Below are 109876 nucleotides of genomic sequence, written 5' to 3'. Positions count from 1 at the left end.
TTTCAATTCCAAAAAGTTTTTATTCCTTTTTTATAACTCCTTACTTCTTCTTTAATATTTGCTATCTTCAACTATTCTTTTCGACAGGTTTGTTCCAAATGATCGTGGTTCATGATTCCCAAGTAATCAATCTCTCTCTCTCTCTGTCTATCTATCTTCCAACTTCTTCGACTTTCCCATAACCAGCTTTTTCCGCGAGTTTCCTGTTTCCGCTGACTTCGAGTATATTGTGTAATTTGTGTATTTTGTGTGTTTATTGCGACATTTTGTATAAATGTTAATTACAGACCGTACTACTAGAATTTAAGTGCTTAATTTTACTCACTTTACCCTATTTATGTAACACAATTATCAATAAACGGAACATTTATTATATACAACAAATTAGACGGGATTTTAGACAATTTGTACCTATGACTTTTTTTTGCTATAATTTTAAGCTTACTGTGGTGAAAAATCTTTTATACCATCTCTCTTGCCATTCTTGCTTGCTTACAACTGGTATATAGGGGACAGCACCCAAACGGTAACATACTAGCCCTAGCCATGCAATGATTCTGTACGCTGTGAATCGACTGCGAAGTCTGTTGAAGCAGAGGTTTCGCGTTATGCAAGCTACTTATTAATAAATAACAATAATCTAAAGCTAAACTTATACGTTCTGAATTTATCTCAAAATTTGCTTTGTTTGCCACCAGAGGAAAAGTTTATACGGAAAATTATCACTATCACAGCGCCTGAGAAGTTTCATTTTCATTTGTACTTGGCATTGTACATACCGGGAACTGAGTGATGTTTAATTTTATGGAAGTGTTGAAAAATTTCCAACCACCACTGCACAAACAGGAGATTACAATGTATGCATATAAATGTTTCTATATTCATTAAATTCTTCTTCCTGCTGCATGAAAACTATACTTAAAACAAGCGTTCTGCATTATGCACTCATTCTAATGAGTGCCTTACCTTCAAATGCAAATTTCTCGTTTGTTCCGAGGCGCGATATAGCCTTGGTACTACATTTTGTCCCGAAACTTGACCTTTTTTCCGACAGAGCACAGTTTCTTTGAAACCCAGGATTCTAGTGACAGTTTGAATATTTTTTAGGTGTGAGACTGTGTGCTAGACCAGTGCAAACCAACCTGAACAATCGTAGGCTTGTACTTGTATAGTTTTCATTTTAATTAGGACATTTCTTTCATGAATAACAAAATATGTTAATGTTATGTTAATACACTGTTCGCATGGGTGTATTATGTTTATGTTTAATTCTTAAGCTATAATGAAACAATTCTGTTTGTTTTGTGTGTATGTAGTAGGTAAAATATTCACATTCTGCGTCAGTACTAAAAATGCTAAAATCAGTATGCAAACAACACTCGGAGCTAACATCCTATGACTATCCAGCATCACTGGGTGCTGCTCATATTCTGGGTTCTTACGGGGGGACTATCGCGCAGCGTTTGCATTGTAATCTGTTGCTTAGTCAACTTGAAGGTGCGTCCCCCGCCGAGGTCCTGCAGCTGCGACCGCCGAAGCTGCTTCCTTTCATTCGGACTAGTGGAAGCGAGTAATTTGAGATTAAAAGATGATGAAGTTGCACCCACCGCCACTGCCGGTGGGCGACTTTCGGCGGGAACGTGAGTGATGCGGGACGAAGAAACGGTGTTGACAGTTAGTAACGGTACCGGTGCAGGACGCTTGGGGGGAGGACGCGATGGCAACGCATTCGGTATCCACTTGTATGGCGATTTGTGCGGGAATGTCGCATCAGCGCGACCCCAAACCCTTCGGTATCAGTGATTCTCACTGCTGGGCATCTCGTCGATGTTGCTGTCCCAGTTAAACTCGGTGACACCATTCTTAACACCTAGGTTTCCCAAATGTGCGAATCTTACGTTAAAATCGTTATCTTTGGCTTTTAGTCTTTCAAATCTGAAAACAAAAAGAAATGAGCGTTAGCATGGAAGGCTACAAGTCTGAATTCATCAGTTTTTTATTGGATGATAAATGTCATTGTGCTGCAACTATCCTACTGGCAAACCGCTTGTCTATACTTGTCTAGTTGTTTGATCGTGAAATTGAAAATTAACTGTGGAATGCATGACCTCGAACAAGAAAAAATTCCACCAGCATTTAACGAATATTTCACTCGCTAAGTTCCACTGTTTTTTTTAATGTTCTAATTTATATAGCTTTCAATTCCACGTCAACACAGCTGTGCACGGTCGGTTGTGTAACATATAGAGGTACAAATCGGTTGCGTGTCTGGTCAACATTACAACGCTTTTGTTCTCCCGTATTGGTGCTCCTCCTTACAATTTCAATTAATAGCCGTTTTCCCCATCAGATAACGCGACAGAGCACAGCGAGCGGTTGGTAGTATGGTGGGGAATTTTCGGCACCTCGTACGGTCTCACTCGGTTATATTGGAGCTCACCTCGTACGGTGAGTTAGAATGAAATCCTCCTAACCTGACCTAACCACAGAACGAATCGACAGGAACAGGAAAAAAAAGTCGAAGGATGGATAAATGGGCCTTACCTTTGGAACATTAATTTCTTCGCAAATGCATACAACTCGATGTCGAGTGCATTTAGCTTATCTATTTTGGCCCGCTGGTCGGGTGCTAAGCCGTTCATGGTGCTAGTCGACACGGTGTTGTTGTGCTGCTCGAACGGTATGGCGAAGCGCAAATTGAACGTTTCCTCAAAGATGTACTGCGAGATTTTTTGATACTCGGTCAGTCCGAAGTAGGACATGGCGGCGAGATTGCGCTTGGCACTGGCCAACATGATGCGGTCGCGCTCGGTCGATGGCATGTAAGTTTTGTTGTAGCAGCCAACCAGCGCCAGATCGGCTAGCATACGGGTCTGGCGGTTGGCCGCAAGATTACTCTCGCAGCCGGCGAATTTGTCCAGCGGTACACCGTTCCAGTTTTCACCTGTTCGGGAAGAAGATGGAAAAGGGTTGAGTAAGCGAGGCCATGAAGCTTGTGGTTATAATTAGTCATTGTGGTAAATATGGTCATGTAACAGAGGGATCTAGTTGTGCTAAGGCCTACCCATTGCAGGCAATTTTTGGAACTTTGTGCTTTGATTTCATGTCTGCGGAAATTAATGACCCTACCAAATGTATCTTGATAGGAAGGCACATTTTACGAAACTTTTAATGGATGTATCGGTTTCAACTAGAACAGAAAGAAATATAATTTTTTACCTACTGACTCAACACTAAATTAGCTACAGCAAGTTATAATGGAAAATTTGACTATGCTTGAATGAAATAAAACGTGCTACCAGAAGCACCACTCGTAGCTAATCGCTCGTGAACGGCGAAGTTTCAATGAATTCCTTTCATCAAAGGAGCTCCCAATGGATATCAGGACCTTTTTTTTATTGACTTTCAATTCGCTACATTTTTCGTATCAGATGTTAAGACAATTACAGACTGTACTCGAAAAAATGCAACACTTTTGCTAATATCTTATTTTTTCTTAAATAAAAATTGATGAAATTTCGGTTAAACTAGTTTAGAGTGTAATGTTTACATGTTTACAAACTTCGCTCCAAATCGTGTCCGGAATTGGCAGTACTCTCTCAAATTTGAATAAAACTATCTGAACATGTAGATTTTGTCTCAAAATGTCACTTTGTGCGCCACAAAAACTAGAAAGTTTACCTTTCAGTTTTTAAACAATTATGTCAAATTAAGAAGAAGGTCGTCAAATGGTGAGATAACTAAGTCCTCACAAGTCCCTATCTCATGCCTCCCCGAGCGTCTATGATGACATTTGGTCAATAGAACGGCGTCGACTGGGTGCTATCGCCTTCTGCGTTAGTAGCAGAATGAGAGGGTGCGAAATGGCTTGTAGGTTGAAGCCCATCCTAAAATGCAGTGTTTATCATAGTATATTACAACATATAATTCTGTTGTTTATTACATCATGTATTATTATTATTATTTTAATTATTATTATTATTATTATTATTATTATTATTATTATTATTATTATTATTATTATTATTATTATTATTATTATTATTATTATTATTATTATTATTATTATTATTATTAGAAGAGCGTAACTTACACTGCGACATTACCTGTTATATTGTATCATAGCATATTATTTCATATATTATCGTCTCACACTATTTTATGTTATTATATCCTATGTTGTATGGTATTATACTGCATTGCATTATATCACATTATATTGTATTATATTAAAATATATTTTATTATATTATATTATATTATATTGTATTCTATTATATTATGTTATATTGTATTGCATTATGTTGTATTATATTATATTATATTATAGGGTTTATTATGAGTAGTATTACGTACCTCTGCGCAAAATATAAATTTGTTTTCCTTATAAGTTATCATTTTTAAAGTAACTTTTAACTAAATATCAAGGTCGTCACAAGGTGAGTTTGGTTCTCACTGGTTCCTGTTTCATGCCTACACGTGTGTCTGTGGTGACAAATGGTCTACGGAATGCGTTGATGGCAGAATGAGAGGATGAGAAATGACATATAAATTCAAGTAATATAATATCATAGCATATTGCAACATATCATTTTGTTTTTTATTGTTATTTTCATAATTATATTTATTGTTATTATTATTAATTTGTCATCAATAATAATAACATATATTATTTTTATAGATGTAGATATTATTATTGTTATTAGAAGAGAAATATTCTACTTCCTGCAGTATTGCGAAGATAGCATAACTGACACTCTACATTAACTGTTATTTTATACCATGTTTTGTAATATATTATATTATATTGTATGACATTGTATTATATTATATTAAATTAAAATATATTATATTATATTATGTTATATTATATTATATTATTTTGTAATCTATTATATCATTTTATGTTATATTAATTTCATTACACTATGTTTCATTGTATTTATCAATATAAAATATTTTGCACGGGGAGGGAGGGAGCATCAGGGCATCGGACGAATTGATGACTGGACGAGGGATTGTGGATAGCCAGCCCAAGTCACTTGAAGGAAACTTGTTTCCTTCTGAAGGTTTGACATGAGTCTGACGCGCCCTTCTCAAACAAACCATCAGGCGGGTTCAAGCATGTATAGCGATATGCTTCATCCATGCACTGGATATTATGGTTGGAAGAGCATCTTTTATTCCCGCGGAATACGAGTAAGTGACTCTACTTACGTATCCGCCCAACCCTTTTTGTTCGCTTTTCGGTAACAGCTATAGTAAGAAGGTGAATGGATGAGTCATATCGGGGCTACTGTAAGTCTACCCGCATCCACTGGCAAGTCCTTGAACTGATGGTGGCTTCATTTCACATCACATCACATCACATCACAATTATGTCAAATTAAGAAGAATTTTCTCGTTTTTTGCAGCTTCGCTCTAGGTGGCGGGATTTCAGCACACTTTACTCTCTAGTTTCGGAATCGCAAGTCGTGTACGGATGAAATTAGGTAGTAGTTTAAGGGACCATAAACCTTAATTTGAGCTCAAGTTTAAGTAAATCAGATTAGCCATCCACAACCAAACAACCAAATGAGTTCGGTTTTGAAATTTTTGTTCACTATTTTCGGTACTTGCGAAACGGTGAACTGAAAACCGGTATAACCGAAGTCAAGAAACTATTTTAATCTAGAAATTGAAAGTTTTGAGCCGATTTTAGATGATTTATTTAGATCCCTATTTTGCGTCGTCACTCTAAATAACGGATTGCAATTTTTAACACACACCGAAAGGTGACTCTGGATAAAATTAAATAGCGTCCAACGAGACGAAAATCCTTTTCATTTGAGCCCAAGTTTGTGTAAATCGGTTCAGCCATAGTTGAGACAACCGAGTACATAGTTTTGTCACAAGCATCCAGATATTTTGAGATCTCGTCGAACTAATTCGAATGGTATAGGACAGTAGGATTACTGGACCTCGGTTCAAAAGTCATACAGTTTGGGTTTTTGAATGATTAAAGATTTCAACTCAGTTGAGGTTTCAATAAAGAGCTTGCTATTGAATTTCATTTGGATTCGACTTTCGGTTCCCGAGTTACAGGGTAATATGTGAAAATTAGAGAAAAAGTGTGCACTCAGTTTTCTCGGAAACGGCTTAACCGATTTTCACAAAATAAGATTCAAATGAAAGGTCTTATAGTTTCCTAAACTTTCTAGAGCGTTTTATCTGGATTCGACTTCCGGTTCCGGAACTAATTCGTGATAAGAGGTAAATTACCAATTTTACAGTATTTTCACAAGAACGATTGTCAAAAACAGGTGCGAATCCCAGAAAACTGACTGATAAATTCTTCTTGTTTGCAGAACTAGTTAGTTTGTGGACATATAAACTTAATACGGCACTACTCATCCCCCGTTTTTCTGTTCCGAAAGTACCGAAAATAGTGAAGAAAAACTTCAAAACTAGAACTGACTTATATTTCTCAGCGATTACTTTACTGTGAAATTTCATCCGGATCCGACTTACGGTTCCGCAGTTATAGGGCAATGAAAGTCATGATTCATACTGTTTAGCTTGACTTACATACGCAAAAGTAACAGAAACGCAGGTTTAGTTGGTTTAATCGAAATAGAGCATGAGATAATAAGTCTAGGCTATTCCGGCCATCTGAATCTGGTTTCGGAAGTATTGAAAATAGTGATCAAAAACTGCAAAAAAAATCCCACTCACTTTTCTTCAAGATGTCCAAATCGATTAATTTTTGTGAAATAGACATTTTTATACTAATCAGCATATATCCCCTAAACCGGAAGTTGGATCTGACTCAAAAGCAAGACTTTTCATTATAATCTTAGATAGTTCTTAGATTTCATTTGAATCTTATATCGATTTAGTCATCTACAAGAAAAATGAGTTACACAATTTTAACTTCGTTTCATATATCATCCTGTAGTTCCGGAACCAGAAGTCAGATCCAAATGTATTTCAGGAACCTTGTTTGGTAGCATACGACTTTTCATATGAATCTGAGTTTGTAGAAAACGGTTGAGTCATCTCCAAGAAAATTGAGTGAAATTATTTGTCACACACGCATTTGCTGATCTCGACAAACTGATTCGAATGGTATATGAGTGTTATGTTCTTGCAGCATTTATTGCTGTAAGTAGTTTAAATCAATATAATTATGGAATTGGTTTCAACTCGAAAATGCTGCCATCATCTGGTTTACATATGTCATATTCTAACGATTATGTTCCCAAAAACAAACCGTGCTAAAATCGGTCCGTGACAAAATGCCATGAAAAAGGATGCTGTATACAGAGTAACAATTGTATGTAACAGCATAAAAATCGTTTTTCACGTTGCTCCCAAGCACTGCTTTGTCACAATCGATATCTCCGTTAAAATTGGACGGATTTTAACAGTCTATGGCTAGTTGAATAGCTATTTTAGTCCGAAATCTAAGTTTAAAAAGATATTTCGTTTTCAAGATCGATTGTGACAGATATTGTTGAAAAAATATGACATAACATTTCGTATAACTCGAAAATTAAACATCCGATCTCAAAACCATTCAATACTACAAACAAACAAAACCCCTAAATGTTCACATTCTGCGATAAGCCGTCATTCTTTTACGCCTGAGACGTCAGAAATAATATAACACCTGTGTTATATTATTTAAGGGTTGCATAAATAGTGCAAACTTTGCGTCTGCTTAGCGGTTCAAGTTGAACTGCTAGGCACGAGATGGCAGTTCAATTTGCACTGATTTAAGCACTGATGAGCCGAAGACGAAAGTGAAGAAATAAAAACAAAATATGTGCTTTTTGCGGACATTTACTCAGTTCGTCGAGCTGAATATATATATGAATATATATTGAATTGGTATATGACATTCGGCCGGGCCTCGGAAAATGTTTCTAAAGTTTGAGCAAATTCTATACCAATTTTTAATATATATAAAAAAGGTAGAAACAAAGTCTACAAAGTAGCATTTTGTGACAAAGTCTACATGTCCAGAAAGTTGGAAAGGTGTTTCCAATCCAGCAAGTAATATATTATCATCAACGACCAAATATACGAAGGAAAATGCTTCTATGCTGCTGCCCTACTTTCGGTCTCACGAAGGTTACACTCTATTTTGGTTGAATGCCATTAAGCGTAATTTGACACAAAATTAATTTTCAATGAATAGGGAGTAAATCGGAAACGTTTTAGTTTAAAGACTATTTTTACATTTTAGATGAAATATTTATTGTGTAAAGGGTGATTTTTAAAAGGTACAGGGTTTGAGAAAATTGATGAAATCTTCATTGAAATCGATAATATAATATATCAATATAATTTAATGTTTGAAGATGATTTCATACACATGTTGGCCACGGCTTCGCTTTAGATGGCCCGTGCGCAAGGTCCAGTTTTGGTACAATCTTTCCAACATATCGGCCGGTATTTCACGAATGCCACCGTCTCATAGCTGTGTAGTAAAACTGCCTATGAATAATATACCTGTCTCGAAATCCCGAATAACCCACCAAACAGGTAAGCTAAGTGACAACCGGCAGAATCATTTCAACCCAGAACTGTATCACTGGTATCTTTGTTTTTTATTTAAAAGATATTTTATTCAGGCCTATTTGCGTACAAGCTTTACGTGGTCGATTGTGCTGAGTTTTTAGAAAAATTTTTTTGTATTGGATCTCGTTGTCACCCTTTTTCTAGGGGGAGAGGAGCTTCTATTTCCCTCCTGCGAGGATTGAGGGGCAGTTTGTTCGCGGTTCGTCTCGTCATCCATTGCCGCATCGGTGGTATTGTTGTTGATTTTGTTGCTAGTTACTGTAGATGCGTCTTGTTGTACATTGTTTGCAGTTGCTGGTTAGTTGGATGGTAAGTTGTTAACTGCAGCTGGTGTACTTTGTTCTATAAGGGATACGTTGGATGGTTTCGTTGAAAAGGATGCTTCACTGTTGTTGGTGACTGTCACAGGTGTACTGGGGTTGCTTGGGGTTGGTGTGAAGGAAGCACCGTTGTCCTTTGGTGTGGTTGTCTCCTTGTCCAGTTTATCACATGGCTTACCGTAGTGAACAGCTTTTTGGCAATATTGACATGTGGCCATCTGATTGTCATAGGTAACAAGTGATTTGCATGGGATTCTTGTATCCTGACCGAATGTCACATAAGAAGGTATAGGCCTCCACAAAGGCATGTGTAACAAACGTACGCTATTTAGCATACCGCGGAAAAAAATCTTCCGCTTTTCTTTTTCGATAGAAAGAATCTCTCTGTATTGGGACATAGTTGCGCGAATATAAGAATCGTTGACGCTTGAGGGAAGATCATGCACACACACTTCTATAGCACTATCTTCCATATATACTGGAATGTTGTGAATTGCATCCAACTCTTTATAGAACTGGATATAAACAACATTATTGGTCTTATTGCATTGAAGTACATGCACACGTTTAATATCAAGATGCATTTGCTCCTTAAGCAAACCTTCAAGTTCTCGTATCGAAGGTCGAATTTTGCACTGCTTGAAGTCAACAATAATTGTATTCTTTCGTGCCGGCGGTAGCTTTTGTTCGTTTAGTTCACTCGTTTTCGAGGTCGTTCTATTGTTCATTACACAATACTGTACTTGGTTTCTTCTGTCCCCAACGTAAGCGGTTTTTTTTATCGACTTGGATGAGATGTGAAAGCGAACTGACACTGGTATCTTGTTCCGTGTCGTAGAAGACCACAAACACTGAACCCTCCAAGACATCGGTTAAAGCATCAGTTAATAAGCCCTCGGTCTGATGGCGTCACTAATTTAAAATCCCTATAGCGTTCAGTAGAGGTATTTTCCAGAAGTTGAAGCATTCACCTTCAACTACACCATCGGAAATCATGTATTAGATAGAGTTGAATGTGTGAAAGATCTCGGTATATTACTTGACTCAAAACTCTCTTTTCGAAAACATCAGTCTATGATAGTAGAAAAATCCAACAGACAACTAGGTTTTATGTTTAAAATTGCCAGAGGATTTGATGATCCACTCTGTCTTCGATCATTATACTGTGCACTTGTTCGCTCGCATTTGGAATCTTCAGTTGTGATTTGGGCACCATATCATCAGAACTGGATTAACAGGATCGAAATTGTGCAACGCAAATTTGTTTGGTATGCCCTAAGAAGCCTACGTTGGACGAACCCATTGAACTTGCCTCCATATGAATCACGCTGCCGATTATTAGGTCTAAATACGCTCGAGAAAAGAAGGAAAATTGCAAAGGCAGTATTTGCAGCGAAAATATTAACATCTGAGATTGACCGTCCAAATCGTTTGGCGCAGTTGAATGCTAATGTTCAAGCTCGTTCTCTTCGTACTAGACCGGGTTTCTTTCATCGGCCTATAGAAAGATCGGAGTTTCAAAGGAATTCCCCGTTTCGGTCAATGTGTTCCTCTTTCAACGAGTTCTTTCATTTACTTGAGTTTAACGAACCTGCCAGACTTTTCCACAATAGGCTTATACAGGAAATGCGATGAAATCTATGCGATCTAACTCTTTATATACACACCTGTACTGTAGATAAATTATTAGGCTAATTATTTGATCATTTGTTTAAGTTGTTTAATGTAATTTGTATCTGACTGTTTTAGAATTGTCTTGAATGTGAGTTTTTGAAAAAAGACAGGTTTTGTGCCTATTTGAGAATGGTACATTGTACACCAACTTAAACGGGTTTTTCCCTGTCAATAGTTTCTAGAAAATCATTAAGACATAAGTCGGATGATAAAACACAAATAAATAAATTATTCATTTGTCTGAATTTAATGTCCACTAGTTCATTAGTGTGTTAGCAATTGTGCTTTTAGTAATATTACTTTTGGAAAGCTAGAAATAATGAAGCAAAAAGAATTTCATGCGTTTAAATAATACTGTTTTTAACGAAAAACCTGTTTTAATCCACCTAGTGGTGTAATGCTGCCTTTCACATATTATTCATTTTCTCCTATATATTACAGCAGAAATTCCCCGAAATGTTTAGGAAATAGTTTTGAAAAGTTGAATTCAATTTAATGAAAATTGTTTGATTACTATTGTCGGTACTTCCGGAACCGGTAGTCGGACTTCGATGAAATTCAGCAAATCATGTATGGGACTATCGATAGTTTATTTGGTTACATACTCTCATGGTCGGCAAACTAGAGAAATTCACTAGCCAATAAAAAAAGGTAACTTATGAAAAAAATATTCTTGAAATTGACATTTTTACGATAATCACAGTACCTCCGAAAGCAAGGGTTTGATTCGAATAAAAATTGGAATTTTCTTATGGCATCTCAAAACCTTTAATATGAATCTAAGATGGTGAAAATCGGTAAAAACCATCTCCGAGAAATTTGAGTCACATTTTTGGTGCATATCACCCTGTAATTCCGGAACACACACACACAACGTGGTCGAGCAAACAACAATGAAACACCACCGATCGTTGAAATGTAGATGTCATTCCTGGAAATCGTTTCAAAAGTTCATTCCATCGTTATATAAAATCGAGAAGTTCAATTGCCGGAGATAGCTGAAGATGGAAAATGGAATATAGTATTCACAATTTTACATGAGAAAATCACTTGAATATGATAAAGTTGTGGATGCTGCCTAGTCCCATTGCTTATCGAAAACAGCTCATCGTTGCGATGGGAAAAATTCTACGAATTGAAATTTGAGTTGCAATCAGAATCACAATATTTGCTAGATTCAGCCCCCAGTGACTATTTTCTGTTATAAGATATAACTAATAGGTTTACTGGAAAGAGATTTGCATCAAATGATGATCGCTGAGAACGACGTGTTTTGTTTAGGCTAAGGAGAAATCCTGGTATAAAAGTGGTGTGAAACCATCGTTCCGTCTCTGATGACGAATAATGAATGATATAGATGAGGTCTACATATGTAGAGTTCAGAAGGGTATTTTATATCGCGAACTTCTTGTAACCTTACCAAAAGACCATTGTACCGAACCCAATTACTTCCTTTCGAAGAAAAACCTTTCAGAACATGGGAAGTGATTTTACATCACGACTACACACTTGGTTTGTTATATAAATACATTCCAATTTCCAACACGTACTGTTTTCAGAAGCGATGCAAAATAATTCGTGTTGTTTCGGAATTATTCAACAAAATATACATATTTTTTTCAAAAATCACTGCTTCTAAAAAATCGACTTCCAACACTGCAGTTAAGTATACCATTCAAAGTTTAAATTATTAGAACTTTTGTGAAGTACTCCATTATTTTCATTATTTATTCATTAGAAGCCAAAATGTAAGTAACACGTACATATTAACGGATACATAAAAAATGGTTATTTTGAAAATGAATCGCAATATCTGAATGTTATAAGCAGGACCCAAAATGGATCGCAATGAACCAAATATCGATCCAAAATAATTGTATGACATTTCGCATGGAATCGTGCCATTAATAATACACTATTATCATTATTATTATTCACTCTATGAATAATTAGGCAGCATTCGATTCCGCGAAACTCAACAAGTTCCCAACTCTGCTTGGAAGCAATTTTCACCGCTAGGCCAGAAAGTAATTAAACTACAGATTAATGGCCTGGCTACAGAACAGAGCGGGAGACGACAACGAATTCGCGTCTCAGGAGTCGACGTACTTGTTGCTATCTATCAACCGGTTCATGAACGATTCGCCTAATTAATGCACATATTCATCAGGCTTACAATGCAACTCAAGCAAATTGACGAACCACATTGGGATGGAAATTGATAATGCAATGCATTTGCTGCTGCGCTATAGAATATTTTATTGCTGTTGGTTTGCCATTAAATTATGCGGTAGGAGATAGTAGATGGGAATCCAACAGGAAGATGCTCCAAAATACTAGCATGAATGATTGTCCAACAAGAAACTCAGATGTATTCATTTGAGACAGCACTGTGCAATGAAATTCCTATTTCGAAATGGAGCTTTTTCGTCAAGTTCTTATTATTTCACTTGTGAATGAGGTTCAGCGTTTTTTATTGATTTGCTTGCTTAAAGGAGCCAAAAGCGATTCTTATGCCAACTTAGAAACGAAACTAACTGTCAATATGTTGAGAGTCTGAGATTCGGTGCCAAATCTGCTGAAAGAAACTAACGATTTAAAAATTCTGATACATAAACCCTTCCCGCAATAACCACACAGTTCATAACACTTTATTCGGTATGAAAATTCTTAGTTGGAGTTCCTTTCCCCTACTTTGAATTCCGTGTCTAACTTTTAATCGGAGCTTTTCTTGTGTTAACTACCATTCGACTCATCTGGACGATTTTGAAGATTTTTTCTCTCTGCACAATTTTCTTGAAGATCGCCCCACCAATTCTAACTAACTTAGGTTTATTTGAATGAATTTGAATGATTGATGGTTAAACAAATGGACTATTTCAGTTCCAAGTTTTCGGTTCCAGAAGCACCAGAACTTGTAACCTTACTTCGATTTCTCACAGATTGTTGTACAAATTTTCATAAATTAATATTCAACTAAACATAAAGCGCAACTTAGATAAAAAACGACTTATAGTCTCACATGTGACTGTTAATTTGTAACTGAAAACGGCTTTCGATTCTAGTATTGTTTGATGTTGAGCGCTTAAAATTTCAAACTTTTATTTGTTTGATGCAAAAAAAGAAAATTCTTTAAAAGCTTAAAACCAATACATGGATTTTGTTAGTTGATGTCAAAAAAAACTTCTTTTGGCTATACCCGTCCGGGATCCAGTTCCGAAAATAGCGGAAGCAGTGGTAGAATTTTAAGAATAGAATTTGAATCAATTTCTCATATCAACAATTATGCGAAAGACCACTAGATGTAATAGAATAAGTTTTTTCTATTACATTACCCAATATGTTCCGTTGTTCTGGAACTGGGAGTCGGTTCCAAAATCACAGGGTGGTATGTGTAGGAAAATGAAAATGACCTTACTCACTTCTCTAGACAATGGCCAAAGCGATTTTCACTATCTTAGATTCAAATAAAAGGCCGGTTCAATAATTACAAGGTAAAGAGTGAAGGTGTGGGTGAAATTTAATATCGTTACTTTAACCGACGGAGCAAAAAAAAATCTACTATGGGCTCAAAACTATTCTATCACAAAGATTCCGAAAGTACCAGAAACAGTAGCGGAATTTACTGTAAAATGAATCTGAGTTATTTTTTTCAAAGATAGCTGATTTTCACAAATTTAAGTTCAAATTAAAGTTCTATTTTCTTATACTACCAAATTCCAGAATTTTACTCACATCTGATTTCCGGTTCCGGAGTTACAAGGTAAAGAGTGTTAAAAACTTTATACTGCCTCTTAAAGAGACATACCTCCATTTTTTTTAATCCACCTTTAATGATTTGAAGCTGGTCGATTTACCTGTCATGCACTATTCCGATAGAGCCAAATGAACGAAAACCTGTTCTCCAGTTGTTGCTGTTTATGAAATTCAAGTAAAAGTATTATTTTTCAAACAGCAATATCAATATTATATACTGTTTTTATGGTCACCAAACCAAACACCTTTGAGACATTCGGCCCTGCATCGCCGTTCTGGTAATTAAAAAAAGGTTTTGAAAACGTACTTAGGTACCAATGGACTCAATTTTTAGAAAGTGTCTAGGTTTTCGTTCTCTTTATAGAGTGTACGGAAACGGTTAAAGCACGATGTGTGTATCGTTCGCAAAGGTGGTGGTGTTTTCTTTTTCCGTATTAATACGTACCGGTGAGTACCGGTTTTGCGCCGTCATTTTGTATGACGGTCTGAAAGTTTTAACATTCATTGCCATATAGTTCTGAAACCGTGAATTGCACAGTAGCTTTTGAGACAATGAAAGCTTAAAGTCAAATCAAGATTTGTGAAAAACGGTTATACCACCACAGAGAAAGCGAAGTAAGTTCCGTTTTTGGAGTTTATCTTCACTACTATTAGTGCTTTCGGAACCGAAAACCGGAGACTAAAAGTGGCAGAATAGGTTTATTTATCCATCAGCTAACAATATCTGCAAACTAGGTAAATTTAACAGTAATTTTTATGAAAGTACAGCTCTTTCCGTAATTACTACTGGGAAACAGAAAATTTTTCCCTTATCGCGCTGTAATACCGGAACCAGAAGTCGGATCGGGAACTGTTTAAATAATTTTATGACCTTTTATTTGCATTTTAGTTTGTGAAAATCGGTTGAGAAATTTCCGAGAAAATTGAGAGCGCATTTAGTGCTAAATTTGCACATATTATCCTGTAATTCCGAAACCGGAAGTCCGACCATAATATTATGAGATCTTTCGTTTGAGTTCAAGTTTTCGAAAATCTTACAGCGATTGCATAGCCTTTCTATATGAGAAAGACAAAAATGTAACAAAATTTCAAAACATTGCCCGAAACATTTTCAATTGACAGTAATATTCAGAAGATGACCAAACAAACCGATTCCGGCTATATTGGTTATAGGTTTGCGATTCTGGAAGCACCGGATGTGGTGGTCTGTACTCCAGAATAGAACTCATAGATGGCTTTGGCAGTTTTCACAAATTTAAATTCAAATGAAAGGTCTTGCGGTCTCATCCGCAATCTGATCTGACTTTCGATTCCGGAAGTACAGAGGAACGGATGCTAAAAATTTCAAGCTGTTATCAGGAGCGACGTTGCAAAAACGAGAAAAATTGTTCAAAAACAGCAAAATAATCTCACTCACTCTTCTCTGAAAAAGGTAAACCTATTTTAACAAACTCAAATTCAAATAAAAAGTCTTACGGTTTCATATGGAATTCCAGAATTTGTAACGGATTCTACTCCCTGATTCGTAACTACAGGGTGTTTTGATTTGAACAATTTTTTAGAATTCTACAGTAATATTTACGATACTATGAATAATATGAGAAAGGTGTCGTAACACTACTAGGGGTATTAGAACAATTTTTTTTACATTTACCCCGTTACTCCGGATCCGATATTAGTTTGCAGGAAAATATGAAATAACTGAAAATATCATTAGGAAGCTTTTCGATTTACGGTTTTGCTTCGACTAAACAAGCATTTAAACTGTGTAAAACGTCTAATGGTCGGTTGCTACTCAGTAACAAGGATGGCTTTTATCGTATCAAAGAATGCTCACTCGCAACTCTTCCACGATTCAATCAGTGTCATCAAAGAGAATCGGAAATCATCGCAACAACAAAAAAACCGGCATGGTACATTTAACATAGAATACACACTAGTGCGAGAGCGAATTTCTCTCGGTGAACCGTCTGAGAATCAACGGCTAGCACGCTGCTGTGGGGATTCTCTCTGAAGCAACAAACGGTCGCTTATTCTCGTTTCGCGATCCGATTCTGTATGGGCAGTGGATAATTGCGATAGAATCATTTTACTATTGCCGCTTATTCTAACTATGTGCGTATAACCTTTGTATAATTTGTGTCTATTTGTGTCTATGTGAATGCTCCACACAAGGGTTTTTAAATATTGCAACCTAGTATGAGAATCATCAAGTCGAATCATCGATTCGATTTTCTGCGATAATTGTCAACTTGCGATTCTCTCTTGGTAAATTCCACACAGCGGCGATCATTATCAGACTGAATTTTTTTTTAAGGGCCATGAAATACTCAGAGTATGAAGTGGAGCGAAGAAATGTAGAAAAATTCTCTCGAGGTTCATGCATTGAGAGACTCGAATTCTTGTAGCATCTTCTACCGGATTGAAAATGTTGTATACAATATAGATAAAAATCGAGCAGCTTCTGTCAAATTTTCAGCAATCACCAACACTGCTCAGTAATTAACTTTCAGCAGTGCTAATGTCTCTATTTACAGTATAAAAATATAGAGAAACAAAGCCATTCTACGGACATTATGCCCCACCTTTGATTCAACCGTATGCTTGAAATATTGTTTTAAAGATTTATAACGGTTATTAAAACAAAAAGTAGCGTTGGGAGGATAAAAGATGATGGTTTCCAATTGTTATTAATTGATTATGCAACTGATTTCTGATGCAAAGAATATCTTCTTTATCTGCTTTTCTTCTATACCGACATTTCAAGGCGCATATTGCAACATTGTGGGGGCATAACACTGATTTGTTGTGAGGCATACTATACGGTTGCTGGGACATTATGTCAACGGCAAGCGAAAAAACTGAGAATGTGGTCGTTTTGAAAAATGTATCAATCAATTCTCATAACTTCTACCGAAATCATTTAAAATTATATTCCTCAGACGTGTATTGCAAAGAAATACATACATTCTCGAAGAAAATGTATCAGTACATTTAGAAATATCTCAATGGGGGGGCATATTATAACACTTTACCCTACAAAGTTTTCCAGGTTACAATATTTTTCATTTAATTCGAAGTTCTAAGCAAATTGGATCATCCATTTCTGAGAAACTCGCACAGACATATGCCGATTTCAACGAACTGCATTGCAGGGATTATTACATTCGGCACTCCAGGCATTGGTTGCAAATTCCATTTTCTCATTCAATGCACATACTTTCTAGTTGAGAAAGGCAGAAACGATTTAATTATTACTAATTATTTAATTATTATCTGATTATGTTTTGCATAGTAAATTCTCTTTGAAGTAAAGTATAATGCCTTATTGGAAACAACGAGGAGCCACATATCAAAAGCACATTCATTTCCAATTAGGTCACGTTCCACCTTCTCTATTGTTAAAAAACCATCACAACAAAAATGTTCTCGTCGTTGAACTAACATGTTATTCCAACATATCGAGCTCTTTCACGTTTGAACTGTAGCACAAACCGTTCTTCAAAAAAAAAATAAAAACACGAAGCTTTTAATGGTCTGGCAGGATAGCAAAACAGGTACTTGTAACACGTTTTCGTGCTAGAACTGGAGAAATTGTTACAGGACAAACATTCCATCCCGAAATTTCATTTCAAGGTACTGCTAAGTTCCCACCTAGCTCTGCTATAACGATCGTTCAGAAACGTTGGGCTGAGTGTTAAGTTCCACTCGAAGTAAACTACATTTCCCCAGTAAATAAGGAGAAAACTTTTTGCTACCGGCAAAAGAAAAGTGCCCGGAAATCATGATGTGCAAAAATTTTACCACAGCAGCCGGGAAAAATCAACCGAACATTGTTCTAACAGTTTATTCCCCGGCAAGCAACCCCGGACTAGGCACACATGACACGGTACGGTGCTTTCACTCACCGAATCAGCATTTTTGCGGGATTGTTTTAAATTGCGTACTTAGTGAGTGAGTGCAGCATTATATGTCTGCAAGTAAAAAAAATGAAATGCAATCTCATAATTTTCTATTTGGCTGCAGCAGATTTATTTTTTCTTTCAAAATTTCAACGGAAATTATGATGAAAAATCCACTTCCCTCGAAATGCTGCCAAGGTGTAGTATCACCAATATTCCTGGGATGAATATTAATGATGAATGAATAAAATCATCATACGGTCTAATTAGAACAGAAGCTCAATGGGGCACTTCGGATCCATAGATTGTGCACGGGAAAACCTCAGCCAAGCGATAAATTAAATTATATTCGTTCATACGATTCCTTTGATTTTAGGTGCTTGAAAGGATAACGATGCTGGCGATGGTTATCGGTTATGCTGGTGAGCTCTGTCGACGGATAGGCACCCGCTCGGGCAAATGGAGCTGAATATAAAAATACTTCATTCGAGTTTAATACCAGGAAAAAAACCGGGCCGGACGACTTGTGCCGTATTCAAAGCGAATAAATACGGTATGATTTATTCTGGGAAAGCTTTCAAACACGTAAGATTTTAATTCAATCTATACCGAACATATTAATTAGTCTAGCACATCAATAGTGTTAGAGATAGACGGAAACGTCAAAATATTCCGGATCTGAGTAATAACGAAATTTACGCGATACACAGAATTTCCGGCCGAAGCGAGATAATTACAAAACTAATACTTCCGTTCAAACGGACGAAACAACTTTCAATTTGTTTCAATTCTAACAGAGCACTAGAAAATGGTTTCATTGTGAAATTTTCATTTAATTTTTATTGTCATCTCCTTTCAACAAAATCCTTTTCCGTGGCTTTGTCTGTTCGGTTACGGTTACGGTTGTCTACCATCTGCCGGAGAGAGAGAGAGACTCGGGCCAAATTTCACTTTAATTATATTTACTTTTGTGACTGCTTCAGGAATAAAGTAAAACTCTCGAGTGGATTGGAATTCCACAGAATAGAGGCAAACTATGATTACAACAGTAGAATGTTGCCCTAGGATTGTTATAATGCTAGCTTGGAAACTGTAATTTGTTTGTGAATAATTTAGATAAGTACACGGAACGACCGAAATCAGCATTTTCGCGAAAAATTTAGTTGATTTGCTGATTTTAGTTAGTTATTTTTTGAGACAACTAAAAAAATCTTACTTTTGCTGATTTAGATTTTTTATTCTCATTCCCTTAATAATAATAAAATATTTGTTGAAATGACTATTTTTTTTAGTTGAATTCACAAATTAAACGTACTGTCATTTCTTAGCTAAGGCACACTTCATATCCAGTCAACTAATTTTTTAGTTGAATTAAAGAAATATAATGTTGTTTTCAACCAATATGAATGGTTGAATTGGCTTCTGCAATCTGCAGCTATATGGCGCCCTGTCACCGAAACGGTAACACCTTAATGACTACTAGCCACTAGATGGCACACTACTGCCGAAAAAAATTCAGACGCGGTTGTCTTTTCTATATTGGCAGGTATAAATACGATGTTGTGTTGGAGAAAAAGACATAAACGAAACGTAAACATCTTTTTGAATTTTTTTTCTTCTAAATCACTGTTTCTTCATTCTCACTGAAAACTTTGAGCACTCGGAAAACAAAAACCGAATACAAATAGTACACCGGACGGCGCAGCTCGGAAGGTTTGAAGATACAAAAAAACTTCATCACAATTAGAGTGAAACATTCGAAATTCACTTCACTGTTCCGCGTAAAAACATTATTACGCACAATCGCTTCAAGTGCGCACAAATTTTGAATAAATACGATTTCCACTAACAGTTTACGACATTTTTACATATCGGTTTAGAAATTTAAATAAAGATATATCGAACACATGCGAAAAACATCAAAACAATGTTCAAGCAGTTTCAATAAGACTGTCCTTTTTAGCTTTTCAATGGATTGTTTTGCTTTGACACTTCTCATGAGTTTTTGGCTAATAAACTTGTTAATAATACCCATTTCAGTTTTGTTTTTTTTTGTGCTGTCCTTCAGTAATGATGGTGATAGATAAATAGAAACAAATTTTCTGATTTTAATTACAAAATTAGTTGTCAAGGAGAATTTCGTGTTGGATTGAAATATTGCTGGTTTGAGTCCAGGATATTCACCAACTAAACACATTCTCTAAAACTAAGAGTTTTTTCAGCAAAGTAAATTCTCAATTTTAACTAATTTTATAGTTATTTTGGAAATTTTGTTGTTAAAATCAACTAATTCAAAAACAGTAATACGAATTAGGCGTGGAGCTAATTTCGGTCGTTCCGTGTACTATTCCAATCCACCATTACCGGTAGTCCCATCTCCATCGAGAGAAAATGTTAATATTCCACCTTCTTTACAGAAGGACGACGACTCATCACTCTTGTCCATTCTTTTCCGCGGAGTTGGTAATTTAGATGGGTACAAGGTCTGGGAATTCAACTTAAACGACCATAAAATATTATTTTTTATCAAAAATTTGTTTCACGTTCGAATTTTTTGAACCAAAGTAATTATTATTTAATGGCTTACATATTAGTAATCACTTTCATCAGCTACCGACATCGTAGAAAAAGGGGTTCAGTAATTAGTAGTACTTAAAAAGTTTATTGGTGTCGAAGCAACTTTAAAAAGTCTATAAGTGTCAAATTAGGTAGATTTAAATCCTACAGACATGAGCTTATTTTGAAGGATGCGAACGACTGTTCAATACCGAGTAATTCTTTCAAATCTATGTTTACAGAATCCTCAACGTTACTACGATGGATTTTACATTGAATTTTGCTTACACCAAATAACTATGGCTCACTAAATGTATCCTATCACTCATCATTCATCCATTCGAATGCTATCGCCCACTTATGATGAAGTAGCGCCCATTAGTGTGTGGTGCGGACCGTTCTGGGAATCACTGTGCAAGATTAATAGTAAATTATAATGACAGCGATGAATAGCAATGTAATTAGCAGTTGAGAAATTAACATGTTTTTGGAATCGTGATCGCGACCGAGTTAATTTATTTATAAGATCAAATAAGTGGTCTTGGAGGCGTGAGGATAAAAATGTGTATTGATCATTTCAATACTGATGTACAATTAGTTCGGTAAATCGTGCAGAACTTTAAATTTTAGAGTCAATGTAATCCCACTGAAATCGAGCCCAAACTTTTCTGTAACAAACGGACGACTCTCGTTCTGAGCTGGAACTTTGCTTCAAGACTGCTCTTCTTTTTTAAAGAAATATTATAAGCACCTTGTTCCTTCGTGGAGCTGTATTAGAATTCTGAATTTATGAAAATTTGTACAGGTTCTTGAATTGAAGAATTTAAAAAGACGGGTGGGTAATGTCAGAGACATAACTGGATGACGTGAACACGAATAAAACTGACATGCTTTTCCACACTCTTGAAGTTTTTTCTCCAGTTTGTGCGAATTCTATACCTGTTTATTATAAAAAGCTTTTCTTAATCTACCTAGTGGTGTAATGATGCCTTTCTCATATTACTTATATTTTTAAAAACATCACTAGGAGATTCGGTCAAGCTTTTTTTTCAAATTTGAATAAAATCAAAAACTTTTTTTGGGTATAAACTACCATAACCTTTTCAATTTGTTAACAGTTATGTCAAGTAATAATAGAATTAAATGTGGCAACTCTGCACGCTATACAAAATTGAACAAAGCACACTGGCGGTAGTGTTTTCTTTTTCCGTACCCGCATGTATCGACATTGCATCATTTTGTATGACGGTTTGGAAGTTTTGACAATCATCGCCCTATAATTTCGGAACTGGAAGTCGGAGCTGGATGAAATTGCACAGTATCTTTGAAGACACTGGGAGCATTACTTTGAATCATGATTTGTGACAATTAGTTGAACCGTGCTGAGAAATCGAAGTGAGTTCCGTTTTTTGAGCTTTTCTTCACTATTACCGGTGCGTTCGGAAGCGGAGACCGGGGACTAGTAGTCTCAAAGTAGATTTATATATCCACTAACTAACAAGGTATGCCAACTAGATGAATTTACAAGTGAGTTTTATAAAAAGTTTGCGCCTCGTTTCGTCATCACTTTTGAAAAAATACTCATGAATTTGAAAATTTTATACTTGCCGCGCTGTAATACCGGAACCGAAAGTCGAATCTGGAACAACTTTTCGGGAATATTTTAAAGAATTTTTGAGATCTTTCAGTTGCATCTTATTTTGTTAAAATCGGTTGAGAAGTTTCCGAGCAAATTGGGTGTGCATTTTCTCATAGATTTGCACATGTTGCCTTGTAATTCCGGAACTAGAAGTCGGATAAAGTTAACATTCAACAGCGAGCTATGGGACCCTAAGACCTTGCGTTTGAATCTAATCTTGTGAAAATCGGTCACGCAATCTCTGAGAAAAGTGGGTGACAATTATTTTCATTTTCTTGGTGCATATCATCCTGTAATTCCGGAAGTCGGTATAAAATTCAATAGGGATCTATAGGACTACAATACCTTTCATTTGAATCTGAGTTTGTGTAAATCGATTCAGAGAATATATATTAGGCATTAATGAATAATTGCATTTCTCACGATACTGTAAGTAAAATCATGGCGACGAGCAATGTATAACATGTAAAAAATCAAATATTTTCAATTCGAAACGAAAAATTTTCGTATTTTTGTATTTTCATTGGAACCTTTTGGCAAGTGTCGAAACATATTTGGTAAATTATTGTATTTGAAACATATAGCAATGTGTTATAAATAATAAATAATAAAATAAAATTTCTTAGAATCTGCTCGGTTTTGTCTGTTTGTATTTGGAAACTCGAAATTCATAAGAACTGATCAGATTATTAATAATAGCTTAATTCTTACTAATTGTATTGTCTATTGAAACTATCATGCATCTAAGTATTAAGAAATTTTTAAGGGATTACACCTAAATCAGTCGACCACAACAAATATCACACTCAGCATTCAAATCTCACGCTTATGAATCGAATAAGCAGTACACAGCTTATGCCAAAGATTTTGATATGCAACAAAGAATGAACAATTTCGCTATAGACGAGAAAATCATTTATAAAAGCATTTTTGGTTATAAATTGAATGATTGGATTTACCGTTTTAAACAACATGCACAAATATATTTTCCTCATATTAGTCAATGCAAAAAATGGTTTTAAATCATCCATAGTAGTCCACAGCACTCAATTACTGAAAACATTCCGTATTTCTATGTGTCGGTTTGGCACGATACACTTTGTGTGATGATTCGTTCAATTTGTGTGGTTGGAATTCTGCGCGTCCTATTTTGGTATTGAATTTCACCTTAATGCTTGTTCATACCAAACATTTTAGAAAATTTCAATTTTGATTTTCCAACATATTTCCGAATATATGGAGAAGAAATTTGGTTACTTCTTTAAATACAACAAGAAATATTCACGAATAAGTTCTACCCATTCTTGTACAGGGTAAATTTTGAAAAGGTGTCCCATAGTAATGTAAGTCGTATTCACGACAAAATAAAAACTTGAAGGATACCATCATGACTAAAAATTAATATATATAAAATGTAACATTCCTACACGGAACGACCGAAATTAGCTCTGCGCCTAATTCGTATTACTGTTTTTGAATTAGTTGATTTTAACAACAAAATTTCCAAAATAACTATAAAATTAGTTAAAATTGAGAATTTACTTTGCTGAAAAAACTCTTATTTTTAGAGAATGTGTTTAGTTGGTGAATATCCTGGACTCAAACCAGCAATATTTCAATCCAACACGAAATTCTCCTTGACAACTAATTTTGTTATTAAAATCAGAAAATTTGTTTCTATTTATCTATCACCATCATTACTGAAGGACAGCACAAAAAAAAACAAAACTGAAATGGGTATTATTAACAAGTTTATTAGCCAAAAACTCATGAGAAGTGTCAAAGCAAAACAATCCATTGAAAAGCTAAAAAGGACAGTCTTATTGAAACTGCTTGAACATTGTTTTGATGTTTTTCGCATGTGTTCGATATATCTTTATTTAAATTTCTAAACCGATATGTAAAAATGTCGTAAACTGTTAGTGGAAATCGTATTTATTCAAAATTTGTGCGCACTTGAAGCGATTGTGCGTAATAATGTTTTTACGCGGAACAGTGAAGTGAATTTCGAATGTTTCACTCTAATTGTGATGAAGTTTTTTTGTATCTTCAAACCTTCCGAGCTGCGCCGTCCGGTGTACTATTTGTATTCGGTTTTTGTTTTCCGAGTGCTCAAAGTTTTCAGTGAGAATGAAGAAACAGTGATTTAGAAGAAAAAAAATTCAAAAAGATGTTTACGTTTCGTTTATGTCTTTTTCTCCAACACAACATCGTATTTATACCTGCCAATATAGAAAAGACAACCGCGTCTGAATTTTTTTCGGCAGTAGTGTGCCATCTAGTGGCTAGTAGTCATTAAGGTGTTACCGTTTCGGTGACAGGGCGCCATATAGCTGCAGATTGCAGAAGCCAATTCAACCATTCATATTGGTTGAAAACAACATTATATTTCTTTAATTCAACTAAAAAATTAGTTGACTGGATATGAAGTGTGCCTTAGCTAAGAAATGACAGTACGTTTAATTTGTGAATTCAACTAAAAAAAATAGTCATTTCAACAAATATTTTATTATTATTAAGGGAATGAGAATAAAAAATCTAAATCAGCAAAAGTAAGATTTTTTTAGTTGTCTCAAAAAATAACTAACTAAAATCAGCAAATCAACTAAATTTTTCGCGAAAATGCTGATTTCGGTCGTTCCGTGTATTAATTCCAAAATACTATTCCTCAAACAACTCTGTGTCCGAAAAATAGCACGGTTTATTATTTTCGATCGGTTTTATTCGTGCTGGCTGCACTGTTTACTGACATCCATGTCAAATTTCAAGTAAAAAAAGTCATTAGTGTTCGAGATACGCATATTTTTGAGAGACACAGAAGGTGGTCAATATAGAAGCTCGATTAAGTTTTTTGTTTCAAATGGAATAATCACTGCGAAATGTTGTAGAAGGATTACGGGGGACAATTTCTATCAAAACAATAACATTTTATTGGTACAAAATGTTCAAAAAGACGGACAACGCGTTGAAGGCGAAGAGCGTCCCAGTAGACCAAGCGTCCAAGGTCGTATGAAATGTTTGCTTCGATTATCGTTGTGTAGTGCACTATGAAATCCTTCCGCAACGGCGGTATGAGCATTTTTATAAAGCTATGCAGCTCTAGAGAAGATATGGCCGAATATGCAGTTTCTTTAACCCTAATCCGACCCACACAAGATTGAAAAGAAAAATACTTTAACCTTACCTGATCCGTTGCCGATAAAAAAAATCTCTATCCGTATCCGACTCGAACTGGAAAACATTTCTTTTTCTCAACCCGAACCCGACCCGTACACGTTTAGGAAGAAAAAAACATCACCCGCACCCGACCCTAACTCGATAATTTTTTTCTGTTATCGATCTCGTCCCGAATCAGTCGGGTTTCGGGTTCAAAAATTCGAAACCCGATCGTCTCTGTTCTAGAAAAAGTCAACAAATATAGCTCCACAATCGTCGTATTCGCCTGATTTGGCTCCATCTGACTTCTGGCTGTTCTCCAAACTCAAAACGCCACTTCGGGGAACACGTTTCGAGTCGATTGAAGAGATGAGAGCCGAATCGAAGAAAGTGCTGATGGCCATACTTGAAGAGGACTGTTAGGCAGGCTTCTAGGGCAGGAAAAAACGTTGGCACAAGTGTATTTTGTCGGGAGTGCATTACATTGAATGGGATTTTTTTAAATTCATTCATTTAAATTCATTTTATGCGGCTCGTGATCCTAAAATTAAACAGAGCCGGTTTAACATTAGTTTTAAGTAAAATCAAGATAATTTGTTTTTATTGGATCTTCTTGTAACCCTTTTTCTCGGGGGAGAATTGCTCTCGTTTCAATCCACCATAGGTTGAGGGGCCGTTGGCTCGCGAGTTGCATCTTTTTCCATTTTACCGTCGTTATTGCTGTTGTTTTTAGTGTTATCGTAGTCGTTGTTTTGGTGCGTTTCTTGAACATCCGTAGTATTGTCCGGATCGATGTTAGTTGAAGTGGGTTTGTGTTGTTTCACGAATGTTGCAGTTGATGCTTTAGCTGAAGAAGCTTGTTTGGTTATTGCAACATTTTTGTTTGTTGAACCAATAGTACTGGATTTCCTAGATACTTGTGCTGAACGGTTGCTTTTGGTTGAAGATGTCTTTTTTGCAATTTCAGTGCAGGGCTTGCCGTAGTGAGCAGATTAACAATGAGGTGCACAGTGTTGAGTATGACAATGTTAAATACACAATTCCTGTGTTCGTGGTGGACGATGCCATAGAAGTACGTGTACATGACGTTCCCCCGCAAGCGAGTGATCATTTCGTTCGAGAAAATATGTTGCAGTGCGGAGAAATTCTTTCTATCGAAAGGGAAGTATGGTGGAATTTTTTCCCGGTATCCAGAATGGCCAGAATTGCGACTGCATAAGGCGATTCCATTTATGTAATTTGTGGTCAGAGCGGAAGTATCCTTATAAATCGCTGGATACCTATGAGAATCAGCTGGTTACATGTCAGTTTTGTGAACATGGAATGGGATGAAATCAATTTAGCAAAATGAAGATTTTTCGTTTTATAGACGCATTCCGGGTATTTTTATACACAGTGGTGGTATATTCCAAGTTGACCAGTCTAATTAACACTACTAACAAATCAGCCTTTTTCAATGCTGGATATCTAGCAAAACTATTTCTTGAGCTAATTTCTCTCTTTCAAGACTACGACTAAATCTGCCTTTTTGAAGGCTATTTTTAAAAAAGGCTTATTCAAATTAGGAATCTGTTGCAATATTAATTTAGTCTAATTAGTTTACATACTTCAAAAATTTGCTGAGCTCTCTCAGATAGACAGTAAACATAAAATTTGAAATAAAAGAACACGAAAGGACTTCTTTTCCGTTAATCGAATTTTGGATTGGATTGAGGTGACAGAACAAAATTCTTCTAAAGTTCTGAAGTGCTTGTCGTTCAAAATAACAATCTATTCCTCCAGTGACTGTGATGATCTTCGACTTCAAAGTATTCTATTCGGAGCTTTCTTCGTTCTTTTCGGAAGTTAAGGTATCATTTCGAATCGGAAGAAGAGGAGAATGTTGAGTCTTGGTTGATGATTTGAAAGATCACGAGCACCTTCTTCAGCATAGGTCTAGGAAGCGTTATCAATTATTTTCATATGACGCTAGGTCCAATAGATTTTTCAACGTTGTCTCGAAAGGTTCGTCTCACGACCAACGAACTGAATTTTAAAAAATGAATTCAAAAAATTATGAACAGCATTGACAAGCCACTCTGGAACGTTTCTTATCCTTATATATTCCTGTCTGACAAGAAATTTTAAATGCTCGTTCACTTGGACAGCGACGAGTCAACATCATTAAAGTTACAAAATATACCTGAAATTTAACATTCTACAGCCACACCTGGTTTTTCTATGGCATATATTTCCTCTGAAGAAAACAAGCAAAAAGCAGGAACATCTTCCACTTTATCTTCTAATGCAAACAAAAAATCCACAGGTAGTTCTGCCACGTCATCTTTTTCATCTGGTGTCATGTATGCTAATAATACAGGTAAGAGAACATACAAAGAACTAACACTCCTCCTCCTCAATTTGCTTCTTTCAACGTAACGGAAAGAACAATGATTCTCCTATAAGAACAACTAGTTCAACTGATTATTGAAATCAAATCGAGTTCTTTCTGCTTTGGAGCATTTCAAGTTGGATGGTAAACTGCTAAGTATATTTTTATCAATTTCAAATTCAAAAACGATGTTAAATTTTTATATGAAAATCTTAATTTGAATGCTCGAATTCCATAATTTTCTAGAAAATCACAAAATGCATATTACTATTGTAACAAAAACTTTTTTAAGCCAAATGTTAAATTAAGAAGTAACCCGCATTACGAAGTTCATAGATACGACAGCTTTAATGAAATGAGTGGTGGAGCGGCCATTTTTTGTCCGACGTCAAATCAAACATCGAATTTAATCTTCTATCAATAATAAAATTATCTGTGAAGCTCCTTCCATTTTATAGGAATATGGTTGATCCATATTCTGTCGGATCGAAAGAAATCACTTGACATATTATCGAAACCTTGAAATTTGAAATAGAAACCATTCCGGAAACTTTTTTTTTATCGTTAGAACATATTTGCCATTCCAATGCACTGGTGAACAAATAGCTTTCTTTAGAGGCGTTTTCTTCAGAAAACAAACAGAAAAATTGTTCTAAGTTCCTCGTAATAGGGGATCTTAATGCAAAGCAATCCAAACGGGATTGCCGGAAAGTAATTGGAATGGTAGCTTTCTTCCCAACCACATCTCTGCCGGTTACTAGTTAGTTTTATTTCCAAACGGTCCAACTTATTTCTCTTCCCTGCTTAAATTAGTCTGATTCGTTCGTTGTATTGTAGTGAATAGATTACTTACGCTGAATTTTATTCAAATCATCTTTCAATAATATTCAAAAATTCAAATAAAGCAATATTTAATCCAATTGACTATATACTAAACTACAACAAGGCTAATTGGTTAGAATGCAGATCACACATTAAAAATAATGTGAATCATGAAACTGATTTGAAAAATTCAGCTGACATCAATAAAGAAATAAATAATTTGAATCATTACATAGTTGAAGTTTCGAATCTGCCAGTCCCAAAAGCTTAAAATAAATTAAATTCGTCGTCTGCATCATATCAACATTCTCATTATGATGCTTTGAAATTCATAGTCAAGGACAGTGTTGGTGATTGCCGAAAATTTGACAGAAGCAGCTATATTGCTATCTATATTGCATACAACATTTTCAATCCTGTAGATGCTACAAGAACTCGAGTCACTCAATGCATGAACCGTGAGAGAATTTTGCTACATTTCTGTATAAAATGTTCAAAACGACGTATGTAACCATGAGAGATTCTCTTTGTTTACTTTCTCTTTCGATTATTGCGAAACATTCCTGCTTTATTCGGAAATTTCTTCAGTGCAGATTCAAAGATGATAGCTTTAGTTATTATTATCGGTAAATAATTGGAGTGAAGGATTGCTAACAGTACCGTAATAATCGAAAGAGAAAGTAAACAAAGAGAATCTCTCATTGCTACATATGTCGTTTTGAATATTTTATACAGATTTTTTCGCTCCACTTCTTACTCTGAGTATTTCATGGCCCTTAAAAAAATTACAGTCTGATAAAGACTGGTGCTGTGTAGAATTTACCAAGAGAGAATCCCAAGTTGACAATTATCGCAGAAAATGGAATCGACGATTCAACTTGATGATTCTCATACTAGGTTGCAATATTTCAAAACCTTTTTGTGGAGCATTCACAGACATTTTCATAGACACAACTTAACATATACGAAGGTTATATGCACATAGTTAGAATAAGCGGCAATAATAAAATGATTCTATCGCAATTATCACTTGCCCAAACAGAATCGGATCGCGAAACGAGAATAAGCGACCGTTTGTTGCTTCAAAGAGGATCCCCACAGCAGCGTGCACACCTTTGATTCTCAGAAATGTCATCGAGAGAAATTCGCTCTCGCACTGGTGTTGATTCTATGTTAAATGAGCCATGCCGGGTTTTTGTTGTTGTGATGATATACGTCTCTCTTTGATGGCACTGATTCAATCGTGTGAAGAGTTGCCAGTGAGCGTTATTTGATACGATAAAAGCCATCCTTGGTTAAGGATTTACAAAAGGAAATTAAACATCGAATTATTCTTTTGTAAAATAAAACTAACGCTAAAGAAGTCGAACAAACTAAACCATATTCTGAAGAGCAGGTGGAAAAATTACTTGACTTACTTCAAACTTTGCATGCATTTTCAGTATGACAAGCCATTTGTTTTGCATGGATGGAGAGCCAATTTTAGCCCAAGACTGATTTTTAAGGGGCATGTAATTTGATATGAGAAATTTGCCCCCCAAAGGGAATTGTAATTGTTGTACTACATTTGCAAGAGTTTAGACTGCAAAAAATTCTCCTAAAATTTCAAACTTTAACAGCTATATTTACTTGAACATCATATTTCATTATCTAAATTCGATTCACAAACATTTCGCAAAATAATTATTTAATTTAAATACACTACACACAGTACACAGTGTATACTTTCTTCGTATAGTTCCAAAAGTTACATGAAACAATGCTGAAAACACAAATTTAATCTAACAAACCGTTTATGAGATAAAGCTTTTTGAAAATTTTAAAGGATTTTTTGCATGAACACTTCTTAAAAGTTACGCTAGAGTTAAAATGATAAACTGATCATGAAAATTGTTCTTTTGGTCTTGAAGGATACTTATGCAAAATTTGAGCCTAATCAAACAATGCAAAGTCCTGGCATTACATTCCTTTGGTGTTTCAACAGACTACGCGGCCGATTCTTAGCGAACAGAATCATAACATGGCTTGTACTACGCGATCCTACTGACGCTAAGAATCCTTCCAGGTCGAGACTCGAACATACGACAACTGGCTTGTAAGACCAGCGCCCTACGCATTGAACCGTCAACCAGGGAGTCTAATCAAACTAATAAAACAATGCAAAACTAAACTCGAAGCTATGGAATTACTTAACAATGGAAAGAGTACAGAACTCGGAACTGTATCATCAAATTATCAGCTCCATAACAAATATTTTATACTCATATCAGTCATTGGCGAGATTTCTCCTCGATAAAAAGAAACCTTCATAAAAAATCGCATTGTAGCCAAAACATTTCAATAAAATTTACGGATTGAACCGCTCGGTATTGCACTGATAGGAGAAAGATGCGAAACGTCGTCGATATCCTTATTTCAATTCAGGTTGATGAGTCTGTCATGCTTGGGGAAAGATGCTTTGCTAGCGAAGGCGACCCGAAAGAAAATTCAACAATAAAAAAAAGTCAAATATTTTGCCAGACTGTGAGTCAACCCGCAACCGAATGAGATTTACATTCCAATAATGAACAAGTAAAAAGTGTAACCCTAATTCTTGTTTCACCACGGGAAGGACGGGCGTTTTGCGGTATTCAGCAGCACCACTAATGACGCAACAGAGCTACGCAGTATCGATTTTTTTTTATTTTCAGTCGCTAACAAGTCACTAATGGTTACTTGGCACCTTAGAGCTAAAGCAGTGTGCCTTAAAAATAATTATATTATTGAATAAAAAAAAAAGTCACTAATGGTTTCTAACACCTGTAAAGGCAGCAAGCAAACAAATTTTATCGAGACCAGAAATATTGGTACTCTTTTAATTGCGGTTCGAATTCAGGAAGAGGATTTACAGGTCGACTATTGGGGTTGAGTTTTCATATAAAACTTAATAACAAGAGCGATCAAATTCCTATTGAAAAATGAGTAATATCGCTTGACGCATCAAAAATCTAATTAAATTTTCTTCAGAAAATGCGGATAAAGGGTCCAGAAACTTCGGTCTCTAGTGCAAAATAGTTTGTGACAATTTTGAATATCACCCGCGAAACCCGAATCATATCCTTATCCTTAGTCCTTTTTTATCCTACCATAATTATTAACCGTTTCCGTCATTCTTGTTCTAGTATAGCTCACCAATTTTTGTCGTGAATACGACTTACTTTACTATGGGATGCCTTTTCAAAATTAGCCATATGGAAGAATGGGCAGAACTTAATCGTGAATATCTCGACTTGTATTAACGGCAGCAACATAATTCTTTCACAATTTCATCAAAAATATGATCAGGAATTTAGGATAATATTTTGAGCAGTGTGAGATAAACACAAACAACTCAAAAATTAAGTTTTCTAAAACTTTGAAAACAACGCGGAAAACTCTTTACTTTTGCTTGGCTTTTTCGTGCAAGGACGACGATTTTGAGGTAGTCAGGCACATATCTTCATCTGAATGCGTAAAAAAGGGGAACCGTGGTCGAAAATCGATCATTTCTTCTAGCGTGTTGGATGGAAGCAGACGTCGTGAGAATGATTTATCATTTGCTTTCCGGTCGTCGAGGGAGCGATATCATCAACCAACAGCGACGGAGAGTGCACCTTCTGCGTGGTTAAACCTCCAACGCTCAGGTAGCAACTCTCATTTGCATTCTGGAACTGATTTCAGTTTCGAAATTGTAATTCTAGAATTGCAACTGAACTCTGGGTCTGATCATAGTTCTTAAACTCAGCTCCAGTTCCTTATTCCAGAATTCCTATTCGGTTCTTTTTAGAATCATAATGATACTCCCAAAGAATTATGCGACATTTTACTGTACTCTATGCAACCCATTTTTGTAGTCGTGGCGAGAAATCGTATTCAAGCTTCAGAGTTTAGTTCCGGAATATGGGTTTAGAATTCAAAGCCTGCTTGCTGAACTGGATTCTGGAAAATGGTTCCGGAACTGATTTCAGTTTCAAAATTGTAGTCTACTAAAATCCAACTTAATTCCGAGTCTGTTCTAAGTTCTGAATGTAGTTCTTGAGCTCAGGTCCAGTTCCTAATTCCAGAATTCTTCAAATCGGTTCTTTTGTCCTGAATACGACTTACTTTACTATGGGGCGCCTTTTCAAAATTTACCCTGTACAAGAATGGGCAGAACTTTACCACGAAAAAACCCTAAACATAATTGAAAAACAAAGTTTTCTAAAACTTTTGGAAATAATGAGGACAAATTCATCACGCTTGCTTGCTTTTTTCGCATTGCATTCATACCTCGTCTAATGTCGTTTTCGCTAGAGAAAACTGAAACTGACTTTTCGCGAAATTGTGTTGGTTTCGCACGCACTTAGCAACAGCGATTTGAGCAAAGCTGATATAAACACCAGGTTCGAAACTGACTCGATTTTAAGTTCAACAACGTTGAAACTAGGCTCGAAACTAGCATCAAATAAATGATTTGACAGAAGTTAGGGTGGAAACTGGGTTAGGTTTGGCATCAAGCGAAAACGACATAAGATAGTCAACAAAATAAAATGCAATTTTTAAAACCATTTATTCCTCTTATATCCTCAATGGCGTCTTCCTCCTGTAGCCTCAATGGCGCACGTTTGTTAATCTTAAAGAATCCTTTGCCTTCTTATGTGACTTTTGGTCAAGATTCACGGATTCCAGGCTTGTCACCTACGACAATCCACACATGTCAATATTATCAAAAGCCTGTTTACTACGGTAAATCTTGCGAGAAACTGAACATGAAATCACCTCACCCAAGGACAACGGTAGTTGCTCTACACCGGTCCCAAGTAACCCTAGTACCTTTGAAACCAAAGTTAACAATAACAAAACATTCTATTCAACGAATCCATCATCTGAGTCCAATGTACAACCAGTAACATCTGCTTTATCTAACCACGAGCCGGGGAGTTTCTCGCGCATAAACAGAAGGATGCGGACACCATCGACCCACCAACCACTGCCGACTATCATCTGAAGGTAGAATCCCCCAGAGCAGATCACAATTACCCCAATACGATAGCATCACACTAATTGAAATTATCCTAGTTTTAAGTAAATAGTTATTTAAAATTATTAAACGCCCTCGTTGCCCTGGAGCTTAAACAGTGTACCTTTAAAACTATATTAATGAAAAAAAACCTGTTTTAATCCACTCATGACATCATAAATATTTCTGTGGAATTCGCAAAAACAACTGTTCATCGAATAGAAATAGGAAAGTTTGTTCGGACTAAATCTAACAAAATCTACAAATCCAGCTTAGTCTGTAGTTCCGGAGCCGGAAGTAATATCACAAACGAATTTCCAGACATGACAGTCACGATCTTTTTTTGGTGCACATCTACGGTCCTCCGTGAAACTGGCACCAATGGTGATAAATTGGTTGCACTGCTGAGTTCCCATCATACATCCATAATGCAAATGTCAAACCGTGAGAACTCGTTCGATTCGGTAGCTCATTTGTATATATTGAGATTTTATGGCACACTTTGGTTGAAATGATAACAATGCAATCAATCTCGCGCTCCACCAAGCGGTGAGTGCGGTCATTTCAGAAGGTACCGGGAACGAACCACATTTTTTAAAAATATTTATAAGCACGTACATGTCTTTATTATTTATCTTTGGTAATATCCACAACAAATTTAAGCATTCCGTATGAAACTGCAAGAATTTTTCTTTGAACCTATAAATTTGTGAAAATTGATTTGGCCATCTTGAAGAAAAGTGAGTGTGATCTTGTTTGATCACTATTTCCAATACTTCCGAACCCGGATTCAGATGAACGGAATAACCGCTTCGTTGGTTTGGTTGTCAGCAACAAATATGACCTACAAATTGGAACAGTTTTGAACTTAGTTAAACCTAGACTTATAATCTCATGCTCTATTTCAATTGAACCAATTGAACGAAATCTAGCAAAAGAAGCAAACCTGCGTTTCTGTTACTTTTGCATATGTAAGTCAAGCTAAACAGCATGAACCGGCAGCATAAAACATGTAGTAGGATTATTATTATGATAATTGATATCACTACACCACCGGCACGGCATTACTGCACTACCGGCTGTGAAAATTGCATTTACAAGCTTGGAATTCCCAGATATGTTCATTTTGTCGTGAATACGACTTACTTTACTATGGGGTGCCTTTTCAAAATTTACCCTCTGAGAGAGTGATAAGATTTTGGTCGTGAATATCTCTTGTTGTATCTAACGAATCAACATAATTTTTGATACATGCCATCGGAAATATGATCACAATTTTATGATAAAATATTCAGTTGTGTGACATAATCTCAAACAATTCAAAATTAAACTTTTCTGAAATTTTTGGTATAAACGAGTATCAAAGAGGATAATTCATAAGGCGCGTTTGCCTTTCTCGTATTTTTAAAGCTCATAGCTCAGTGATTTGTGAAAGGATTTATATAATCTAACTACCAATAGAATCGAAATTTTTCAACTTAAGCGTGTAAAGAAAAAGCATTGAAGTATTTCAATAGTACACTATTGAAAAACCTGTCTTATTTGACCCATGTCAACACCAGCCAATCAGAACGCGTTCTGAGGAAAAGAACAAAATATCTGCTGCTGTACAACTAATCGTTCGAGAAAATGTTCCGAACAGTGTTTAATATCGTAGTGAGTTCCACAATTTGATTCTTCTGAAAGGCAGGAATGAATCCCGTACAGCATCCGGATAGTTTCTTTCAATGAAATGCAAATCCGAAATGAAATATCGAAATTAAAATTCTATATGCTGCTATTTTTATAGCCGTTAGGACCGCCCATTAGTGAAAAAGCTACAAACGAAATCAGGTAAAAACAAGCCTCTCAACAAAAATTGGATCAGTTCGGATTCTATTGCCACTGCGAGCAGTTGTATTTTGTGTCGTTTGCAAAGCTAGTTTCGCTTCCGACAAGAGCGATTACGTCACAGTTGCCAGTTATTTGCATTGGCGAAAAAGCAACGGTGGAGAGCATTACACAAAATCAGCCGTTCTAATGGCTCTAAAAGTTTTCTAAAGAACTATTAGGATTTCTTGCTCGCAAATCGAAGGGAAATATCCTCAGTTTAGTGCGAATCTAGAAATGTTTGATTTGATTTTTGCACTTTTCGCTGTGTGAAATTCACTGTAATCTAGATCAAGTGAAGCCTTCTTTGTTTTTGCGAAAAATGTGGAAAAGGGGAATGCTTGCATAATTCATACAATTGATCAACTAATTGATATTCGGAAGTGTTAAGGAACATGTCAGTTGTTTTCGTATTCACGACATCCAGTTATGTCTTTGACATTATCCACCCGCCTTTTTTCAAATAAATTTCAATTCATTGACATTCTTTAATTCTTTCGGTTGCACACATAAAATAGCTAAGATTTTTATCATCCGCAACACTGTTTTTACCATAATCAAACACCAGTAGCTGACATTCTTAATCGTTTCGTTTCCTTTATAGCGTGTACGAAATAGAACGAAGCACGCATCGTTCGAGTCGTGTTTTCGTTTTCCAGGTTGCACGGTATTGTATTGTCATTCTATATGCCGGTTTGAAAGCTTTGACACTCATCACCCTGTAGCTGCGGAAACGGAAATCGGATCCGGATGAAATTTTACAGTAGCTTTTGATACAATGTTAGTTTTAATTTAAATCAAGATAAAGCGTAACTGAGAAATCACTACTTTCGGAGCTTCCGGAACAGGAAACTAACAAGTACTACAAACTAGAAGAATTTATCAGACAGTTTGATGGGATTTGTACCTGTTTTTGAACATCGTTTGTGAAAAAATACTCATGAAATTGGGAATTTTCCACTTATTACAATGAGTTCCGGAACCGGAAGTCTGATCGGGATAAAATGATCTAGAAATGTTTAAGAAAACTATGAGACCTTTCATTTGAATTTTAGTTTGTTAAGCCGATCAAACCGTTTCCGAGAAAATTGATTACCCATATGTTGCGTCGCACTAGTTTTACTGGCGACACTGTTTACCAACACTGCCTTCTGCAGATAGTTGGTGCTACCGTTCATAGAATTATGTCAGTTTCTCAGGCCCTTCTGGCAACTCAGTTTTTCATTTTATCTTCTCGCTCTGTTCACAATCATCAGACCAGTCAGTCTCAAATAAACCTGCATTAGAATCGGACCGTTTTTGATCTATCAAAAAGTCCGAAGTGTATCGAACAGCAGAAGTGAAATACACTAGCAATAGTCAGTGAATAAAGTGACTCAAACGTTAAAATAGTGTAGTTTTTTTATTGGCAAGAGTCCGCCAAGGTTCATCCAGTTGTGAGTTTTATCAGTGCAGCTGTTTGTTTGTGGCTGTTCGTCTTCTGCTCCTTTGGCTGCTTTGGTGACCGCTGTGGCTGTTTGCAGAACCCGTTAGTTGCATTGCTGTTCGCTACCGGTGTACTGCAGTGCGAATGCAAGTAAGGTCGACCGACAAATAGCTGCCGTCGCTTCGCTGAAATATCCTGGTGAGGATTTAATTAAACACAACGTAGGGTCCCGGCTAGCGCCAACATATTTTGGTGCCGTGACCAGGATTGATTCGGACCGCGTCATTCTGCTGCAGCCATTTTGCAATTCGGAGCCAGGCGTTGGATGGAATTTCGGATCTTTGCTGCTTTATATGTACAAGGCCTAAATGATTGGGCATAAGGTAACGACCTGTCCAGTACATTTCGTGGGTATCGCAGGTGCCTTTTAGATATTTTTTCCTTTGTTGCATGTACGTTACACGTTCCTGTAATTGTTCGTACGAACAATTGTTGCCATTATTCGCGGAGTTTGCATTGTGTTGGCCACCAAGCGCCATTATTCCTTTGTAATTAGGTTACAATCGCTCCATTGTTCACTGTGGCGTCCCTAGCCGTAGTGAATACCATTAGCCGCGCGCCATTTTGTACGCTACTGCTGCTGTTGTTCCGGCTGATTACTGGAAATCTGTTCTGCGGTTCATCGTTTCACTGCACTTTTAACATAACCGGATTTTGTTGCTGAAATTTTTACTGGATTTCGGAAGCCGTCCCGGGCTTTGGAATCTCAAGTTTGTACGGACTGTACTAATTCAAGTTCCTGTTGGCTGAAATATTATACAAGGCACATTTTGCCTTGAAAAAGGTGAGCCTCTTTCCAAGTTTTTACTACCCTCCTGTGGGTCTACTGTGGTCTTTTGTTCTGCAGGTAACTTTGTATAAATTGGACCACGTTTCGTCTTACCGCCATACAAAATGGCAGACGACCAACAAAGGAACCAGTTACTGTCGCGAAGAGATACGCTGCTCACTTCTCTGGGTCGGGCAGAGGTTTTTGCCGAAGAGTACGTTGCTGCGAGGGACGAATCGCAGGTACCTTTGAGGCTGGAGTACATCACCAGCGTTTGGAACAATTTGGAGTCAGTTCAAGCGCAACTGGAGGACAACGAAACAGATCAAGAGGGTAAGGCGGAGCATGCTGCTGTGCGCGCTAATTTTGAGCCACGGCTTTTTCAAATAAAGGCATCTTTACTTTCTATGCTGACTCCTCTTCCTAACGATCGTAGCCCTCAACCCCCGCGTGTTTCCTCCACTCTCTCCGGCATCAAACTGCCAACAATTTCGTTGCCTGAATTCGATGGCGACTACATGCAATGGCTTCCGTTTCACGATACCTTTTTGGCGTTGATTCATTCCAACTCTGATGTTCCGGATATTCAGAAGTTTCACTATTTAAAGGCAGCTGTCAAGGGGGAAGCTGCTCAGTTGATAGAATCGATTGGCATTAGCTCCGCAAATTATTTATTGGCTTGGCAAACGTTGGAAAGCAGGTATTCCAACGATTATTTACTGAAAAAGCGTCACCTACAGGCACTATTCGATGTTCCGAAGATGAAGAACGAGTCCGCTGCGGCACTTCACGGGTTGGTGGACGAATTTGAACGCCATACCAAAACTCTTCGACAACTGGGAGAACCAACCGAGCACTGGAGCACGATTTTGGAGCATCTTCTTTGTACCCGCTTGCACGACGATACAGTGAAGGCATGGGAGGATCATGCGTCGACCGTCAGCAATCCGGATTACAATTGTCTCATCGATTTTCTTCAGCGCAGAACACGAGTTTTGGAATCCATCTCAGTGAATCATCGAACACCCGATACGCAGTCTACTGCCGCTTTATCAGCTCAGCCGTCGAAGAGATCGTTTCATTCCCAGATCCGTCTTTCGTCTTGTGCCTCTACAGCTAATTCAGCAGTGACGGATTCTCTTGAGAAGTGCATCCTATGCAACCAGTATCATTTGTTGATGCGATGTCCGCGCTTCAACCGACTTTCATTGAGCGAACGCCAGCAGTTAGTTAATTCCAAACGTTTGTGTCGCAATTGTATGAAGTGTGATCATATTGTCCGTCATTGCCAGTCGAGCTTTAATTGTCGAAAGTGTAATCGTCGTCATCACACACTTCTGCACCCTGAGCATCCCAACGGATCAAGCCAAGTCAGTCATGAAAGTGAGCCTACCGTTCCAGCTAGTCCAGTTTTCAGTTTTTCGCAGTCTAATGGATCTTCTACAGCTGAATCTTTTAAGCAATCCACTGTTACCGCCACCGAGAGTCCCAGAGTTGAAGTCAGTAGTGCAGTTCATCAACCACGTGAAAGCGTTTTTCTTCTCACAGTGATCGTGAAGGTTATCGACGTCTTTGGTGTAGAGCATCTTGCACGGGCACTTCTTGATAGTGCATCTCAACCGAACCTTATAACCGATCGTATGGCACGAATTTTACGTCTTCAAAGGCAAAAGGTGAATGTAACTGTTCAGGGTGCCGGCAAACTTTCCAAGCCTGTGTGTGAATCCGTCTTCGCTCAAGTTCAGTCTAGAAAAGGAGATTTCTCATGCAATGTAAACTTTCTGGTAATGGATAAAGTTACGGCGAACCTTCCATCACAAAATATTTCGATTGCAGAGTGGTGTATTCCGAAGGATTTGTTTCTCGCAGATCCATCCTTCAATGAAAGTCAACCAATTGACATGGTTTTAGGTGCAAAGCATTTTTATTCGTTCTTCCCGAGTGCTGCTCGTCTGCAGCTAGACAAAAATCTCCCTCTGCTCATTGATAGCGTTTTCGGTTGGATAATAGTCGGATCAGCAAGCCAAGTTTCTCCTACACAAACCCCCGTGTCAACAGCAAACGGCATGGTCATTTCGATGTTATCGTTAGAAGACAGTTTGGAGCGTTTCTGGAAAACTGAAGAGCTGACAACGAAAGACAACTACTCTAGCGAGGAAAGACACTGTGAATCCTGTTACCAGTCAACTGTTTCTCGAAATTCCGAAGGACGCTATATCGTTCGATATCCCAGAAAGCCAGACTTCAACGTGATGCTGGGTGAGTCGAAGAGCTCTGCGCTACGACGGTTCGAATTACTTGAAAGACGTTTGAAACGAAATTCAAATCTCAAAGATGAATACCACCAGTTTATGCGAGAATATCTCTCCCTCGGCCATATGCGATTGGTTGAAGCGGACGACGAAAACAATTCCCAAACTTACTACCTGCCGCACCACCCCGTTTTCAAGGAAGCAAGTACCACAACCAAAATTCGAGTCGTGTTTGACGGATCAGCGAAAACTTCTTCCGGCTTCTCTTTGAACGAAGCTCTCTGTGTCGGTCCCGTGGTGCAGGACGATCTATTGACCATCATTTTGCGCTTCCGAACCTATCCGATTGCGCTCGTCGGTGATATCGCTAAAATGTACCGGCAAGTACTTATTCACCCAGACGATTCTGCTCTTCAACGTATCCTTTGGCGTTTTTCTGATCAAACACCAGTCCAGACATATGAACTACTCACTGTTACGTATGGTCTCGGTCCGTCTTCATACCTAGCAACTCGTACACTTCAGCAACTGACCGAAGACGAAGGGATTTCTTACGCGTTGGCAGGAGCTGCTATTAAAAAATGTTTTTACGTAGACGACTTCATAGGTGGAGCTCAAACCATCGAAGAAACAATCCGTCTACGCACCGAACTGAGCGACTTGTTGCACAAAGGAGGATTTACACTACGAAAATGGACTTCTAATCAGCTCGAAGTTTTGCAAGGTCTTCCCAATGATGAGATTGGTACTCAATCTGCTTTACATTTCAGCCCTAACGAGACAATTAAAGCCCTTGGTATTAGCTGGGAGCCTGAAGCCGATCACCTTCGTTTCGACTCTCAAATTCGATGTAGTAATGAACCGCCAACCAAGCGCACTATTTTTTCGGATATAGCAAAACTATTTGACCCTTTAGGACTAATTGCCCCCGTTGTAGTTCGAGCAAAGATACTGATGCAAGAGTTGTGGCTGCTATCGTGCGGATGGGACGATCCTGTTCCAGAACCTATTAAAACCAAATGGGAGAAGTATTACCACGAATTGGCGAATATCTCCGAGCATCGAGTAGACAGATACGCGTTTCTACCTGACTCTGTTGTACAACTGCACACATTCGCAGATGCATCCATATCTGCATACGGTGCCTGCACATACGTCCGCTGTGAAAGTAAAGGGAAAGTAAAAATACGACTACTGGCTTCGAAGACACGCGTCGCTCCGCTGAAACGAATAAGTATTCCTCGTTTGGAGTTGTGTGCGGCAGTACTAGCAGCCCATCTACATGCTCACATAAAGAAAGCTATCGATGTAAACGTTTCAGAATCATATTTTTGGTCTGACTCATCTGTCACTCTGCACTGGCTACGATCACCACCGAATGTTTGGCCTACCTATGTGGCTAACAGAGTATCTGAAATTCAGCAGTTTACACATGGTTGTCAATGGAAGCATGTTCCCGGATGTGAAAATCCTGCTGACCTGGCTTCACGTGGCATGTCGGTTGACGAGTTTTTGAAAAACGATATTTGGATCAGCGGTCCCAGTTGGTTATCACGTCCACTCCAAGATTGGCCAGAATCAATCCCACCAAGTGTTTCACACGAGGAATTGGAAATCAAAACTACCGTCGCAGTTACTCAAATAACGCCAACAGTACATCCCTGGTTTCTCCGTTGGTCGTCATACGGCCGTCTTCTTCATGTCATTGGGTACTGCATGAGATTCGTTAACAATACCCGAGCTAAAATACGCACGCAGCCGCCCACCTCGCCCGAAGTTATTGTAGGCCGTACACTTACCGTAAATGAGCTTGCCAAGTCCAAAACGTTCCTCATTCGGTTGGCGCAGAATGATGAATTTGTCGCAGAAATCAACCAGTTGGATAAAAATAAATCGGTATCGAAATGTTCCCATATTCGCCAAATGACGCCGTTCTTAGATGCAGAGAGAGTGTTGAGAGTAGGAGGTCGTTTAAACTTCGCACAGCTACCCTATCAAGCAAAGCACCCGGCTTTGATTCCAACAAACCATCCGTTCACACGACTGATAGTTGAGGATTTCCATCGCAAATTACTACACGGCGGCGGACGTCTGCTATTAACAGCAATCCGAGAAGAATTCTGGCCACTCAACGGTCGAAGACTAGTCCGCAACGTAGTCAGAAATTGTTTCCGTTGTACTCGCCTCAATCCGGTACCTGCGCAGCAACAAATAGGCCAACTGCCTGTATCGAGAGTCATTCCCAGTCGTCCCTTCAGTGTTACAGGTGTTGATTATGCCGGTCCACTCTATCTTCGTCCTATTCACAAACGTGCCGCTCCCGCCAAGGCCTACCTGTGCGTATTCGTGTGTTTTTCGACCAAAGCAGTTCACTTAGAGCTAGTGAGCGATTTGTCTACTCAGGCCTTTTTATGTTCATTGCGAAGATTCATCGCGCGACGCGGTCGACCCGCACACATTCATTCCGATAATGGGAAAAATTTTGAAGGGGCTAAAAACGATCTTACCGAACTGTTTACGATGCTTAAAGACGGTTTTCAGCAGGACGAAATCGCAGCCTTTTGCACAGAAAAAGGCATAACCTGGCATTTAACACCGCCGAAAGCACCGCACTTTGGTGGCCTTTGGGAAGCAGCCGTTAAAGTTGCCAAAAAACATTTGTTCCGTCAACTAGGTTCGAGTCGTTTATCTTTTGAGGAAATGTGCACCATTCTTACTCAAATCGAAGCAATAATGAATTCTCGACCGTTGCTTCCAATGACAGAAGACCCCAATGACTTAGCTGCCCTAACTCCTGCGCACTTCCTGATTGGATCATCGATGTATGCCCTGCCCGACCCAGACCTTCAGAACGCACCTGTCAATAGACTCGACCACTACCAGAAACTGCAACTGCATGTGCAGAAATTTTGGACCCACTGGCGGAAGGAATATCTCAAAGAACTGCAGAAAGATACACGAGGATGGATACGAAACAACGAAATTGTTCCCGGTAAAATGGTCATCATCGTAGACGAACTACATCCACCAATCCGTTGGCCACTTGCTCGAATCGAAGCGGTATTACCTGGAAAGGATAAGCTAACACGAGTTGTTTCGCTTCGCACTGTACGAGGTATCATCAATCGGCCCATCAGTAAAATATGCTTGCTGCCCAGTGCATCGGTGGCTCCCGAAGTAGAATCTACTAGCAACAATCTCCAGCCAGTTCAAAGGATTTCGGATACCTCATTAGATTAAGCTGAAATTTTTAATGTGTTAGCCTGTAAGAATTGAAAGTGTATTGTATCATATCTGTAAGTTCAATGTTTGTGAATTATGTGTATATTTAATGTTGAACATAGTCGTTCAAGGCGGCGAGTATGTTGCGTCGCACTAGTTTTACTGGCGACACTGTTTACCAACACTGCCTTCTGCAGATAGTTGGTGCTACCGTTCATAGAATTATGTCAGTTTCTCAGGCCCTTCTGGCAACTCAGTTTTTCATTTTATCTTCTCGCTCTGTTCACAATCATCAGACCAGTCAGTCTCAAATAAACCTGCATTAGAATCGGACCGTTTTTGATCTATCAAAAAGTCCGAAGTGTATCGAACAGCAGAAGTGAAATACACTAGCAATAGTCAGTGAATAAAGTGACTCAAACGTTAAAATAGTGTAGTTTTTTTATTGGCAAGAGTCCGCCAAGGTTCATCCAGTTGTGAGTTTTATCAGTGCAGCTGTTTGTTTGTGGCTGTTCGTCTTCTGCTCCTTTGGCTGCTTTGGTGACCGCTGTGGCTGTTTGCAGAACCCGTTAGTTGCATTGCTGTTCGCTACCGGTGTACTGCAGTGCGAATGCAAGTAAGGTCGACCGACAAATAGCTGCCGTCGCTTCGCTGAAATATCCTGGTGAGGATTTAATTAAACACAACGTAGGGTCCCGGCTAGCGCCAACACCATATTTTCTCTAACCCTGTAACTCCGGAACCAGAAGTCGCATCCAAATATAATTCAATAACAGGCTATGAGACCATAAGACCTTTCATTTAAATCTAAGTTTGTGGAAATCAGTGTAGTCATCTTTGATAAAGTGAGTGCATATTTTTTCCATTTTTGCCTTTTTAATATAGAAAGGTTATGCAATCACTTGAAAAACCGACTAGTGAAAATTGGCATGTACCATTCGACTCAGGTAATCGAACTGAGCAATGGCTGTGTGTGTGTGTGTGTATGTGTCAAATAATCTCACTAGGTTTTCTCGGAGATGGCTGAACCGATTTTGACTTAGATTCAAATGAAATGTCTCATGGTCCCATACGGAAATCCTGAATTTCATCCGGATCCGACTTCCGGTTCCGGAGTTATAGGGTAAAGTGTTTTCAATATTGTACACCGTCACTTAAACCGGCGAAACAAAAAACGTAAAAAAATTTCTAAACTGGTTTCAAAACTACACAAATCGATAATCATTATCAGTAGGTAACTGAACAAACAATTCCAGCTATCCTGGTTCCCGATATCCGGTTCCGGAAGTACCGGAAATAGTGGTCATATATACCAAAATGGATCTCACTCACTTTTCTCAGCGATGGTTTGACCGATTTCCACAAACTTAGATTCAAATGAAAGGTCTTTCGGTCCCATACGGAATTCCTGAATTTCATCCGGATCCGACTTCCGGTTCCAGAGTGGTAGGTAGGCACCTGTATCTGGAACCGGAAGTTGGATCGGGATGAAATTTAACAGTAGGCTATTGGACCATAAGACCTTTCATTTGAATCTGAGTTTGTGAAAATCGGTACAATCATCTCCGAGTACATATTTCTGTTACATACATGCACACACACACATACATTTGCTCAGTTTGTCGAGCTGAATCGAACGGTATATGACATTCGGCTCTCCGGTTTTCGGTTAAAAAGCCGGTTTTTACAGCGATTGCATAGCCTTCCTATATGAGAAAGTCAAAACGGGTAATCGATTTTCTCAGATATCGCTCATCCAATGTTCATAAGCGTAGGAAAGAACTTACAACCCCATATAACTATTCCAAATTTCATCCGGATGTGACATTCGTTTCCGGAGTTACAGACTGATAGAAATAAAAATTTCATTTTCAGGGATGTGTTTTTATACATGGCACGGAAAAATCAATCCAATACATTCAAATAGCCGTATAATTCTTGAATTAGACAGGTTTGGTTAGTTGATAACCAAATAGGGTAAGGGCTCCCTATTTCATCTCATTTGTAAGGACGTCGCCTTCAAACCCCGATTTAGCCACTAAAATCACTGTAACTATTTCATATTACTGCTTCATTCGCCTTGCTCCACGGTGAGAATAGATTCACATTTCTTGAAAATTCAACTAATATTTATAAAACAGCTTAAAACACTACTCTGCTACTAATTTCATCTCAATGGATTTTTATCCATCCTATCGTTGATCTTTTATTCATCCTATAAATTAGCAATGGCGACAGCAATCAGAACAAAATATTCCACTATTACACTCTCACCCGCATACGTATGGCTGCCAGATGGCTGACTAAACGCTGCCAGCTGGAAAAATATGGCTGGGCAGATATTCTGGTGACCGACTGCCTCACCGCTGCCAGATATAAAACTCAAACGATACAACCGAACCCACCAGGATTTTTCCACATTATTATTATTGGTAAAAAATTTACTCGTTGAATTAGCTAATTAATGGGGCAATGGCTTACGGAGAAAGCCAACTATCTTTTAACATCATTTTATTAGTGAAAACAGATAGAACAGATATAGACTTTCTATGCAAAGTAATACATATTTTCTATGAAAATATCTGGCATCTCTGTGCACAGCCGATGAAACACACACACACACTTCACAGCGTTACACTGAGCTAAATTTTCTTTTTCACATTATATGATATTCTAATGATTTTGCACTATTAGCATTTACAATAATAGTTACAAGATGTGCTCAACATCATGTCAATTATATGAGATAATCTTATGAAACATAAAACTCTTCTTAACGTTATTTTTACAGGATTTCCATATAACGAATGAAATTTCCAGTCTGAGTCAAATTTATTGGCGCGTCTTATAACCATTACTAGACATAACATCCGCACAACATACATTGGAACAATTTATGAAGCGCATATTATATTCACTTCGAATTTATTTAGATAGGTTCATATATACCATATAACTAGTTTTATCAAATTTATATATATATATATATATATATATATATATATATATATATATATATATATATATATATATATATATATATATATATATATATATATATATATATATATATATATATATATATATATATATATATATATATATATATATATATATATATATATATATAACTTTCAATGGAGGTCATACGAATAGCGGATAATTGCCAACTACTACTTTTCTTTGAGGATTCAAGCTTTACTAGTATTCCATTCGGTAAGGGAGCACTTCATGATATTTGCGAAAGAGAAGTGAGATCCCGAGACTGAAAATAAAAAAATGAATCTTACTAGACAGATAGAGTAATGAAATGTACCGGATATATATTTCATGGTCCGTTAACGCATATCCTTGAACGAAGTTGGATGAGCGTCGTGTCGTGTCAGCGATTTAAAATTACATTGAGATGCGGAACTTCCTGAAAAAAATGGTCTGGAGCAGTTGATGAATATCGAGGACACAACTATTCACGACTTTCATCTGATTTCCATATAAATTTAGATTTTACGTACACATTAAATAAATATTATAAGTTTCCATATAATGTCTATGAATTATATTCTGCATATGATTCATATGACAAATCTAATGAATATAAATAAAATTTTCATTTCAGTGTAGGTTGGCGTATAGCGGAATGAAACCAGTGCTACTAGATTTGCCACAATGGTTATTTCATTAGTATTTAACACGTTCTTTCTGGTAATATTCGAAGCTGAAACAGTTTTATTGAAATATTAATATCAATAATATAATTGAACTAATGTCACGGATACCAAAAACATACTTTTTGATGATAATTTGAGGAAGATAAACAATTCTTGTTTTGTAACATTTTGAGATAACTTGGCAACTTTGCGAAACCAACTGAGATGAAAACAAAGCGCAATCAAGTGAACGAAGTGAAAAACTTTCATCTCATATTTTTTAATACTTGTATTGCTTGTCGGGTAATTTTTGAAGTTTTTAATCGTTAACTAAAGAAGTGGCAAGTGAACATAACTAATTATGAAGTCATCCAGCATTCAATGGTAGTGTAATTGTGCGAAATAGTGATCATGTTTTGAGACGAATCGATTAGTAGATATTCAGAAACATGACGAACTGTAAATCTTGAGACGAAAATGTGTCCTAAATTGAAAAATGAGTTTATTTTATATGAAAAAAACGATCACCGAAGAATTTAAAACCATTTCTTTCAATAGGAAAGTGTGACAATAGCTTTTCAAATCATTTTAAAACATTTCACAGTTTGCTTATGGTAGGTTGTAAAATATTATTCATGTTCAAAGTTATGAGGTGAAGGGATGAGATGGAAATAGGAGCTCAGATGAAATAGGGAGCCGTTGCCCTACATTGATTTTGGATATACCGGATCTTCGTTCCAGGTTCCGGATGTATCGAAAATAAAATCGTGTACTCCAAACCGGAAATCACTCCAATTTCTTAGAAACGGCTAAACCGATTTTAATAATCTTAGATTGGAATGAAAAGTCTCTTGGTCCCATTGCCTGTTATTAAATTCTATCCAGATTGAATTTTCGACTCGGGAGTAACAGGGTAAAAATTGCAAAAAGTGAATAAAGTGGACTCGATTTTCTCGGACCAATTTTGTCGTGAATTACCCTCGGACGCTTTTTTAAGATTCACCCTCTGAGAGAGTGTTAAGTATTTAATCATTTTTGCCTTTTTCATATAAAAAAAGTTATGCAATAACTGTGAAAACCGACTTTTGAACCGAGGCCCCGAGAGCCGAGTGTCATATACCATTCGGCTCAGTTCGTTGAGTACGAAAAATGTCTGAGTATGTATGTAACATTTTTGTGTGCTAATTTTACTCAAAGATGGCTGGACCGACTTTCACAAACTTAAATTCTAATTAAAAGTGCTGTGGTCCCATACAAAATTCCTGAATTTTGTTTGGATCTGACTTCCGGTTCCGCAGTTAAAGTTAAAACGTGCAAAGAAATGAAAATATGCGTTCTAATTTTTCTCATAGATAGCGTAACCCATTCTTACAAACTTATATTCAAATGAATGGTTTTATAGTTCTTTACAAAACTTCTGCATTTTACCTGAAACCGACTTCCGGTTCCAGAATTACAGGGTGATTAGTGCAAAAATTCCTATTTCAAATTACTTAGTCACTTTTCTTAAAAACGGCGTGACCGATTTTCAAGAACTAAGATTTAAATTTCTATACAAAACTTCTCAATTTCATCGGGATCCGACTTCCGCTTTCGGAACTATAGGGTAAAGTGTGTTAAAAATTTTATACCATCACTTAAAAGGGCGTAACAAAATCCGTAAAAAAAGTTAAACTGGCCTCAAAACTACTCCATTCGACAGTTATTAGCAGTAGACGGCCAAACAAACTGATTTCGGCTATCTTGGTTTCCAGTTTCCGATTCCGGAGACACCGGAAATAGTGGTCATATTTTCTCAAATGGATCTCACTCACTTTTCTCAGCGATGGTTTGACAGCGATTTTCACACACTTAGATTCAAATGGAAGGTCCTGTGATCCCACTCGGAGTACCTGAATTTAATGCGGATCCGACTTCCAGTTCCGGAATTATAGGGTAAAGTTTTAATACCATCACTTAAAGAGGCGAAACAAAAAAACGGAAAAATTCTAAATCGACATCAAAACTACTCCAAAACCTAACGTTTGTAACATGTATTTTCGTTTCGTTTTTGTGAATTAAAACCCACGCATAGAAAATAAAGATGTGTTCCACATTAAACATTTCAAAATAATAATATATTCCATAATGATAAAACTTCACGGCACGTACAAAATTGTTCGACGAATTTTAAAGAAAGGGACACAAAATAATACCTCTCACTCCATTCATTCCGAAACCAGAACCATTATCACTAGAACACAATGCTTCTGCTTGAAGAAATAATAGACGTTTGTTGAACCATATCCTAGTTATTTGTTATGGACACTTCATAGCAATAAGGCGGAATCTTGTCCCCATTTATTAGGGTTACGTATCACAGTTTTATCGATTTATACTGCGATTAACATATACGATCCTGCAATCAGAACGAGATTCCGAAGCATCCCAACGACTCGTGGGAGTAATTTCCACCCTACTTCATGTTGGTCCTGACATGTCGATTATGGACATGCAAAGACTGCCTAAGGCCATAAACGGAGATCTTGCTGGAAAAGATGATAGTCCCACATATCATCATCAACACTGTGATTTTTATCATGCCGTATTTCTTCAGAAAAAAATGCTGTTGTTTTATTATGCTTGTATCTCGTTGCTAGCCAATAGATGAGTCTGGAATAGTCGATAATTGCAATAGACATTGGAAGTTTGCGATAGAATGACGAATGTACGGATCAATTCTTTGAAAGATTATTGATATTTAGTTTTTACTATTTAGAAAACTCAATTGATCAGGCAGTACATTGTTGGAAGCCCTTTCAGATTTCATTCAAAGAGCTGTCAAGCTAAAAATTTCCTTCCATGCTTGTAAACTTTGTATCAAATGCATAACAATGGAGCGTTTCAAAGTAACTGAATTGAAGCATTGACCTGTCGAACGAGAAAGTCTCCATTGCATTGCCCATCGTTAAAATTAAAATTAGTCTGGTAGTGATACAAATACTACAATGACAAAGTATTCTCCACAATTGAGCGCGGAAAGAGGATTCAGTCGTGAATGACGAGATAGCGTGAAAGAACCCGGGAGATCGGAGGAAGACGAAGGAACACAATAATGAAGATAAACATCATTTCTCTTACAGCTGCACAGCACATCGACTCGGCAGTTTTTTTTCTCTGTTTCCTGTGATGTTTGCCCTCCAAAGTCAACAACGATTATGTGTATTCATATACTACATTGGTGAGTCCTGGTAGTCTAGTGAGTTGACACGATGAACGATAGATCAAGACATCTGTGAGAAACAGTCATAGGAGACACTAATTGATTATGTTTTTAGTTGAGACATTGCTTCAGCCGTTTCTAAAATATGGATCCGAGAAAAATTTTGCTACAAATTATGCAGCTTGTGGCGATGCTTTCAATCGAATCTTTTCCCGGTTCAGTTACAATTGGAAGTCAAGTCCCACATCAGAATGTGAGTCCATCAGCGAGCATCGCCAAGTGTATCCTCGTTTATGGCTTTCTGGCCCGAGTTTCGCTCCCTGCTGTTTGCTGTTGCTTGATCTGAATACGCCGACATCCACCACCGGCTGCGATATTAGGATTCGTCTTGTGAAAGTACATATTAGTGTTAGGTTCATCCACCCAGATTATCATTCTGCGTACGGCCGAGACTGTGAATAATGAATAGCATGCTGATTGAGACAGTAGAGCGGTCCAGGCCGACGGACGGTTCGGTCCCAAAATACAACTTTATTAAAAGTTGTTGAAGACTGGTAATTGTGAATGGATTTCCATGGAAATTGATTACCCTACTTGTTGTGAGAGCGAATGAATTCAAATTAAAGAAGGCAAACATTTGCTATCATATGGTTTTGGGATTACCAGTGAAAAATGAAAAATTGATCGTCTCTCGAGATTAGCTTACGCCATGCTTATTTAGAGATCCCAAAAGAGATCCAACATGTTACAAAATGATGGACGTTCTGCGAAACGCAAATGCCCATACGTTTATTGCTCAACGCGTGTCACATCACCTATCAAGTATAATGCCGACCATTCATCAATTATTTAATTAAAAATGTTCGAACCACAGAGCAACTACCGGTATCTGACAAAGTATTGATGCATAGCATTGGTTTTACATTTAATCGCACTCTGCTAAGATCCAACTCAATCACGAGCATACTGACACTCCAGTCGAGAATAGAAAACACTCCATGATCAATTATCAATATGTACTTGTGTTACTTCAATGATGATGTCAGTGCAGAGAGTAATTTATAACCATCCAGAGACACTGGATTCTTTTGAAGCAGTTGTTTCATATTTAGAAATAAATGGTTTGAAGAACATATTTATAATGATTATATGTTTTTGGGGTAATGGCTTTGTTATTTCTTCAAAGTGAAAGTACAACAGATAAAATAAACAACAACAAAAAAATTACCGCGATTTTAAAAGACTTAATACGGACTTAGTATTAAATAAAAAGTGCGATCTAGTCATATTCGTTGCATTGCACAGTGGTTCAAAAGCGCAATTTCGCGCTCCTAATTGATAACTCAAAGAATCGTGGTTTTTGAGGTACAGTATCTTCAGCAAAGTTGCTCAGAATGATAGACGCCATCTTTTGGCAAATTTTATTTATGTGATTAATCCCCCTAAAAGTGTGATAAAACTTTTAGTTTAGCTCAGGGCCAACATAGGGGCTAACCTACTTCGACAAAGTTGTGCAGAAAGTTATTTCAAACAAGTTTGCTGAAGGTACTATTTCCGTAACTTGAGTGTAATTCATGATATAATGTATTTTCTGAAAAGGGTGTCAAAAAACCAGTTTTTGTAAGAAAACATATATATTTTCAATTTATATGAGATTTTCATGCTATACAAAGTTTTTCATCTTTAAAAACTGCACAACTTTCTCGAATATACTATGCTGCTATCATTTCAGTTTAATGAAATAGAGCAATTTTTCATGTTTGTGTTTATAAAATTCTAACTTGTCTATTATCAAAATGCGCAGGAAGGTGCAGATGAGGAAGGTACAGATTTACATATTAAACTACTTCAAAAGAGCTTTCATACTGTGGTTGAATTACTCGTCTGCGATAGTCTGCAGGCGAGATATGTTCTTTTCAAATATCCTTGTCCTTGACACTTGCAATAATAAGGTTCATTGTATATCAGATCAGATTTCAGTACATATTCGTTACCATGGAAACTCTCACAATAAAAGGTTTTTATGGACATCGAAGTCTACAAATAGACGAGTTTAGATGTTTTTTGAAAGTAACTGGCCGACGTTTTTTGAAAGTGAGATAAGAAGCCACGACTTTGAAAAAAGGCAATCATCATGTCGAATTACGTTATGTATTTTTTGGTAAGCGTTTTCTATAGAAAAGCTCTGCGAATAGCTATCCTCTAATCATCAATTAAAGTGGAGATCGATAAACGCTTGCTATATTGTACTGTTCATAATGATTAAGAAGTTTCTTTTAGACGGATGTCGGGGGCATTATACACGCGAGCAATCCAGATCACTTACGAATCGGGATCCCATGAATTGGTAATTAGTTTCATTGTATCCTTTGGAATTTTTGTATCGTGAATGGCCAAAACAGTCCAAAAAAAATCTGTCGAACGATGCTAAGAGTCTTTTAGCTAGTTAAGAACATTATCAGCTATCATAAAATAAATACAAATAATTAAAAAATGAGTTTTGATAATACTTTTCTCTACCAGAAGATGACATAACTTAATTCGATTTAATGATGGCTTTTTTAAAAGTCGTGACAAAACAGTTACTAAACTATTCAATTTATAGACTTCAATGTGCAAAAAAAATCATATTTTGTGGCAAGTACCATAGTAATGAATATATACTGAAATCTGATCTGAAATACAATGAATCTAATCATTGCAAATGTCAAGGACGAGGATATTTGAAAAGAACATATCTGCCTGCAGACGATCGCAGACGAGTAACTCAACCACGGTATGAAAGCTCTTTTGAAGTAGTTTAATATATAAGTAGTCTCATCTGCACCTTCCTGCGCCTTTTGATAATAGACAAGTTAGAATTTTATAAAAAAAACGTGTTTAATCCACCTAGCAGTGAGATGATACCTTTTTTTTATCAATCCGCATGTGTTTCTTGCATGAATATTCTTCGGTGTTTCGGTATTCATGACATTGTTCTAATGTCCGTCGTTTTAAGTGGCAATTTGAGATTTTAATCACTCATTACTCTGTAATGTCGAAACTGCAAATCGAATCGAACTTGAATCTAGAAGTGTGATAATCGATTTAACATGCCATGATATGTAAGTTCCACTTTAGAGTTTACGGTAATTTAAGGTACTTCCAGAGCCGGTATTCAGGAACCAGCATAACCCAAACCGATTCGTATGGCCATATGACGAATAAATTACAACAGTTTTGAGTCCAGCTTTGAAGCTTTTCGGGTTTGTCATCTTCTATATCGGTTTGAATTTTAAAAATTCATCATCATGTAATTCGAGAACCGGAAGTCATAATTGGATAAAATTAATTAATTTTTGTATGTATGTATAAAATTGATTAATTTTGTATATAAGTTTATTTTAATTTGAATTTTTGTTTCTGAAATTTGATTAGGCTTTTTTTGAGAATCGATTTTATACTGGAACCGGAATTCTAAAATCGGTATGGCCGAAGGCAGATAAATTCACCTGAATAGCTGTATAGTTTACATTTGTTTCAAAATATTTGAAAATCAGTGAAGACATCTTTGAGAAATCATAGCACGAATTAAATTTTTAGGTGCATTCTGAATCGACAACTGAATACCACTAAAACTGAAAAAAGTTAATTTTTTTATCGACTATCCAAATCTGCTAACCCGATAAACCTGATTAATTTGTGTGGAATAGGCATTTTTATACTAACCACCCTGTATACCCGAAACCGGAAGTTGGATCTGACTGAAGAGCAAGATGTTTTATAGAATCTTGAAACTTTTCATTTGAATCTTAGATGATTCTTAGATTTCATTTGAATCTTAGATCGGTTCAGCTATCTACGAGAAGAATGAGTTACACAATTTTGATTTCGTTTCATATATCATCCTGTAGTTCCGAAACCAGAGGTCGGAACCAAACATAATTCAGGAACTTTGTTTGGGAGCATACGACTTTTCGTATGAATCTGAATTTGTAGATAAGAAATTTTCAGAGAAAATTGAGTGAAATTATTTATCACACACGCATTTGCTGATCTCGACGAACTGATTCGAATGGTATATGGATGTTATTTTTATTGCTGTAAGTAGCTCAAAACCATATAATTAAGAAAAATTCTGCCATCATCTGGTTTATATATGTCATATTTGAACAATTATGTTGCCAAAAACGAGCCGTGCTAAGATCGGTCCGAGGCTAAATGTCATGAAAAAGAATGCTGTACACAGTCTTTTCGGTACTTAGAAACAATTGTATGTAACAGAATAAAAAATCGTGTTTTGCGTTGCTCCCAAGCATTGCTTTGTCATACAGCGCTCAAAACTCCTACTGCTGGAATAGGGTGAAAAGTCGTTTACACAAAAATGTCGATATCTCCGTTAAAAATGGACGGATTTTAACAATCTATGGCTTGTTGGATAGCTATTACCGTGCGGAATCTAAGTCTAAAAACATATTCTATTTTCAAGGTCAAGTGTGACAGATACTGTCAAAAAACTAAAAATTTTGACATAAAACTTCGTATAACTCAAAAAGTAAACATCCGATCTCAAAACCATTCAGTAGCTTTCTGGCTGACGGGGAGACCTTTCATTTGCGACTAGTTTGATCGGTCCAGCCATCTCTGAGATCGCGACCTCTTAGTTGACAACACATATACAGACACACACACGGATATTTGTTCAGTTCGTCGAGCTGAATCGATTGGTATATGACACTCGGCCTCGGAAAAATTTTCTAAAGTTTGAGCGAATTGTATACCTATTTTTTATATAAAGGTAAAAAGAAAGGTCTCATGGTCCCATACGGAATTCCTGAGTTTCATCCGGATCCGACTTTCGGTTCCGGATATATAGGGTAAAGTGTGTTGAATATTAAATTACTGGCGTTGAATATTAATTTAATTAATTATAACTGGCGGAAGAAAAACCGTAAAAAATGTTGTAAACTGGACTCAAAATCGCTATTCCCAATCTTAGGGTCGAACGAAAGGTCTTCCTACCACAAATTACTGGATATTTTCGGATACAACAAACATTTAAATCATCATTTAGAGTGCGATGGCAAAATTGTATAAAATCTTCAAAATTTGAAAAAAAAACTAATAGAGTTTGTACGTCATGTTATTTGGTGGCTTTCAAAAATCGAAGAGAAAAATTTTGAATAGACTATCACACTATTATACATGAGAAAGGCATCATTACACCACTAGAAGATTAAAACAGGTTTTTAAACTAACACTTCATATCTGTACAATACTTCTACTTCGCGTAGAATAACAAAAAAATTTCTTTCTATATAAAGGCAACACCTAATTTTCACACTATTTTTGCAAGAGAAAAAACAACAACAAACCATTCCAGAAAACTGATCGATTATTTCGGGCAGTATGTCAACAAACGTTCAACGACCAACAAAATATTATCGATTGCTGAGTGGGTATGCAGAACTTGTCAGTAGAAAACAAATATACCGTGTCAGTGTTTCAGTTAAAGAAACTCGGTTTGACACTTGTCATCTTATGTTTCTTGTCGGTTTAGCAAATCACCATTGTTCGCCCCCCTAAAGACGTTGCACCCGGGGCTAGTGCCCCTTTCGCCCTGCCCCTAAATTCGCCACTGAGAGAAGGGTTTCGTTGGATTATTTTTCACAACTTTCGACGTGGATTATCTCAACAAGAGAATGTCGATGAACTTAGTTCGTTGTATGGCGATGAGGCATCATCAAAAACCACTGTATATCGCTGGTATAGTGAATTCAATCGTGGTCGTAGATCGGTTGCCGACGAATTTCGGGAAATTCGTCCAAAATCAGTTGTGATGTTGTGCTTGAGCTTATAATGCAAGATCGTAATGTGACATACCGTGAGATAGAAGCATCCTTGGGCATTAGTTCCATACGCGTACATTTAATATTGCATGAACACCTGGCCGTAAACATGGTTTGTTCTGGATCCCGCACAATTTGACAATCGCTCAAAAAGAGGCTCTTGTCGATTGGTGTAAGGAAATGTTTAAATACGAATCGCGGTGCAAGTCATGGATCAGTTATTCAGTTACAAAATTCTGGAAATAAAATCAGAAACTAAATCCAAGAGTTTAATTCTGAAACTGAACTCAGGAATTGAATCATGGTTCGAAATCAGTTCTAAGATTCAGGCTCGGAGCTTAGATCTAACATTTAGTTTGGGAATTCAGATTGAAAATTCATATCCTGAACATTGTTCATGAATTCTTGAGTTTAAATCCTGAATTATAATTCGGGATTAGAATCTCGAACATAAATTAGGAAGCTAAATTTAGCTCCAAAATCTAATCAAGAAACCAGTTTCAGAATTCCATAACTAAGTTTAGATTTTGCAATGATTGAGTGGAAACATAAATTGGAGAAACCAAATGAATGAGAAACTCACAGAAAAAGATGGACTTTTGGAAAAAAGATACGCTAAGAGACAGGACTCAAACTTGCGTTCTTCTGTAATCCGTGCATACGCGTTTATCATTTCCGCCTCCCTGAGCTGTGCTAGAGACAGCTCTATCACGAACTTTTCTTAAGAAAATGGTTCGCATAGAACAAACTAATACCGTTTTCGTTTATTGATCTGAGCAGCCCGAGAGCTGACCTAGATTCGCCCAAACAACTTTTGATATGTTTGTTTTAGCAACCTGAGGCCACCCTAAATCGGACTCCAATCGCGTAGTTTCGCTATGAAAATTTTCTCTGGTCGCACCACGCATTCATGCAAGTTTGTTTATTTTTTTCATGAGTTGTTGTCTAGGGCGCGTACCACGTGTTCGTTTTACTCGGAGTCGCCCGCGTGTAGGTTCAAAAAACGAAAACGGTATAAGTTTATATGAAACACAAGATACCTTGGACCTAAACAGTGGAAACAAATATAAGCAGTGATTTTGACAATAATTAAGTAGTCCTACGTCAACAGTTCGCACAACCACATAGAACTGTACCTTGAAGTTTTTTACAAACATAACAAAGCATGCAGCATTTGACGCATTTTGATTCATCCAAATAAAATCAGATTAATCATAAGACATGGGTTTGTTTTGTCACACCGAAGGATATATAACTCATCAACCGTGCGATTGATTAGTCAAAGAAAACGTCAATCCGTAAATTAGTAATTCGTTTTCCTACAATTAATAACAATGAACAATTTGAAGCGCATCAGACAACTAATTTCGGACCACTCTAACGAATTCAACGATAAGGATAATCATTCTATCTGAACGCCACATCCGCGGACAGTAGATAATCGTCGTAATAACTCATTAGAATGCAACGCAAGGATTCATCCTAATCTACTATTCAAGGCAGCAGCAAATCAAAGTATCCCGAAGGCACTACTCACCAGTGTAGCACGGTGGCAGCTCATCCGGTGTGGCCGTCCGACCGAGACACCAGTGGCGGGAGTTCTTCCAAGTGGCACCGCGCTGGACGTGCCGGAACTCGGACAGATACCGGGCGATCGGTTCTCGCAGCAGGGTGATGTAGAAGTACCTTCGTTTGGCCGTTTCGCCTTCGTTCTTGTCCAGCTCCTGATCGACGCATCCGGTCAGCTCGGTCCAGTCGGCATGCAGACCACACTTCCAGCCGGTCGAGTACCGCGAGAAGAGCCAATTTTCGTTGCGATGCGGCCGGAAACAGTAGCACCGTTTCTTCTTTCGCTGACATGTGCACGGTCGCTGTGGGTAGAAATGGAAAATCGAAGTGAACAAAAAAGTAGAAGATGTAGCGCTGTATATTATTTACACATTGAAATGCATTGGTTCGCATATTCAAATAATTCATTCATAACTCTTTTTTATGATATTTCACCTAAAGTTTGCTCATCCAGCTCATGTAGCAGCTTCTTGCAGCCAAGGCGATAAATGTCGTAAGAATCAGTTTGAAGAACCGTGCAACCATTCTTCATATTTATTGAGCTCAACAAAACACGGTTGTGTATTTATTTATTTTTTTCGGTTTGTTTTGTTACACTCAATATAAACAACCGGTTCGTTTCCAAACATCGGAACAAAGGAAATTGAAACAGTCAACACCGTTGAAATGAATTAAAATGTAATGTTTTGCAACTACGCTCGGAATGCACTTTTTATTAGAAAACAAACAATTGCCTACGGAGGCATTTCAATTCAGTTATGATTGATGAGGAGAGCTCACGTACCGGCAGTGATTGGAAGCATGTTGTTCCTAGCCTATATACTGTTAATTAGGGGTACGATTTGTTTTCAGAAACATTTTAATTTCATGGAATGTATTTCATAATTACAGTTCATATAATAACAAACAGAGTTTAGTTTGCACCCAGAATTTTCAGATTGGCTTGATTCAAACTCGAATTGTATAAATGTTATGAAGCATTTATTTGAACAACAAACATATTGCAGATTTTATTTACGGTGGAAAAAATGTTCGCCTGTGTATACCAAAGTTGAATACATTCCAAAATTAAATAATAATAAAGTTTTGGTGGAAGCAGAATCCCCCGGATGTGATATTTGAGTATCGTGAAAACTTTGCTCATTATTTTGTTATATTAAAAACGTTGACTTTGCATTTCATGTCGATCCAATCCATTTGAAAAGCATTCTATATTATACATTTGGGCATTATGTTTCATCGTTAACTCGGAAGTAAACTTTTGATTTGTTTTTAGTAAATTGGCTTTTCGAGTAATTGCAATTTCAGTAAAAATATGAATTCCTGGCAAAACTATCTCAAATCTATAATTTGACCGAGTAAGAAATGTGCGCATTTTGGGGAAAAATATATATGATCGCAATCTCACAATCAAAACATCCATCAGCAAGCTAGCGATGATCGACTCTGCGAATTATTGATACCAAACCCGACCCGTCCGTACCCCACCTAAACCCAAAGTCTTTATTTTTGAAACCCGAATCCATCCCTTATCCGAATAAAGTTTTCAACTCGAGATCGGGTTTCGAGTGTCTTTGTACACAGTAAAAAAAACGAATTGTAACAATTTCGATGTGAGAAAAAATTGAACGTATTGAACATAAAATGCAATAATTTTCTTTTCCAAGAAATATTGCAGATAAATCACACGTTATTACATCAAAACAACGTATTGAATACATTACATCACCCTAACTCAAACTGCATGTGATTCTGATAAGAAATTATGCGTCTTTTCATGTAATATTACAACCTTTAGAACACTGCACATCCGTAGTGAGTAGTAATGTGCAGTAATTTTGTTGGTGTCGTTCTAAAGGTTGTAATTATACTCGAAAATATGAATAATTTCTTATCAGAATTGTTTATGTATTCAATCAAGCTGATGTAATCTACTCAATACGTTGTTTCGATGTGATAACGTGTGATTTATCTGCAAGAGTTCTTGAAAACAGAAAATTATTGTATTTGATGTTCAGTATGTCCAATTTTTTCACATCGATAAATTATCACATTGCGATTGTTACAATTCTCTTTTTGCTGTGTAGTGAACCAATGAGAAGAGTTTTGCTTCATTAGTTAAATAAGAGAAGAAAGCAAAGATCAGACTTCCTGTCGACAAGCGCAGACAGGTAATTTTCTATACATCCACACTTCCGTTTACGTACATTTTTTTTACGTCACCTCCTTTTACGTAACTCTTTCCACGAAGCAAATCCAATAAAAAACGTAATTGTTTTTATTAGCCTACCTCGTAACAAGAGATATTTTCATAAAATGAAAACGATTTTCGGGTTATTGATATTCCATGGAAAGCACTACAATATGGATATGAAATGGCATTGAAGAGCATATGCCGGAAAACGATGGTTGAGCTCGTTATGAAATTCCATATAGTGACCTCCAGTTCATCGATATTCCTTGAAAACCCATATTGTAAGGATTTTCAAAGAATATTAATAACTTGGAAGTCGCCATCTTGGATTTCGAAACAACCCCAAATATTGTTTTCCGGCTCCTACTCATCAAATCCATTCCGCAAATATACACATAATTAGGTTTCACAGCATTTTTTTTTAATTACTATTTATTGGAATATGATTTAAAATTAAATTATTAGGATTTAAATTGGACGTTCAGCGACAAGTGGTGACTTTTCAGCCCTATTATATACATGATTTGGTTATTATCATGAAGACATCATTTGCTTCCGCAATTCTGAGATTTTTGTGTAGGAAAAATTCTAAACCCACTTGTATTGTGTGATGGGGAAAAAGAACTTTGAATACTAACTTACTAACTAATACAGAGAGCGAATCGATTCAATTGAAAATTGCATCGATTTTTGTCGGAATTTGCTTATAATATTATGTGACATTACATCTAATGGTTCTATATTTGTGAGTCTGATGGTTTCACAGCATTCATAGCGCAAACTTTATTGTATGTTAATTTTTTGTTTTGCACTCACTTTTCTCAGAGATAGCTTCACTGATTTTGATGAACATTAGATTCAAATGAAAGGTCTTGTAACCTTATATAAAGCTATAGAATTTTATTCGAATCCGACTTCCGGTTCTAGAATAACAGGGTGATATGTGCAAAAAAAAGGAAAATAAATCCACCTACTTTTCTCGGAGACGGCTGAACCGATTCTCACAAACTTAGATTCCTAAATTTGATTTCAATCCGACTTCACCGGTTCCGGAATTGCAGGGTGATTAGTGAAAAAATCCTTATTTCAAATTATTTCCTCACTTTTCTCAGCGATGACGAGACCGATTTTAACAATCTTTTATGCAATAAAAGGTCTCATAATCCCAAATAAAACTTCCAAATTTCATCCGGATCTGACTTCCGGTTCCGGAACTAAATGGTAAAATGTGTGAAAAATTTGATACCGTCACTAAAGCGGCTAAAGGGAATTCACTTAATTTACACGTAGAAATGTGGTCAGGTTTTGAACAATTACAGCTCAGTCAATTTTTCATAAATTATTAATATTATGTCACCATTTGATTGGAAATATTTCTACGTATTGATTTGAATGTTCATAACCATGTAATTTTAATTGTATATCATTGGAATGTTGATTAATAGCTAGCAGTGTCCTATTTTGTCTGCAAAAAATCTCCGGCATACTGGATTTCCCTGCCATAGTCGACGGTTTTGAAAGAGTAAGCGATATATCAAAGGGAAAGCTTTGGTCAATCGATGCTAAAGCGCAGCTGCTGGAAACACGCGAATCTATAAATATTAGCAAAATTATAGCTAACGTTTCAGTCCAATGAGTAGCATGCTAGAGGAAGGTTGTTGCTAGACAGCAAGATAAAAAGTGCCATAAAACGATTTGAAGCTTTAATTGGTATGCTCTGATCTTGTGTCATGCAAGTTCGGATGAAATTCCATGTTATGTCGTTTCGCCTGAGAAATTGACAACTACCCCAGGGTAAATTTGGAGTGCATTAGATTAATTTCCAATTTATATAAGATGAACTCGATTGATAATAAGAAACTCGCTTCAACCGAAATCGCAGAATGGTTGTAATGGTAGAGAAACGCTATAAAAATAACTGCTTGCATACAAAACTTGAACACAAGTCTGGCCAAGAGAAGCTTAAATATCGATATCCGTATCGTGTACAAATATATAATTGCATACATTTGGGCTATTGGTTTAAATAAAGTTTATATTCTGGGTTTATATAAAGTCAATATTCTGGGTTCGCGTGGTCGGTTTTGGTTCCTAATAAAGTTCAATCTAAGCAGACTCTCATGCATTTGCGAATTCAAAAGTGTGACGATTTATTGAACTGTTTGATTGTAGATCATTAGAAATTTTGGTTGCCTTGTTCCACATCAATGGCTCGAACAACCCCATGGGGCTGATCCTTGTAGTTTTTTTTATACAAATCTAGCGTTTTCTTTATACTTTTAAGAAAATATACGGATAAAATTATTCGTCACGGTTTCGAAGGAATTCTCGAATTTTTCCTGTAACACGGCTCATTAGGCGGCGCACACCTTCTTCGTCCATCATTTTAGCTATCTTATTCCACCAGGTCGTCATTTGATTGATGTCTTTGACAACCTTCCCCTTTGCCTTGAGTCTCCTCTTCATGATTTCCCAGTATTTCTCAGTAGGGCGGAACTGGGGGCAGTTGGGTGGGTTAAGGTTTTTCGGAACAAACTGAACCCCTTTCTCTGTAAACCATTCTTGAACGACTTTGCTGTAATGACAGCTTGCCAAATCTGGCCAAAACATTACGGGATGGTCGTGAGATCGAATGAACGGCAAAATTCGTTTTTGGAGACACTCTTTTTGGTATAGTTCCGATGTCATTGTCTTATTTGTAACGAAAACTTTCGTTTTTTTGCAACAGCTGCAAATGCCCTGCCAAATCATAAATTTTCTTGCAAATTTGTCGGCAAAAACAATTTTAAACATCCCCCCGAGCAGTTGCCAAGTAAAATTTTTGACCTGGGATTTGCCCGAAGTCAGCCATAGGTTTCATGGTCCATCAGAAGACACACGTCGAACTTGGTCGAATTTTGACCACACTATTCTGTTTTATGGTCCGATTTGACATTCGTAGGGAACCTCGGAGACCCATAGTGTTATATACAAGTCGATTCAGTTCGACGAGATCGGAGATTGTCTGTGTGTTCGTGTGTGCATTTTTCGAAAATATTTTTACCGCTCAATTAGCTTAGGCTCGTTCGAAATCTACTATTGGGTCATTGATCAAGATAGCAGATCAAATGATTGTCAGTTCTGGTTCTGAAAATGTAATAGTATAAGTAACGTAACCAACTAACCGCACAACTTATTTGAAAGCTAACTATGTCAATCAAATTTGGAAGGGCTATGACGAATATTTCCGCTGTAATATTATATGTGACGTAATCAACAAATCCCTGCGTTTTTCAATGCAACAAAATTTCTCGGAGATAAAAGAATCAATTTTGAAAGACTTAGATTTCGTTTGAAACCTACTATTAGGTTATTTGATAAGCTCACAATACTAATCGAGGATAAAATCTTACAAATGCAATAATGAGACTATTTAAATGTCAAGAGATAGGCATTATAAATATTACTTTGAGGCTCAGGTTGAACAGTATATGTGAGTTTTATAAAAATGTTTACCTAATTTTCCCAGAAGTCGCTTTCGAATTCGAAAATCTAGATTTGAAACTAATATCATATCTATTTACTGCTTTCAGTACCGGAGTTACTGATTGAAAAGTGATACTTTATGCCAACAGTATGTGATGTGCTGTGCAGAACTGGTCTAAAATTTCATTCAATTTTACAGGTCATGTTAATACTGCACGGTGAGCCAATTAAAGTGGAAGCATATATGAAAAAACATTTTTATTTATTTTTATTGTAATTTATTTTGGTTCAAGAAGGTATGTTACAGCTTTCAGGCTCGTTTGTATCAGTTCATCTATTTCAGGTTTGTTTGTATCAGTTCATCGCTTTTATTCAATATCATATAGTTGGCTATTGATTGAACTCATGGAAGAGAAAATAGTCTAACATAAAATAAAATTTAAGTTGGAACACCAATGGACTTAATGAAATGATTAAGAAGTTCATGTAAGTAAGGTCACGACAAGCAAGAATGTCGCGAATTGGGACATTGGATAGTCTACCTTGGGAATGCAAGGAATTTATTAGTTGAGATCTGACATCACGATACTCCACGCATGTCCAAACGACATGATCAATATCGCGATAACCTTCGCCACAAGTACAATGATTAGTCTCGGAAAGTCCAATTCGAAGGAGATGTGCATCTAACGTGTAGTGACTGGACATGAGTCTTCACATCACACGAATGAAGTCCCTACTCACATCCAGTCCCCTGAACCATGCCTTTGTTGATATTTTTGGAATAATTGGGTGCATCCACCGACCCAGATCATCTTTATTCCAAGAAGCTTGCCAGCTGGCAAGTGTTCTTTGGCGGGACGCGCTATAGAATTCGTTGAAAGCAATCGGTCTCTCATAAATTTCACCTTCAATGGCACCGCGTTTGGCTAAACTATCGGCTCTTTCATTGTCTGAGCAATGATCAGGACCCAAACTATTGTGATTTGATAATTATTATTCAATATGACGCTCAGGCACTGTTTTAATCTGCCCAAGACAAACGGTTCATTTTTGCTTGCAGCGTTTGAGCGAATGGCTTCAATTGCACTCAGACTATCTGTGAAGAGAAAATAATGGTTTGGAGATAATGTGACGATTACACTCAAACTATAATGAACTGCTGCTCACTCTGCTATATAAACAGATGCAGGTTCTTGAAGTCTAAATGAATCCGAAACATTATTGTTGAATATACCAAACCCAGTAACCTCTTCAATTCGTGATCCGTCCGTGTAAAATATTTTCTCAGAGTCAATATGCCGGAACTTACTTGAAAAGGAGAAAGAATAAATGTTATAAATAGTGATAACTTTACGTCTGCTTGGCGGAATATGTTTATCCGTGAGGTGACATCAGAAGTACGACATAATCTGCTCATGCATTGATGCGCCGTAGGTGAAACGTAAAATAAACTTAAGAATAAATGTCTGAATAAATTTGCAATTCCACAGTTTCAAACTTCAATCATTTATTTACCTTTTTTTACTTTTCACAAATATAATTTATTAGTATTTTCATTCTAGATTGAACAATTAAAAAAAATGACATCTGAATTATTTAGAAGTTGTGAAAAACAAAGCTTTAGAGTCTACAACATTTTCTGTATATTTACCAATAAGGGCACTCACGGATAATTCTAGGAGGAACTGAATCTGGGTAAAAGGCAAACCCAAATATCTTTCGACTTAAAGTTCTCTGACAGAAACCATAATGTTTTACCAATAACATACTTATGTGATGTCCAAACGTTGCTATTCATCCATGATAATTTGTATAAATCCACAGTACACCATAATCTACAGTCCCCAACTATATCCCATTCTAGAACAACACGCTGTAGTAACAATTAGTTTCGTGTTCGAGCAGCTACAAGCCTTGGTCAAAGACGGATCCTTTTTGTTAGTCCAACTAAATATAATGCACTTCCGCCTGACATACGAGGAATAAGCAATCGTGCCACATTTGCGGCTAGACAAAAGTACCATTTTAAGCACAGACTGAACGAGATATTTAGCAAATTTAGTTTTTTGTTTTATAATGTAATGTATTTATCGTCAACAGTATTTCATATTAATAACTAATTACCTAAAATATTTGTACTTTCTTTCCAAGATAGCGTAGTAATTAAGTTGTGGATCCCTTAAAAGGAAATCTTTTCCACTGGGACTCCACTTTAATAAATTGCACATCAAATATCGCTCTCTTCTATTGCCCAAGCTATGATTTCTCTTTCTCATGGCAGTGTTTCATTGAAGTTTTTCTCTCCAGGTTAAAAATTACACCTTTAATTTGGCCGAAGTATGTATTTTGTATTTTGTAACAAATATCAAACATTTTTCAAAGATTTGAGGAATTTCTCTTTTAGGCACTTTGGGCACTTTTTGTCTCACTATGATTAGGGCCCAAGTACTTTTCTTACATGATGTGCAACAAGTTTCTTGTTTCATATGCTTCACAACAGTAATATGTGCTAAGTGGAAACCGGAATTGAAACTGCTCTAATGATCTTGTCGTACAGTCAGTTGAAAAACCTTATGTGAAACTTAATCCAGTCAGGTTTTTGAGTTGGTTTTACTAACAGTAATATGAATGAATTTTACATCCCCTAAAAAACGTATTGAATCAATTGTCTAACATATCTAAAAAAAATAACCGATCTGAAGCAATTGAGAAACATGCCAATTATAACAAGTTTTAATTGCTACTTGGGGGTTGTTGAATTTCTCGTTATTAAAGGATATCGTTTGATTCAAGCTTGCTCTGCAACCTTCTGAATCCAACAAATGTGAAAGTACTACGTTTCATGTGGAGAAAGCTTTTCCATAGAATCCTGAGCCCTGATTACTGTAGCATTTTAACCGTTAAATTTTTTTATCAAGTCATATATAATATAGATTGATACACAGGAAGTATAGGGGTTCGCAGGTAACAAGTCAGCATTGTTATTGACAGTAGAACTATTTTCTCGGATGAAGTAATTTTTTCGGCGTGTGTTCGAAAGAAACGTGTTTGGTTGGGAAACAGTACCGATCTCGTTCGGTACTCTTTAACACATCCTGTAAAGGTGAATTTTCGTAATGCTTCCCCCAAAGTGACGGTTTGATTGCTTGGAGTTTCTCAGCTTTAGTATTTGTCGGTAACGTTTAGGCGCATTTTGAATTTCTGAACATTTTTAAACACTGACCTCATTGAACTTTGAATGAGAGTGTGAAAATTTTTATTATTATTATTTGCGCAAAAATTGTACATTTTTTATGCCTGTGTGTCCTCTGAAAAACTGGCCGGAAATGATGAGCAATTTACCAAATTAACAGTACACATGGATAGTTCTGGCAAACAACACAAACCACATTTTGTATTGACACCACTTCCGAATATCATATCCAAATAAGCTTTCTGTGAAATGCGCTGAAACCGATCAATAGGACTAGCAAGTATCAATAATTAACAATGGCCAATTTTTAACTTCCTTTTTGAATAACCTGAATTATTTAAATGCGCACCACCAATGGCACTGCTGTCGAAAGTCCAGACACCGGCCCTGACTGGGAGCATACCGGAAATGATGATGCGATGCAGTTTTTGAATATTCTATCCCGACCGGTCCCGTCTGCAATATTCTATGTACGAACAAGTAACCAATTGGCACGCGAATCACGTCCCAATACTCAAAATATTTAAATTTACTACACATTCCACATTCGTTCATGATCATTGGCGTGATGTTTCAGCACACAGCCTGCAACACTAATCGCAAATTTCATCGAAATAAGACATGTAGTATGGCACGAGAAGAGATTGGGAAGGGTGGAGAAATTTGACAAAACTGCATTAATATATGCATGAGTCGTGCATCATTCCTTGAAATCATGCTCGTTATGTCGCTGACGTTGCTGTGCTGTCCTGTCCACATTCACCGTCATCGCCATCGTCACCGTCGCAATGCATTCGATCTTTATCATTCTCGGAACTCTGATCTGTGTGACGTGCGGTTTCGTAATATTATACGAAATAGACTGTGTTGCTTGGAATTGTGCGACGAATGTAACGTTACCCTTAAGACAGGTATTTCGGAACAGAACAATTTTGTTTTCGAGTTCTTCTGCAGAAGAATGCAATTCAATTATTTCAGAATTCTATTATTAACCACGAACAGCAGGTGTAAATGGATTCTATTATTGGAGCTAGGTGAATTCTTGTGGACGGAAATGCATGATGCACCCACGAAGTTATATTGTTTTTATTTTTTCTTGCTTGTTTAACAACCGTGATATAACAAATTTGTTTGCTACTTCGAAGCTCTTCGGTATAATTGTGAGTAATGAGTTATACCCTCGTACAAGCAATTAATTAACACGGTTTTATGCCTGGGCATTCGATCAGCACAAATCAAAAAGTACAAATTGATGCCTTATACACTGATCTGAAAATGGCGTTCAACCGAATTGATCACCGAGTCCTTTTATGCAAGATGTAATGGCACAAAAGTTCATTGACTGACTATACACTAGCGTCTTACGAGTCAATTTGATTCCTATGTGTAATCATCGTTGATGAACATATCAGGTGTCCCTCAAGACAGTAACATGGGTCCGTTTCTGTGCTCGCTGTTTTTTAATGTCATCGCTTCACTGCTCGTTGTTGGCTCTTGATTAGTTTATTCCGAGGATTTAAAACTGTATACCGATCATTGCACAGTGATTCAAAAGCCTAATTTTACGCTCTCAATTGATAACAATTTTAAAAACGTGGGTTTTGAGGCACAATATCTTCATCGAAGTTGCTCAGAATGATGAATATTTTATGTATATGATTACCCCCCAAAAAGTGCAATAAGATATTATTTTAGCTCATGGTTAACATAGGGGCTAAGTAACTTCGACAAAGTTGTACAGAAAGTCATTTCGAACAAATTTACAGAAGGCACTATTCACGTAACTTGAGCAAAATTTATGATATAATGTATTTTCTGAAAAGGGTGTCCTAGAACCAGTTTTTGTGAGAAAACTTATATATTGTAGTATAATGTATAGTTCCGATGTAATGTAAATCATATTTAATATCAATCTTATGCAGTTAGAATTAGAGTGTAGGATGTACTGTTATGTTACCTGTTTGCAGTCAGCGTGTATGAAAAGCTGACCTTCCTAGCAACACTGTATCCCGGAAGTGTGTTTACGAGGAGGTCAGAGAAAATTATTGTACAGTTAACCTCGATCGCGTACACACGTAAAATAAAGTCCGTGCGAAAACCACGTGTCCGTATTTAACTTACTCTGCTACAACTTCAGAAGTGGGATCGATAAAATGGCCAACCGGCTAACCAAAGACGAATTGATGGAATGGCTGCAAGAGCGGAACATCGAATTTCCAGCTTCGGCGACCGTCCGGCTTCTACGTACATTGTATGAGAGCCACATGCCTCGTGCAGAGATGGAGGAGGAGCAAGAAGATGACGAGGAACAGGAAGCCAGATTGGACGAGCAGATCCGGATTCTAGAAAAGAAAAAACAGCTAGCAGAGTTAAGAAGAGAGCTGGCAGTATGTGAAACTCAAGTCGTTCGACCGGCTGAATTCCAGGATGTGAAATGTGTGATACCGATGTTCACTGGCAGTGATTTGTGTGTTCCGGAAAAGTGGATTTCGGACTTCGAGAGGGCTTGTGATGCCGTTTGAGGAGATGGAGAATTCCGTCTGAAAAGTGTTCGGAGACTCATGGTACCGGGAACGGAGGCAGAATGGTTTCTGCGAGTTGACCGTTCACACTCATACGAAGAGTTCCGTGAACACTTCTTAGGATGTTTTGGACATCGACTTTCTATGTCAGAAGTTATCGATAAGCTACGGAGAACCACTTTCAGCACCTGCAAAACAACTGTAGTGGGCTACATTCTTAGAATGCAAGAGATCGCTTCATGTGCCGATATTGATGAAGCGCTTACAGTCCAAATGATAGTCTACGGATTTCAGGATCGTACCGCTGATATTTCGGTCTTTTATCCAGCAACCAACTTGATGCAGCTTATGCATTTAGCAAGACGATACGCCCAGCTCCGAGAATTACGATCCAGCTCCGCTCGTATTACTTCAACGTGTTCATCGAAGAAACCAAAGCCGCTGTCCAGAACCTCGACGAGAGCGAGGATCCTGCTTCCGGTGTGGATCTCAGCAACACGTCATCAGGAATTGCCCACGTCCCGCGCCACAAAATAAAAACAAAGTGGCACTCGTCGACGACTTCCGTCAGAACTGCCAGTCTGATGCTATCGGGGAACAACTGGGCGGCGAAATCGCCGAAATTAATCGGGTAAGTGTCACTTTCTTATCTGGGGGGAAAGTACATCCGTTAATTCTCGTCTCGCTTTTCGACACTGGCAGTCCGATCAATCTGGCTAAACGTTCGGTTATCCCGCACATTTTTACACTGAAGGAAGAGAAATATAGTGGATTCCGAAGTGTGGGGAACTTTCCGCTCTGCGCTTACGGCATCGTTTCGGGTCGTGTTACTTACGCCAACCAATCTGAAATACTGGATTTTTTCATTGTCCCTGATCATTTTATTACCTACCCCCTACTACTAGGGAGAACCTTTTTGAAAGCCTTCGGAATTGCTTTATTTAACAAACGAGTTCACAAACCAACAGTTGAATTGAAGAATAAAAATCAAATTCGAATTTCCGACAGTTTATTGTATTGTATGTTTGATTTGTCGCTGAATTCCGAAAGAATTAATGACGACTGCCCCAGGTGTTCTAATTTCCCACCGGAGGCACTGACTGAGCCAGCAGCTTATGCATTGCCAGATATTTACGCTATCGAACTAGGTGGTGAATTAGTTATTAATCATCAATTAAGAAGTGATCATAAGAAGCACCTTCTAACTACTATTAAGGAAAATTACTTAGACACACCATGCATTCCGGAAACAAAACACGCTTACGAAATGAGACTGAAGTTAACTTCCGATATTCCGATCAGCTTTGGACCCAGGCGGCTATCATACAGCGACAGAGTCGAAGTAGACCGAATAGTTGATGAACTGTTGGCCGCCGGCACTATACGACCAAGTAATTCTCCGTATCCGTTTCCGATTGTACTTCAAACTAAGAAATTGAGTTGAGAAACTAAGTTGAGGGGAAAAAATACTTTTCGGTTTTGGATCTGAAGAATGGTTTTCACCAAGTGAATATGAGTCCGGAGTCAGTTCCGTACACAGCATTTGTTACTTCCGGTGGACAATACGAATATGTAAAAATGCCTTTTGGATTACGGAATGCCCCAGCAGTCTTCCAGAGATTTCTCAATATGGTACTTGATGAATTCATTAGAGAGGGTTCCACTGTAGTCTATATGGATGACGTAACGATAGCTACCAACACCATCTCCGAACATTTCGATCTTCTGGGACGCGTCCTCAGAAGATTAGCAGAATTCCGCTTAGAAATAAAAGTGGAAAAGTGCCAGTTTCGCTTCACTGAAATTGAGCTTTTAGGATTTACAGTACCAGGGAGTGGGACCAAATAATTCACATTTGGAGGTTATGAGGAATTTGCCATTTCCGTCGGATGTCAAGCAGTTAAGCAAATGTCTTGGGCTATTTTCGTACTTCCGCCGGTTTGTTCCGTCATTTTCAACCATTGCAATTCCGCTACGCGCTCTTACGAATCCCGGAGTCAAGTTTACTTTTGATGAAAAGTGCAAGGAAGCATTCGAAAATCTACGTAATAAGCTGGTCTCTTCCCCTGTGCTGGCCCTGTACAATCCGAATCGTGACACAGAGTTGCACTGCGATGCGAGTAGTGAAGGTTTTGGTGGCATATTGATGCAAAGACAGGACGATCTTAAGTTCCACCCCGTTGGATATTTCTCTAAGAGGGCAACTACCGCCGAATCTCGCTATCATAGCTTCGAGCTCGAAACCTTAGCAATTATATACTCACTTCGGAAGTTCCGAATCTACTTGGAAGGTATTCCGTTCCGCATCGTGACAGATTGTAATTCGCTTACGATGACTTTGAATAAGAAGAGCATTAATGCTAGGATTGCTCGATGGGCCTTAGAGTTAGAAAACTATCATTACAGTATACAGCATTGCCATGGCAGGTTGATGAATCATGTCGATGCTCTCAGTCGCCTCCCTTCCATCGCTGATTCAACTATTTCCGCCATTAATCCCGATGACATCGACTTCCAACTGCATGTTGCACAGAGCCGTGATGCAACGATTGTTAGACTCCGAGAAGAGTTGGAAAGGGGACCAGTTAAGAAATTCTCGTTAGATGATGGGTTGGTATACCGATGCACTCCAAGGGGTACTACGCTGTTTTACGTCCCTAGTAGAATGGAAAATAGCATCATCCGTGACACGCATGAGAAATTGTGTCATATGGGCGTTACAAAGACGATAAACCAGCTGAGTGTGCACTACTGGTTTCCGAAAATGAAGGAGAAGGTCGAGAATTACGTTAAGAATTGTATCCGTTGCCTTATGTATTCCGATCCTCATTCCGGCAGTGGACGATGTTTGTATAATATTCCGAAGAGACCAATTCCGTTTGATACGATTCACGTTGACCATTTTGGGCCACTTCCGTCGATTGTTTCAAAGAGAAAACACATCTTCGTCGTTGTTGACGCTTTTACGAAATATGTTAGACTGTATGCAGTGAACTCTACGAGCACAAAGGAGGTCATCGCTTGCCTTGAAAAATATTTTGGATGCTACAGTCGACCTAGGAGGATAATAAGCGACCGAGGGTCATGTTTTACATTGTTGGAGTTTGGTGCTTACCTATTGGAAAACAACGTGGAACATGTCAAAGTCGCGACAGCGTCTGCTCAGGCGAATGGACAGGTTGAGCGTGTCAACAGAGTCGTAGAGTCTATGTTAGGAAAGCTTTCCGAACCGGTGCTACATTCCGATTGGGCGAAACTGCTAGTCAAAGTTGAATTGGCTATTAATAACTCCGTTCATTCAAGTACTAAGGAGACGCCATCGATTCTTCTGTTCGGGGTCAGTCAACGAGGACGAGAGATTGATAATCTGTCTGAATACCTGGAGGACAGGACCAATTCCGCTGGTGTTCGGGATTTAACTGTGATACGTGATTCTGCCTTGCGTCACATTGAAGAATCTCAGAATAAGAACTCATTATTATTTGATAAAAAGAATAGGACCCCTAACACTTTCTCTGTAGGGGATTACGTTGTTATTCGAAACGTAGATACTACTGTTGGTACGAATAAGAAATTTGTTCCCAGATATCGGGGTCCGTATCGCATCCATAAGACACTCCCCAATGATCACTATGTGATTAGGGACATAGAAAATTGTCAGATATCTCAACTTCCTTACGATGGGATTGTAGAGGTTGCCAGGATAAAGTCTTGGGTTGATGACGGATGTACTGACATTAGAGAGTGACACTTGCTACGCGGAAGGGGTGTGGTCGTGTTTACTAACCCCGAGTAAGACGCGGGTAATCGTCTATTAATAACATTGTCAATGATCGAGACGCTCATAAGTCAGGAATGGCCGAGTTGTAGTATAATGTATATTTCCGATGTAATGTAAATCATATTTAATATCAATCTTATGCAGTTAGAATTAGAGTGTAGGATGTACTGTTATGTTACCTGTTTGCAGTCAGCGTGTATGAAAAGCTGACCTTCCTAGCAACACTGTATCCCGGAAGTGTGTTTACGAGGAGGTCAGAGAAAATTATTGTACAGTTAACCTCGATCGCGTACACACGTAAAATAAAGTCCGTGCGAAAACCACGTGTCCGTATTTAATTCACTCTGCTACAATATTATTAATTTCTGAAAGTTTATTAAAAACTACACAACTTTCTCGAATATACTATGCCGCTATCATTTCATAATAACATATGTAAAATATGTGAGTGAAATGATACTCCCCGCTTGGGAAAAAATGAAAATTCGGATTGAGAACCATGCTGTAAAGTTTGCAGCTGAGTCTGCATGTTTTGGCCGCTTCAGAAACGTTTGGGTCAGTGTATGAAGTTTCATTCATTTTTTGAAAAAATGTTAATAAATTCAGAACTTGCAGTTTCAAAAAAGTTGTGCAGGTTCTGTTTGAAATGAGATCAAAACTTACACACATGAGAACAGTATCATGAAAGTAACAAAAATGCAACATTACATAAACAATGAAAACAAACTCAATCAAAAAACTTGTACATGGTTTGCTCTTTGTTTAAATAATGAGCAGACCTAAAATACTTTCAAGATATTGAACGAAAGGTACGTCCATCAAAGCTACTGTTGTAGATAAATATTACTGCTTGAGAAACTTGTTTGTGCAACTCAAGCACATGGGCTTACCAAAATTAATATCTAAAGTGCGTATAACAAACATAGGATGGGAAAGGTGAATGAATATACTGCACTGTAGTTGGATTTAACTTGTTCGGTGAATAATAAAATGTAAAACATTTATTATTGCAAACATGATTTACCTTTTTTTATAAATATAAAAATAGGTATAAAATTCGCTCAAACTTTAGAAAAGTTTTTTGAGGCCGAGTTTCATATATCAATCGATTCAGCTCAACGAACTGAGCAAATGTCCTTGTGTGTCTGTATATATGTTTTCAATAAAGAGATCTCAGAGATGACTGGACCGATTTTGATCGAACTAGTCGCAAATGAAAGGTCTCCCCGTCACACTGAACGCTATTGAATGATTTTGAGATCGGATGTTTACTTTTTGAGTTATACGAAGTTTTATGTCGAAATGATTCCTTGAAATCCCAGTATGTTTTAAGACTCAGATTCCGCACGGATCTTAAGATAGCTATTAAGCTATCCAACAAGCCCTAGATTTTTAAGATCCGTCCATTTTAAACGGAGATATCGATATTTTTGTGTAAGCGACTTTTCGCCTTATTCCAATAGTTTCACACACTCGATGATAAGCGATGTTTCGGAGATTTTCAATACTGTTTTCTGGACTTGTTCCATAGCATCTAAAAGAAAATTGTGTTAGAAAAAAAGCCTTGGTATTACATTCCTGTAGTGGAATTTGACCTTCTGTTTCAACAGACTTCGCAGCCGATTCAGAGTGTACAGAACCATTGCATGTTTAGTGCTACGATTCTACTGACACTACTAATCCTTCCAGGTCGTGGCTCGAACATACGACAACTGGTTTGTAAGACCAGCGCCCTATGCATTGAACCGCCAACCCGGGACAAATTGTGTTAGAAACATGACAGTATTTCCAAATTCAAAACAATTTCATGTTTATATTGATTTATACTGTTTCCAATGCTAATTACATCCTTATACCATTCGAAGAAGTTCGTCGAGATAAGCAAATTTGTGTGTGAAAAATAAAATAACTAATTTTCCTCCGAGATGGCTTAACTGATTTCTTCAAAATTAGACTCATATGAACAGTCCTATGCTTCCATACAAGGTTTCTGAATTTCATTTGGATCCGACTTCTGGTTCCGGAACTACAGGATGATATATGAAATGAAATTAAAATAATGTCATTCAATTTGCTAGTAGATGACTGAACCGATTTCGTCCATCTAACATTAAAAGAAAAGGTCTTGAGGCCATCGTTCAAGTACCATGAGCGCGGGTGGAAAATTTGAAAAATTTGCCGAAACCAAAATCGTACAGACCTTTGAAAAAATTGTATTATTATTAACTATCTTAAACGTATTAAAGCAAATGTCTGTGTATGTATGGATGTGTGTATGTGACTAATAATGTCACTCGATTTTCTCAGAGATGGCTGAACCGGATGGTTCCGGAATTACAAGGCAGTATGTGCAAATCTATGAGAAAATGCGCACTCCAATTTCTGTTTTTAAGAGGATATAAACATTTAATATATTTATTACACTTTGCCTGGATTCCTTCAATGTGATCCTTGAAAGTGAGTTTTTTGTCATACGTTATACCTAAGTATTTAGCTTGATCCGACCATGTCAATTCCAAGCCATTCAATTTGAGAATGTGATTATTGTTTGGTTTAAGAAAAGAAGCTCTTGGCTTATGAGGAAAGATAATTAATTGCGTTTTTGCTGCATTTGGTTTAATTTTCCATTTTGACAGATAATCACTGAAAATATTTAAACTTCTTTGTAGGCGACTGCAGATCACTCTTAGATTTCTACCTGTGGCTAACAGACTTGTGTCGTCACAGAATAGCGATTTCTGACAACCAACGGGTAGATTTGGAAGATCAGAAGTGAAAATATTATACAAGATTGGAGCTACACTCGAACCCTGCGGAACACCGGCTCGTACGGGTAGCAATTCAGATTTACAATTCTGATAGCTAACCTGAAGAGTACGATCAGTTAAATAATTTTGAATCATTTTGATCAAATAAATAGGAAACTGGAAATCAGACATATTTGCTATTAAACCTTTGTACCAAACACTGTCGAATGCTTTTTCTATGCCTAGAACAGCAAGTGGATAACCCAGAAGATTTATTTGTTTTTATCATGTTCGTAACTCTTACAAGTTGATGAGTAGTTCATGACAAAAGTAGTAGAATGTTCATGACAAAATCCAAACTGCTCTGGTAAAAAAATTGAATTCTCATTTATATGAGACATCATTCTCAACAAGATAATTTTTTCAAAAAGTTTACTGATAGAAGAAAGTAAGCTAATTGGTCGATAACTTGATGTTTCTGCTGGATTTTTATCAGGTTTCAGGATAGGAATTACTTTATCGTTTTTCCATCTTTTTGGGAAGTAAGCTAATGAAAAACACTTGTTGAAAATTTTAACCAGGAGTCTCAAGGTAACATCGGGAAGATTTTTAATAAGAATATTAAAAATTCCATCATTACCAGGAGCCTTCATGTTTTTGAGTTTCCTAATAATTGATTTAATTTCATCAAAATTCGTCTCAATAATGTCATCGTGTGATAACACTTGGGTTGAAATATGCTCATATTTCAGTGAGACTTCATTTTCAATAGGACTCACAACGTTCAAATTAAAATTGTGTACACTCTCGAACTGCTGAGCAAGTTTTTGAGCTTATTCGCCATTTGTAAGAAGTATTTGATTTCCTTCCTTGAGAGCAGGAATTGGTTTTTGAGGTTTCTTAAGAACCTTAGAAAGTTTCCAGAAAGGTTTAGAATATGGTTTAATTTGTTCAACTTCATTAGCGAAATTTCGCAAAAGAGTAAATCTATGTTTAATTTCTTTTTGTAAATCCTTAACTATGTTTTTCATAGCAGGATCACGAGAACGTTGATATTGTCTTCGACGAACATTCTTCAACCGAATGAGCAGTTGAAGATTGTCATCGATGGTAGGAGAATTTAATTTAGTTTGAGCTTTGGGAACTGAAAGATTTCTAGCTTCAATAATATAATGATTCAAATTATCAATTGCTGTGTCGATGTCCGCAGAATTTTCTAAAATAGTTTCATGATCCACATGATTTTCAATGTGAGATCTGTAATCCAACCAATTAGCTCTATGATAGTTGAATATAGAACTAATTGGAATAATTATAGCTTCGTTGGAAAGTCTGAATGTTACAGGAAGATGATCTGAGTCAAAGTCAGCATGTGTAATCAGTTCACTACAAATGTGACTTTGATCCGTTAGAACCAGATCAATTGTAGACGGGTTTTCCACGGAAAAGAAACAAGTCGAATTACTGGGATGAAGAACTGTGAAGTAACCAGCTGAGAGTTGATTATGAAGTATTTTACCATTACTGTTATTTTGCCTACAATTCCACTGGACATGCTTAGCATTTAAGTCCCCTATTACGAAAAATTTCGATCGATATCTTGTAAGTTTTTGCAAATCGCCTTTAAAGAAATTTAATTGTTCGCCGGTGCATATGGCAAATATGCTCCAGCGATGGAATAAATTCCATGAATGGTTTCAACTTCGATTCCCAAGCTTTCAATAACTTTAGTATTGAAAGAAGGTAAAATTCGATGTTTAATTTGCCGTTGGACAAAAATGGCAACTCCACCACCCATTCCAGTAAACCTGTCAAATCGATGAACCACATAATGTGGATTACTTTTCAATTTGACATTTGGTTTAAGAAAAGTTTCTGTCACAATGGCAATATGAATTTTGTGAACTTTGAGAAAATTATAAAATTCATCTTCACTCGATTTCAAAGATCGAGCATTCCAATTCAAAGTATTCAAATAATTATTTAACATCACTGTTAAATTTTAAATTCATTATAATATTATTTGCAAATTGCCATCCGATTTGAAATGCTTCAAATAGTGATGAAGTCGAATTCATTTGGATTATCATTTGAAGGAGTTCATCTTGTAGGTAGATCATTTTATTTTCAATTATATCGCCTAAATCAACTTCATTTAAAGAAGCGAATGGCATTGAAGGAATATTTGTAGGTAGACTGCCATTAGAAGAAGATGATTTGGCCGGTCTACCTATTAATAAATTGTTTTCGTTAGAAGATGAACTGCAAGGCGGTCCTGTGTTTTGATTATTTACATTAGAAGAAATAGGTGGTAGATTTCTACCTAATATACCAGCATAACTGACATTAGAAGAAGATGACGACGAGGTCGATCTACCTGTTAATAAATTGTTTTCGTTAGAAGACGAATTGGCAGGCGTACCTGTGTTTTGTTTCAAATTCGAGGAAATCAGTGCCTTAGAAGAATTAGGCGTGACATTTGTAACGGTTTTTTGATTTTCAGGTATGTTATGTAAATTTAAGGTTGTTGATTTGACTTGTTGTCTAAGCGAACGAGTGTTTAAAATTTTTTCCCTGACAGGACATTTCAAATAATTGGATTTATGATTTCCATTGCAATTCGAACATGAAAATTTATCACTGGTTTCATTCATTGGACAAACGTCTTTCGAATGCGATTTACCACAATTCAAACACCGTATATCCATATGACAATTTTTGGTTCCATGACCGAAGCCTTGGCAACGACGACATTGCGTTAAGTTTGCAATACGATTATGCCGTTTATAATGTTCCCAATGAATTTTAATGTGGGAAATGAAACGTACTTTTTCTAAAGTCTTCAAATTGTTTACATCACTTCGATTGAAGTGTATTAGGTATAGTTCATGGGAAATTCCAGAGCGTGGTTTAAAAGTACCATTCGCTCTTTTTTTCATAAGTATTACTTGGGAAGGGGCACAACCAAGCAATTCTTTTAGTTCATTTTTAATTTCATCAATACTTTGATCATTTGATAAGCCTTTCAAGACAGCCTTGAAGGGTCTGTCTGATTTTATATCATATGAATAAAATTTATGAAGTTTCTCGGACAAATATCGAATAAGACGTTCGTAATCTTCCAATCCATCAACCAAGACTCGACATTCTCCTCTTCGTCCGATTTGAAATGAGACTTTTACTTCCGGGAGAAAAGTAGAAAGCTCAGTACGGAATGCTTTGAAGTCGGAAATCATCACCGTCACTGGTGGCATAGATTGATGTTTCTTCCCAGAACGACAAGCGTTCATTTTGGGAATTTTTGTAGAATTTTCTTCTATGTCGCTACAATCGGATTCAGGAAGAATCTCGTAAATATTGTTAGACGACATAGAATCAACGGAAGGGAATTCCGTCCGTTGTCTTTTATTTTTACATTCAGATTCCATAAGATCGTGAGTGTTATTAAAAAAAGGTTGAATAACGGATTGTGATTTATTCCGTATTGAATTATTTTTAGCCTTAGGCTTGTTGCCTTTCCGGTTGGACGCAGGCATTTTTTAAATGAATGAAATTTTAAATTAAATCAAATAGGCTAAATTAGTCTTCAGCTAGCCTTAAAAAAGGCTCATCAATTTCTTAGTCACTCTAATATCACTCTTTGTATCACTTAGTCACTCTAATATCACTCTTTGTATAGCCTTGAGAAAGGCTGACTAATTGTTAGTCTTTAAATAGACTGTTAGTGATTCAGGTAGCCTTGAAAAAGACTGAAGCCTTGAATCAATGAAACTCTAGGTAGCCATAAAAAATTTTCAGGAGCCAAGAGCTATACGCGTACGGTGCGAACGACTGTTCAACACCAACTGTACTGTCATACATTCATGATGCAATATCGGTACGCATCGGTACGTGCTGGTAAGGAAGAAGAAAACGCCACCGCCTAGCACATAACTTGCTTTGTACAATTTTGTGTAACGTGCAGAGTTGCCACATTTAAATCTATGTTCACTTGACATAACTGTTCCCAAATTGAAAGGGTGATGGTAGTTTATACTAGAGAAAGTTTTTGATTTTATTCAAGTTTAAAAAAAAATCCTGACAGACTCTCCTAGTGATGTCTTCGAAAATATAGGTAATATGAGAAAGGCATCATTACACCACTAGGTGGATTAGAACAGGTTTTTATTCAGATTCGACTTCCGGTTCAGGAGACACAGGGTGATAAGTGTAAAAATTTCACATAAATTTATCGGTATTATCGATTTTACAAATTTTGAGAGTCGATAATCAAATTAACCTTATTTCAGTTTTACCTGTATCCGGTTTTCGATACCGGAATGTAGCCAAAAATTTTATTTGGAACGCACTACGATTTCTCTAAGATGGCTAAGTTTAAAAAATTTCGAATCTAATGAAAAGGTTAACAATCCAATAGGCAAATTTAACTGACTTCGGCTTCGCCGATTCCCGAATTCCATTTCCTGAAAGTATCGGGAATAGAGAAGCTAAAAAAAGGCCAAAACAAATTTAATAAACAAAAATACAAACCGTCATAGAAGATGACGATATCAAAAAATCTTCAAAGTTGGACTTAAAACTATTTCAATTTATTCGTCATACTAATTCATGGACATACTAACTATTTTTGGTTATCCTGGTCTCTGAATACCGTTTCTGGAAGTACAATACATAATGCCAAAAACTTCAAAGAACAATCTCATGGATTTCTTAATCGATTGTCACATGTTTAGATTAAAAGGAATCGTTTTAAGGCTTCATACAATTTCTATCTTCGATGCGTCTTGCAGTTTTAAAATTTTAATTAAAATTCATTTTAAACGACGGCCATTAAAATAATTTCATGAAAATTAAACACAACGAAGAATATTTAAGCGAAACACACATGCTGATTGATAGAAAAAGGTATCATCTCACTGCTAGGTGGATACGTTTTTTCTGAAATATTCACATATTCGTGTTTCCTGTTATTCAGATGTTATAGAACATTGCGTTGTATGAACCAATTTTTTTATGCAACACACATATTGGAAAATATAAAAAGAAATGTTTTCTGGTTTTATCAGGTTAATTGAAATAAATTTGATCAGCATAATCTGCAAATTTGTAAGAATGTGTGGAAATTATTATATGCATATTTTAAACACTATTCCTATTATTCTCAATGAATAAGAATACCTTTTTATTTTTACAAAAATCGGTGCACAGCCTTCAAAAAACATTTGCTCGAAGGAATTTAAAAACTTCAGGTGTACAACTACATGTTTCACCATAAAAATGTAGTTCGTTGTCTATTTTTTATTCACAAATAGACCAACGATCGAAACAATATTGAGCATTATCATTTATTCATAAATAGACAGTTTTTTCATAATTCATGTTAGAAAAATGAGCAGTTATTTTGTAAATCGAATGTGAACCTTGTTCATAAGACAAATATGTTTGTTATGGTTCTCTGTATTAGTTAGTAAGTTAGTATATAAGTTCCTTTTCCCCATTACACAATACAAGTAGGTTTAGAATTTTCCCTACACAAAAATCTCTGAATTGCGGAAGCAAATGATGTCCTCATGGTAACAACCAAATCATATATATAATAGGGCTGAAAAGTCACCACTTGTGGCTGAACACCCAATTTAAATCTTAATAATTTAATTCAAACTCATAATCCAATAAATAGTTATTAAAAAAAATGTTTGCTATGGTTTTGTAAACATTGATTCAATACTTTTTTACAAGACATAGTAATTTTTTTTGAGTCCGACAATTGCATGAGTCTCACAATTGATTGTACAAGTTCATATAAACATTTGTAAAAACATATATGTCTTACTTTGTCATAATATAACACGAGTTATACAGTTGATATTCGTAACAACAGAAGAAATTAAAGTTATATTACACAACACTAAAAAATTGCGCGCTTTCAATAACACAACAGTCAGTTCGCTCCTACATCTCATCCAAGTCAGTCGATATAACAAAACCGCTTACGTTCGGGACAGAAGATACCAAGTACAGTATTGTGTAGTGAACAATAGAACGACCTCGACATGAGTGAACCAAACGAACAAAAGCTACCGCCGACACGAAAGAATACAATTGTTGTTGACTTCAGGCAGTGCAAAATTCGACCTTCGATACGAGAACTTGAAGGTTTGCTTAAGGAGCAAATAAGACAAATAATGTTGTTTACATCCAGTTTTATAAAGAGTTGGATGCAATTCAATTCGCAAAAGACAATAACAATGTGCACTATGTGGAGCACGAGAACATTAAGTACAACATTCCAGTATATATGGATGATAGTGCAATAGAAGTGCGTGTGCATGATCTTCACTCAAGCGTCACCGATTCTTATATTCGCAAAACTATGTCCCAATACGGAGAGATTCTCTCTATCGAAAAAGAACAGTGGAAGAACTTTTTCCCCGGTATTCTAAATGGCGTACGTTTGTTACGCATACACTTGAAGAGGCCTATACATTCTTATGTGACTTTCGGTCAGGATACAAGAATTCCGTGCAAATCACTTGTTACCTATGACAATCAGATGGCCACATGTCAATATTGCCAAAAAGCTGTTCACTACGCCATGTGATAAACTGAACAAAGAGACAACCGCACCAAAGGACAACGGTGCTTCCTTCACACAAACCCCAACCAACCCCAGTACACCTGTAACAGCCACCAACAACAATGAAGCATTCCCTTCAACGAAACCATCAGTATCCCCTATAGAACAAAGTACACCAACTGCAGTTAACAACTTACCCTCCAACCAACCAGCAACTGCAACCAATGTACAACAAGGCGCATCTACAGCAACTCTCAACGAGCCCAAGACTACGATCAACAAGAAAAACGAAAATAAAACGGAAATCACACACAACACTGACGATGAAGCAATGGGTGATGAGATAAGCCGCGGACGAAGTGACCCCCGATCCTCGTTGGATGGAAATGGAAGTTCATCTCCCCCTAGAAAAAGGGTGACAACAAGATCCAATAGCAAAAAAAATTTAAGTAACAAAAATGTAAGCCAATCGGCCACGTAAAACTTTTACGCAAAAAGGCCATAATATAAATTTTATTATAAAAAAAATAACACAACAATAGTAATATAAACTAATAGTAATATACACTAAATTTATGAGTAATTTATCAGTATGGAAACACGGGACAGCAACTTAACGTGCTACTTGGGAATAATCCCAGCAATTTGCTAGACATTACAAACATTACCGACAATGGTACCGCGTACCACACATTACTGGTTAACGCTGTTAGTCATGAAAAAACTGGTCTTCATTCAATTTCCGTAAACGAAGGAAATATGTGGCTTTCGATCATTGTTTCCCGCGAAATAACAGTGCATGTCGAAAATTGTCGGCAAGTAATCAATTTTCATCAATTTACCACGGAGCTGATGGTTGCTAATATTTGCTAAATGTGAGCAACAAGAAGCTATCTCAGTTTCCTCCACTCGGTATTCGCATCTGCCTTGGCGTACAAGTTTATCGCCAAAAACATGCCCTCTCGCCGGTACAAGTGATGATTTATTTCGGGTTAGCGCAATAAAAATGCCAACATAGTTCATTCCCACACCCCCAATGTGTAGGGAAACTCGACGACAATCACACGCACACTTACACATACACCGACGGGATTGGTAAATTTCGTCGTTCTCGCTGTTTCGCGCTCATGGGAGTTTGTTACAATATTCCCAAGGAGAGTTTTTGTAACTTTTTTTTTTGCTCTGCTTTCGGGCCCCGGAGGTGTTATTTCCGAAAACAGACCAAAATTCTCGACTACGATTAAATGTGACACAGTTAAAAATAATCCCTCCTTACGGCGATTAGTTGCCGGTGGCCGACAACCGACCCAAGTGCGTTCCTGCGGTTTAGAAGAGAGGAAAAAAACGCGTATCTGCTGACATCACATCAAATGAATCGAACGAACTGAAAACGAGATGCTAGATAATGGCTATGTTTTTAGATGGCAGTCAATAAATCTAACACTTGTTAGTGTTGGTTTCACTCTACAGGGATGATGTCAAAATATTTCATGAAAACCGCATCGTTTCTCAACACGAATGATCCACTTCCCGAGTCCAATATTTTCACTTTCGTTCGAAAGAAACGGAAAAGTAGAACAATTGTGTGAAAATGCGTAACGCTTGGGTACCAGCAATGAGAGAGCTGGATTTCATTGTCTTTATTCTAATCCTATTCTTTCGGGGAGATAACATATTTTAGGGAGCACTCATAAATTACATTGGTTCAAATGTGATCTCCAGAGTATACGTAGCATTAAGCTTTGATCTGGGTAGATTATAAAGAGCCAAAAGACGGAATTAGTCTTAAAGCGGTCCAACATACCGTCAAATGGTTTGCTTATGCTAATACATTAAAGGTTTGGTATGCTAAATACCCGAACGTGGTCGAAGAGAAATGTTATTGGGAAAATCCTATTCTGGTGTAATAATCCTTTTCTCTTTCATCGACACAGTCTCATTAAAAGATATTATCCATAGAAAGGTTAAATGCGATGAACATGAATTATATGTCAGGATGTGCACGAGGATCACTCATTAAGTTTCGAGATATAGTAACAATTGCAATACATCAAATGTGACATGAGCACCTTATGGCTGAATGTTTTAAATGGTATGCGTGCTCAGAACACTTTGATATTAGAGTTTATTTTTGCTATTTATGACGCGTTACCAGATTCGGTTTGGCAGTAAATAATTTCTAAAAAAAAATCCGTGTCATGATTTATTACAACTTTTGCAGTGATTTATCACACAATTTAATTAAACTTTTGATGGTTAGGCACCATTGCGAACCACAGTTTCCGAGTGGTTCCTTAAATTCAATCGTGGTCGTAAGGGACATTAAAAGTGTTGTGCCTTACGAGATTAGTGCCAGCAAACATTGAGCTGTACGTGACTTGATTACGAATGTTCGATATTCATTTATTCATTAAATTTATTCACTGCCAATAAAATGGTTTTAATGATTATATATCAGTCAAGTCATAAAATTGTAAATCGCTGTACTTTCTGCGTAAATTTGTGGAACGATTCACCTTATGTGAATATATGCTAAACAGTGCCAATGTCGGTTATCGGTTCGTAAACGTTGTTTGATGAAATTTCGGCTGAAGTAAACCAGTAGATCGTAGCGATCGTTGTGAAGCACAGCTATCAAGTATCCACTAAGAAAGCGGTCTGATCTTGATGGGCTGATGGCTTTTGTTGAACGACATACTAAACGAAATACTCGTTCAGTTTGTTGGAACGGTTTGTTGTTCTTTTTTCCAACAAAAATAGTATGGAAATTGGGTGTTTTCTTCATATTCATTAGGTGTTTCTGTGTTGTTATTTTACCGGAAGGTAGTTAGAAACTTCAAAAATTTTCCAGTAAAACTAGTTCCCTTCTTGTACTGAATTATATTCAAGCTTAACTATATAACATAAAACCGAAGTACTTGCAGAAGAGCGGATTGAGTGATACTGATCTAAGAAAGTCTAACAAACCGATTGCATATAATTTTAATTACACTTAGAAACTTGTTGTACCGTTGACCCATTTTTTTTCTAGTCTAATATTCAGTTGAAAATCTACAATCCAGAAGCAGATTCATTACGGTTTATCAATATTGGTCCATATCACGTGGATTGAATTAAAAGATGGCTTTTTGGTCATTTGTTGCTTTTCGAATATTTATTTCGCGTTAACAGCCAACTTTTTGAAGGTTTATTTCTTCATCTTCGGGGCAACTATAAATTTACCTACATAAATTATCCACAAATTATTTTCACAAGTTAACAATATACAAAATTTTTCTCACAACGACTACGAATATTTTTCGTCAAGTATATTGCAACATTAAAAATAACGGATGCGGAAACACTAACAGCACAAACAAGATATATACGAACACAATTTTTAATGATTTATGGATTTTGGTACCGCATTGGTATCGGTTTTGTGCTAAGTGCACATAACAATGTTCTATTTCTACGTTTCGTCTCCGGTTTATCAGTGCGTCAGCAATTTATGTTGAACTGCTATCACGAATACGAACACATTCTTTAATATTATTTAAATTTAAATTTATCAATTCAGCCAAAGCTTACACAAGTACTTCCCACGCACATCAAGGCAGATTGAGCATTGAAATATTGTAAGTACTATGACCGTTGTGTAAAAAGTAGAGAGAGACTGATAAGTGATCATAGACAGCGAAAATGTAGAAGATGTGTAAATAGAAGAAGTGGTAAATAGAACTCCTACATTAAAAATGATGTTCGTATATCTTGTTTGTGCTTTTTTTTCCACAATCGATCTTGTTTGAAGCGAAACTCGCACTGCGAACGTTCCGCAGCAGAACTGCTTCCTGTGCGGATTTATTCAACACTGAATCATTTTTTGTAAACGGATTTCCTTTTATGTGATTTTCACAAATCCACAGCTCGCAAGTAGCAACATTCTGAATTTTAAGGCAGAGATGGCATATCACTAGAGTGATACACCAGGGCGTAGGTTTCAATTAAACACTGCGGATACATTTGCTCCGTTCCACACAAAGAGAAAACCGCACTTCTTCTCAGTGTCCAGACAGACAGACTTTGAATGCGTGCTTGTGTTGAAAGAAGCTGGTGCGAGAAGATAACATTCTCTTTGCACGAATCGCTCTCACGTGTTCTCGCCTAAATACACCCAAGTGATCACTGGTGCGTGATGGTGAGCGAACACTTCTGTGAACTTCAATTAATAGAGAGTAGATCTGGCCTTGCTATGAAAAATTTGAAATAAAAACCGAAAATTTAACGATAAATTGTTTAATTTTGCTAATTTTGCGTGCCCACGCTTCTTCTACGTAAACCATACACCAGAGTGCTCACCGGCGTGTACACCTCTGTGAAAGTATCTGCATCCACCTCAGAGAATTTATTAGCTAATGCTCTAGCACTTTGGTGCGATTCAGTGGAAGAGGTAAAAGGAAATAAACAAACGCACTCATGATGCGTGCACACTTTATACAACAGTGGTGTATATATGTGAAAGAGAAGAGCTCTCGTTGAAGTTGTCAGTGCGTGGGGAGAAATTTTGCTTGCTCTTCGTCACACAGAGGAGATGGACATCTCTGTTTTCATGTTTATCATTTCATTTCGTGTTAGCATATTTCAACAAATAAAGCAATCATAATGCAATACGAAATTCATTTCTGGCATTCAGAAGGGCTGAAGAGTGAAATTTTCTCCGATATTGAACTTTGTTCGATGGATTTTAGACGCAAAGAAACTGAATGATGATTTTATTTTCACTCGTTTGGTGCGAATCTTGCATTGCGAACGGTGAACTTAAATGATTATTCTTAGTTCCGATTTGTCTATTTCATATTTCAACCGATAAGTAATTCTAATAATTCTTTTTTAAACATTTGTAGCCCTCAAAAGCCCTTGGTGCGTAAATTAAATTTCGCGTAAATTGAATAAAACATCGCGTTATTTCCATTTTTTTGGCGTAAACAATGGTTTTTCAAATTTCATTTGATTTTAGTGTAAATAACATGAACCTCTGAGTATGTTGTGAGACCATTTGTAGAATTTTCACGATCGTTGTTTACGGTTAGGCGGATTTTACTCCAATGCAAACGACCAACAGTTGAATGCTGATGTAATCGCTCTAGTTTGAAACGATATTCACACTGCGAACGGTGCACAAAACAAATCCGTCCCGCTGCAGAACTGAATGCTTGATTCAGTATCTGTGACTTGATGCACTTACTTTACTTCATGCTCAGTGAGCTGTAAGTGTTCAAAAGCTGACCATATTTCTACTTGTATTTACCCTTGAATTTCTAATTTGCACACCTATATAGAAAATAAAGATGTGTTCCACATCAAAAAGCATTCTCCAACTCGACATATCCAACTCTCAGGAAACAAGTCGAACATATGACATTTTGATCGTTAAAAACATTCAAAATTGATGGCTCACCCGCCGTAATACCCCCAATGACTTCTAATTCACACACGACAAAATTAAAGAGCGTTGACAACGTTTTTGGATGCCTGATGCGTCCAAAACGCATACCATCTTTGGAGTGAGCATGCAGAAGTGTGTTGAATATCATGGAGGAACACGAAGATCGTTTGGAGGCGTTGATATCGAGCTGGTCGATGAACTCATTGGTGATAATTGACAATGGAATCAGCCGAACAGTACAGAGTGAATCGTTTAAATGCAGTCAGAGTATTATATTCCGATACAGAACTTGACCTTCTGTTTTAACAAACCTCACAGTTTAATCAGTGAATCACCTTTTTATGATCCCCTGAAGGGCCCTCTGAGACTCCCTAAGACAGGTTTTTCCGGGGTATATGACAATTGGCTTGCGAGACCTAAGCCCTATACACTGGAAGCTCAATTTAAGCGCAGAGCCGGGGGTGCGTAAATTAAATTTCAGCGTAAATTAAATAAAACATCACATTATTTCAATTTTTTTCGCGTAAACAATGGTTTTTCAAATTTCATTTGATTTTAGTGTAAATAACATGAGCAATCCTACTACGTCCGATGCTTTAGCACCTGAGGAACCTCTAAGTATGTTGTGAGACCATGGAAATGTTTAAGAGATGTTCCAATATCCAAGAACTACTTGGAGTATTGTCCTTAAGGACTACACCGTGTCACAGCAAGAACTACAACGGATAATGCCTTTTTTGTTTGTGGTTCATACTTTTAGAACTACACATTGCTTATTTGTCTATTTATAGCTGTTCCAGGTAGGTTCCCAGTCGTCCAAGAACTTCAGTGAAAACAGATCTTAAGATCTACTGGAACATTCAGCAGTCTATGAACAGTTTTTGAATAATGCTCATAGTCGTAGAGCTACATACTGCTTACTTGTGTGTTTTGACCTTCTTTCGGAACATTTCCAGTACTTCAGTGAGAACAGGTCTTAAGATCTACACGAACATTCAGCAGTTTGTGTATAATTTTTCAATGCTGTTCGTAATCGTATTCGCTACAACTCAATCACAATTGTCCTATTATTCCTTTTACAGTGCTCCTCATAAATGCATGAAAATCGCTGTTTACACAACCAATGATTTCTGAATTATATGAGCGTTCAACAGCTGACAGCACTCATCAATCTAACACTCCAAAGTCGGAGCTAGGAATCAGAATACGTATTACGTAAAGAATAGTGTATTTAAAAAATCATTTTATCAAATAAAGCAGCACACTCACCTTTAAATCCAAATCCCGTACCAAATGCTTTCCAAACGATGTGCCGCCAGTTTTTTGAATGTGTAAGAAAACCATCACGTCGTGTGCATTCATGTCGAACTGAAAATCATCATTAAGGACCTCCTCGTAGCTGAGTCCAGGATTCGCGAGCAAATTCTGCTGTACTGGCTTGCCGAGATTATCATGCGCAAAGCCGGCTATCAGTTCCTGGTTGCTTGTCACATCCCGCCGGGACAGGGCGCAGACCTGGTCGATACAAGAAAAAAATAATAATACCAGATCAATAAACATAATTTTCATATTAATACACACTTCTACTTCTGTTGAGTGTTGCCTAACAATTATCATTGCACGTAATTTCTTATCAATTAAAGTGGAACACAGTTCCGATGTTAATGTGGTTTAGACTTATGACATTAATTATTTATTTACGAGTTATTCTGAAATATTGATTTTAGTTCCTTTTTTGTAAATATAATACGTTAATTGAAAGGACATTATTATACTTTTTACTCGAAATATTTTCCATTGCCTTCTACACATTTTTGTCATATTTTTCTTTATTTTGTGAAATCCTTGCTAGTAGAACGTTGTTGAGCCACTAGAAAGAACGAGATCCAACGAGGCAATGATATGGTAGTCAGATGGGGCCAGGTCGGGTGAGTATACCGCATATTAAAGCACTTCCCACTAAACACTTCCCAGTGTATCGCGAGCGCCTTTCGACTTGTGCGATGGTGCATTGTCATGGAAGTACCCTTTTCTGCACAGAAAAAATAATAAAATGTACTCGCCACAAAGTACTATGAAATAGACATCAGTTGAATCGGAAATCTGATTGAAAACCATGGTCAACGTAAAATTAAAATGGAATGCATTTATTTTTCAAAGAACAAGACTGTACATTTCCAAAAATGCTTAGTTTTACATTCAAACCTTATTGAAAAATTACTTCATTCGATTGCTGCTTCAAATATGATCATTAGAATTATCTGTGTATCTTTCTTTACACGGACAGAAACCCGTTACTGCTGTCATGAGCTTGAGCGACCACCCCTGGTTGCTACTCCGTTACTGATCGGAATTAGCTGAAATTGTACAGGGAGTTTTTAGATGATCCGACCTGGGACTGGTAAATCATCTTTCAATGTACATCTTCTGGTAATCCCAGAAATCATTGATCAGTACCGGCGCCGGCCAGGCCCGAACATAGATCGTCTAAGGAATGGGAAGGGATGTTAGTCCAACACTTGTTGTTACTAGAGGCCGTATATACTACTGCGCACTCCACAACACAACTGTCATGATTAGAAAATCATGAAACCAATCATTTTAACTTCTCATGAAACCATGAGCAAAAAGTCTTCTCTCATGAAGATTAATCATGGTACCAAAATGCGTTCCTTGAGGAATGTATTTCTTTTAAAGCTCGTAACTCCAGTTTTCTATCCGGATAACACTTTGAACCCTCTGCCTCAAGTGATGTGATGGATTATTTAATAGATTAATGGTAAGACAAGAAGCAGACATTGAAAAGCATGAACTACTGAAAAATTTTACTTGATCCTTAGGCATATTCATTTTATAATGGTGTTGGTTTACTCACCGGCTGACAGAGAATTGACAATATAAAGATAATTAACCGAAAATTGACATCATAAGTTTTACATTTTGCATGAATATATCTGAATGTATTGTTACATATTCGAAGTGACTGCTGTTGTTAAAATAATATTCCGAGAGATAACGTAAACCGAAAAATAATTTCGACTGTAATTTACCACCATCTAACGAAAATTAGATTTTATTTTTGTTCAACCAGTTTTGTTCATTTGTTTCATAGATATAAGAACACAAGCTGTATTGATTCACCTAAATATTTCAAATAAGACGATTTTGCAAACGATGCTTTGAAAACATTTGAAAACAAAAAAGGAAAAATCGATCCGCGGTATTTGCAAGAATTCAACATAAAGTATCTTTTTAAGAGGTTTGATTCACACGTGTATTTTCATGCAGTTCGTTTATGTTTTCCAGATACTGAAACAAAAAGTCAAATCTGAAGCAATGAATGCAAGTAAACACGTTATTTTAGGTGTCGTGGTTGTTCAGAAACCATATCTAAATTGTTGATGCTTCAGATTAAAAGAAATTTGTTGTGCTTTTCACTGTTTTGCTATTCAAATGTACATTATTTGAGACATTAGTTGAAATCGTATAAACAATACGCCACACACTTCCACACCATTCCATTTAACTCATATTTAAAATCTTCATATTTTAAAACATAACGCCTGAATTTATGTTGCAAAGATTCATATGGAAAGAAAATTTATTGTTATTCTACGTGAAGTAGAAGTATTGTGCAGGTATGTAGTGTTAGTTTTAAAAAAAATAAGTCGAATAAACTTCAGAAATTCTCCAGTAAAACTAGTCCAACGGGGCTCCAACTTCTTATATTAAAAATAGCTCAACAATGGACCTTTGTCTGCCGGGTTTGTTGAACGAAAAAATGGCACTCGGTTAAACGGTCTGTTCCAAAATCGGCAAACATTCCGAGTGTCGGAATGGTCAAGCGTATCAAGAGGCGAAATCACCTAAAGACCTACAAGAAGCAGAAAATCTCGGAACAAAGTGTAAAACAGAAGAAGCAAGCAGCAACAAGGGCCCGGAAATTAAATTCGCGTCTTTTACAGTGTTCGGATGCATGCGTTTTTATGGACGATGAGACTTCTGTAAAAGAGGACTCAAAAAACCTTCCAGGTCCACAATACTTTACTGTCGTCGTTGGGGAGGATGTGAGCGATGCGGACAGGTCGATTCAAGTGAAGAAACTCGGTTGAAAGGTACTGGTATGGCAAGCAATATGTTCCTACCATTTTTTACACTACCGGAACTATAAATGCAGAAATCTATCGATCTGAGTGTTTCCAGAAGAGATTGCTGCCTTTATATAAGAAGCATAGTACACCTCCACTATTTTGGCTGGATTTGGCGTCGGCTCACTATGCCAAAACCACTCTCAATTGGCTTGCGGAAAAGGGTATACATTTCGTTAAGAAAAATATCAATCCACCAAATTGGCCTCAGCTTCGACCCATTCGACTTCAAGAAGTCTGGTTAGGCAGCTGGGAACATGCAGGAGTTCAAACAAATTTGGGCTCAAGCGTCCAAAAAATGCAATGCAACACTTGTCCGGAACTTGATGAAGAGCGTTCGATCCAAAGCTCGAAAACTCGTGAAGAAATAACTTAAATTTCATCCGGTTTTCTTTATGCTCAAGTTTAACCTCATACAATAAAGGATCAAATTTTAGTTTGAATAAAATATCGTTTTTTATCATAATTTGAAAGAAAAAATTGTGGATAGCTTATTTTCGATAAACTCCTTATCAAAAGTCGATTAGGCTTCTGTTTTAACAAATGAGAAATACCTTCCACTAGACTCTTTCCAACAAGTTTTACATATTATCTTTAATAAAATTCATCGAGGCAGAACGCCAGTTTGCCATGAACTGCATCTCGTTGAAAACGGTTTTTTTCTTTCTCATATAGAAAGGTTATGCGATCACTGTGAACACCGACTTTTGAACCGGAGCCCGGAGGACCGAGTGTCATATACCATTCGACTCAGTTCCTTGAGAACTTGAGAATGGAAGGTCTCGTGGTCCTATATTGAATTCCAGAATTTCATCCGGATCCGACATTCGGTTGCGGAATTACAGGGTGAAGATTATTGAAATATTTATACCGTTACTTAAAGTGGTGAGTAAAACACTAAAGTTTCCTCAAAACTATTCCAAACTATAGTCATTGTCAGTAGACGGCCAAACAAATTGATGTCGGCTTTTTTGATGCCTGGTTTTCGAATAACGACCGGATATTGTGACCATAGACTCAAAAATGGATCCCAGTCACTTTTCTCGAACCGACTTCGATTGTACCGTACTCCGATATCGGAAGTACCTACAAGTCTGTAGCTTATATTAGTTGATGGATAAACCTTTTTGATTATCAAGAATCAAACAAAATCATTTTGGGAAAATCCACACATTTATATATGAGAATATGAGAGATACGATAATGGCATCATTACACCACTAGGTGGATTAAAACAGGGGTTTTCTCTCATTTTAGTCTTCCGCTTGACGATAGTTTAATTTTCGACATAGAAATACGTCTTTCTTCGCTATAACGATTGTTCGAAAAACACGCAACGCTTTCTCTGCTCATACTCGCATATCAGTCCCATATCGATTTTCGCCAATTTTGAGTTAACTCGAGGAATGAAATCTATCCTCAATATACTCTCAGATATTGCAATAAAACTTGAGGGTTTGTTCTGTGAAATGTGAAAAAAATGAACTCATGTCTCTACCATATGCAAAGTACGCGCATGTCAGTCCCATTCAGTGCAAATTTCAATAATTTCATTTGTTGCAATTTTGGAACAAAAAGGTAAAGCACAATAAATCAAAAAAAATCGGAAATAAAATAAATCTTTTTCTCGACATACCAATTTTCCATATGGGTAGGTCTTTTGTGTATTAATTTTCATTGCATGGGTGAAAATAGATAAAATGGACAAAACTGGTTTAAAATGTAATGCAAACATTGTAAAATTGTGGCGTCGTCATAGAAAATTCAGGTGGACAGTTGTGATTCGACAGTTCGGCGTGCCCCGTTTAGTAAAATTGTCCAAAGAGATCCAGTGGCTAGCGGACAGCGGAAGAAAAGCGAAGAATTGCAACCGCTTGAACGTAAGGAAGGTGAGGAATTACTGCATATGTAATCCGAACCTTTCGACTCGGAATGTAGCCATGAAGGTCAATTCTTGCGCCTGGTTCGACCAGCTAATTGTCTGCTGGTCGAGCCAGCCGGGAAGAATTGATGGAAGCGCGCCAGGAAGCTGTGCTGGGAGTGGTTGGTGCAGCAAAAATACATCGTGATGAACGACGAGTTGTACATAAAAGCGGTCGCTAAGCAGATCCTCTACCTGGAGATTGCCGGCAAAAAGTTCCACCCGAATGTTCAGAAGAAGTTTCGGAATAAGGTCGAAAATTCACCAAAAATTACTTGGTATGGCAGGCGATCTGTGAGCGCAGTAAATTCAGCAATCCGTACATAACGACCGGTACTATCAACGGCCAAATATATAAAAAAGAATGTCTCCAGAAGCACCTGTTTTCCTTCCTCCGGAAAATTCTGGGTGATTATGTAGCGAAAGCACCGGTAAACTAAAAAAAAATTCATTAATTCAATGTGCAAAAAACATGGCGCAAGAAATTGCTTGATAGCTTTAAGTTGTAGTTGTGAACCTAGGAGAAGAGGTTGAGAAAAAGGCTTATCTAAACCTTAGCATATTCCCTGGGAGTTTAAGAAGAATCCGATTTAAAAGGAATTGTTGGTGATCATTTTTGCATATGGCATTTTTTTCTAGTATAACCTTTTTTTTAATAAATATTTATTAAAATATGAGTTCAAATTAGACTATTAAGATTTAAATTGGATGTTCAGGAACAAGCGGTAGCTTTTCAGTCTTATTATATACATGATTTGGTTAATACCATGAATTGGAAAATTGTAAACCTACTTGTATTTTGTACATCGAGTACAACCTTACTGACGTCGATTTCATTTCGCTAATTTCATAGGTTCTACTGCGAAGGGTGTATGCAAAGTTCACACAAAATTAGTGCAATTAATTTCACCGACGTTCAACGATTTCTTCGAAAAAAATGGACTGGACAGTGTCAAAACATCGAAGAAATATTGATACTATTGCGATAATCTCATTGATACAAAAAATTTAAAGAACTTTTTGGGAAAATTTTTGTATAGCTCAAAAACCCTACATCAATACGCAGTTAACAGATCGGCTGAAAAGTTCGTATCGTTTCTATGAGAGGGCGCCACTAGAAGTAAATCCATACCATTTTCCAACCAACCTTCAAAAGATACGTGTATAAATTTGACAGCTGTCTGATTATTAGTTTGTTAGATATTGCATTTTGAGTGAAGCTACTTTTGTTATTGTGAAAAAAATGGAAAAAAAAGGAATTTCGTATGTTGATGAAACACTACTTTTTGATGAAAAAAAGTGCCGCCGATACCAAAAAATGGCTTGATGAGTGTTATCCAGACTCTGCACCGGGCTAAGCAACAATTCGTAAGTGGTTTGCAAAATTTTGTACTGGTCATATGAGCACCGAAGACGATGAACGCAGTGGACGTCCAAAAGAGGCTGTTACCGATGAAAACGTGAAAAAAATCCACAAAATGATTTTCAATGACCGTAAAGTGAAGTTGATCGAGATAGCTGACACCCTAAAGATATCAAAGGAACGTGTTGGACATATTATTCACGAATAATTGGATATGAGAAAGCTTTGTGCAAAATGGGTGCCGCGTGAGCTCACAATCGATCAAAAACAACAACGAATTGATGATTCTGAGCAGTGTTTGGAGCTGTTATATCGAAATAAAACCGATTTTTTTCGTCGATATATAACAATGGATGAAACATGGCTCCATCACTTCACTCCGGAGTCCAATCGACAGTCCGTTGAGTGGACTGCACGCGATGAACCGAACCCAAAGCGTGGAAAAACTCAACAATCGGCCGGTAAGGTTATGGCACCTGTATTTTGGGATTCGCATGGTATAATTTTCATCGACTACCTTGAAAAGGGAAAAATCATCAACAGTGACAGCGTTTGAAGGACGAAATTTCAAAAAAAAAAAACGGCCTCATTTGAAGAAGAAAAAAGTTTTGTTTCATCAAGACAATGCACCGTGTCACAAGTCGATGAAAACCATGCTGAAATTGAACGAAATGGGCTTCGAATTGCTCCCTCATTCACCGTATTCTCCATATTTGGCCCCCAGTGACTTTTTCCTGTTCTCAGACCTCAAGAGAATGCTCGCTGGTAAAAATTCAGAAGCAATGAAGAGGTAATCGCTGAAACTGAGGCCTATTTTGAGGCAAAGGACAAATCGTACTACAAAAATGGTATCGAAAAGTTGGAAGATCGCTATAATCGCTGTATCGCATCTGATGGCAATTATGTTGAATAATAAAAACGAATTTTGGCAAAAAAATGTGTGTTTCTATTAAACGATACGAACTTTTCAGCCGAACTGTTATGTCTTTGACATTATTGAGTCATATTTTTCCTACTGGGCGAATCTCTGGCGTGTTAGAAAAGCTCATTTGATTGGGTATCACTTGACTGTCGTTCACAGCATACCACTTAATGACCTTCTTTCCGTAATGGCTAGATGACAAATCCCTGCAAAATTGGACGGAGTTATTGTTTTGCTCGAGGAAAGGAACAGATGTTTTTCAAAGCATTCTAACACATAAATTTTCTAATTGATGATTGAGAATTAAATGTCATTTTTGAAGCCACAGGTACACACTAGGATTCAATTTCTTTGTTCGGTAATATTTTTGGCGACAACTTTCAGTAATTAATAGAAATAAACGATATTTCGGTGCGTGAGTTTTATTTTACAATAATTATGTCAATTTTATTATTTATTTTTTCAAAAAAACTCTTGATACAGTTGATTGATTTTGATGCGTCCAGTGTTAAAAAAAACAAATTTTCTTCTAGTTCATACTGACTCATACGGAACCGCAGCGGTCCAAAAATACCGGAGTTATTCCTGATCGCGTTGCGGTATGTCGGTTGTACCGTTAGAAGTATTTGGTACATAAAATTTTACATAGGCATGGGACTAATCCAGAAATGGTATAAAATGTGAAAAAAATACTAGAGCTTTTCATTTACATTTAGGATTTAGGATACAGCTCTATAGGACCACAATCCGGATTTACCGGAATTGAACATCGTGGCCAGATCGTTCTCAAATCAGTTTTGAAGGTCTCCTTGACACGTCGCCACATCACGTCAGGTCTTTGACACGTCGCCACATCAATATTCGAAATCAATTCAATATCATCATAATCCGGATTTACCGGAATTTGATATCATAGTCAGATCATTTTCTTGAAAAAATCTTGAAGGGTTCATCGAACGGATTGAGGTACAGGTGCTAAAGTTTTAAAACATTAGAACCACTCAATAATTTTTGTTTACTTATAGGCAGAAAGTAATTTCGTATCACTTTCTACTGTCTGCCAACACGAATCGTTCGAGGGTAATTTCTGGTGGACTCGACGGATTGTGCAGTGTTTTAAAAGGTGCTCATAATTTCGGTCAACCGGTCAACACCTAATCGTAAGATGAAAATTTGTGTTGTTTTTTGAAATCCGAAAATCCAGAATTTTAACCTAAAGAAAACATCACAAAAAAAATACCGAAGAATCCGTTAGATTCATTTGGTTTACAGTTTACGGTAGTTGTTTGACAGTTCAGCAATTACCGAACGATCGGTAATCAAGTCAATTACCGAACTGATCACCGAACGTTCAGCAGTTGAAAATTCAGTAAAAAAATTCCGAGTTCTGTGAAATTTTCTAAGTTTGTACAGTTTGCGTCGCGCCACAACATAGCAAGAGTTTATTCTCGTATAATTAAAGTTAAATAAATTGTGATGTCATGTTTAATGTTCACAAATACTCTTGATGCAAAATAATGTTCTCTAACTGGTCATAAATAAAAACTATTGAAGAAGCAACAAAACACGTTTGAACAATTCCAGAATTCGCTTGATTTTGACTGTTGAAACTGTTATCTTTTGGGAACATAAATTTTATCACTAATAGTACTGTTGTTGTACCGTTGAATTCCACTATATCACGTCATTACACTCTCACAGATTGCAGTGATCTAAATTTTATGAAAATATTCCTTCGAAAATTAACAATTTTTGATGAGATGAGATCTCTAAAATTCAATAGATTTCGCCCGAGGCACAAATTTAATAAGTTATGTGTCGAAAAAAGTGTCATCCCACTGCTAGGTGGATTGTGTAGGGGTTTTTCGTAAAATTTGTAAGGTTTAGTTAAGTAATCATTCACCAACCCCGTCAGAAAAAAACTCGGCTGCTTGACAGATCATCTTAACTATTACCCTAAATTCACCTTTTTTATATGTATATATATTTTTTACACACAAAACTCTCATCACATTTATTCACTGCAGCAAATACCGCCTACCAAATGAACCGTATGATATTTTATTGACTGAAAGAAAATTGGGTGAAAAAATATACGCTTTTCTGCAGCATAAATAAATCGAAAACTGTAAAAACAACATTTACCAGTTCCTTCTTTGCCAGAACATTTTTTGAAGCCCGAACCATTCCATTGACATTGCACAAATTGTGTCTTTCATACGCATAATGAACCGCCAGCAGATATTTGTATAAATATCATTTGAAAGCAAGGAAAGCGTAACTCTCGGCTCGAATCCAGAACTGGGTAACAGAAAAAAGTGGAACTGGTAGAATCATTGACAGAGCATTTGAATATCGATTGATTGAAGGGAAGTGAAATTGGTAGCCAAATCATAAAAACCATCAATGTTTTTTTCTCGAGTATTGGCGTTGACAATTTCGTTGCTCAAAGTTCAAGGTAATGTTAATTCAATTTAATAGAAAAGCAGTGCGAACAAGAATAGAATGTTCATGAGACGTTGCTGTAATTTATGAGCCAGTGTGTTGAATAGATAAAATCTATTTCACTCCAACTAACGGAAATACATGAATGAATTTACTAATGTGCCAAACGGAAACATTGTTTTCGGTTTATACTGGACGATTCAGGTATGGTCATTTAGGGGTTATCCTATATTCGTGCAACGTTTTCTTTCGGCACGTTAGTAAAGACATTTGCGCTTCATATCAAGGCAAAAAAATGGTTTGCAAAAATATCATTAACTTTACTTCTGCTTAGCGGTTTAGGTTGAACTGCTGGGTGGCATAACAGTTAAATACAAACTGTTATGCACTGACAAGTTTAAGACGAAACGTAAAGAAAACAAACACAAACATAGGATAATCCCTAAATGAGTAAATAGATAATTTTTTGACCTGTTATTGAAACTTTGTCTTGCTATAACTTTCTAAAATGAAGTCAATTGCATGAAAATCTTATTTATTGTTGGAGATGTTTTTTTCGAGATTCATTTATTCAGCAATAAGACTCTTTTCAAAATGCTCAACAAGCACACGGTTATAACTGAATCAAGAACTTTGACAAATTCTTACCTGATCTGGACAAAAGTATCCAAATCCGATGATACCGGCAATGGTGAGAAACAAACATATTATCACAATTGGACGGAGCCGCCTGCGGGGCTCCATTTTCTTGATTTCGTACACTCCACTCGATAGTAGTAATGTCAGATCACTATCTACTTTGACCGAAACACTCTTTTTCATATCCAGCGAAGGTATCATTACTTTTTTCATTTGTGCTACGTTTGCTCTGGTACGAGAAGAGCTAGAATTTGACTTGCACTAACTGCGAAGATCACTCCCAACTTTGAAATATGCTTCGTGGATATGTGTGGTGTCGAGTATGTTGTATTGATTCACTCTTTTCAGGCGTCTCGGTTTTATTTACTTCATCATTATTCAATCAACGCACTACGGTTCTCTTCGCCACTGCACTTAACTTGCTTCGTATAGCATTTTTTTTTCACTGTCTCTCTGAACATAGCAACGCATAAATCACAAAAATTGATTTTGTCTAGCGCTTCACACTTGCACGCATAGTAGGTACATCCTGTGTTGTCTGGCTTCTCAAGTGGCGGCTAAGGCTAACCGATTTTCGATCAAATCTCTTTTCCACGAAATTTGTCAGCTCTTGAATCATTGTCTACTTATCAATTATGGAACGTCCGATTCCATTTTCCAGGATTGACCTTCAACTTTGAGTTTGTGCATCACCATGTGTATAGGTATGCAACTCTTTTGTAGTAATATTTCACTTTCATTCGCCACAGAGAATCAACTATGTCTGATGCTTTCAAAGAAAGTTTCCAAAAAATACATCACAGGTAAAATCACCACTGCTTCCTAACGATGTACCAATAGTGTGAGAAATCTTTCCGATTTGTGATAAAAATAGTTCCTTGCTATGCATTAATCGTCAACTTCTTTTGGGGTGGAAATTTAATACCGTCGGTTTTCGTTGAGTTCGAGAAAACTTCTTCAAATATTTCAGAACCTCAAAGACGCTAGGCTAAGCAGCAAAGCTATTTAACCAAACAAAGCTGAACATAAATGCAAATGAATACAGGGTTTCCTAACAACACACAAAAATCACTACTTTTATGTTTATTTATGCATCGATTACCAAATGGTAGTTTCCCATCCGACGCTACACCATGTTCTGTTATCTTCAGCACTTTTTGCACTTCTGAGGGCCTAAATGTCTTTGTGCGATGTCTAGCTCGTCCTGCTTGAACCGACTGTCCTCGTTTGATGCAGAGGATGTAAGATGGATTTTTTCTTGTGTTTTTATGTGCTATACGCTTCTGGTGTCAGCAAGCGCAAGACGAGGAATCTGTCATTTGTCAATGAACGTAGATCGAAGTGTTTGTGAGACCGAATGACATGAATGAAACATAACGCACCATTGTTCAGAGACATCTAGCGACGACTAGCGGATATTGACGAGAAGTCGCTTCTGTGGTGAAGTAAATAACTACGGAAATCAATCTTCTGTTAAGGTGACAGTTCTAAAAATGCTTCACGAAGAAAAAAAAATAAATTAGTTGCCTATCGAACAAACAAATAAATCGATAGTCCCACGACAAAAGGGCCTATCTGCAAATGAGAGCCTTTCTTTGTTTACTTTCTCTTTTGATTATTACGGAGCTATTACAGAGATTTTTCGAAAGTTTCCAATGTAAATCGAAAGTTTGTGGTTTAAACTTGAAAATTTTGCGAAGAGTAAGGCGTCAAATAACAAACCAATTCGGTAAATCGTACAAGAAAAAGTAAACAAAGAGAAACTGTTATTTTTTTTTTTTTTTTAATACGTTTATTATGTCTCAATCGGAATTCAAGATAAAATTATTATATCGGGATACTAAAATTAAAACTTAATGCATTTATATCTACTGCGCCGTTGCATTCTTCAATAAAGTTGATGTAGCCTAACAAGGTTTTAAAGATTTGCGTTCGCGTAGTTTTCGCGATCCACTCTAATGATGGTCGTAGCAGTTCACCACTCTGGAATGTGTCGGCTACCAACTAATGCCGAAAGTTTTTGCTGTAGAAGATCGTAAGCTTCCCTTACTCTCAAGCAGTCAAAGAATTTGTGTTCGATGGTTTCAGTCTGTCCTGTACAATGCAAACATTGCTCACCGTCGGTTCGTCGCATGACGTTCATTAGTCGTCTGTGTGGAATTTTTTGGTTGACCCACATGTACAATGCACTGCGCTGAGTTGATAGAAGCTCGCGGGCATTGATGTTTTTCCATATCCGAGGCCAGTCGTATCCAGGATTTATTGTTTCGACCCTTGGTCTGTCTGTACGCATAACGTAAAAACTGTGAATTAGATTGGTGGATGGGTATTGACGGATTTGGAAAGGGAGGTGGGGGTAATTTTGTAGTATTGTTTTAAGGCAGGGAAGGTCTGAGACGGAATTTGCGCAGGGGGAAGTTGCTTGGTGAAGAAGGGAAGAATAGTACGGAAGGATATCAATCTCTTGCAGATGACGGTTGATCAGCAATGCCTTGCATTTCAAAGCCGGTAAATGCAGTTTGAGTCCGCCATCTTTTTTACTTCGTGCCAATTGCTGCATCGGCACAGTAGCACATTCACCACGGAAGAGGTAGGTTCTCATAGTGGCCGTAAGTTTCGCAACGTGAGCAGATGTCGGGTACAAATTCGCTGCCACGTACCACATTTTAGATGAAATGAACGTGTTTAGAAGGATTACTTTCTGATGTAGCGCTAAGCAGCGTATCGAGTGCAGCCAAACCTGACGTGCAAAAGTTGTCACAATTGCGTCCCAGTTGAGCTCCACCATTTGTCGCACTGAGTTTGTGAAGACGATGCCCAGTATTTTTATTGTGGGTTCAGTGCATATCCAGTCCACAACCAGAGGATTATCCGTCACACCAACATCGATGGCAGTTGTCTTCTCTTCATTCAAGCGAGCCCCCGCCACTTGTTCAAACTGCCTAAAAAGCAAACGCATCTCATCCAGTCGGTCCGCACTGGTTACAATGGTACTGATGTCGTCCGCATAAGCAACAATCAGGTCTGTCCCACACACACGCTCCAGCTGTCGCAATAGAGGGTGCAAATAAATCACAAATAGATGCATTGAAAGAGGGTCTCCTTGGCGGACTGATCGCTGAATAGGAAAGGGTGCTGAGAGGTGTCCGTTCATCAATAAACGCGACGAAGAGGCTTCTGATATGCGAGAAAGCAAGTGTATGAGCCCCGCGTTGAAGCCTAAAGAATGCATGGTTTTGTATAGAAAACCTTGATCCACCCGATCAAAGGCATGATCAAGATCGAAAGAAACCAGTTTGCCTTTTATTTTGTTTGCTTTTAGCAGAGCTATCCGATCTTTTATAGCCAACGTAGCTTGAAAGATGTTTGTAGAATTAGCACATTTTTGCGACTTCGTTAAAATGTTATGAGAGTGCATAACATTTTCTATTCTCAGTTTTAGAATCCGTGCGAGAATTTTGTAATCAAAATTGACCAAACTAATTGGCCTGTACGATCGAGCGGTGTCGCCCGTACCTCGTTTTTTAACCAAAACAATTACACCATCAACGAACTGCGTAGGGAAATTAGATCTGATCGCTTCATTCATTATCAGATTAAGCTCTCGGTGGATTACATCGAAACTGCGCAAATAAAATTCCTTAGGCAGTCCGTCAGACCCGGGTGATTTTTTTGAAGCACTGCTACGGATAACAGACAGTATTTCGCTTGTGGTGATTTCGTTCATACAGGACTCATTAATGGGATCCTGCTCGGGTATAACTCGCTGGCACTGAAAGACACCCCCTTCTACTTCCTCCACATACTCACGTGCGTATAGATCGGTGAAGTATTGCACCATATGATCCTGGATGGCACCGGAGTCTTCGATGACTTCGTCTCGTTCATTCTTCAGGCGATCGATAGTGGTTCTTTTCCGCACTCGCTCACCCAGCTGGTAGGTAGAAAGGGGTTCGTTTGCTACGAATGTCTCGTTGATCCGAATAAACATCTCCGAAAATCGTCGCTGGTGAGAGAGCATCTCTGCTTTTATTCGGTTGATCGTGGTAAGCATGCCCGGATTGTTTTGATATCCGTCATACGCTTGTCGTAGTAAGCCGAACAGACGCTGTTGCTCCCGATAGAAACCATCGAAGGCGAGTTTTGACTTCCAGCGATAGAAAGATTTTATTTTGGGTTTTGCGCACATCAACCACCAGTCCATCCAAGTACGGTAGTAACGGCGCTGACGAGTCCAATATTGCCACCGAATTTGAAACTCGTCAATATTCTCGGAAGTCAAGAGATGTGGGCGAAGCGACCAAAATCCGGTACCGTGAGGTCTATCGGTGAAAGGAAGGCAAATTCTTGCGGTGACAGCTTTGTGATCGGAGAAGCAGCAGACGTGAGTGGCTGTGGCTCTCAGATGATTTCGCAAGCCAGCGCTTACATACAGGCGATCGAGCCTAGACGAAGAGTTGTGCGTGATGTAGGTGTACTCGATGTCACGTGGTCGAAGCTGGATCCACACGTCATGCAGATGTAGTTGTTGGACGGCTGATTGTAACGATCGGCTAGCGTTCGTTCCTGTAGCATCGCATATTCTCAACACGCAGTTAAAATCGCCACCGAAGATGGTGTGTTCTGTCCGATGACGGAGGTAGTAAGCGACAGTTGTGTTGAAGAAACGCTCGCGTTGCGCTCGAAAAGCAGTACCGGATGGAGCGTATATATTACACAGTGTAACATTATTTACACGCAGTGCGATCAATCTCCCGTCCAGGCTCTTTTCTACATGAGAGAATTTCATGTGTTCTTTGAGAGCAATAGCAGTACCTCTCCTCGCATGGTCCACATTGCAAACCACGTTGTAGCCGGGTAATGTTAGTGTTTCGTTTTCAACTTCTTGTAAGAAGACAATATCGAGATCCATCGATCGGACGAAAGTGCGGAGAGCGCTCAGTTTTGTTTCGTTGGTTATCGTGTTTATATTGACGGTTCCAATGTTAACGCTGACGAAGTCCATCAACATTTCATTTCACTATCCGATAGGTCGTGTGCAGACTCGCCTTTGCTGGGCTTCAATTTTTTGTTCGGCTGTCTGTTCGAACGGCGTGGACCGTTCGATGTCTGCGAGCTGTCCGTTTCGTTGCCATCGTTTTTCCGTTGTGCACTGAGAGTTGCCGGTATCCAAGGCTGGGGGGCAGCTTGTGCTGCAGTGATTCTCTGCTGGATGGAAGCAGGTGTAACTGGGGGAGCCATTGTGATGTTCTGCTGTGTCTCGGCTATCTTCGGGTCGAGGATCGAAATGCTTGGTTGGAGTCCCGCGGGTTCGGGCGAGGATTGTGCATGTGTGTCCGCTGGCTGCTGCCGCGGTGGTTTTTTCATCGGTGCTGTCTTCTTCGGCTGGGCCGACATTTTCGTGACGTTCGCGTATGAGAGATCCGCAGTGAGCTTCTGCACTAGTAGTTTCTTGTTTTGCACACACGGGATGCCAATGTGTACAAATTCGTGGCAATGTAAGCAAGTGTGCCGCTGCCCCTTGTAACCTACCGCTGTATCTTCCCCCTGGATGGTTACGAGTGAGGGGATATTCTTTTTCACAACAATCCGAGCGATACGCACACCAGTCTTTACTCCTTCGAAAACACCGTATCGATTATTCCAATAGAGGTCACGAACTTTTAGCACCTCGCCGTAGTCAGCGAGAAAAGACGCGATTTGAGTGTTAGTGACGTCTTCGGGAAGATCGAATATTTGTACATCAACCGCCCCGTCCTCCATCGTTATTCGTAACTTGTAGGACTTCCCGTCGACGTTGAACTCGTGCTTGTTGTCGTGTTGCTCAACAATCTTCTCGGCTAGCTCGAGGTTACTGACCTTCACGAAGGTGCACCCAAGCCGTCTGCTTGGCTGAAGTTGAAGAACATTTTCGCGGGTTAAACCAAGCTCCTTTCCCACGAATTTATGGATCACTTCGTGCGAAAAGTGTTTCGGAAAACTCGAGTAATCGATCCGAAACGTGTTTTCACGCATCCCGGCGTTTACTTCGCGGATTTCGCGAGCACTGTACTTGAATTTGAACGATTTGATTGGCAAATAAACGTAGTGAATAGATTGTGCGCCTCCTGAGAAAACATCGACTGTTTGGCTCGGAAGTTGAACGCTAACTATTATTTGCAGTTAGGCCCTTTTGTCGTAGAACTATCGAAATGTTTCAAACCTTGTTAAACCCAGAATGTGGTTGTTTCAAACTAGAACTTGATTGTGTTAGGCAAATGTTCGTTGCTTCAGAAAACATTGGTTGAATCAAACCAGAATTGTTATTGTCCCTATTTAAACAAACTATTTCGTAGAAATTTATTCATTTTCACAACAAAAAATCTGCTCACAGAATAAACAGGCCGAAAAGAAAATTGTAGAAAAAAAATCCTAAATAGTTCTAATGAATATTTTTATTTTTATAATGACACTTATTAAATTTTATAATTTGTTTCAACAAATGTCTTTTAAACAACTTACATTTGTTTGAAAAAAATCTGCTGCTGTTCAAATCAAAAACTTCCTAAGGGAACGCACTTGATTTTCTCAGAAATGGCTGTACCAATTTTCACAAACTTGAGCTCAAATGAAAGAAATTATGGTCTCATAGAACGCTATTGAATTTTGTCCGGTTGCAAAAATACAGGATGGGGTAAGTTTGAAATTGCAACCTCACGAATTGTCATATCACAATCTGGCTCAAAATTGTTTCAATTTAGGGTTGTGTTAGTTGCTAGCCAAACAAATCGATTTCAGCTATACCGGTTTCCAATTCCTGGTTCTAAAAGTCCTGGATATAGTCTTCGAAAACTTAAAAACGGAGCTCTCTCCATTTTCTCAGAGACGGCAGAGTAGATTGCCACAAACTTAGACTCAAACGATCGGTTTAAAAAGAATCTTTTTGAAACGATCACGTTCTCATACTTTTTCATTTAATGCCCCAGATGCCGTATAAAATGCCTTACAACAAATTAGTGGTATACCCTAAAAAAAGACATTATGCCCCCAAAACAATTATGTCCCTTAAAATGTTAAAATAGTAAAAAGCTGAAAATGAAATATTACAGTGGGGTCTCGTACAACGCGGATTCGGTTTTGCCGGTATTCGTTGTTGCCGGATTGGTTATTGCCGGAAAACCGCGATATACGAGACCCAGAGCATATGGGATCTCGACTGATTGAGGCTGTGAACGGTTATCTCGCTTCGGTCGACAGATAGAGCCACATAATCTTTGTAGATACTCAGACCAACAATTTAGTGTAGTTTGACTGACAATTAGTTGAGAACTGCTTCACCAGGTGCGCTTTGAAAAATGCATGATATAAATCACTCGCTTAACACAGACAAAACAATTTGAGCTTCAAGTAACTCGCAAATTATAGTATTTTGAAGAATGCGAGAATTCAAAGTTTGTCAAACAGTAAATTTTTTAACTCGGAATCTCTCCATCAGATGTTGTTAGTGTGCATGAATTCACATTTTAATTTTCAGAATTATGCTCTTATCAAAAAACTTACAGATATAGAGCGGTTGTTTTGCTGAAAAGTTGTTAGGAATGTCAGGGTATACATTATGAAAACCATGTTAGTTGAGAACCTGTCCACGAAATGGCGCTAGTGGGCAATTTGACGATAAAAATTTATGATGTGATATCTCTAAACCCTGATGATATACAATGTAGAAGTTTTTGGAAAGAATGTTCCGGAGTTCAAAATAGATCAAATAGTGTAAAATCTGAAAATCTGTAGTGTCTGAAAATTCTCCAATTGGTGACGCTAGTGTTCAATTCAAGGTTAGAAATTTATGTTGACTTATTCAGATGGTTTCTTCGAGAAGTTGTTCTAGGGTTTCAATATCTATTAAATGATTGATTAAACAGTTCGTATTGTATCTACAAGGTAGTCTTCAGTAACTGAAAAGCAGAATTGTTTGAGGGAGTAATGTTATCGATCAATTTTCAATAAATTGGTGGAGGATAGATAAATCGAAAACTGTTTTCCTAGAAGTTGCAAGTAAGCTACTAGAGAGTGAAACTCGAACTTTATATAATATTTTTGATTATTTGTATTACTAGATGTAATGATAACTACATAAAACCGGATATGATTCTGTACACTAAGAATCGGCTGCGAAGTCTGTTGAAATAGAAAGGCCAAATTTCACAGAAGGAATGTAATGCCAAGACTTTGCTTTGCTTGTGGTCCTGAATCACTCTACGAGGCGTAACTTGTGTACCATAATGTTTACAGCATCTATCAGAATACTCATTTCGTTTACACGAAAGTTGTTCGTAAGATCTTTCACTGCATTTTTAGTATAAAATTTGTCCTCTCCGCATAGCATATGCGCTAGTGCTCAATACAACGTAGATTACCACATATCTTAAATGTTTGATTATTTAGAAGCTGTATATTGTCGTTTGGGCTCCATATTATTCACTCGACATCTAACGCGTCGAAGTCATTCAGAATAAACTTCTTCAGTTCACTCTTTGTAGTTTCCTTTGGAGGGATCCCTACAATTTTTGCAGCCATCAGAAGCGTTATAAAATTATCTATTTGCAATTTTTATACGTTCGCCCAAATGTCTCTTAGGCCGTTTGCATAACCGATTTTGTTACAATCTCGAGCTGATAATCCTGTTAAAAAAACTGAATTTAGACATTCACTCTCGTTATATCCAACATCATCCATTCCTGAAAATTCAATCAGCATTATCTGATTACGGCCTTTTTAATATGTCTATTTATTCATTGTTCCCAATTAATTTTAAACAGCCTTTCTAGTTCTTAAGTGCTATCGTCATCAGTTATAGTTATCGTAATTCGTAGACATGAAAGATGAAGAGATTTGTTGCCTGATGATGAGCGATGACTATGAAATTTTCGCTTCACTGAGCTTTTCCCAGTTCAATAAAAAATAAAAATTTAAATTAAATTAAATGAAATAAGCAATACATGTCACGATTTATGTACTTAACATTATATCTAACTATGGAAATAGTCAAAACCAGTGCTGTAGTTGCGGTTAGTCACAGTTAGTCAGTGACTAACCAGCTCTTGAAACTGCAACCGAAAATTTTTTTTTTGAAAATTTTGTAATGACTGATTCAAGTAACCTGAAGGGTGCAAAATAAATAATAATACAATTGAAAAAGGTGATTGCTCCCAGGGCGCAGGGTGAAAGTAATCTTGATTATAGTAAAATATCCTTCTGAGGGCGCAAATTTTCAATCTAAATAAATAACATCTTGTATGGATAATTTGGAAGGGCGCCTTGGAAATGATTCCAGGGCGCAGACTCACGGTAGGAGAATTGATAAAAGGCTCCCACATAATTTATTTCAGGGCGCAGGATGAAAGTAATCTTGATTATAGTAAAATATCCTTCTGAGGGCGCAAATCATCATTTATTTTCAATCTAAATAGATATCATCTTGTAAGGATAATTTGGAAGGGCGCCTTGGAAATGATTCCAGGGCGCAGGATGAAAGTTATCTTGATTATAGTAAAATATCCTTCCGAGGGCGCAAATCATTATTTATCTTCAATCTAAATAAATAACATCTTGTATGGATAATTTGGAAGGGCGCCTTGGAATTGATTCCAGGGCGCAGACTCACGGTAGGAGAATTGATAAAAGGCTCCCACATAATTTATTTCAGGGCGCAGGATGAAAGTAATCTTGATTATAGTAAAATATCCTTCTGAGGGCGCAAATCAATATTTATTTTCAATCTAAATAAATAACATCTTGTATGGATAATTTGGAAGGGCGCCTTGGAAATGATTTCAGGGCGCAGGATGTAAGTAATCTTGATTATAATAAAATATCCTTCTGAGGGCGCAAATCATTATTTATTTTCAATCTAAATAAATAACATCTTGTATGGATAATTTGGAAGGGCGTTTTGGGAATGATTCCAGGGCGCAGACTCACGGTAGGAGAATTGGAAAAGGCGCCCACATAATTGCTTCCAGGGCGCAGGATGAAAGTAATCTTGATTATAGTAAAATATCCTTTTGAGGGCGCAAATCAATATTTATTTTCAATCTAAATAAATAACATCTTGTATGGATAATTTAGAATGGCGTTTTGGGAATGATTTCAGGGCGCAGACTCACGGTAGGAGAATTGGAAAAGGCGCCCACATAATTGCTTCCAGGGCGCAGGATAAAAGTAATCTTGATTATAGTAAAATATCCTTCTGAGGGCGCAAATCATCATTTATTATCAATCTAAATAAATAACATCTTGTATGGATAATTTGGAAGGGCGCCTTGAGAATGATTCCAGGGCGCAGACTCACGGTAGGAGAATTGATAAAAGGCGCCAACATAATTGCTTCCAGGGCGCAGGATGAAAGTAATCTTGATTATAGTAAAATATACTTCTAATGGCGCAAATAATTATTTATTTTCAATCCAAATAAAAAACATCTTGTAATGATAATTTGGAAGGGCGCAATAGGAATTATTCTAGGGCGCAGAATCACGGTAAGAGAATTCAAAAGGGAGCCCATATCATTAATTCCAGGGCGCAGGATGAAAGTATTTTAAATACATTAAATAATTGTAGTGAGGGCGCAAATTATAACTTATTTCCCAGCTAAAAAAATCTTGTAAGGATATTTTTTTATCAATTGATAGTTTTTATCAGTAGACGGTCAAACAAACCGATTTCGGTTATTCTTTCAAGAATCGAAGAAAATTATTTTGAAGAATACTACAGTATTATATATGATAGTATGATTGGTATGAGAAAGGCATAATTACACCAGTAGGTGGATTAAAACAGGTTTTTGGTATCGCCATCACCGCAATCACTTTTTCAGAGATGGCCGAACCGATTTTCACTAACTTAGATTCAAATGAAAGGTCTTATGGTC

At 37.3% G+C, this 109876-nt stretch overlaps 1 protein-coding gene across 1 annotated transcript; it reads right to left on the bottom strand.

Moving 5' to 3' along the window:
- Positions 1-1223: 1223 nt before the first annotated feature.
- On the bottom strand, positions 1224-100248 carry LOC131427041 (heparan-sulfate 6-O-sulfotransferase 1). The gene is made up of 5 exons (XM_058589922.1): positions 98977-100248; positions 88799-89044; positions 57591-57924; positions 2545-2944; positions 1224-1935 (listed from the first exon to the last, which is right to left on the bottom strand). The coding sequence occupies exons 1-5, from the start codon at positions 99178-99180 to the stop codon at positions 1797-1799; spliced, it is 1323 nt and encodes a 440-aa protein (XP_058445905.1). The 5' UTR covers positions 99181-100248; the 3' UTR covers positions 1224-1796.
- Between the last annotated feature and the right edge of the window lie 9628 nt (positions 100249-109876).

This window comes from Malaya genurostris, chromosome 2, assembly GCF_030247185.1.
Source record: "Malaya genurostris strain Urasoe2022 chromosome 2, Malgen_1.1, whole genome shotgun sequence".
Classification (NCBI taxonomy): domain Eukaryota; kingdom Metazoa; phylum Arthropoda; class Insecta; order Diptera; family Culicidae; genus Malaya; species Malaya genurostris.
Note: the sequence above shows the minus strand (reverse complement) of the source record. Positions and strands in the feature narration are given on the sequence as shown.

Excerpts from the sequence above, each read along its gene's own strand:
- LOC131427041 (XM_058589922.1), bottom strand. The coding sequence starts at position 99,180 with ATGAAAAAAGTAATGATACCTTCGCTGGATATGAAAAAGAGTGTTTCG. Across the intron at positions 89,045-98,976 it reads GATACTTTTGTCCAGATCAG|GTCTGCGCCCTGTCCCGGCG; the intron begins GTAAGAATTTGT and ends TGTATCGACCAG. Across the intron at positions 57,925-88,798 it reads TACGGGATTTGGATTTAAAG|CGACCGTGCACATGTCAGCG; the intron begins GTGAGTGTGCTG and ends TTCTACCCACAG.